The following is a 102,151-nucleotide window of genomic DNA, read 5'->3' as shown; positions in this document are numbered from 1 at the left end:
CTCCTCCTGTGACCTATTTCCAAACAGGACTGTTGTTCATTCTTACAGCAAGTAGGAGACTGATTAAGGCTGGTTTGAGTTTTTTCCCTCTTCACCATAGTGGATCTTGAATCAAGCTCCTTTGTGGTTGCCTGGTAATCAGTATGAAAAGACATTCTCAGTCAGAAAAATCAATGGCTAACCCAACAGCAGGTAGAAATCTTTCATATTGTCTTCATGATTGCTTTTCCTTTTCAAAATTTTTTGCAGTGCACAGGAGGAATAACTTATAAAATAATGTACTTATTTCTATAAGATCCTTTTCATCCCAAAGTCTCTTACTAAACCGATGTTATGATATCAACTTTTATCCATAAAGCACAATTGCTGAAAATTTCGAGTATGTCTGACCTGCAGTGTGTGCCACCTACTGAATCACTTCTGTGCAGTGTCTAAGCCACCAACTCCAACTACAAAAGGTAGTTTGAAGGCTCCTGCTTTATAATGTTGTTTGTATGCAGACAGTAGCACCTTCAGGTAGTGGTAGCTACCCACAGAATCCCACTAATCTAAGGGTAGAGCTGAGAAAATTGAATTTTGTTGCAAAGTAATATTGGCACAATGTTAGTAGGGTGAAAAGCCAAGGTGGTAAGAGCAATCCTGGCTCCAAGAAAAGGCTACCCTGGCCTCTTTCTGTTGTGCAAAGGGGCAGCTTTGGCTCGGGCAGAGACCACACTGCCCTGGACCTGCTCTCCCTACACCAAGTGCTTTTAACACTTGGCACTTGGACTTTTAAGTCAGTACTTCTGAACTCTTCAGAACAAAGTCACATGATGGTCTGTCAAAAGCAGAACAAACTTCATGGAGAGTTCAGGCAAATACAGTTGTTGGGAATCTGGAAGCTGAGGCATTAAGTGAAAAAGAAGGAATCCAATCTTTGCAGTTACACTGAGCACTGGTCTGATAACTTTACCTTGCATGGACAGTCTGATTTTTAAAGGAACAAACCAAAACAACACCTAAATCTTCAAGTGCATTACTGCACTTTATTTCTATTGAATAAAGTGATATTTTAGGTTACCATTTTAGAGGAGTATTTTTGAAGTAAAAGCAATAGAAAACAATAACAAGTCATGAAATAATGCAGTTCTATAGTTTCTGTATTATGTATTTATTTTTCTAATTCTCACACTTAGACATAAAAAACTGTCCACAAAAAAACAGTAGTTGTGAACTGTAATTACTGTATTGGTACATTTGTGAGAGTCTTAATGTTCTGGTGCTGCTTAGTGAGGGAAAACTGTAATATTGTGATGAGCTGCTGAAACACTAAAAGGACATAAATTAGAACTGATGTTTGTTTCTTGGACGTCATTATTGGAAAGTTATTCATTTTCATTTCTTCTTTAGCGTCTTCATCAGTGTCTCAGTTTTTACAGGCTTTTCCTACCTTGGTGCCTCATCTGGCCTGCGTAGCACATCATGGCTGTCCTGTATCCCAAACTGGCTGCTGGCCTTCCTTGAGATTAAATTTTATGAGCTGGATGGATCATTTTTAAAGACAGAGAGTATCCATTTTGGATGCAGTCCTGTTATAAGCTAGCCAGGTTTATTCCCAGTTCAGTAGTCTATCCACATGGAAAAAATTTATTGTAATGCCAGCACAACTGACTGTGATGTGGACATGCTAAAACACCAGACAATCCTTACCTCATGAAACTAATCACTGCCCAGATGATTTCAGTTAATAATGTGTTGTACTGAAAAGAAGTGTAGTGACGATGAGTATAATTTTAAGTTTACTATATCAATAAATTCTAAGATTTTACTGCAAAGGAGAGAAACCTTTGCTGTTGGAAATTTTAGGTTACTCTTTTGCCTTACTCTAAGAATTGTGACAGCCTGTTTTTTTTTAATTTAAGGGGAGTTCTTCCACTGATGTCAGTGACAGCAGGCAGGACTCTGTGATTTCAATATAGTAAGAAACTAAAGTATTTTCCACCGTAGTCCCTCTCAGCTTTGGCACAGTTATTATATTGTTTTCTTTGAAAATACCAACTACTTGGAAGAGAACACACTCCATTTCTCAGCATAAAGGAAAATAAAGGGTGAGTTATGTTTTTACTTTGTATTCTCTCTTTTATAATCCCCATTGTGGTCTAAATAAGCTAATCTTCAAGGAATAAGTTACTTTCGTTAGCTCAGTGAGATAATATGAAAGGCTACATCCTCAGGTAACAGAACTAATTTTTTCTTCATTGGTTTCACTATATTAGGGCTACATTGATTTAATCAGATGAAGTTTGTCCACACACTTTTAAAATTGATTTGTAACAGGATTGGGGTAGTTTTTGGCTTGGTTTTCTTTTAGTAAATCCATATTTCCTAGTGGGTTCTTTTAGAACTTTGTGTTCTAGAATTGTATTCCAATTTATGTAAGAGCATTTTCTCCTAGTTAAATACATGGTGCATTCGTTCCTTACTGATTTTTCCAAAGTATTCTTCTTTTCTTTCCAGTATACCATCCTAGCTACTAATGCAGAGATACTGAAAGTGCAAATTGAAAACAGTTAGCTAAATAGTTTCATCACTTACTGTGAACATAAAATGATCTGTTCTTTTCTGTGTTCTTTCAATCAATAACATCTTCCATTTTGTGACAAACTCCACCTGCAGCGTTAGGGCACCTAATAGGGAAACGGTCTTCCTTTCATTTTTTTTCTTTTCTTGTGTAACTTACCAATTAATAAAAAGAGTGACTCTTCAATAAAGACCATCTAACGGTTTTCTAGGAAGCCACAGACCAGATTGTCTGTCATTGTTGAGAGTAATTAAATTTCTAGAAGAAAACGTTCCATTTTAGTACAGGTCAACTTGAGTATACAGAAAGATTTAAAACCCAGTCTGATCTATAGCCCTTGGTTCAGTACAAATCACACCTGCAAGTACAAGTAAAAAGGTTTAAGCAATTAACCAGGCACTGATTTTCCAAGGAATAATGCGTTTTCTTGTTCTGGAGATAGAATCTTAAGCATGAACAGGAGAGGAGATGCAGGTGTTTTTTTGGTTGTCAATCCAAGAAGTCAAACAAAACCTCCTAGCCCAGGCACTGGAGCTGGAGGTGGTGGGACTTGTATTCCTAAGTCCTTCAGTTCCTCTAGGAAACACTGCATAAGCTCCTCAGTCACACACTTCTTTGCGTTGTTGGTACCTTCCCTAATTATTGTTTTCCAGTGCTGTGAGCTTCAAGTTTTCTTTGGAGAAATCACTGTTGTCCCACTGACTTGAATGAAATCTGGAATGCTAGAAAACATGATTGTCTTTCCAAGTCAGCCAAGAGTCTTTGACAACTTTAAAACAAATAACAAATAGGACGAGAGACCTGAATAGCTTTTCATGTCCTTAAAGAAACATGTATGACATCTATTGCTCTGTTTACAGAAAGCAGCAAACTATTCCCCAAAGTTTGTTCAATTGATCCAGGAGCCAAAAATGCAAACCACGTAACAGCAGTGAAACTCTGCCTTCTCTTTAGCCAGGCTGATGCAGTGAGGTGCTCCTGCGTTTAGCAGCATAAACCTGATGGTCTTCAGCAATTGATTCTAATATTGTCCTGTAAATGAGGGTGACAGCACTGTAGCAGCTCAAAATAATGTCTTACTATATCCTTCCTAAGCATGTCGTGCCTAGGACGTTGGGATTGTTCTATTATTAGATATCTCTACAGGAAATAGCAAATAATTTACTCAAGTTGTTTGTCTCGTTCTCTAAATTGATCAGTGGCCAAAGAGAGTGGAGTGTGTGCAGATGCACACTGGTAAATAGATGCTAAATCTCATCCAAAACAAACAAGCAAACAATATTCTAATAAATACTTCCTACAGCAGAGTTCATTAAAAACAACATTTTATTTCTGGCTTTCTGAATCAGAATGATGAAACTAGTGAAGAAAAGCAGAAATTAAGGTTGTCGAGGTCACTGTTTCTGGGTATTTGAGGAACTACAAAAAGGCAGTATGGTGAAGCACGCTACCCTACATGCTGTGGTGTTGCAGGACATCAAAGGAGCATTTAAAAGGAATGAACATATTAAAAGTCTGTCTGCTAATTTTACAAGTCTAACTTAACATATTGTGCTACTTTATATAATGTCTAACCCACAAATTGTCTGCTCTATATTAATTTTCAAATTTTTCCTAAAGGTTTAAAGAATATTTTCTGAGATTATAACTATATTTCTGATTTGCTTTTGTCACATGTTTATTTGGTCAGCAACCATCCTCTGAGTCCTAACTGACTCATTTATGGGAGCCACTAAAAATCTGAATGTTGAAACATTTTGCAAATAAAATTATTTAGAACCAAATGCTGTCATCCCCTTTACTACTATGAATAGTACAAGCATGCACAAACTGAAGGCAGGTTCAACCCACGGTGACTTATTAAGAGAAAAATGTAAACCCCTCAGATGAGAACCATACTTGAAGTTTACTATGTTTTTCTATCTCTGCTTCTTTTAAAAATAGTGATCTTTCTCTGTTTCATATTGATTCATGGCCCTGGGTACTATGGCAATTTCCAGTGAAGCACACATCTGAATTGTACAAAACAGACTCCTGTAATGCTCTATAACTTACTTTGCAACTACATTTGTTTAAAACATCCTATCTACAAACACTTTAAACAAAAAACTAAAAATTTTATTTTATTAGATTTTTATCAGCAAATATGTTGCGTTTTAACCAAATCTCTAAAACTATTTATGGTACAGTTATTCTGTTCAATCTTGAGAAAGATTTAGATTTCTGTGTTTAATACTCTGACTTTATACACTCAAGATGTACATCTAATTTTAGAACTGTTGAATATTTTTCTAAGCAAGAGCTTGAAAAAAATAATGGTTGCTTGTCTGTGAAGAACACTTTCACAGAAACAAATACAACCCTAGGAATTGCTGTATTCAAATCTGGACACTTCAGATGGACCTCCAATGAAGGGCTACATTTCCACAGTATCCCACATTTGCAGCTACCACGTGTGTATAGGAAATTTATTTTAGATAATTTACAGGGGCAAAAAGATAAGTCACTAAAAGCACAGGTGAGATACTGTCACTCTTCTCACACAGGACAGATCCTTGTGCTTGGGTGGTGGCGTTGAGCAGGCTCCCAGCAGTGCCAGGTGCTCTCCAGTAAGGGGTGGTAGCATCTGCTTGTGAGAACCAGCCCTGCCTGTGCTTCAGCTGCCAGCGCTGAGAGAAACATTAGCTGCAGAAAAAAGAAGGGGGGAAGTCTGTATGTAACATATGCAGGAAGCAGGGAACTGGATATTAATTTCCATAATTTGGGGTTTTTTTCCTTTTCTATCCTTTTTTTTGGGCTAAAAATATGTTACAGTAATTGCTCATAGTTTAAGAGTAATCTGCACAACAGTGTACATAAAGCACTTGGAATGCTTTGGAGCTGCTGCCATTAAAAAACCCCTACAATGTCAGTCGTGTTGAATCATGCAGGAATTTTGGATCTTACTCTGGGATAGCAAATATTTTTTGTGGGTGTACAGAAATGATGTTAAGCAATCTGGGTACTCAGAAGGTCCACAACATTTTGATGAAGTGATAAATTGAGTCCATCTGTTCTGAAACTACTCCATTTATGATCTCAGCAGAACAATGTATTTTCCACTTCCTGCAGTTTTTAAATCTTGTTATCTAATCCAACTTCCAGTGAAGACAGTTCTTTTTAACAATCATTTTACTGGAAGATCCTTCTCCTCTCCCCTAAGAAATGGTCTGAATAGCCTATGCACTGCTTCCATCTGAATGTGCCTATAATTTCCAATGCTTTTGGACACTACATCCAAAACAGGAACGGGAAGACCAAGGTACGATTAGGTACCATGCTCAAGACTGCACATGAAAGTATTGCAGGGCAGGGTTCAGAGGAGCAGAGTCCAGTTCACTTGCTGCACAGTCCTGTGCCTCAGGTACGTAACCACTTCTCCAGCTGTGTGCCTTATCTACTGTCTCACATTGCTGAAGCTGGATTTAAATTCCTTTCCAAAATTCCCAGCCCTAACAGCCTGAAATCATCCTAATGGCTGGGCAGCCCCAGACAGCACAGCCTTTCCTATATTCCCGCTAATACTGGAACAGGAGCTTAGAGAGTCACATAAAGCTGTCGTGCCTGTGGTGTGTGCACTGAGCTGCTGCTCCCTCTGAGAGTCAATTCAAGCACATCACTTGGGCCTACTGAGAGTGGGAAGCACCAGCTGGCTGGCAGGACACAAATACAAATTGTATTTAGTTACTAAGGCATTATTGCAGTAATGGGACGTCCATGGATGACTAACACGTGGTTGTAGCTGCATGTAGCTGGGCACACGCCTGCCTGCCATGGGCTGTGTGCGGTTGCCAGTGACTAACAGCTCACCAGATAAGCTTAATCCAAAAAATCCATGGAAATCAGCATTTCTTTCTGTTGCCTCCAGTGAGCTTTGCATCAGACTTGATGTGTGGTAGAGCCAGGCTGGGTCTGAATTAGTGGCCATATGCTCAAGGCTTGATGCTCTGAGGAATCACTGCCAGCCTAGCGAAACTCCCACAGAGCAGTCTCGGAGACTCAAGCCAATGGAGCGATGGGACCCCGGTGCCGTGGGGCGGCTGCAGCCATGGTCAGGTCCCTCGGGTACAGCTGGTCAGGTCCCTTGTCCCCGGGTGCAGCCTGGCTGTGACGAGGTTGGGAGTCCTGCCAGAACCACCACAGTAGTGGCCAGAAGTAAAAAAGCTGGCTGTAAACTTTTGTATTTTTCAGAGTCCTGGGCAGAAGTTTGTTTCCACCGCTGTACAGTGTGAACGCTGGTGGGGGGACACACGGAACCCCCGAGCTGTGCGGGACGGGGTGCTGCAGACCCGGAGCGGGGCAGAGCTGAGGGGGAGCCCCTCACCCTTCGGGCGATCCCCCGGAGGTGCCGCTGGCGCTCCCCGCGCCGAGGAGAGGCAGAGGCAGAGGCACAAACAGAGGAACAGGAACAGGCAGAGGCACAGACAGAGGCAGAGGCACAGACAGAGGCACAGGCACAGGCACAGGCAGAGGCACAGGCAGAGGCAGAGGCAGAGGCACAGGCAGAGGCACAGGCAGAGGCACAGGCAGAGGCAGAGGCACAGGCAGAGGCACAGACAGAGGCACAGACAGAGGCAGAGGCACAGGCACAGGCACAGGCAGAGGCACAGGCACAGGCACAGGCACAGGCACAGGCAGAGGCAGAGGCACAGGCAGAGGCACAGACAGAGGCACAGACAGAGGCACAGGCACAGGCACAGGCAGAGGCACAGGCACAGGCAGAGGCAGAGGCACAGGCACAGGCACAGGCACAGGCACAGGCAGAGGCAGAGGCACAGGCAGAGGCACAGGCAGAGGCACAGGCACAGACAGAGGCACAGGCACAGGCACAGGCAGAGGCACAGACAGAGGCACAGGCACAGGCAGAGGCAGAGGCACAGGCACAGGCACAGGCAGAGGCACAGGCAGAGGCACAGGCACAGACAGAGGCAGAGGCACAGGCAGAGGCACAGGCACAGGCAGAGGCACAGGCAGAGGCACAGGCAGAGGCAGAGGCAGAGGCACAGGCACAGGCACAGGCAGAGGCAGAGGCACAGGCACAGGCACAGGCAGAGGCACAGGCAGAGGCAGAGGCAGAGGCAGAGGCACAGGCACAGGCAGAGGCAGAGGCACAGGCAGAGGCAGAGGCACAGGCAGAGGCACAGGCACAGGCACAGGCACAGGCACAGGCAGAGGCACAGGCAGAGGCACAGGCAGAGGCACAGGCACAGGCAGAGGCAGAGGCACAGGCACAGGCACAGGCAGAGGCACAGGCAGAGGCACAGGCAGAGGCACAGGCACAGGCAGAGGCAGAGGCACAGGCACAGGCACAGGCACAGGCACAGGCAGAGGCAGAGGCAGAGGCAGAGGCAGAGGCACAGGCACAGGCAGAGGCACAGGCAGAGGCAGAGGCAGAGGCACAGGCACAGGCACAGGCACAGGCACAGGCACAGGCACAGGCAGAGGCACAGGCACAGGCACAGGCACAGGCAGAGGCACAGGCACAGGCAGAGGCACAGGCACAGGCACAGGCACAGGCACAGGCACAGGCAGGAGGGGCGATGCCGCCGCGGTCCCGCCCTCGCCGCGCCGGGGAGGCTCCGCGGGCCCCAGAGACACCTCGGGCGGCGGCAGGAGGAGGAGGAGGAGCAGCAGCAGCAGCAGCAGAAGAAGGGCCCAGTCCCGGTCCCAGCCCAGCAGGAGCTGAAGCCCTGCCCCGCTGCTGTTCCGCCGGCCGCAGGTGAGAGACCGCCCTGGGAGGGGAGATGCCCTGGGAGGGTGAGGGCTCGGGGTCGCGCTGCGCGGAGCATGACAGCAAGAGTCGAGGGCTCGATGAGTTTCCCGTGTAATGGTTATTTACTACCTCGTGTGACACCACTTGATACACTTGGGAACGGCGAAAAAGTGTTGGGGCCCATAAACCTCTTCTCCAAGTTTATTTTGCTCAGAAAAGGCGGATTTGGTAAAGCTGCGAGGCCTGAGCACTGGTTCATGAATGGAGAAGTTTGGGGTTGTCTTTTGCACTCAAAAGCCAAAAGCTGGCTGCTTCTTACTAGAGCGTATTTTGGATCCTTTTTGGATTGCACTTTTTTAGCACAATAGGGCTTTAAACTGCTGAAGGAGGTACTTAAATGCCAGAGCGTGCTTGAAATATCAGCTGAAGTTTGGTTTGTGTCTTTTTTTACTGCTGAATAGGTAAGTTATTTCTAATCTCCATGGGATGTGTTATGGCATTTTTATAACCACTGGTAATAAAGGGGTTGAAATGCTTTAAAACATATAGAACAGCATTGGATCACTATTGCTGGGATCTGATGTTTGCCAGTGGCAGATGAAGGATCAGGAACGGGGCATATCATCAGCAGTGACCCAGGACCATACTCAAGTCTGTTAAGCCTGAGACTTCTGTCATAAGCAGTAAGGATGTGGTCAGCACAAGTGCTGAGAACTGGGCAGAGACACTTTGAAACCTTTTTGGAGACACAAAGTAAATATGCGGTGTAATGTTTGAATTTGGTTCAGCACAGAAGTCTGTTTTTCTCCTGTCAGATGTGTTCTATTTCATCTGTATTACTGGGAGCCTGACACGCTTGGTTGTGCCCCAAGACCCTGCTGTGATAAGTGCTGTGCAAATACAAGGTGGGGAAAGTCCCCACAAGTGTACCTAAAAACTTTGGATTTGATTCTGAAGTGGTTGAGATTTATTACAGGGAATAAAGCTTCTGGACACAGCAATATGAAAATTTCTTCATAGTGGGAAATAGGATGTAAATGTACCTGCATTAGTGACCTTACTGTTTTCTGCTAAGATTCACGATGGAAGGGTTGGAGGGGGGGGTGGGGGTTTTTTTGTTAATAGAAGAGAGGGACCTGGGAACTTCTAAAAGGAGCTCACCTTAAAAAAAAAAAAAAATATATATATATATATATGAACTTGTTTATGTCTAAAAAGGAAAAGTACTATAAAGAAATTCTGTAGCTATTATATATTTTAAAGGCTAATAAGAATAATTTCCTATACTATTTTTATGCAAGCAGCATTCTAGGAGAGAAAGAGAAAAATTCCAGAAGGGTTTAATGTTTGTGTCAGAAGTAAATAAATAAAGAGTGGGGAGTGGTTGTTGTATGTGTTGGAGGGGTTTCATTGTTTGTTTACGTATCCTGATCTTTCAAATGTTGAAGTACAGATCTGGACAGTTTTTTATGATCCGCTATAGGTGGAGAAAGAATGTGTTGAGGTGTCATACAGTGCACTCATGGTATATTTGTGTCTATGGTGAATTAAGTACTTCTGAAAAAAGTGTTCACTGGAGTGGGTGACATTAAAACCAGTATTTGCCAAAGTCGCCACACCTTGACAGTTTCTCCTATCCAGAAGTGTGGAACAGAAACAGAGGGGTACATGCAATACCTCTCTGAAAACAGTAAGCCAATATGGATTTCTAATGGCCATTATAGCATGTTGTTTTTGCTTCCAGAAGCCATTAGGAACAGCAATTAGGGTCATTGGGGGTTCTTGTAAAGCAGCCATTAAACTGCTTAAATTTTTTCTTAATGAAACTAATGTCAACACCATTAAGAGTAAACAAAGGAGAGACTTCATTCCCTAATGTATGTGGGTATTTATGTTCTCAGGGCTTGTGCTAAGTGAAAGAGCAGGTGCTGGTTGAGAGCTAATTAGTTTAAGGTGTAAGCCTAGAAACGATGATCACTGTTTTCTGTTAAGGTGGGTGTTTGTGTAGTTGCTAGTTGCTCTTAGGTTAAAAAAAGAAAAAGAAATAAAAAAGAAAAAGGCAGTATTCACCATGCAATTACAATAAAATCTCTAAATTGAAAACTTAGATTTATTCTTGCGCTACACCATTGACTTGGGTTTAACGCTGCAGAATTTATCAAAATTACTTGTTCTGATTTTAACTTATTATGAAGACTGTAAAACATAGGGTGAAATACTTCACCCGGTGATTGCTCCCTCAGTCTTAGAGTTTGTGTTGAAGCTATGTTTTATCTTTCTGAAAAAGGATCCAGACTACCTGGATTTGTTTCAGATTAATAAAATGTAATGGTCAAACTGCACTCAACATGTGCAAAGCTTCTGTATTGCAAGTGTCATTGGGGATTTTTCTGTATAGAAATACTTTTTCGTGTAAATCAAGGAGTGTTTTATTGTCCTAGGAAGTCAGCCTGGGAGCTGAGGTGTGTAGGTGCAGCTGGGCAGGAGTGGGATGTGCTGTGGGTGCCACGGGAGGGTCAGTGGCACTGGGGAGCCTTGGCCCCTGCGCTGCCACTCGCTGCTCTCTGCTGTTCTTTGGCTCTCTCTGGCAAACAGCTGAGCTCACAAGCAGCTCCAAAGACTTGGGTGCACTGCTAAAGAGTTACAGATCTTCCTTAAATCCACAAGGCTTTTCAGATGAAAGTTGGGACCTGGCTGAGCCAAAGATCTCTCTTTTCTTCCCTAATAAAACCCAGCCAATATTCAAATTTAAAGCGCCATTCGAGGAGCTAACCTGAATACCGCATAAAGAGAGAGATAATCTATTAAACTAACATCTGCAAAGTTTCAAGATGATTATTTGCTAAACTGACAGGATGTTACAGTGTGAAATACTTTGTAAGCACTGTGTAGTTAGATCATCTGGTATTACAATAAGGAAGTGCAACTTCTTCCTCAGGCCATTACAGTGGACTTCATGAAGAGTCTGTCTTGTGTTTGCTAAAAAAATGAATTTTATATTTTACATTTTGAGAACAGTAAACACATCAATCTCAGATTTTCTCCTACTCTTACTTACAAAACCACAACATTTTCACCTGGAAAAAAAATGCTGTCTTAAAAAATTAGGAATTTTACAACACTCTTATCTCATAATAAAAATCATTATCATTGTTATCTCCAGAGACTTGGAAATCACTTCAAGTAACTGTTGTTGTTTGTCTTTCACCTCTAACACCATCCTATCTTCCTGAGGCTCCTCAAGTAGGATCCAGGCTCTGTCTTGTGGTGCTGAGCAACAGGGTAATCCATATATGCAGGCAAGGGGGCAAGCCATACATTGGATCTTCCCTTTGGAAGTGTTTTTCTTTGCTTAATAATAACATATGATAGCATAAATATGCTGTAGTGAAATTTCCTGCACGCCATGTGTAGGTTGCTACTGCTGAATGTTACCTTTTCAGAGTTAGTAAAGTTAAGGTGTAAAAGGTGGAATGATTTTGTCTAGGTTACTCAAAGATAAACAGCAGAATTTAAGTAGAACCTGGGGCTGTTGTTCCTTTTCTAACCAAAGCATTGCTTTACCTCACTACCTTGGAATTATGACATGTGTCAAAATGTGCCCTTCAAACAGCTTTGTTTTGTGTAGTCTCTTTTCAGTAGCACTTTTATAAAAAATAAACAAACATCCTCCCCTGTAGCAGCCAAGCTGCTGGTTTGATTTTTACAGCACAGGCCCTACAGTTCAGAGGCTTCAGGTCTGTTGTGCATTAAAGAAGAAACAAAGTAAAAGCTGTCTGTCCTGTGGCAGCAGGGCTGTATACACTGCTTTTCCTAAGAGCTTCCTTCACAGCTAATGGCCAAAACGTTCCTCTCTTAACAGCTGTTCTGTAATCCTCTTTTCAGCAATAAAAGTAGCTTCTGGTCTGTAATTAGAGAGAAGGAACCAACAGGGTGTGTTTAACTTCTGTCTCTGGGCACAAAACTAAAGTGAATAAATAATGATTCTAGTTAAAAACAGAAATAACAAAGATTACCAAGGCTGCAACTGGCATAAGTCAGAGAAAGGTGACAAGTCTTTCTGAGCAGAGCTGGCTGTTTCTGGCAGCTTCTCCCTCCAGTGCCCCAGTGCTCCGTGTGTGCTTTGTTCACTGCAGTGTCTGTGTGTTTGCTCTGCTCAGGTTGCTGCTGGGGCCTGCTGGCAAAGATAATTGAAGGAGGTAATTTTCAGGCTCATTCTCCAGTGTCCTGCATCGCTTAAGAGTAGTGGCAGGGCTTTGTCCCACCTTCTGTTCTGTGGGATGCAGAGACAAGTGCTGTTTGACATGCAAGTTCCCATTCAGCCCACAACGAAAGGAATGTATTTTTCTGAGGTGTTCAACAAGAATAGCAATAAATTCTCTTTTTTTTGATAATGCTGCCTTGTAAATGGCTTGTTATAAAGCCCCAAGCATAGTCTCATAATAGAATCAATACAAAAATGCTTTAAAGGGCTTTGACAAAGTTGTCAGGTCTTGAGACTGCATACTTTATTTCAAGGAAGGAGACAACATAGTAAGTGTTTTATAGGTAGACAAATGTAGAAATAGTTTACCTGTGACTATATAATTTTGGGTTTAGGTTGTTACTTTTCACTCCATGGATTTTTGTTATGACTAATAATAATGAGTTAGCATTTCAATGAGTTGAATAAAATATTGCAGTAAGATGCTCTTCATTTGTGCTATAGCCTGGGTTTTAGTCATTACTTAATTATTTACTTAATGTCCAGTCTGGGACATTTTCTGCTTTATTTATATAAAAATAAACATTCATACTGGGGGTTCTTTGAAAGAACTAGTCGATGATCAAACCGCCTAGCAGTGACTAATTCTTACTTGAATACCGTTTTCCATCCAGGTAACCAAAATAGTGAGGGAACAAGCGTTCCAATAGGATGACAGATCACACGGAAGGGCTGGGTAAAGAGTGCAGCTGGGAAGGAGCTCACAAAGGTAGATTGGGACAGACTGAGCTCACTGAAATTTATTCAAACTCAACTGAAATTAATGGCAATGGGCAATAAAGCCCTGATCATTTAAATGCCAGATATTCTTAGCATCTGGCTCTTGTCAACCTGAGCCCATCTGTTGCGGTATTTCAGGCAGGACCTGCTTGCTCAAACAAGTTCAGACTTAGTCAGGCTGTGGGGAAAACCCCAGACTGGGTCAAGTTGAAAGGGGATGAACTTTGTACTGGAGCTTTTCTGTGTGTCTGTCTCTTTTTCCCTGTTATTGCTACTGAGCACATGTGGGAATAAATCAAAAAAATAAATTGCAGTAGCAGAACAGAATTTTGGTTTCAATTTTCTCATTTGAAAGGAAGTTGGGGTACCGCTATCAGAACTTTCTCATTTCCTGACACTCTTTGCCTGACCTTCTGCTCCTTCTTTACTGGCAGTTTCAGCTGTGAAGATGGCAGGCATTTCAATGCCAAGAAAACAAACATTTATATATTCATGAGATACAAGTTTATGGGAATAAACTAATACAAATAACAGAAAATGTGGTAAATGTTTGTAGGCATTATATTTTAATCAGGAACTTGGTTTTGAGGTTAAAATTTATATTCCTCTAGATTTAACATAACTACCAGTCACTTTGTATGCTTGTGAGCAGATTGAGTTTTGGGGTTTTTGGGCCCAGTTTTTCTCTGTTATGAAATATCCACCTTGTTCATGAATTAATGATTTTTCTTTTTTTTCCAGCAAGGTCTTGTGTATATACAGGAGGACACAGCCTCTTTTGGGAACGTCCTGGGAACTTTAAATCCCTTTCTGCTCACTTGTTATGTAACAATGACTAATGATGTTTGAATAAAAAAAGTGTTTTTTTTCTAGAAATATATGACTTTGAGTATGAACACAGGAGTAAATGCACTGAAGGCTGTGATTTTTATGGTGCAGCTAAGCTGGCTCAAGGAGCAGCTGTCACTAAAAGCCAGCAGCTCTGTTTACTTCCTGCCCCTGTGCTTCCACCACCCCCCCCTGAAGTCGGCACTGGTGCTCATCTGACCTGCTGCAGATGATTCATGAAGCTAAATGGACAAAATGCAATTTTTTTTTTCATAGGATAAGCATTTTTTAAGTATGATTTTTTTCCTCTGTCGGAACAGAACAACCAGGCTAGAGGAAGTGGCCAGAATGTGTTGTTGAACTTCTAGAGAGACACGTGGGGACAGTTCCCTCCTTGTCAGTGGTGGCTGTACTGTAAAATTTGGCTCCTGGTTATCCAAGTAGTAAGTTACACTTCTGAAAACATGCTGGAAAAGTGATCTGGACTGTGCTTTGGTTGGAGGCATTGCCAGTTGAATTGTTATCCCGATTTCACTATTTCTTAAGAGTGAGCTCTGTTCTGCTGTTTTACATCAGGAAATGAACGTAAAAATATTTCACTGTAGTGCTTTTTAAAAATCATCTGTATTTTTTTTTCAAGTTCCTGAGGAGTATCCTGTTTTGAATTTAGTAGTTTTTACTTTTTATTTTTAGATTGCTAATTGTAACAATTACAAGCCCCCCACTCTCTTCTCCCTCAGGATGCTGCACTTTCAAAATAAGGCAGAAGATGCTTTGCAGCGCTACAGCAGGGGTTGATGTATATTGTGGTTTGCTTGAGACTGTGCAGTGTTATTGCAAATACAAATACACAGCTGTTGAAGGTACTCAGAGCTAGGAGTTGCTCTGAAAAGTGAGAATTTGATTTGATAACAGTACAAACACCACGTTTGGCTTTCAAAGAAATAGCAAAAACCCAGTGTAGTTACTTTGTAAAAACAGTTTGATGCAGTTTTTACAGTGCCACAAAAGGCGAAATTCCACACCAGCTGTTTTATTTTCTCCAGTGAGCTGATGTGTTGATTGCTGGCATGTTCAGAGCTCACTTGTGGAGTTTTAGAACACGATTCAGTGACACAGGTTTTCAGTCTGAGCAGAGCTGCATGTGGGTGTTAACTGCTTCTGATCAGGTGCAGACCAATTATTTAACAATCTTGTTAGATAAAGGAGATTAAATGGCAATTAATGTATCTTATATTGGGAGAATAAAGGAGGAAGTTTTGCTTTTCAAGATTCTGGACTTAGGCAAGAAATAAGAGTTGCTCTTTTCTTATATTGGCTCTGTATTCCATAACCATTTATCAAGCATGTTTACACAGGGATTTTGGATGTAGTTGTAGCTAAACTGGTTTATCACAGTAGCATTAAACACTTGTTTTACATGTTGAATTAATTTCTGTCCTACTTTTATGCAGGCAGCTGTATTTGGAAATGCATTCTCCTGTACTTGTTTTAAACTGCATTGTTCATGGTTAGGCTTTTCCTGGAGTTCTCTGCTGCCAATAAAAATGTGTATATGTAAAGATACATGTACATCTATTGGCATAAATAAAGAAAACTAACTAAAGCATCATTTTTGAAGGCCACAGAATCGAAAATACTGTGCTTGTGTCTTTTTATCTTTCTGAATGGCACATTCTGTGCATCAGTACCCCAGTATCTTCATCACATTCTGTATATCAGTATCCCAGGCATCGTTCTTTGGGCTTGTGCATTTACAAACAGCCAATTTTTTAAGAAGCACTAGCCAAAAAAAACCCCAAAACAACCAAACTTACTACTTGCTGGTAAGTAGTTGTAGAAACTATGTGGTTGTAGAAACCATGGGAACTCTGGGAATCAGAAAGCCATGAATCAATTGTTGCAGTTTTCATGTGCTATAAAAATATTCTCATTAGAACCTGAAGGGTTTTCAAGTGGAGAAAAAAGTGAGATCAGGGGGAGGAGGAAGGATTTCTTTAGCTGTGCACTGCCCTCACAGAAATGGGATGGGTTGCAGGCAGAGGAGACCTAATTATATTGCATTATTATTGCACAATGATACTATAGTGGACCCGGGAAGAACTTGCCCTGATCCAGAGTCAGGCTTGGGTTAGTGCCATCGATGGGGGGGACTCTGGAGATACCGGAAGGGAGAACGTAGTGTATGTCTTCTGGAAACCTGCTGTATTTTAGAAGCACTTCTGAAGGCAGCTGCCTAACACATTGGAAATCAAGTTGTCCAGAAATACTTTTTAGTTGCTGTAACCTGAACTGTGCTGTCAGAGCAGTGGCCTGGCAGTGGGCAGGGGAAGTGTGTCAGCTCTGAGTGGGGAACAACTCCATCGCTCTTTCCAGCCTTGTGGTTGAATTTTAATAAGTTCTCTTTTTGTATGCAAGTTAGTGATGGTATCACCCTGATTTGTGCCTTCTTTGGAAGACACCAGTCAGCTGTATTTGTGTCCACCCCATATGCAATGGGTGCTGCCTCTCTGCACCCACTCACTCAGCCTGGACCTTAGGAACAAATGCCCTGGACATTAAAATCAGTTCTGACTCTGTCTTTTTGAAGTAAACAAACTTTTCTGGGATCCCATGTGCTAGTAACACTTAACTCTTGGAGGCATGAGATAGCTGACAGTCACAAAGACATAGAGCTAGTAGTGGGGGGAACTTTTAAAGCAGTTTTCCAGGCGATGCTAGCAATTGCTGGTCAGTGCAAAACAAGCTATACAGCATGCTGTTCCCTGAATCTTCATTCTTTGAAGTGTTCTTTAGGATTTAGTCAATGCTTCCCAGGCTTCCCACGTCCCTGTTCCTGTACTTGACACTCCCAGTATGGGCTTTGCTTCGTGAGAAGGATCCAAGTAGACTTTGATTCTGGTTCCCTCTGCTGCTGTGCAACTGCTGGCCAGTCACAGACCCTTGGGTGGTCTGTTGCATGGTTACCCTACAATTTGAGTTCAGACCTGAAAAACTGGTTTTTATATGCACCTGTTCTGCTAGGGAACAGCCAGGTGGTTGTGGATGATCTTTGCTGGTGTCTTATTCAGCAGAGGAGGCTGAGTGCTGCTCCTTGCAGTGCCATCCAACCAGCCCTTCCTGTGCTCCCCTTGTCAAATGAAGGACTCTTATGTTTAAAGAGCTTTAGGAATGTCCAGGAAAACTTCAGATACATGTAGGCTCCTGTGACAGCCATGAGGAATTTGAGATTACAGAGCAGAGCTGCTTATGATAGCAGAGTTTCCTCACCTCCCCCAGCAATGCACACAGGCTGCACAAATACCTTCTAACATAAATGTATATTCTTACACCAGGGGAGCAACATGGTAATTATGGCCACACTAGTTTTTAGACAATAACCTAGGAGGGTGGCTGCACAAAATGTTGTCAGGGAGCAAGTTAAAATGCCTTTTTTATTACCTATGTATGCTGTTATCCAACATAAGGTAAATTGTGAGACCAGTTATTCTGCTTTTCTTTACAGGAGGCTGTGAGTTTTTACATTGGCAGTTACTATGGGAAATTTTACATGCTATTAATCTTCATGTTTTAATTGATCTGCTGATAATTTGTTTGTATAACTAGGTAGGTAGTTTTCTTTGCCATGGTAGACTTTAAAAAATCTTTAAAATCTGGATAATTTGATAATTTGGACAGATCATTTGTAGCACACAAACTGTATTGTGTGACATTTTATTGGAAGTAAACCCTGCATCAGAATGATCTCAAGATGTAGTTTTTTCTAGTTCTAACCTACTTGAGATGATTGCTTGTATTCCCATAAACTATTCACTAATTGTTAATTCTTTTCTATGTTGCTATATAGCTAACAGCATAGGGAAGATAGGCAACAGTGAGTTTTATTCACCTGCCCTTTCTCTTTCTAAAAAAGCCAAGCCTTTTTTTATAACATGGTAGTAACATGAGGGGTTACTGCACCTTCCTTGCAGTATTGCCAAACATAGCGTTTGGTTTTGAATTGTTTACAAAAAGAAAAAAGCCTTTCAGAACTGTATGCTGATTCCTCACTTCTCTTACGAATTGTTATCTCCTTTTGGCTGAATGTGAGTGTTTCTCTGCAGTCAAATGCTAAAAGCTTTGTTTAAAACACAAAATGTGACTTAGGGTCCACTAAAAATGTCTGCTAACCTTAATATTCTGATAAAACACCTGTGCTGTGTCAGTGGTCCTAAACGTTCTTATAATTTCCTTCCTGTCTTAACGAAGAAGTCAGCAAACTTTTAAACAGTTTCTTTGGGCCTTTAGTTTTTTACATATATTTCCCAATAACTTCAAGCATACTAATTGAAGAACTATATGGCGAAGGTTATATGCTCTGTTTCTGGAATGTACCATTTTGGGTTTTGTATTGATGCAGTTACCTTGAGTTTGTACAGTAGCTTGTTTGTGCAAGAGACTAATTTCTGACCAGAACTAGATATACTGCGTGCTCAGAGTACTGACACAAATATCTGCTTTTATTGATGAGCTTCCTGACTTTTCTTTTGTCTGACTCTTGCCAGAATGAGAATACTCCTTTTCTTCTTTGGGATTTCTTGACCCGCAGTCTGAGTTCCTTGATGCGTCATTCACTGAATCATCCCTGTTCCTTAGACTGACCTCCTCTTGATCCTTTCTGTAGGGTCATAAAACCGGGGCAAACTGGGACAATCACTCAAGGACTCAGAGGAGGAGCCAAGTGCTGCTCCCTGGATGCAAGGGGGGAGTATCCACTTGTGTCCAGTCTGTATCGGCTCGGGGGAGGTCACTCACACACAGCCCTGTCAGAGCCCCTTGGGAAACATGGTTTTGTGCTAACGTTCAGATTCATCTCAGCCAAAGGAGGAAACGTTAAAGGAAATTGATAAAATCTAACACCACTTTAAATAATTGATGTATTAGTTATTATATTTGCTGTCATGAATATATTTTTTCTGCAAAATCTTAACTTTTGTTTATTCTGGTTGATTTGAGTCTTGCTTTATGTTCATAATACAGATTTATTTTCAGCTGTGATGTTGATAAAGTGGACATCTAGTGTTCATAGTACGTGTAAAATCTCTCTTATATTTGGGATGCTTGATTTGCAGCTTTGATTTTGCTTCATTTTACTTCTTTTGTCAGCCCGTCTAGGAAATCAGGATTTTGTAAATCAGTGGTTTGGGTGGAGAGTTCAGTGATTGTTGGTTTCCATATTCATCACATTTAGACACTAGCTGGTGTCTAAATATAAAAATTTATTTTAATGCTTTCTTAATTTGTGCTTGACATCTGCAACTGACAGTGTACAATATGTTTCCCAACGGGACACTTTTTTCTTTTACCCCACTGATTTTCTTTGAACATCACTCGAACTTTTGCACATTTCTTGCAAATCTGCTGTCTCCCCCACACACCTTTTTTTAAACCACCTAAAGATGGGAGCTTGTGTGAAAGACATAGAAAGCCTTTTTCTATGCTTGTCACTGAACACTTTCAGTGTCTTTTTGTAAAAATGCTGTGGAGCAATTAGAGTGTTTTGAGATCTAAGTTTTGACTGTTTGCTTACAATTAATTTCAACTTATTTTATCATCTGGGGTTTCTTTGTGCTTATATATGCTTATAGGTATATTTAGCAAATAGCCAGTGATGAAATTATTGGTATAGTCCAACATATATGCACCTGAACAGAGTAATTGCTAACAGTCATTTTTAAGGAGTGGATTTTAACAAAAACACATAACAGACATTTTCACTTACATTTTATTCCTTGCCTTCCTTGTTTCTGACTTGCAGGTCTGTATGCTTAGGCTTAGCATGGTGATAAAGTAGTAGAAATGTGGGTGTAAACCAGTGTTTTATGATTTAAATAAAGGTTACAGCATTTTTATGTCTGTGTGTAATACATAGAGTACCTAAAAATGTAGATTTGCCTGTTTTATGCACAGTTAAGGTCACTGAAGGGTTGCATATGGCTTATGATTTTCCTTACCCTGAAACATTTGATTGTTAGTTCCTGTATGAAGTGGGCTAACTCAGAGATAGATATGAACATGGGGTTTATCATATTTTGCATTATATGGTATTTCAGTAATTTCTGCTTCATTTGTTAAAATCAATTTAAAACCAACAAAAATGAGCGAACTGTTAGTGTGTGGGGTTTGGATTTGTAAATATGTGCGGATTGTGTTACGTCAGAAACACTCTACACACGTAAATGTTTGGCTTTTTCTTTTCTTTATCGCTGGGAGCTCATATGTCTTTTGAGATGGCAATCAAATGCAAAAGTACTTGGTTTGGAGATTAGCCTCTGGAAGGTGCGCAAGATAAAAAACATATTAGAAGCTGCAAATTGGTCACATATGATTGATATTTTTTCAGTTTGTGTGCTTAACTGCATTCTGCCTAACAGAGTGAGCTAAACTTTTCAAATAGTTCTTTTTATCTGCAAAGTCCCTTAATTCTTCCTTCCCTATTTCCTGCTCTTGAATACAGATTCTTTTGGTGTATATCTTGTCATGCAAAAATTGTAAGGTGGAAGGGAAGAGCACTTTTTTTTTTCTCCTCATGAAATTACTGGAATTTTAGGCAGCAAACTTGAAGTGTGATTTAGTGGTGGAAGCATAAACCTGAGTACTGCTCACAGGGTGATTCTAGCAAGTCTGATTTATTTCTGGCTTTTTCTTTCTGTGAATTGTTGATAGAAATAAGAGTACATGAGGTCTGATTTACTCATCCTGGAAACTCCCAGACAAAAGTGGAAAGCGTTCAGGACATTAACAGTAATTTGGCTGCTGGAAGTTGCCCAAAGTACTGGCAGCGTGTTCTTGCTCTTACTGAAAAATAAAGTAGCAGTTCTCCTTTCTTTAATAAGTGTGTTTCTGTTTGGATCCTGCTCAGCAGCCTGTTGTGAAAGTCATCCCTTCTAATAGAACAGTGCCCCAGGGACCAGCGCAAGGCATTGATGGGCTCAGGGCTGACTCAGCATAAATCGTTGACACTGCTCATCTAGAAAAATGATGCAACTACAACTCTCCTCCTTGCTCTGGGAGAACATCTTGGATCTCCTCATTCAGTTTTCAGAGGTGGGGTGAACCAATCTGACTGGGGTGAGTCTTCGCTGCTTGCATATATTTATCTGTCCCTGTTCTTTTCAGTCTTGACTATTTCCTGCAGGTCACAGACTGTGCATAACTGAACTATTAATGGCTTTTGTCATACGTTAGAGAATTTCACACCACCCTGACTACTTGCTTAGTGCTAAAGGCATTGAGAGGTCTGTTTTCCCCTGAGAAGCTGATCTCTTCTATTCCTGGCTCTTGCCTAGCATCTCTCTGGGCTGTTCCTCATCTTGGGGCACATGTGGAAGCACAGTTCCTCCCTATGACCACTGCAGCAGAATTTTTAGGTTAAGGAGCACATTCCTACTGTCACCTCATTGTTCTGCCTCTGCTCTGCAGCCAACTGCTCTCAGCTGTGCTGGCTGAGGTGCCCTCAAAGCTGCTGCACACCATCACTGACCCCATATGCCTTTTGGACAAAAAGAAACAAAACCTAGGAGAGACAAATGGTTATTTTTGAGTTGAACTGACTTTATGTAGTTCTAGAAACAGTGACATGCACATACTGAAAGAATGGTTTGGCAACAAGATAGGAATAAGTGGTGGGGAGGAAGAGGGAAGAGGAGGAGAAACTTGTTGAGAAATATTACTGTAGATACCCCTGTTGCAGAGCCATAGCCAGGACCTGTAGGTTTATTTCTTTAAAATGGAGAGCAAAACTTCCTCTCTAGGTTTCTGTTCATTAAACTGACCTAAACTCTGTGTGTAGGGAGGATGGTGATTTATGAATAAACGCTTACTGGCTGCTGAAGATGTTTGTAATTGAGCACATCCCCAACACCTCCCATTCCACATGTAGGCCCTCCCCCATTATATCTGGTTTGCTGCTTGGGCAGGGAGCTGTACCTTAGCAATAAGGAAGCTATGGCAAAGGTGTCAGCTTGAACTGTACCTCAGTAGTGGTGGTGTTACAGCCATGTGAAAGGAATGAAAGGAACCTCATGATTTCATCCCTTGTTCTGTCACGCCTTTGCTCAGAGATGCTGATTCCATTTGCTACTGGAAAACTAGTGTTAAATGAAAGATCCCCCCTCGTTTCTGTAAGTGAATTTACAGCACTGATTCACTGTGTTGTTTTTGTAACCACCATGTCTGTCAGTGGGAGCTGAAGGACAGGCATTCTGCTATCCTTAACATCATGCATTCTTATCTAATTATATATTTATTTTTGAAAATATAATGCTATTACACAATAACTTAATTATTATTTTATGTGATATTTAAAGCCCAGCGTTGTGCTTCCTGGCACAGCTGAACAGACATTCTCCTCCAGGAATTATATCAGTTTCTGGAAGTAGGAGAATAAAATCCAGCAAAAGATTTAAGTGCCAACAAAGATGTTTACTGTAATGAATTGTTATAGTCAAAAATTATTTGTGCCTTATTAGCTTGGGACTACTGTATTCCTAAAATGTCTTGTGAGTATTCATTTATGTTGTTGGCATCTTTTGTGGGTGGATGTTGGCATTAGGTCAGTTCTTTTAGGAGAGAAGAAAGGGGATGCTGCACACTTGGAGCCTGTCAGAGAAAATCCATAGGAGGGATGAAAGAAAATGGATTTGAGTTCTTGGTTTAAATATAGTTGTCCTTCTCATACAGGGGCTAAGGGCTTCAGAAGGTTTTGAGAATTTGTATGTGCACAAGGTGGAAATATGGGATTACAAGGATGAAAAATAATTCTGGAATTTATTGTGCTTTAACCACAGGATGTGGTTATTGAAATAATGTTCTTGGGCTTTTGGCAACAGTTGGCTCTCAGGCCTGCTCTTAAACTGTGCTGAACAACTTCAGCGGAAGTCAGAAATAATCAGAATTTTGAACAGCTGACACTAATTTAATGGGTGATTTGTGCTTCTACAGGAACTCCCTGATCTACCAGGGAAGATTTGACCAGTAAACTCTCAAGTTTGGATTCTCCTCCCAGATCTGCTCCTGATGTGCTTCATTGCATGGGTTTTGGTTGAGCACTTTCCCTACGTGTAACTGCTGGCTTTCTCCTTGGGGTTCTGTGCAGAATGTGAGGTCTTTGAATCATGGTTATCTTTAAGAAACAGGTTGGACCTTTGGGCTATGGCTTATGTCCATCAGTGGTTTGCATTTCGTTGGGGCATAGTATTAATGAAAACTTGTTGTTTCCTTCCTCGGTGTCTGAGGATAAACTCGGGATGGATGTGTTGTAGAGTTCAATTACATTTTCATTGAAGGATATTGCTTTTTCTCAGTTTTGAATGATTACTTCCTAGATTGCAATTTCTCAATTTTTGTCACTTTAATTTTTTTTATCTCATTATGCCATTTGATCTGATGGTGACTAGTTGATTTTGCATTATTAGTTCGGTACATTTTCTGTCTCATTTATTTGAATTAAGTCTCCCTAAAATTAATCAAGGACTGTGCTTGTTACATACATGACTGCTGTTGAGTGCTTCTCTGTGCTCTAATACTCCAAACTTAAAACAAAGGAAATATCTGGAAAATAAAAGAGGTTTTACTAAGTATATAAGTTACCTTTTTTTTCCATACTGTAAGGTTTTGGGGATTTTTTTGACTTTTGACCAGTTTTAGCTTGATAAAGTTCAGATAGTTAAAAAAATCCAAAAAAGCCCCAAACCACCAAAACACGATAAAGCAAATCTGTGCTGCAGGTGCAGCATTGATCCAGCAGCTCAATACCACACAAATAACAATTTGGTAGGTGTCAAAAGCAACTGCTGCTGTAGCAGCAAGGTGCAGGGCTCATAATGTAACTGGTTGAATGTTCTTCAGTTAAAATGAAAGTGCCCCACAAGCTGTTGCTAGGGAAATAGGCTCCTGTGGTTAGTGCTGAATGCAGAGAGGGTTGTCTGTCTTGCAGATCAAAAATTGGCTCCAAGCACTTTGTGTATCACTTTACTGCCGGAAACTTGCTGCTTATCAGCAGACTGCTCTCTGTGCCTCTGAGGAACTTCAGTTACAAATACAGAGAGAATCTTTTTCTTTTTTAACTCTCTTCCCTTTACATTTTGATGTGGAGCATTTCTCCTGTGCATTATCTTTGTTTATAATGTCTGTGTAGGACAGAAAGTATACTGTCCCCAGGACCTGATCCTGAGGTAACACTTCTAGGGAGCAGCGCCTTGATCCCTCTGTAACTAAAGGGAATCTTGCATAAAGCTGTTTATCAAGGGCTCTGACCAAAATTTTGTTTTTAGGCATAGATTTTAAAAATTAAAAAAAAAAGTAAAAGTCAGTGAAACTTTGTCAACTTGGTGTTGACATTATTCTCTAAAATCACACTGTAATTCTCTAGAGTGTGTTATAAATATGAATAACTACAACTGAGCACCTTCATAAACATGGGATGATTTTTAAAACTCTCATAGTTAATTTTTCTAAAAGGCATTATGATATTTCTGGGACATCCTTCTCATGTGCTGCTCTCCAGATAACACTGGTCCATTTCAAAGGAACATGAGGCATCTCATGATTGTCAGAGACTCATCCTTGATATTAGATACATAACACAGTGAAAGTAAAGCAGCAGCTTATTTAGGCATTCCAAATTGAACATGTAACAGGTTTAGTGAAGTCTTATTTTTATCTGCTTTTTACGCATGCTCAGACACATCAGATTTATATCTGCCTTTTCAGATGAACTCTGTGAGATATTCTTGTGGTTTTTCCTCTCATCTCTCTCCAAGGCTGCCAAAAGCCTTTGTCAGGGTTTTGACCTTTTTCATAAGAATATTTTCCAGTTTTCACCCAACTTTTATGGATGCTGATGTATGTAGGACTTGGCTAGGTACAGCTAACTCCTGGCCAAAATCTAATGGAAATGGCCACAGCCGTCCCAGGGCTTAGGTATGAGCTAGACATTTAACCCACTGTGACAGAGTGGAGTGCCTATTTTGAGTGGTGGTTCAAGTAGTTTGTATATTTTACCAAAAATTTAACAGAAAATGGCAATAGATTGACTTTAATTCTTGTTGTGATAAAATACTTTGCATCCATTCTGATTTTGTGCCAGATTATTTGGCAGTTTCCCTTGCCTTCTGCTTTCCAAAGCGGGTCCCTTGTGACACAGCTTTGGGGTGAGCTGCGAAGTAGATGTTGATACTGTCTCTTCCCAACACAGCTGTTTAACTTGTATCAAGTTCCTCAGTGGCATCCTAATTCAGATTTCCTGCTCTGGGCCTCTCTTTGGGTCATTGTTTCAACACTGCTCTATAAGCATTTACTCCTGGGTTCCTGCCCCTGGTGAGCGTGCACTGGATTCCAACAAGGAACAGTGAGGAACCAGGGCTCCTGCCAGTGCCTGGTGCTGTGCTGAGGTGTTGAACTTCTTTGGCATCTTGTCACATCTGCAGAGTTGTTCCCAGAATGCATATGAAGAGGATAAGGCAGGAAGAGAATGAGACAAAACCAGGAGCTGTTATGCATGTTATGAATTCCCCTACTAGATACCTGGTGCACTGGGTTCAAGGATGATACCTAACTACGTCTTGTCATCATCTGCCTAACTGGAGACAAAATTTTCTGTTCACAACATCCTAGGAATATGCATTTCTGCCCTTCTTGTATTCCAAGACAAGCGAACTTAGTGTCAGAATCTCTTCATTTGCACACTAGCAAGTAGATAAGTCTTTATCCAGAGTTACAAGGTCCAGAGAAGGAATGTTTTGTTGGTGTGGTTTTGGTTTTTTTTCCAGCTGTTTTCCTGCCATATTGTCATATTTGCTGATCTGCAATATTTTGAGTTGTTTTGAATTATATATTTTTTAATTTAAGTTGCTGTTCTTGGAGCGTTGTTTTTTTGTTTTGTTGTTTTTAATTGCTGGTATTTGATCTTGTGTGTAACAAAACTTCCTGAAAAACGTAGGACTTTCATTATCTATAGTGTTGACAAAGTTAGTTACACATTCTTACCCTATTTTTAGCAGTGCCCTTTGTTGTCATGCAGGCCTTGCTTGAAATGCATTGGGATCAGTTAGCATAAAGATGATGCCTCTCATCAGTCTTGAGCCTCCTTCTCAGGCATTTCCAACTATGATGAAGTGTTTCAATCAAGTTATACTCATGCATGCCACAGTTAGTTAAGTACTTTTTCTTCTACTGATTGTCTGGGTAAAGGTTCATAAAATGTATGATGGAAATTGAGTATATTTTTCTTCCTTGAACTATGAGGGGAGGAAATAAAGCATTGTTAATGCCTATAGTGGTCACTGGAGTAAAGATTCCCTGTCTTGTTGCAGGTTCCTGTGTGTGCTACATCAAAAGATTTAGTGTCAAGGATTACACCTGAGCAGGCTGCACTCAGTATCCTGCAGGAATTCCAAAATGAGTGAACAGACCATGGTGGAGTGGAGAAATATGGAATTTGCCAATGAATCCTGTGGCCTGTAACAGTAAGCAAACAACAAGCATGCATTTCTTATCAGTGGTCCCAGTAAATAAAAGCCTGGTGTAATCTGCTGTGCACAGCTGAGCTTTGCAGTCCAGGTAAAAATGCTTTCTCAGTGCTGCTGGTTTAGCACCCAGCCCTGGGGGCCGGCTGGGTGCTGAGCAGTGTAACCTTCACTTGGGTGTTCGTGGTGCCTCACTGGTTTGGAAGGTTCTTCTGTGGACTTCACGTCACTTTGAGGCAGTAACTGCAAGCTGTTTTGAGAAGTGATTTTTGCCACATCCTGAAGATTTGCTGTGTCTGGGGTATTATTTCAGGTTTGGAATTAACTAGCTCTGCTTTAATACTCATTAACTGGCCTTAGTATCAGCAAATCCAAAGGATAAATCTGCTTCAGGAGAATTTAATTTAAAAGTGTCTGCTTTGTTTTAGCTGTGCCAGGTGAGATATCCACATTTGCCCTGGTGAGTCAGTGCTTTGCATGGTGCAAGTTTCCAGTGGCCTGTTGGAGTTGGAGCAGTTTGACAGGGCTGGCTGTCAAACAAAGTTTTGTAAATGGTAAGATGAAAGATAAGATGAAACAAGAAGAGTGATAGTGATTAGATCTGTGTTCAGACATCTTAGTATCTTAGTAGACAATCAAAACTTAATGTAGAAAAAAAATTCCATGAGGCATGTTGGTTGTCACTGGAAAGCTCTCACTGCTTCTGCATGTTTCCCTCTTTATGATCCAAAGGAGCTCACCCAGGCCCTTGTGAATGTTTGGCTCCTGTGGCCCTTTGGATCAATGATAAATATGTACACAACTCCTAACAGTTTTCTAGTGTGTGTTGCTGTCAAGTGAGACTGAAAATAGAAGATTTCTGAGGTCTGCAGTCGTTTATCATTGTTTTATTTCAGAATGACTCCACGAAGGACCTTTCCAAAACTTGGTATTACATTTTGGAAAACTTTTAAAAAAGAATTGTGGGTGTTTGACAGCTTTGTGTCCTGAGGTAGGGTATGACTCTAGAAACAATGCTTCCATAAGAAATGTCTGTCTCCTTGGTGGTGTTTTTAATATTTAACCTCCAAGGGAGGGAACTTCCTTATTGCAAGTGTTAGTTTTAGTTTTTTTGGCGGTGAAGTATGGATGTGGTGGTGTAACAAATGTTGCACGGTTAAGTTTGGGGAACGTTAAAATTCCCCTGTAATAAATGCTATAGAGAAATAAGATGTTTAAAGCAGGTATTTGATAGGACTTACTCTTGAAGTACTAGTCATTACTTAAAGGGGGTTTTGGATTTCATCTGTCTCCTTACCTTCCCCCTTCTTCCTTAAATAGTACAAAGACTTTGTTTTCACAAAGGTTATTTTATACATTAACAAATATATTTGTGCTGCAATACCACCCTGCAATGCACTGCTCCGAGTACTGATGCACAATCATGTTTTTCTGTGTCCATCTCTTGGCCTTGGGCTGAGTTTTATGTCCAAAGTGACATTGTTTCGGGAAGAGTTGAGTAAGCAGAAATTCAGAAGCAACCATGTTTGACAAAATAATTTTAAAAAATACTTTGTTCTGTAAAAATTAGAGAGTGGGACAAAAGTCAAGGAAACTGAAGTTGTTGTGTCATTGCATTGTTTGAATTTCAGATGTCAGTTTGTATTTTTATTCACTTCAGCGGGGTGGGAATATTTCAGGTAGGAGAGAGAGGAGCCTCCTTCTCTTCTGTTTTACTCTGTTTTACTGGTTTTAGATGGACTCAACTGAAATAGGAAGTGATTTCTTATCTTACTCAGGGCAGGTTTTATCTTCTTCCTGCCTTGTCCCATGCCATATTGTCATTGCACCTGCTCTGTGCAAATACACTATTTACCTAGAGGTGGGAAAGACTCAGTTCTATGTTGAACTGTACATTCCCCTTAAATAACTATGTGAGACAGGAAAAAAATGAGAGCAATATATGATGCCCATTACACTCTTGTTCACAGTGATTTTCAAAATTTTTGTTATTTTTTTACTTTTTGCACATCTGTTGTTGTATCTAGTCATAGACGAGTCCAGTTACATCCCAATACTCTGGCTCTGTCACATCTGTGCTTCTTGACTGCTTTACTGAAATAGGTTATCTGAGGCATATTCAGAATATTGCAATATAGGTGACAGAGAATTCATTCTATGTGTAATTAATTATACTGAGCATAGAAAACTTGTCAGCCTGAGCTATTTTATTTGCTGTCTGTCTGTCTGTAATCTAAATGGGACAATGCCTAAAAAAAACAAATTGACAGTTCAAACACACCTTTCTTGAATTTTTGTTTTATTGCTGATTTCAGCAGAGACTCAGTATTACTGAGTGTGATGCATTTTTTTTTCTTAAGAAACAGATCTTCTGAAAATGTCAGGAGTTTTACTTTCTGTGAAAATCAGGGATATTGTAATAGAAATTATTGGGTCTTACACACACAAGGACTCTGTCCTTATTTCTGTCTCAGCTGAAAATTCCTCATAGTGCTGAAATTTAATGTTCTGTGTTTCGGGGTTTTTTCTGCAGTTTATATAGCTCAATATTGCAGGTTTTAGTGCTTTCAATAACTGCACAAGCATTCTGCTTTTGATATAATTAAACTGAAATTACACATTGAAATCCATCCTGGCTTCTGAGGACACTGTGTTCAAAGACATGAATTTTAAATAGGTCTGAAAACTGAAAGTGTAAGGGCAATATTGACTTTTGCTGTGGTAAGTTCAATTTTAAATCAGCTAAAGTCAGAAAATCTATCTGTAATATGTGACAGGGGGTCGGGAAGTCAAGAAATAATCACACACCTTGGTTTGGAAAGATGCAAAGCACAGCTCAATTCTCTTCTGGTGTGATGTATCTTTTTACACCCTGGAGTTTGCTGCTTATGAAAACCAGTGTTATAAAAGGACTCCTCCTCCCCCGCCCTGCTGAGCCAGACCCAGCACTTAATTATAAGGCTTAATAGATTTGTTGGTTGAACCACTACGTGTTTTCACAATTAAAAGTACCTTAGAACAGTAGTAAACTCTCACATATAGTTCTGTTGCATCAGTCTGGTTATATGGACTTTTCTTTCTTTTTTACTAACTTAGTTTGTGAGCTTGTCTTAAATTACCAATCAGTTTTCTGAACCATATTCTGTCACTGTTTTCTGTCCTACCTGGATCAGTAGCACAGAGATTTCTTTGTGACTGTAATCTCTTTCCACAGAGCACATCCTGTAATAATACTGGTAGTTAAAAATGAGCAACAAACACCCTCCCCCCACCCCCAGCTTTAGCAGTGGTACCCTTGATATTCTTTTTCTTAGGCTGTGGACCCATGAGAAGTGATGAGTCAGTTTAAGAGCTCACTGCTGTGCTTGCTTTCCTACTTGTGGTTTGCTTTTCCTTTCCAAACCCCGGGCCAGCTCTGGAGATCATCTATACCTCCGCTACCTGCTGCACTCCCCCACCCTGACAGGGAAGTGACCTGCCAAAATTGTCTTTCTGTTGCTGTCTTTGGTGAATGGGCTCTGCAGAGAGCCCAGCAGGAGCTGGGTGCAGGCACCTGGCACAGGATGGGGGGTCTGAGTGGGCCAGACCTTCTCCTTTGGCTGCTCAGAGCTGGCTCTTGGACTCAGCAGCTTACCAAACCACAGCCTTTGTTATTTCACGTCTTCCACTTGTGCAAAAGACTGAAGGACTGTTTCCAAATTAAACAACTTGTTATTTATTCCTACTTTAAAAAGTATTGTAGAACAAACATTATGAGAAGACTCAATCTACCAAAATAAGATTGTGAATTTAAAAAGTTCTGTTTCAATGCTTTCTTTGCAGTACATTTAGCACTATCATTGCTGTGGCTGTCAATGTTCAAGGGCAAAGCCTAAGGGATGTAGTGTCACTGATTGCTCTGACATGTCATGAGATTTTTTTTTTCGAATGACAGTCTACTTTTTGTATTGATTTGGCTTTTTAAGGTAAATATAGTTCTGAGTGCTGATGAGTTGAAGTGAGTATGCTCAGTTTTTGTGAGAAAATAGAAGGTGAATATAAGTAAGATTTTTTTTTTCTGTATTGCAGAAGGAGCTCTTCAGCAAGAAAGGTGAGATTTCACATGAAAAACTTCAAAATATGTATAAAAAGAGGTTCACCTTTGTAAAGACACTCACTGATAGCAGATAGATCATTAAAAACACACCTCTTCTTCGCTCGATATTTTTATATGAGTAGAAAAAGCCAAGATGGCTGCAGGCTAGCATTTGAAAGCAAAGTCTAAAAGGAAGAAGTGTTGTCTTTAACATGAATGGTATTTCCTGTGATCTTTGGATTGCTAAAGTTCATTTCCTAGACTGAAATAGTTGTGGAGTCCACTAGACTGGAGATTATTTTTACTTGAGATTCATAATTCAGCTACTAATCTCCTTCAATTATTCTGCTGCATGTTTATAGATTCCTGGTTCCCTTTTAATATCTGCTAATGGGTAATTACAGTCAGAGATCATTCTTGTCATGGAAATTGCTAAAGTAATTTCAGAAACACTGTTGTTATTTGTGTGAAACAAAAGATGGACTGAAAATCAAAACTGTACTGTCTGTCTGGTGCTGTAGTAGTTAATAGAAGAAAAAAGTGGTTCTGCTTGATTTTATACAGAAGATATTGAGAGGAATAAGGCAATTTATATTGATTTGCTTGGTTCTTGCTATTAGGGTTTGTTCTAATATTTCAGGGTGACACTGCTCTTTGGTAACTAGGCAGCTCTGGGTGATCAAGACTTGAGTCCTTGGCAAATGAACAACTAAGAGAAAAAATACTTTATAAATTATCCAGGTGGTTACTGTGGCTGTGTTCGCTTGTGAATACATCAGGAGCTTTGAAATTAAAAACAGAACCACAACATACTTGGATTCTGTTTGGAAAGGCTTTCACTGGTCGGGAGCTGCTGTGAATAATTCTCCCAAGAGAGGGGGAATAGGATGTTGTCACTGACTGTCTGTCCATCCTGGTGTGTGAGCGACAGGGTGGGCAGGAGGGTGCAGGTTTTCCAGGCCCCCTCCCCTGCCTGTGACTGAGCTAGCACCTGGAAACTCTTCACACTCTGCAGAGGCAGAGAATAAAGGAAGCCATCCCAAGAGCTGTTTTGTTGTTATCAGTCTGACTTTTGTATCAGATAGCACATCATTCATTCTGTTGCTCCACCGTGCATTGCTGGGGGAAAACTGCTCTTTGTGCCAGAGCTCCAGAGGGAGCTCCCTGGGATGGGTGATTTTGTGCTCTTCTCTGCTCTCTCCATGTCTTGAATGCCCTTCCCTTTCCCCTTCCCCATCTGCCCTCACACTGTTCCATGGAGACAACTGCTGGGGAAGAAGGGGACAAAATTACCCCATGCATCAACACCCTTGGGCTGGTGTGTGTTTCTTTAAAACACTTGGGCTCTACAGGCTCTGTACAGGCCATGGCTATTCTGCAGCTTTTGAGTCCAGGCCAGTTCTTAAGAAAACGTGCTGGATTGACACAAAGCACGGTGGACAGCTTTAACTAGCCTGGGAGAACATAAGGGCTTCAGTCCAAGCCTGATAGACTAATGAAATATTTGCTTTCGTATTTTTTGCGACAAAATTCTATTGATGTGTCAGTAGGAGACTGGAGAGCTCAGCAATGCTTGAAAAGTCCCATCTGTGGCGAGGAAAGCATAGAGCAATACCCAGGTTTGTAGAAATGTCTTCTTTGCTTGCAGGTGAAAGGCGGCTGTTCTTTTGTGTCAGGTCTTGCCCAGTACTTACCTACAAAAGCTTCTATTGCTGAATCTGAGCACATCCTTGTTTCCACTGACTTGAAACAGAGTAGATTTGAAAGGAAGTACCTGTTTTGATTCATGTTCTGGAAGGTATTCTGTTGTCATTTTTCTATACTTCTTGCATGTCCAGTGTTCTTACTTATTCATTGGGCAAATTTCTTTATCTGGCAAAATGTTTTACATGTTAATTGGCTTTCAAATGGCTATAGAGCTCACACAGATTTGACTAAATCATATTTGTTTGGTGGTTGTTCCTGAAGGTTGTCAGTGCTGTTTCTAACTCATACCTCCAGGGTTGTTTCTTATATATCCTTGCATATCCTAACCTGAGTGACAAATCCTTCTCTTTTTCATCCAAAAACGATGAAGGCTTCTAAGGAAATGAGGCTTTTTCTTGATAAACTGCTGATCAGAGCTCCATGGTTTTAGGGCAACAGTCCAGATCCAGTCCCCATTTGGCTCAGTGTGTTTACCACTGGTGCTTCTGGGAGTGTTGTTTTTTGTGGCTTGTTGCTGTTTCAGGGTTACACCTCTCTTGGTGTGTCATAACAACAAATCTTCAAGAAACACTGACCAAAAAAAGTAAAAGTGATGCTGTGGTACCCAGTGCTCACATGATTCTTAAACATATACACAGGAGCATGTTGAGTTGATCGTTTTTCTACTGTGTGATACCATCCATGACAGAATCTTCTTCTCCCTCTCAAATCTACCTTCTACATTTTCAGAAGGTTGTTGGAAAAAATTCAAAGGAGGAAAGACACAAAAAGTGGGGACTTTTAAAAAGGGAGGTGCTAGTGGCAGTGGGACAGGGGATTCAAATTGAAACTAGTTTGGAGTTGAATTATTCGTTTCAAAGTAGCATTTGTGTGGTGCATTATGGATTCTTGGTAAATCAATAAAGTAATGTTGGGGTGTTTCTTTACCTAGCAGAGTTTTGAGAAGAAAGTTCTGTGACCCAGGGGTCATTCATAATTACTAGCAATGCGCATCTATGGAGATCAGCCAGGAAGAAGCAAATCAATAAGATAGCAATCTCTTTTTTATTAAAATGGGTTAGACTACTGAAAAGACATGTCTCTTCAATTTTCTATCCTGTAAAACTCTTCAATAATATTCAGAGATAGTTCCAAGCTGACACTGCACCCATTTTTCATCTTTTGAGCATCAGATAACTGAACCACAGCCACACAGTATAATTCTGTAGAATAGACATTGTCCTTGGTACTGTTTTTTCATTGACATAATCAGGAGAAGTTACAGAAAGCAAGCTGTGAAGTAATTTTTCTTGGATTTTAATATTTAGTAGCCCAAGACAGGAAAATTTGTTTTACATAATTGTGAATGTATCGCTGCTTAGAAATTAATAGTTATTTTTTGAAAATTAATTCTGCTAACTGGAAAAACAAAGTTGTCTCTCAAAATACCTCTATATCATCACAATTACCCTCAAAATATTTCTGCAAGTATATCAAAGAAGTTTTTTCATTGTTTTTGTTCTGAAATACACTTTTAGAGGGAACTGGGATAGCAAGCCTGTCATCTCTTTCACCTAGTGGTTCACATCAGGCAGAGTGAGTTCCTGCACCCCCAGCCCCATGGTAAAGGAATTCCTCAGGCTGTTTAATGAGCTGTCTGCCTCTCTGGTGCATCACAGTCCAAACCTTCCCACTGTCTAGAGTGTGTTGTCTTTGTTACTGATAGACGAATTCCGATTGAAGTACTTGCCCCTGTGCACACCTTCTGACAGCTGCTTCTTCAGGAAAAAACTGGCTAACAGCCAAGTGAAGTAATTGTGCAGTTACCTTCGATATGGAAAATGCATTAAAACATGATGCAAATGTTTTGATTTCTTCTTCATATCTCCTTTGAGTGTCAGTGGTTTCTGAGATTCACACTTGTTTTCAAGAGCATTATTATACACATGCAAATGGTATCAGTACCAGAATAATTTTTTTTAAGTGAAAAATGGGAGGACTTTAATTATGATGAAAAGCTCAGTAATAACCAGTACAGGTGAGACATTAGGTATACATGGGAAAGATGTATTAAAAGAGGTCTTCAATTTTATTTACATATTATATATATATACATATTAATATATTTATACATATGTCAGTTTATTCTGGGTGTTACTGAATAAAGGTGGTGCAACATGGTCTTTTTTTGTGATTAATCCAAATTTGTAGTATACTCTGGGCAAGAAGTTCTAGTTACTCATTTTGCAAAAGTAACACTTTTTTTTTTTTGTCCAGTCTTGCTGTTATATATCTGGTTTTGCCTGCTTGGTCATTAATAATTGGATAGTATGTTAGTGGTTGGCTCTATTTGCCAGAGGCAGAATCGCTCAGTATGGTTTCTGACACTTTTTCCTGCTTGTAGTGTGAATGCAGTCTGAATGTGTGTATGCAGTTAAGCATTTGCTTTTTGAAGGTAACTGGCTGGCATTTGGCTTTTCTGAGGGGGGGAAAAAAAAAAAAGCAGGTTTTAGTGGGTTCTTTCTCCCTGGAGCAATGGCCTTGGGCACCATGGTGACAGCAGTCAAGTGGCAAAGAAGCTGTGGTCCTGTTACCAAGTTTTAATAAAACTTATGAAATCCTGTTTTCCATCACATCTCTGTGTTTTTGTTTTTATAGCTCTTGGCATTGAATGAACTATATTCATGTTCATGAACCTATTTGAAAAACACTGGTCATTAGTAATTGACAATACAGTTTATTCCTTAATGTTCATTGTTTAGCAGAACACATGTATTGCCTTGGAAACAGTATTACTTAGAGTGGAATGAAATACACAGAGCTAGATGTAGAGTATCTTTAAAAAAAAATTTAATGAATTTTGCCTTGGACAGCTGTATTCTTTTCTCATTTTTCTATGCCTTAATTAAAATGTGAAATGAATAAAAGAAGATTTCTTAATTTTTGAGATGCATGTTTTGAAAAAGAATGCCAAGTGTATTGTGATTAAAGATTATATAGACACTTACACAGAGACACACACAACTTCTGAAGAGTTGTGACCATTCAATTACACAATACGCTCACAGGAACTGTGTCATTTGCTCAAAGGCAAAAACCCCCATGTAGTACATTTGTATATGAAAATGCTTGAGTTGCCCGAGCAAGGTGCAGTCGGGGTGAGCAGAGCAGCCCTTGGCCAGCGCTGCCCCAGCACTGCCGGGCACCACTGCCCGTGCACGAGGCTCCTGGGCTCCCACCCACCAGCAGCACACAGCTTTTGCTCCCTGCTCAGAGCATGCAGGTAGAAAGTTCAAGGAAAGTTTAAGGAATCAACTATTTTTATTCCCTCCCCCCTTGGGGAACACTGTGTATGATTAACTATTAATTTACTCATCCTGTCTCTCTGCAGGATTCATCCCAGGAAGTGAGATTCAAGCTTATGGAAAGGAGTTAGAGATTTGAAAAGGAATAATTAAAAAACCCTCATGCCAAAAACGCTTATCTGCACCAATGCAAGTTGATCTGGAGCTTCACGCTTAGAGCTGATGATGAATTGCCCGTGGTTTTGGGGAGGCTAATTCTTGCTTTCGATTGTGTTGGAAATCTGAAGTTAGTGCTCATGAGAAGTAAAATCGGAGAACGTGGGTTACTCAGTGTGCCTAAGGATCACAGAGGCAGCAGTGAAACGACAAAACTTCTCTTTGAAGCTGTAGCTTCAGCTGTGTCCTACTCTGTGCACTGGGAACTGAGAGAAATAGCAGCCAGCCTGGGAGAAGATGCCAGCTAAAGGGAAATACTTCTTCAACGACAGCGATGACTGCAGCATGTCAGACCCGCTCTACGAGAAGTACCGCTACACCAGCCAGCAGCATCCCCTCCTGCTGCTGCTGCTCTTCATTGCAATCCTCTTCTGGACTACTCTAATTATAATCTTTTTTGTTACTAATGTGAGTAAACTTCTTTTGTGCATGTTCAATGTTTCCAGAGATGATAAGGAGTCACTATGACAGCACACTAAACGTTTTTGGCTATATAGTATTTTGAGCCACATGGTATCAGAGTTGCAGTGCTGAAAGAAATCAAGTAACTGTGCGTGTAATGCTGTGCATGTTTTTGAAGGGATGGGAAGAGTGGAGACTGTTTTCAGGCACATGTACAGTTGCTAAAAGGATTGCTCTTTCCTTTCAATATGCTAGGAACAAATCATAATCTGTATTGAATGCTAGCTATGATATTAAGTAAGGGCCAAGGAAGGAACAGGAACGCAAGTTAAAATGTCCTGCATTTCTCGCATTTTTTTAGAGTCATCTAAGAACTATAAAATATTGTAGTGACTTGGTTATTCGTTAGGTTATTTCCGAGGTGATTTTTTCTTAAAAGATATGTTAATTTCCTTTTTTTTCCTTTTTCTTTTTTTGTTAATAAAAACACAACAGGAATCTCCCAGTATAGTGGGTGATCGGTGGAATCAATATTTATTTAGCAAAGAGCAGTGATCCTATAGGCATAGAGAAGATGCAGCTTTAAGATTTCTTTATGTAGTGTAATTTGATTTTCCATAAAGAAATTTGGTGTTCTACAAGCTCAGCTGACAGCTGGTAAAAAGATGAGTTGATTTAAAGATAATGTTGTAAAAAGGTAGTAAAGTAGCTGTTATAATCTTTCATTGCCTTCTAACAACGCTTTCCAAACACTGTGCTTCATGATAAAGGGTCTTCAAGTCTCTCTTTAGCAACAAATCAAATCTCACCAATTGCGCTTCTGTCCTTTTACTTTTTATTTCTTAGGAAAGGAAAAAAGTAGCAACACTATTTTTAACAATTTATCTCCTGTAAAACTTAGAAAGAGAGCTGTTACACTCCTCTTTAGCAAAGTTTGAACTCTAAATACATTTCTTTGGGTACATCTGCATTATAGATATAGTATAGTTAGAACTTAGTGGTTTGGGGTTTGTCTTTAAAGCTAGTTTGGAAAATAATAATGGTGGAACTGGGGTAGAATGAGTATCTCTAATAGTATTTATTATATTATCTCTGTATGTGTGAATATCAGGAAGATTCATGCTGCCACAGCTAGTCTACTTAGGAACTCAGGTTAACTTATTTTAAAGGCATCCAAGCTGTTTCTAGGATAGTATAGATGCATTTTTCCTTTTTCTAAAGGGGGCATTTGGACCAGCTGTAACCCTTTGTTTTGCTTTTGCAGGAAGCACATTCCCACCTTGCCTTCATCATTGCAGTGTGTGCCGCCCTGGCCGTGTTTACAGTCATGTACTTCCTGCTGTGTATGGAATCCCTGTTTCGGAGATGGCTGACGTTATTTGGAGTGATGATTTGGATCTGCTTCCTCACTGTGGGATATGTATCCCTTTTTGAAAAAGGAAGTGATTACCAGCTGTGGGAACAGGTATGTTGTGTTCATTCCGGTACTTACATGGAACTGGTAGTCAGCTGTGGATGTGTTTGTATGAATGTGTTTGTGTGCTTTATTTTTTCAGAATATTATGACTGTGTAATAACTTTTCGGAGATTTAGGTTAACTTTTAAAAATTGGTTTTGCTGATTTATTGCAGTAAATTTTAGTTGGTGTTCTGTATTACAGTGAGAACACATTTCAGTGAGAAAATTGGATAACTTCATAAATCTATGTGGGAATTGCATATTTAAGTTGTAATTGAACTGTATTTTTATTTAGGATTTTTACTAAACCTTAATTACTATGAATTAATCTCTGAGAGAATTTTTTATTAGTAATACTTGCTTTGATAATTTATATGGGTCAAAGAGATGTTCAAGAATGTATAAAGGACTCCAGAGCTGGGTGTACTCTAGGGAGCAGGTTTTTAAGTCAGTGAGAGAGGTGAAGTGAACAATAAGAGTTAATGACACATCCTGGCATTGCTGGGTGTGGCTAAACTCCATTGCTTGCTATCTCTGACCAGAAGATGGGCGATTTCATGAAGCCAGAAATATCATAATTTGTAGGAAACTCCTCCTAAGATCTCATAATGCAAGCAGAAGAGTTTTAATTAAATAAAAATGACTTTTAATCTTGTTTCACAGACTCTGCCCCTTCCCTTCTTTATTTGAATAAAGAAAGATATAAATTATCAGTTAAACAACCAAAATCTGATTTGCATTATAGCCTGGATCCAGCACTGTATATTTGGAGTTGCTGTTCAGTATTTTTTAACTTAAGGAAGTGCCTATTACCTTAGGAAAATCCCTCAAATGTATTGTTCTTAACTATAAATGCAAATATGTAACAAAGCAAGATTGGGTTTCCTGCTTTCAGTGCTGCAAGCCAGTGTGGTGTTTTCATGTGGTAATAAATCGTTTATATTGATTTTAAGTCTAAAATATAATGACGCCCTACTCTGAAAAGTGAATAGATTAATTTCAGACTTTCACCTCAAGTTATGAATTTATCACTAATTAAAGCTACTGTTTAAATGCAGGTATGGCGTTTGCTTGCCCATGTTTATAGAACTATCACACAGCATTCAGAACATTGTGTGATGGGGGTTGCAAATATGGCAGAAAAAAATGTTTTTACTCCAGCTAAAATAGTAAGATACACAAAGAAAAATATTTTCGTTGAATGAAAACTTTTATTTGTCTGTTTATTATTGTCCCAGTCAAACTATTTATTCTGGCAAAACATTTAAGGGCAGACTGGACCTTGAGACATCCTCGAAGGAAGCTCTTCTCTGGAATGGCACAAGTTGAGTTGCCATGATGAGATGGAGCTGAGCCAGGAATGCTCCAATACATTCCTCTGATCAGGGTGGTTAGTTTCCATATATATAAGCTAACAGTTGTAAAAGTTCTATAAATATGGATTTAAGTTTTACAGACCTTCTCACTGATCTGGAGTAGTTTAGTGGCCTGTTGTGCATTTTGTAGAATCTGTGCAGCTAAATACATAGTTAGTGGTAATAAAGGTTATTCTCTTGTGGGAGGACCAGGAAGTATTGGTTGGATTTTTGGTTTTTATCAAACACGAAGCAAACATACACATGTGATTGGGTGATGTTAAAATTAGAAAAATATCTTGCAGAAGGTGAGAAATCTGATTCTATTCAGTATTGCTACCCTTACAACACACTGTTCCTGAAGTGTGAGTACAAAGTGCATCCAAAGTGCATCTCCAGCTGTAAAGGATAAGTTCAGGATAAAGGGCAAGGACAACTGAAAAAAATTGTAGCTGATATGTCATGTTAACCCATCTTGTCTGTGAATCTACAGCTGTTAATCCCTCAAAACTCTTAGAACTACCACTGTCCTTATGATTTGAACTGTATTTTGAAATGTCAATATCTAATTGTTCAGCCTGAAATTGAGCAAGAATCCTGCTACTTTGCTCCTATTTCTGTAGTGACTCTTTTATTTTTTTTTTCCTTTTTCTTTCCAAAGGTGCCATTCTTTCTGTTCATGATCTTCACAGTTTATACCATGCTCCCCTTTGGGATGAGAGGTGCTGTCATAATTAGTGTTGTTTCTGCTCTCTCCCATATTATTGTTCTAAGCACTGTGGTAAGCGTGACTTCTCAAGAAAATAAGGAATCCATTCTGTTTCAGGTAAGGAAATAACTTGGTTACATAATGAAATACCCTAGTCATGTTGCCCTTTGCTTTTGGCATAACTATTCTGTTTAGAAAAGTTCCAAACTTTCACGTGGATGTTTCAAGTTCATGGATTTGGAGCTTGGGCCCAAAAAGTCTTGAGCTTTTTGTAAAATTGCAAATTTTTAAACCTATTGTGCGTTTTGTTTTTCTGACCAAAGTGGAAAAAGTAGGATTGTTTTGTTAATTTTTAAACTAAGTTGTTAAAAATATGCCTAACTTAGTCATTCTTCCCAATCTGTGCTCTTTCAGGTGGGCCTTCGTAACTTCGTCAGGCAGTACCCACAGGGTGGATCAAAAGGGCCCTTGCTGCCCTGGGGTGTCAGCAGGGCCTGGGAGTGCTGCTCGCTGTGTTCAGGGCTCCCAACACTCATTAACAGGGTGTGTTCAAAGCAGCACCCCAGCTCATTCTGTGCAGGCCTGTGCCAGACTCCACACAGTGTGCTGATGCATGAGTTTGTGCGCTGGTTTTGCACAAATCAAACACTGGTGCCTGCAAATAAATGTTAAATGGTATAATATGATTTTCTGTTTCATTATTCTGCTGGATGTTTGCACAGGAATGCCTGTGACTGTGAATGTTAGCTTATATCTGCCAGGTCCATGCTGGCTGATAGCAACACCCTGATTTGTTATGGGATGGGGTAAGAGGAAATGAAACATGGTCTGGGATTGATTGTTTTCATGGTACTAATACATGTGTTAGTGAAGTATCAGTGACTGCCTTGTAGTGGGTAAATATTTTCCTTCTTGTGCAGCTCCTTGCAAATGCTGTAATTTTCCTTTGTGGCAACTTCGTGGGTGCATTTCACAAACGCCAAATGCAGGTTGCTTCGTGGGATTTGTACAGATACACCTTAAAGTGCATTCAGGTGCGAATGAAACTGAAGGTTGAGAAGAGGCAACAAGTGAGTGAGCTAGTTCATGTTATGAATTCCTTGTTTTTGTTTCCTAAGTCTGTATAAATTCATAACGTTGGTGACTAATCCATGTTGAAAGGCTTGGTCTGATCCTTGTGATACCCACCTAGTGTCAAAAATAAGAGCTGTGCCGTGTATAACAAAAGAAGGAAGTTAAAGGGAGGAAGCTGTTCTCTGGGGCTTGTCTACATGAAAATCACAGTATTTGTTACAGGAATGTAATTGCCAGTCATTTTAGTTCCTTTTTTCCTAGAATAAACTGTTCCAGGGACTGGCCTAAGGTAACTTGAGAATCTGCTCTTAATGCCCTGAAATTACATGTAAGGTAATTTTAGCAGTTAGTTTTATGCTTCCCTTGGTCACCTTTTTTTTGCATTGAATTCTAAAGTATTATTTGTTCTTGTATTTTATTGTCTTACAAACTATTTTTCCTTTGGTAGAAGGAGAAAATTGGGTGTGAAGGGAGAAGAAAATCATATAATAGATTTCGGTATTTATTTCCATAAACTCCAGTGGTATTCAAAGAATAAGCAAGGAACATGAATTTCTTGCTGAGGAAGGATTGTAGAGAGGTATCAAAGCTGAAACTGGGGAACCTTTCCTGGTTTAAATAGAGTTAAGAAGAGCTCTACAAGGCTGATGTGTACCGTGTTCTCTGCCCACCAGTTATTAGATAAAAGGAAGAGGCTGAAAGGTGACTGACCTGATCAAACTGAGAAGAAGAAAATGCCACACTGCTAGTTCTATCTGTTCTCTGATGCTAATCTTGGGAGATGAGATGACAAATATTCATGAAAGCCCTGGCAGAATTTCCCCATGCAGCTGCCAGGGAAGCCTCTGATCACCTTATGCAGGCAGTGTGCTCTCATTTCCTGGGCAATGTGCTCACTTCCATGGGTGTTCAGGATTTTGATTTTGGGAATTTTTTTTTTTTTAATGGTTGCTTGTTTGAAGTGTAAATGTTCTTAAGTCTATGGAGAGCTTTCTTTTCATCCGTGTTGCAATTTGTCAGGCAATTCTGAGTATCCTTTTTGCCACCCACTTCCTCTCTGTGAAAAAGGTGTGAGAACTGCAATTCAGGGTTCCTCATTGCTTCCTTGAAAACTGAGAGATGTGTCAGCCTCCCATGGCCCTGTTATATTCCCTGGGATTCGGCTGCCAGTTTAAATTCTTTCCCAGGGTTGACTCTCCTAGTACCAAAACAGTAGATAAGGGAAAGGAGGTGTTTCTTTTTCTGGGATCAGTCTCAAACTAAACTGCTGCCTTGCGTAGATAAGTACTTTGTGCTCAAGGGCTACCTCTTCCCACTGTGATGCTGGGGTATTTCTTCTTGGTGGCAGGCACTAATTAAGTAACCCTGGCAGCTTACTGATGTCTGCACATGGCAGTATTCAGGAAAAGGGGACAAGGATTTGTCTCCAGGGGACAGCATTTAGCATTTTACTTGGCTGCACAATGTGTTAATCTTGCTGTTGATGTTGTCCAAAAAAGTTCCTGCTTGTAGCTGCTCCACACATTTCCTCTTCCATCTCTGGGATGGGAGAGCCCTTCCTGGCTCAAAGTATTCTCTTTTTGTCATCCTCTTCTGCCCAGCAAGTTACCAGGGTCTTCTTTGAAGAATGGGCTCTTGAATCAGAGTCAGTGTAAAATGGTGCCCTGAGTAGTCAAACAATGGAAGTGCATGTGGAGGAGTCTGTTTCTCGTTGAGTTCAAAAGACCTCATTTCAGTGGCACTGTTTCCTGGTTCACTTAAGCTATAGCAGCATGTAGCTGACACTTTTGTATCTGTTGCTGCTTTTCCAGCATTTGAGAATTTACAAATATTTTTAATACTGAATAGATTGTTAGGTACAGAACATAAGCTTTTATAGAAGCTTTATAGGACAATGCCAATGTAACACTGAGATTAGTGGACAAAACAAAATGTAATTTATCCAGAAAATCTGGTACTGAATACTGAATTTTTCTGTGTGTATGTTTCATGGTTACAAGGGGGTGTCACACCTAGGCCACAAGGAGCAAAAGAAAGAATATGCAACATCCTTGCATAATTGTAAAATCAATAACTTGGAGAACAGCAATGTAAAAGTGTCTTCTGGAAAACCTGACATGCATTACTCAAATAAAGGCATTTTCGGTTTTGGTTTTTTTAAATGCCTTCTTGCAGTCAATAAAATTCTGCAGTTTCAAACTGCACTGTGTTAATAATTTTGCATAATTGTTTTCACCCCATTCTTTTTAGGAAAATTTGCTTTTATCCATCCTGCCTGCTCATATCTCTATGGAAATGAAGCTGGCAATCATTGAGCGACTGAAGGAAACTAATGATAACAGGCAAATGCATGACAACAACTTCCACAGTTTATATGTAAAAAGGCACCAAAATGTTAGGTAAGTGGAAACTCTAGAACTAATTGTATTAATATAAGTTTCTGATTCTTATCAGTTCATATGATCCAATGAAATTAAAATTTGAAGGCAGAATTTCAGGCTGAAGTGAGCTTCTTTCCCATTATAATGTGTGTTGAACTGGTGTGCTGTCTTCTAAATCAGGGGAGATACTTGAACCCTTTTTGCTGGAGTTGTTTCCCAAAGAGGAGAGAGGTGCTTTCTCTTAAATGCATTTCAGTAGTTATGCTGACTGTGGAATTGACATATCTTCATATTTCACTTTTCCTGCTTTTTCCTTTTGCTCTTGTCTAGCATTCTTTATGCAGACATCGTAGGATTCACTCGCCTTGCCAGTGACTGCTCTCCTAAGGAACTTGTAGTGATGCTGAATGAACTCTTTGGAAAGTTTGATCAAATTGCAAAGGTAGGTTTACAGTTTGTGCTGTAGGATAAAGGCCTTTGGAAAAAGAAGTCTTTTTGCACAACAGGAGGCAGCGGGGTGTCAGTCCTGAAGTCAGAAAGGCAAGATGCTTTGGCTTTAAAGCTAACTAGCCAAATCACATTAAAACAAAATGTAAAACAAAAATGGGAGATTTAGCAAGCTGCTAGTAATTCCAGTTCTTGGGTTTGGAGGTTTATCTGTATCATTTAGGAAATTGTCTGATGGTGATTGCAACAGGGCTATAGGAGGTTCTGTGTACAAACTCCACTCAGGAGCTCTACTGTGTTCAGCTTGAAGGTTTGTTTGACTCCACAAATGGAGAACTCTCAGATACACATTTAAATTCATGAATTCAGAGGCATCAGGCAAAGAGTTCATTAGCTTATGAGTGAGCTAAAGAAAGCTTTCTGTTACTAATGGATATTTAGAAAAAGTGAAAGAATGGGGAGTAGTTTAAAATGGTCCCTATTAAGACACACCCTCAGTACTGACCCTTCAGCCTGGCAGGAATTGTTACCACTTCCAGGTGCTGCTTGAGGTTAATTTTTTGCAGCTGTAATCACAAACTCAGGTTTTTATTTCTCACATTACAGGGACTGTATTACCTACATGTTTGTGTGTTGCATTTGTGAAATCCTAAACATTTGTCAGAAAAAGCTGGAAAACTGTAACATTATTAATGTAGCAGAGGAGTGAAATTGCTGTAATTAAACCCTTGTGGATGTCATTGAATAAATCCTTAAATATATCACTGATTAAAACCTGACTAAAATGCTGGTAACAATTTTGACTAAATGACATGGCTAATCTTTGTGTTTGTTTGAATTCAGTTGCTGTTAAGTGTTCAAGTCCTGACAAATAAGAGTTATACTATATCTATTGCAATTGTATTGTTTTGAAGCACCTGTAAAGTTATGTCATCTTAGTTGCCAAATGGCAAAATTTCTTTTAATGCTGTATAGAAGCTGAGGTTAAACACATTTGGTCAGGTTTTGTAACTGTTTTGCAGATAGAAAAATAGAAAAAATTCTAAATTTTGAGTGTTATGTTTTAATTTCTCACTCCTGTCTGCAAATTGCACTGTAATGTCTGGATTTAGTGAGTCAAGGTCTTTTGCAACTCTGTGGTTGAGCTGTGAGAAGAGGTTCCTGCTTTTTGTGCTATTTTTGTTCTGCCAGAGAGCGTTCTGTCATCTTTTCCATAATGTACAAGTGCTGCGAGCTCCAGTTTACCCAATAAAAATTGATGGCTAAGCTGGACACTGAGCTGGATGCTGAAGTACAGCAGCTCTAATCCAGGGCTGGGTTTCCCTGCTGATCCCTCTAAGCTTGTCACTTGTGCACTGCTCAGAACCCACTGGGATGGATTAAGATGTGGAGAATGATGGATGTTCTGTTAAGGCTTTAACTGACAAGGGAGAACAGCTCAGTTTGGGAAATTGTCACACATTTGGGCTGATTTTGGAGTTGGTTTAGGAACTGCTGGGGTGTTCCCACAGCAGGTAGGGTTGAACAGCTGGAGATATTGGCTGGCCCAAATTAAGCCATCTCTGCTCATCAGTCAAATACAACACAGCCTTGCAGAATTAGTCCTGGCTTGCTTGCAACCTTTGTAGTTAAAATTATTCAGTAAAGCGTTAACAAAAGACAGTGTGTGAGAGACTTTTTGCTCTCTCCTGCCAGTCATTGGCAGCAGTATCCTCTGTTGCACAGTTAGGAAAGGTTTTTTTTGCTGTATTGTGGGGTTTTTTTATTAGCAATAGCAAACTGTAGTGTGTGCCAGCTTCCTCTTCAGTCATATTTGAAACAACAAAAAAACCCCATTTTGCATCTGCACAGCTACCAGATTGGGCATCTGAATTCCTAAGTTTTTCCTCAGTGCTGGGAGGTTTTATGACACCTCACACTGTTACTTATGAGGCTGCCTTGTAAAAATAGAGGGAAAACTGCCCACAATTCAAATGAAGGTGAAGATTAAAAGATAGATAAATAGATTTCATTCTTCAGATGATAAATTCTATGACAGTTTTATCTTATTTATAGTTTTTCAATTGCTTCCAAGAAAAAGGTGAGAAACTAACAAGGTGGTTCTATTTCAGAAATGCTTTAAGTCATCTTCTTTTTTCTCTCCAGTGAGCGATGTCCAGGCATTCACATGTGGGGAAAAAGAATTAAGCTTTGTTTCAACAAGGACTGAACAAAGCCTGACTTTTCAAACCAGAGCCTTTGGAGCTCTTGGCCTACTTCCAGTCAATTTTTTCCTGTTAAAAAAGTTTGCTGTAATTTTGCAGGAGAATGAATGCATGAGAATAAAAATCCTGGGAGACTGTTACTACTGTGTCTCAGGCCTGCCTGTGTCCTTACCAGTTCATGCCAGGAACTGTGTTAAAATGGGGCTCGACATGTGTGAAGCAATAAAGTAAGTATTACACAGAAGGCTGTTTAAAATATAGATACTGTGAAGATATTGAATAAAGTAATTAGTTTTCTTGTCAATATTCAAAGTGCATTTATTAGCTGTAGTTGGATAGTTCTGATCATAAGTTTGTCTCATCTTTGCACCAAGTGTATGATGAGACTAAAGTTTAACAGATCTCCAGAAGGAGGAGAGAAAATGAAAAGTCTCCTGCTCTAATCCCCTCATGCCTCCCCAGGCAGGTGAGAGAAGCCACGGGAGTGGACATCAACATGAGGGTCGGGATTCACTCCGGGAACGTGCTGTGCGGGGTGATCGGCCTGCGGAAGTGGCAGTACGACGTGTGGTCACACGACGTGTCCCTGGCCAACCGCATGGAATCCGCCGGAGTGCCGGGGTGAGGATCCTTCCTGCCGGGGCTGAATCGCTCTGTCATGGGCCTGGAATCTGTAACTGTGCCATGACACAAATCCTCATCATGGCATGGTGGAAATAGGACAAATGTGTACTTAGCAGAGCTGTAAAACGTTAATATTTTCTGACTGTGTTTTCAATGGGCTATAAAATTCTATTCTTAGGCAAGTGACTGCTTCTTGACCTTCCCTTCATTGGAGAAACATGTGCATCTTCAGCAGGGCATTATGTTGACTTAGCTAATCCATGCTGTACATGGGGATAATTGTACATTTGTGAGTTTAGCTAAAGAACAGTTGTGCGTCTTAGGTCAACAAGGCTAAGCTGTGTCTTTACCCAGTGTTTCTGCTAATGTATTGATTAGTCCCACCAGCTGTATATTCACCAGCCCCACCACTCAAACCCTACAAATGACTCCAAAATTAAAATGCATCAGGGAGTATCCCAGCAGGGAGAGTCTGAGCTGTTGTTTGTTGTGCATTTGCCATGGGCAGAACGAAGGGAAGGGAGTGGTGCTGAATTGGAGAGCTGAATGTAACTTGCCACGTGCTGCTCAGTAATACAAGGATTGGGTTTGAGGTTGGTCTCTTGCATCCTTTTTAAGATGCTCATGGAAAAGAACAAGTATAAATGTTTTTCAAACACCCCAGCATTTGCATTTTTCTCATTTAGGAAAGTATACTCTTTTTCTGTTTTCTAAGTTAAATTTGAGAATTAGAATTCATCTAAGAACCCCTTTCTTTCTTTCTTATTTTGGTAGTTTGCACAAAAAAAGGCCATTATAAGACTTTTCCTTTTTTCGTTCCCAAATCAGACCATGATTTTTTTTGGTTTCATGGTAGTCTGTGCAAATTAGATTTTTTTGGTGAGTGGTTCTAATCAGTGACATTGTAGTATTTCTTATTATTTCTATACCTCAGACAGCTTGTAGGTATATGCTTGTAACTTAGAAATTAAAGTGATTTATCAAGTGATAAGGGCTTATGAATATCAAAATACTTCATTGCATTGGCGACTGAAACGGAAAGAAAACTACTTGGAGCTTGGTTAACAGTTCCAACATCAGCCAGGCTGAAGGGTTTGGTGTGTTGATTCAGTGTGATTAAACAAGAATACAGAGTTGTAAAGTTTCTTTTGTTGGTAAAGCAAACAACATGACTCTGAATATGGCACAAAAACATACTTTGTTAGTCACGTTTAGGACCTTTGCCTAATCTTGAAAACTCTGATTATTCCCTTATGGTTGTCAGGTTTATAGTTGATAAGCTGGTGAAGAATTAAGCTAGTTTAGGTTGTCATGCTGATTCAGAAACATTACCCTTATTACTTCCTATGCCTGTGTAGTACTCGCTTATCTTGTGCTTTAAAACTGGCCAGAGGAAACACCTTCCACTTGTGGAAGACTGAGCCTGACAGGGTAGAAGGGGTATTATTCACTATGCAAATGTTATATTATACTTGTTTCCTGCTCTGCAGGGAAATTATTTGTTGGGGAGTCCTCATTCCAATGTTAGCTCCTTTGGAAGCAGCTTTAGCATTAGGAGCAGTTAGAGGTTTTGTTTAAAATAGGAAGTATATCTATTTTGAGTTTCTGTAAATGAAGGAATTCTAAAGACTTTTGAAAGGATGCAGGAAAACTTCTAGTTTTATAAGTATTTTCTTTCCAGTGACAGAGTATCCTTGTTCATCTTCCTTGTGATTTCAAAAATTGCTTGTGTTCGTAACAGTGTAATACACTACTAAAGCAGAAAGGATTAGCATGAAACCAAAACTAAGAATGCATTTGTGACCAATTCTCTCTAACGTGTAAATGCCTGAAAGCTCAGCATGCGTTGTTCTCCTGTCAGCATAGGAAACTGGGTGCAGTGTACTGGGTGTTCTGTCCTGACATGGCAAGGGCAACAGTGCGTGCTCCAGCTTGCCTGTGAGAGCAGCTCTTGGTTATGTGCTTATCCTGGAATCCAGTAGGCAATTATTAACTGCTGAGAGATCACTGGCATCTAATTTGGAAGTTTGTAGTAAGATCAGAAATGTCCTGCAGCAGCGTGTGATTTGAGGGAGAGGGGGAAGGACGCTTGGTAAAATGCAAAACGGTGGGTCGTGAACAAATGTACTGCCTTTGGCATAAGTGGAAAAGCACAGGAAACTTGCTGCAGTACATGGCGGTGTTTTAAGGTTCAGGGTACAGACATCACACAGAATGCCCCAGTCTCTGTGGCAGAAAATGATGCTTTAGAGCAAACTTGAAAATTTCAGATTTGAGGGTTCACCTTAATTGCAAAACTTTGTAGTCAAGGTAACAATTAAACTTTTTTTTAGAAAATTACCAGTAAACAAATAAAAGCATGCACCCTCTGCAGTTCTTACTGTTGGCTTGAAAAGTACCGAGGAAGTTTTTATTCTTCCCTCTTAGAAGCTACAGTCAGTACTTTTCATGTCTTGGATACATTACCTTCTACAAACCTATGTTCAGCATTAAGGAGGAGAGGTGGATGGGCTAGTGATTCCCTTGCTCTCTGTAGTTAGGCAGCAGTGCTGCACACTGCCAGTTTCCATTCTGGAATTGTGCTTTTCCCAGCCCTGAGCTAATGGATTGTAGGAGAGTGTCTAACCCCTCTGTGCCAAAGAAAAGAGAGAAAAGCATGGGAAGATGAACAATGAGAAAGTAGAACTTAAGAAATGCTGTTTTATGAACTCCCTCCAGCCTCTTGTTGAGAAATTATATGGAAAGATATTACTCATAACTTATGTGGAAATACATGATTTGGGATACTGAGCGAAATAACATTTAAGGGAAAGTGTGAATAGGTACAGAAAAATACTGGCTGCTCCCCTCAGAGCGTGTTGGTGTTGTTACTGTGTTGTCTTGTCCTCGGATTGTATCAGTCAGAAAGGGCAGACTTTCAGAATTCTCCTCAGAGTTCAGAAAAACCTTCTCCAGCTTTCTTTTCCCAGACTTTGTAACTGTCTCCTCCCCTCCTTGTGCATTTCTAGCACAAAGCAGTCCTCGCTTGTGTTTTGTTCATGAGTTTTCCCTGCAGCTCTCACAACCTGTCTGTGAGCCTGCCTGTCTTGTGAGTCATCAGATCTCCTTTGATCACATTTCTTCTTGTTTCGTTTATCTCCATGCTTATTTCAATTTAATTTTATACCGATACTATCTCATTATGGGAAGTGGTTTTTTAGCATGCTTGCTATGAATGATGTACTGTAGTAAAAGATTGCAATATAATTTTAAGTACTGGCAGGATTTTTCAGTTGGCTGCCAAAGCAGGAGATGTCTGAAAAGCAGAAATGTCAGCAGTGGCCATTGAAATGTAAATTAAATGCTTAATGTGACCTTTCTGTGAGTGTTTGGGTCTCTTGTTCTTTCTCCCCTTCTCAGCCGTGTGCACATCACTGAAGCGACATTAAATCACCTAGGCAAAGCTTATGAAGTAGAAGAAGGGAATGGACACCTAAGGGATCCTTACCTTGAATCCATGAATATCAAAACCTACTTAGTGGTCGATCCAAGGGTATGTATGTGTTTTTTAAACATATATATATTTGTTCAAGTATATACACACATTATGAGATCATAGGTTTCTGTGGTGCATACAGTTTTTCATTCAGGAACAGAATTTAAGTGTGGTGTGAGTCATCTGAGCAGCTTGGATTTGGGAGTTCAGATCTGAAAGGACATCCTGCTTTTTTATGACATGCCTATTACGTTGAAGGTAGCAAGTGTTATGCTGAAACCTCTTATGTGACCCACTTAGAGTAAAAACACATATTTAACTATTTGTGTGAAATGTCTCAAAAACCCAGTTCAAAAGGTGAGGATGAAGGAATGAAAGAATACCTGTTCTAACTGGCCACTTCCAGCTAAAACATTCCCTGTAAAATAGCATCAGACATCTCCCTCACTATCTGAAAAGTAAGATTCACCTTCTTTTCAGGGTGTGAAGTTAGCAACTGTGGGTTGCTCCTTTAGAGCCTGGTAACTACAAACACCTGGAGTATTGCTATTTTGAATTGGCTTGTGGTTGATGAGTAAAATGTTTCAAATGAAAAAGGAATGCACATGAGAAACTTCTTTCCGTCCTGATCTTTACAGGAAGGAACAGCATAGAGCCACTTTTAATTAGCAAGAAATCAATCTCATCTTGGTTACATTTTTCAGTACTGCAACCCTCCCCCAGCTGCACACAGCACATACTATCAGAATGAGGACCTATGTCCATTAAAATGGTCTCTGCTCCCTTGAAGATACTTGTGAAATGTTAGGGAATTACCAGTTGTCTCGGTTTATTCTGTAGTTTTAGCTCCCTGTAGTTCTTCAAGGGTATTGCTGTACACCCCATCTGTACTGCCTGACTCAGCACCTGTGACACAGGGGTATAATCTAATGTGGAGTCTGTAATTTGTGGGATCTTCTAACCACTGTTTGATACACCCCAGCTCAGGTATTTGGAACCTTTTTCCCCTGCTGTAGTGCTGACTGCAAGGAAACTGTATGTGTTTGTAAGATCCTGTGAGTCCTTGCATCACTGAAAATAAACCTGGAAGTTCGACTGGTGCGGTGTTGCAAGTGAAGGCTCGTAAAGGCAGCTGAAGCAATTCATTGTGTATGCTGTGACTTGTTTTAGCTCACATTAATTAACTGAGATAAAGGAATTGAGGTTGGCTGACATGTTGCTGATGTGTTCAGAGTCCTACTAAACAGCGAGATTTTATAGTCTTAAACTACTCAGTACACAGAGCTTCAGTTTTTTTGTAATTTGTCTGAATTTCTGGTTTCTCCATGAGTGTGTTTTCTTTCTGTTAGTCCAAACAATGCCTATCAAACAATCATCTCCCTAAAACTCGAGTTAACGATGGGCTGAAGATGCGCGCGTCCGTGCGGATGACGCGGTACCTGGAGTCCTGGGGAGCAGCCAGGCCCTTCGCCCACCTCAACCACAGGGAGAGCGTCAGCAGCGACTCTTCCAGTTCCCAAGGCAGGCGAAGGAAGGTGAGGCCTCGAGTGGTTAATGGCAACCTGCAATTACAAACTGCTCCTGGTGTCTAGGTTTGAAACTCAAAACCTGATGTGATTTTTGTGGCTGAATGTCTGCTCGTACCCTCGGTGTTCAGTGTGCACACAGAGCTGAGAGGGTATCTGTGCAACATCTCTTTCTGTCTGGACTGAACCATATTCAGACTGTTAATCTCTCTAGCATACTATAACCATATTATAACTTCAGAGCAAAACTATCTATTTTTCCTATCATTTTTCCATCTTGAGATCCTGCCTGCTACATGAGGCTTTATAAAAAAAAGATAGATGCACTCAATACTTACTTGAAATGTATAGAAAATAAATAGGCCCTCCACATGCTCTCCCTGCAACTGGATTTTGTCAGTAAAGAATTTTTAAGATCAGGAATTCTCAAGGTTTTTAAGATTTCAAAACACAAGAAAACTAATTTTTCCTTCCATCTGCCCTTCCTGAAAGCTGGAAGTAGGAGATATGCATGCTTTTAGGTGTGGTTCTGGAGCCACAGCTGTAGTAAATTTTAATTTACTACATCCATTCAGGTGTGGAAGTGGTTTTCAGTCTGCTTGCCTCTGCTGGTGCTTGCTTAGTTATTTTGGTGTGTAGAGAAAAATGGGAGGGAAGATCTGTTTACTTGTTTTCTATCAATCTTTTTTTTTCAGAAAACACTCACTTCTCATTTGTTAAAGCAGAAAACATTGCTGGAAAGGGTTGATTTTTATAAGCTTTTCTATTTGAGAATGATTCTTGATTTTTTAAAAATTTTTGAATAAAAATGGTTTTGGCAGTTTCTTGATGTTTGTTTTCCATAGTTTGCAATTCAAAGAGTGTGTAATTTATTCTTAATTCCTATTTTATTTAGGAAATACCTTTGTGTTCTACTGGGCGCCAGAGAACTTCTGATAGGTTTGTCAAGTACCTTCTTTTCTTTTTTTTGTGCTCGTGTGCTTCTCTTGCAGTTCAGTGTGCTGTAAGCATGTGATCATTTGGTTGATTAATCACTGTGTGTATGGTAGTCCTGCCTTAGAAAGGTTAAGCTAAATCTTTGGCCTTTAGAAGATTTCTCAGCTCATGTTTGTTATTGTTAGCAGACTCTAAAAGGAGCTTCCCCCCTCCTTGTCTTAATGGCCCCTCAGTCATTCAGATTCCATTTTGCTTGCTGGGCTGCAGCAGGGTGGAAGGGAATTGGGAAGGGAGAGCCCTAAAGAGCAGTGGAAAGATTTGGGTTTGGTTAGTGTTATTAATGTTTGCCATTACAATGTGATAAAGAATTGGCACTTACAAGGCTGCCTGTAGCATTGAGTTAAATAAGGAGCTGATTTTCACTTGTGGAACATTCCCTCAGATTGTCAAAATGCTGTCTTGAAAAGTGCATTATTTGAGTAACTAGAGAAATACTTAGTAAAGTACTCATGGGTGTATGTTTTAATCAGTATGGCACATTCTGGTTTGACTTTTCCCTGGAAGCTTGCCCCACTGTGTGCTGAGAAAGTGTGCTCTGTACCCATTACTTGTTTCTGAGTAGCATTTGTCACACAGACTTCATTTCATCCTCAGAAATTCATCTCAGAAGGGAAGGATAGAGGAAGATATTTATGATGAAATGATGTCAACCATTGAAGGCCTCAGTTCAACTAAGTATGCAGTGCTTAAATTTTTTCTTCATCTTTTCTTTGAGATTAACCTGCATTCTCAGTTTAGGCCTAGATCTAAAATTTACTTTTGCAAAATGAAGAATTATCAGGATTTTTGTCTTGCCCTTTTTTTGGTCTTTGTTTTTTACTTAGTTTCTTTTTCGATTTAATTTGAATATGAGAGTTACTGCACTATTATAGCAAGCTGGTGATCAGTCTTGCTGTTCAATGTGGTGTGGCACTATGAATTAGGAAAATCATTGCTTTGTCTCTTATGAGTGTCCCAAAGTAATGAGCTGAAATGCAGTGTAGGATGGGATAGGAAATTAATGTTCATGCTTTCTTTATTAAAACAAGAAGTTTCATGAAGTGGGTGTTGTCCTGAACAAAAAACTATGTATGAAGTCAAAATAGAGTTTTGTGGGTAATAAAGTTGCTTTAGCGTCTGGCCCACTGAAGGCAAATGGTCTGTCAGGTGCAGGTAATTCCTTTGGCAGTACATTTGTATTTAAAAGCAGACAAACAGAGAAATGCTGGTGGTTTGGTCTTTTTTTGTTTTGTTTTAATTTAAAATACAATATTTGAATTCCTAATAATGTAAAACACTGAATTTGAGAAGAAAAATTCTTTCATCTAAATTCTAGGAAGGCTGTGTCTCAGGCATTCCTAATAGGAATCTGATATTGTTAAGGGAAAGTTTTTGGAGGCTGTGAGCCCTCTCTAACATCTGCTGTTATACTTTCCTATTTGTAAGCCTTCAGGAAGGTTTGGAGTTACACATTTTTTGTGTTGCTGGCAGATGCTGCTGTCTGTGAGTGTTGTGGATCTGCCTGTCAGATGTATAAAAACATAACCACTGGTTTGTTCTGCTATGAAACATAAAGACCTTGCAGAAGCATCAAATGTGTGTTGAGAGTGGCACTCTCAGCCCATGAGCTGTGGGGTCTCAACTGCAGCGATGATTTTGTGTCTTTGTCCTTGGCTCCTTGTAACCCCAGTCTCTCTCTGGCTGCAGTCCGTGGTGTGGCAAATCAGATGACTTCTGTGGATTCTCACTGATCTTTGCAGAACCTGGTCTTGAAAAAGAGGTTGGTAAGAGCAAAATAATCCTTTTTGGTCTTTGATTTGCCCTTCAGAGCAGCATAAGGCTATGTTTGAAATTCTTCATTCTGAAACTGGATTCTGGAGGTGACTGCACATCCTAAGAGGTTTTTGGTAACTAATGGAAAGCAGATCTCATGAGTCGTTTGAGCCAGTCATTCTTCCATGAGAATGTAAATTCTGAGATTAAATGAGATTGTCTCTAATCTGTGATCAAATTCTTGCCATGAGGGAGTTTGTGGGAGTTTGGCAATTTTTCTATATAAACTACTTCTCTCAAAAGTAAAGAGATTTAAAGAAGGAAAAAAAAAAAAGGATTTCTGCATCCATAATAAAAATACTTTGTTTTCTGTGGCTGTTTCATTGTAGATATAATACTGTTTGTTAGGTGCAGTGTACTTTTTCTGTTTGAATAACTGCTGTTTAATTTGCTGCTCTGTGGATTAGTTACTGGTGTGGGTCTGTACATTCACTTTAGGTTTACTTCTGTGTATGTCCTTTTTTGATAAAGATTTTGACCACGGGCATCTGTGGAGAGCTGATTTACATACTGCCTGGATTTCCCTCTAGGTTGGAAATTATCCTTTAGACTGGGCTGTTTTTCTTGAAAGATGTTCAAGTGGTTTTTTTTGGGTTTTTTTTTTGGGGGGTGATGATTTTCTTTTGTTCTCTTTTAGTTCTGGATATATTTTTAATAATACAGTATAAACTTGTATATATGTGTCATCACAAAAATGTAATAAAATTAAGAAAAAACAGCCCTGAAAGTGACCCTGATGCTTTATTCTTTGTCTTTCAGTATCGCACCATTCCTATTCTAAAACTCAAGAGTTACTTTGCCTGTGCCAGTTTCGTGTTCCTCTGTATATTTGTGATCCAGATGTTTATCATGCCAAAGTAAGTGCTGGGTATTTTAATTATTTATAATTCAAGTTAACCAACAGCTAAAGTGAACCTCATGTGCGTGAAACTTTTTGGAGTTCCTGAAGGGTTACATTTCAAGAAACATACATTAATTTACTCCATGATAAAGGAGTGCATTCATGTTGTTGGCATAAGAGCCTAGACATCAGTATGAAAATAAAATAGAAATATTTCTTTATAGTACAGACAGGGAGATGGTCAGTTAAGTGAGAAATATTATTTTATAAGAACAGTTGGCTGTAAGGACATTGAGCAGTAGAAAGATGGGGTTTAGCTGGTTAAACTCTGCTCAGTGATCCTTTTCTGTAGAGCTACAAAGAGCTACTTTGAGCTGCTTCTCACACCTCCGAGAAAGCAGATGATGGATAATTCTGAAGTTTATGGCACGTTTGTTTTTTGTGGCTGTTGCAGTGCAGTTTCCATGTGGTTTATGCACAGGGCAGTGGCTCAGGCCAACAGGAGCAGAATCTCTGAAAGCAGTGATTGTGTAACAGAGCAACCATAACCTGTGTGATGTTGTGGTCATTCAGTGCTATTTGAAGAAAAATCATATTTAAACTTGGTTTGTTAGTGCTTTCTTCTTCTGTTTAGAACTGCAAAACTGGGAATCTCCTTTGGAGTTGTTGCAGTCATTATTGTGCTCATTTTGTTTGTATGCTTTGCTGAGAAATGTCTGGTAAGTTTACTTTTAAAAAACACTTCCTGTTTTCAAAAGTGGATGGATATATTTCAGCAACTTGGTCTATCTTTTAGGCTGATGAAATTTTAGTAACTTCAATAGGAGTTACAGGAGCCTTGAACCTCAGGTTACCAGAAGATTCCATTGCCTGAAACAGATTTTCATGTCTGAAAATTCTCACAGGAGTTCAGAATTATTTGGGTGCAAGAATAGATGGGTAGGAGGGAGGAGGCGGGGTTGATTTTCTTAAAATGTATTTTTATTTTTATGTTGGTCATTAATAGTAATTTTGGTTGTAAATACTGTTACTTTCTGTACTGGAAACAATATTGAAACAAGTTGGAACAGAAGATCAGTTTTCATAATAATTTATGAAGTGTAGTGAAAATTACAAACAAATGAATAATTTATTGGCAACAATTTCATAGCTGTTAGAATTCCAAATTCACCATTACGTCAATGAGGACACTTTGCACTTGTAGTTCCTTTTTCTTTGCATTATTAAACACATGAAATTACTGTTTAAAAATATACAGTGACAGAGAGGGCCCATAGTGATGGAGAGTCCAATGATACAAAGTAAAAAAAAAAAAATCTTCAATTCAAGAGAACTGCCTGGGGGCAGGGTGGGGAGAGGGAAGAGATTTTAGAGAAGGGATTTTAGAATGTTCCTTGCACTCATCAAACCTGCACTGTGCCAGAGCGAGGGTGAGAGAGAAGTCTGAGGTACTGCTGAGGACAGGCACCACCACTGCACTGCAGCATCCCAGGGTGGGGATGGAGCTCTCCCAGCAGAGAAACGGTCTCTTACAGAGCCACGTTCAAGCTGTGTAAAGGGGAAAGAAAAAATAGGAGAAAACTGCACTCAGGACATGGGATAAAGATTTATGATTCATTTAATACTATGCTTAGACAGATATATGGATCTTATGTATGTATGGTATTTATATATATATAGATGGATTTTTGCATACATGTCTGTAGAGAGAGAGGTGTGTGTACATGCATTCAGGTGTTTTTTCTACATGTGTAGAAACACATGGAGAAAACAGAAAATTCCAAGACTGCAGTTGCATCAGACTTGAGTTTTATGCTAGGAGTGTTTTGGTGCAGTATCACGGAATAATGCTTGCAGTCATTAAAATTATATGCTTTACTGAATATTCTTCTCTATAGCAACAATTGGAGGATATGGGGATGGCAAGAATGGGGACTGCCTATGGTTGGTTTTGATTTAGTAATCTGAAAATGTAGTTCCAAATATAACATTTTAGCTCTATAACTAAAAAAATACAAATTTTTTACTGAGTTTTTATTTACTTTTCTCTAGAACTTTCAAACAGGTCATAATTCTGTATTTTTAAAGCAAAATTTAGAAAATTTTAGCACCCAACCCCATTGAAGAAAGGAAGCATTGTCTCTGTTTTCAGTTGGGGAAAGGTGTTAAACATTGACTCTGAATGACAAGATTCAAAGTTCTAAATTAGAATTCCAGTGAAGGCTCTTGACACTCTCCTGTAGCAAAAAGGTCAGCTTTATATTTAGAAATATTTCTTCCCCTGTATCAAACTGTTATCTGTTACTGAAATGAATTAATTTTGTTTACAGAAGTGCTGCTCAGATCAGTGGCCTTTCCTGCGCCATCTGTGTGCTGTCTCAGAAAAGGTGGAAACAATGCCTTTGCTTAGGCTTCCTTTAGCAGTCATCACTATAGCTGCCTTGCTGATTATAGCCATTTTTAATATGGTAAGTAATCACATTAATTGATGAATTTATTGTAACATGCACAGTTTAAGTAACTTCCTGTATTCTTTTCATGAAGTACCAGTTTTTGCTGCTTTTTCTAATGCTGATTTGCAATGAGTTGATTTCCACAGGGATAGTGCATGATGTCAAGTAAAAGCACCCAGTCTGTAGAACTGAAAGTACATGTAGATAGATTTCAGTTCTAGTTTGCACCACCTTTTCTTGTTTTCAAGATGGCACTTATAAAAACTCCTGATTGTAACCCTCATCACTAAGATGGTGTTCCTTTTTTAATGTGGCTTTAAAGGTTTGGCTGTGGCAGGCAGCACTTCAAGCAGTTCACTGTGGTATTTGCACTCACTAGCAGTAATGTAGATGAGGGAGGGCTCTTTGAAAAGCAAAGGCGTTGAGGATAGTTACTGCTGGAGTAAGATGGAAATAGCATCTGTTTTATAAATTTAGTTTGAATAGTGTATTGCACCTGGGGTATGTACCTTTGAATAACTGTGCTGTGTTTTTTATTTAAACAAGCTCTGTGTGTTAACAGTTCCACCTAACTGATAGTTAACTACTAAAACTGATGTCCTCCTGATCCTTTGTGTTTGTTTGCCTTGCCATTCTTCTGATTCCACAGGGAGTTCATTCTGAAAGCAATACTGCAGAAAATGCTTAATTTTCTTTTGTAGGGTCTTTTTTCCGCTGGCTTAGGTCCTTGAATTGGCTCACAGTGGTGTCATGTGAACACCACCAGAGGCAGCTTGAAAGAAAACAGGAACAGCAGCTGTGAAACTGGGGGATGAGACAAAACCACATGTTTGTGCCAGATAGCTGCTAGATTAACACAGCCATAATGTAAAACTTTACCCCCAATCAGAAAATAAGTAAATTTTAACCTTCTTGCAGCTTGTGTGTGCAGATATGTTTAATACAACTACATGGGATGCCATTGTAGTTCAACATTTATTCAGTAGCACTGAAAAGACAACCAGATCAGCACTCTGTATAATTCATGGAGAAAAAACTTAAAATCAGTGACTATCTGCTAGCACGTTTGTATGGTGGTTTTGTTGATGTGTTTTGTTTCGTGGTTTTTTTCCCTCCTCTCCAATAAATCAAGACTACTGAAAAGAACAAACCTGCCAACTTTACTGGATCAAATGACCTGTGTGCTACCACAAATGTGAGTAGAGTACCATCTTAATTTCCAGGATTAAAATGAAATGAGTCTTGGATGGTGGGTATAGAATCATAGAACATCCTGGGTCAGAAGGGACCCACAAAGATCATCAAAGTCCAACTCCTATCATATAGATGGATGGCCGTATTTTGATATATTTTCTTTTTATTTATAAAGTTAGGGGTTTTTTTAATTGTTGAACAAGAAGACTTGCTCATGACACAAGGCAGTTATAAGGGATATTTTCTGTTGTTATATATGGCTTTCCTGTGCATCCTGTAGGGATTTGCAGAAGTCTGGAGTACTCATGTATAAAACTGAAGTTTTGGTTTATTTTGATCTCTCAGCATATTTGAAGGGTATTCTCTAGCATTTCTGTAAAGCTAAATTCAGCATAATACACAAAAGCATAATACCCTTACTATTTCTAAGGGTTTCACTTGTTATGTCTTTAATTCCAAAGTAGTATTCTCTTTTGAGTTCATCCAAGTGTTTGGGATGCTCCTTTGCTACCTGGCCATCCCTTTAGATGATGGACATATTTTTGAATGATGTGCAGCAGGTTGTGTGAGGAGTCTTTCATTCACGTGCTTATGACAAATCCTAAGTTACACATATGAAATGCACATTGTATTCATCTGGTAATTTTTTGTTCTTGCATGTTTGTAAATCAGACTTTTGGAAACACAACTCATTCCTGCGTTGAGGAAACAGTAAGTAGTGAGTGCATCTTATTTGAAAGCCAGATCTTTGAATGCCATGTATATTACTGCCAAGTGGCAGGTTCTGTTGCTCTATAAAAAGTAGCTTTTTTAGGTATCTGACAGCAGAAAATTTCTTTATGATATCAAGATTATTCAGCTGCTGTTGTTGTGCTGAGTAAAGTATGGCTTTGCAGTTTTTTGAAATTTCAGACTTAAAAGTAGGTCTAAAGCTCTAAGGAAAAAACCAGCAGAACAGGGTGATGACAATGTTTGAGTCTGAAAGGTGAGAGCTGTACTTGCAAGTGTCCCAGTAAAGTGTTTTTATAGAGTGAAAGGGCTTAAGTGGCTGACAGGCCTCTGTTGGTGTTCTCTACATAGTGGTTCCTTTTTCAGAGGTTTGGCTTGAGGGGAGAGTGTTTGTTTTCTTTTGGAGGTAGACTCAGTGTCTTTAGGATGACAGTGTTGGTATCATGTGTTATATATGGGCTCTGATTAGGAATTGCCTCATAAATTGTTCTGGTTTCATTCACTTTAGCAGAAATGTTAACTGTTTAGCCAAGAATCTCACAGTTCTGTGGCAGGTCTGTGTTATTATAGGTGGGAAAACTATGCTTTGTGCGTAAAGAGAACTGAATTCTTGAGGAGCAGAGTTGCTTGTAGAATAAAGTATGGCAGTTCAGCACCTCACACCTGTGCCCAGGCTGCAGGGAGCAATCCTGTCTACACCTGGTACCATGTTTGGTGCTGCCAGCTGCATGCTGACCTTGGACACCATGCCTGAACTGGGATTCCCCTGGAAAAGTGCTCAGTAATTCCACAATAGGGATAGTGGCCATAGCTTGATATGCTTTTTAGCATCAAAGTTCTTATGAAGGAGCAGTGTCTAAGGCTGGATAACCAGTCACGGTCTTCACATGTTACTGGGGTGGGAGGTGGGAATGTGGTATCTGCTTAAGGTTACAATGGGAAAGCACAGTCAAAATAGGATTAGAATGCTGGACTTGTTGGTTTAGAGCTGGTTTACTGGACTATGAACTACTTTAGATTAGTCTTGAACTTTAAAAAAATAATTGCTTAAATTAAAACTTCAGGAGATAAATTATCAATGCTTCAGTTTTTATCTGGCACTGCTTACTTATTTTGATGTTCTTCTGTTTAAATATTTTTGTTTACCCATAACAAATTTTAAAAGTAAACTAAAATCAATATTAAGTTTATCCTTTTAGTGCCATTAAAAATAAAGCTTTAAGTGACTGTAATTTCTTTGTTTTAAATTGTAGTGACCATGAATCCAGAACATTTGCTGTGGTTTGAACAGCTCTTAGACATAGGTTCTGAATAATGCAAAGGCTCTTTAAATTCCTCTTTTACAGTATTATGCTTACTGCTGTATATTGGGGTTCATAGCCTGCTCGGTATTCCTTCAAATGAGCTTCGAACTCAAAGTTCTCCTCCTGTCCATTGCTGTGACTGTCTACCTCATCATTTTTAATACCCTTCAGCACAAAGACTTCTATGGCAACAGTACAAGGTGCACTGTAAAGTTTCTTTTCCTTTAATGTTTCATTTAAGGAAGTGTTAGATGTTTGTGCGCTTACTGGAGTATTAAATATCAAAATCATGTGAGCCAGACATTGCAAACTTTTCTATAAAGTTAACAACCTGGAAATAATATTAGGCCATTTCACCTTCTTTTTTTTCTTTTTCTTTTTAAACAAAGTGTGTGTTCTCTGAAAACATTCTGTAATGTGGCTTCTGAGATCCCTGGAAGCCTTGGATTACATTAAGGACTAGGAAGTAGAATATTAATGTCATAATAAGGTTGATCTTCTGTTAAGTTATGAAGAAAAGTCTTGCTAAAAGTCTGAGGCACAAGCTGTGCTTGTGAGACCTTGGTAGTCAATAGGATGGTGAACTCTACATGTACTAACCTTACTAAGTGAAGATATTTTGAAAAATAACAGCAATTTACCTGATCTAATTGCAGAAACTGAAAATACTGAAGAGAAATCACATGCAAAGGTTTTATTGTCAATTTTTAAGTCTTTCTCAGATTCCTCAGCGTAGTTTCATAGCTGAAGATTAGAATAAGCTTATTTTGCAGGGGCTGTAACCTGTCAGCACACCTTAAAAAAGCTTGTGTGAACTTAATAATTCATATGATGAGAATTTAGTTTGCATTTGTGAAAATTAATAGATGTGGTAAGACTGATCTTACTATGAAAAATATGTGGTGACTCAGATACAGGTATGATTTTACTGCTGTCTTTGTCTTAGGAATTCAGGTTCTTAATTTGTTATTGTCTTTCCTTTCACAAATAAGAGAGTTTCTTTTCCTACCTCAAGGTTTTGTTGGCTATATTTTTGTAGGGCAGTGTGGGATGGAAACTGAAACTCAGTCTGGTGAAAATTAAGATGGCTCCGTTAAGATAAAGCCATGTTTACTTGAACATCTCACTACAACAGCTGCTGAACAAGGTTTCAGCACCCAGTGTGTCCTGATGTGAAATGAATCATTCCATGTATTGCACTGTCAGATAATCCTTTCTTGTTGTTAGGACAGGACCTGTCCCCAGGCAGTCACTGGCACAAACACACAGTGACACTGTGGTGCAAGTGTGAACAAACATGCTTTTCCCCTCACCTCCTAGCCCAGCTCTCCATTGTGCAGATTTTCTTTAAAGCATACAGATGACTTTGTACTGCTTTCTTATTTTCAGGTTTTTCATCAAAGAGCCAAGGATAATGACTAACTTATATCTGGTTCTGTTTTACATAACCCTAGTTTTACTTGCAAAACAGGTATGTATTTAAAATGTAATCACGTAGTTCCTTTACTTGCAGCAAGTTGATTTAAATAAAATGCAAAAGTTTTGTTCCTGGAAATTGTGCTTCAAATTAGTATATATTTTTATCTTTTTTTAATATTCTGGTCTTGAAGATAACATACTTGTAATTAGTTACTGGTAATGCAAAAAATTTTTACTGTGAAAGGATGGGAATATTTTTCTAGTTTTCAACAGTGTTTGCATCACAGACATGAGAACTTCCTGGTTCTTCCACTTTTGATCTATCTGTATTTATATATCAGTATTCATTCCAAATCAACATAGCAATTCAAGATAAAAATAATCATCATATTATTAAAGTGTCATTTTGGTAAATACACCTGATGGTGCCAAATGACATTTGGTCTTAGTGGTTGTTTCATATTTTTCTGACCTTTGCTCTCTAAGCACATTTTTCATAACTATATAGACCCAAAAGGCCTTGAAGAAACTATTGCTACTATACTTCTTGAGAAAATTGCCTAATATTTTTCAACGAGTTATTTTATGGATTTATCCTATCTGGTCTCTTTGCAGATTGACTATTACTGTCGACTGGATTGTCTGTGGAAGAATAAGTTTAAAAAAGAGCATGAACAATTTGAAACTATGGAGAATGTTAACAGGCTTTTGCTGGAAAATGTACTTCCAGCACACGTTGCTGCATATTTCATTGGAGAAAAACGAAATGAGGTATGTTGAGTCTCTCCTATGTGAAGGACAGCAAATTGGACTTCTGTGATATATATAATGATGCGAAAAAGAACAGAATGTAAACTTCTGCAATCCTTGCCTCTTATTTGTATTCCAAGACCTTTGTAAACCTGAGAACCTGTTAACCTGATGGCCTCAGAAAAATGCAAACTTTTAGTGTCAGTCACTGAAATCTGTTCTCAGAATTTGGCAAATATTTAAACAAGATTTACTGCTTTCCAAAGCCTGTATTTTACCAGAGGATAGGTCATAGTTTTTAGAGAAATTAGTTGACGAACAGATAATATCTCCCAGAGAGAAGTTCACTGATAATGAGGGTTTTTTTTAAAGAAATCTCATTCTGCCAGCATGTCATCAGAGTGAACAATGCTGTGTCTCAGAAGATTGGCAGCGTCCAAGTAGATGAAAACCTTTAAGATACCTTTAAGGAATCTCAGCTTTTCCTTAGGCAAATCCACTTTGTTAATGTTTCTGATAGAATAAAAGACGTGGCTGACTTCATAGGAAAGCTGTAATTTGTTTAGTGGTTACAGACAATTGTTATGAGTGTGAGCACTTGTAGGTGAACGTGGCTGCTGACCATGTGTGGGTTTATTGTTTTCCTTTAGGACTGGTACCATCAATCCTACGACTGTGTCTGTGTCATGTTTGCATCGGTACCAGATTTTAAGGTGTTTTACACTGAATGTGATGTTAATAAAGAAGGCCTGGAATGCCTGCGGCTGTTAAATGAAATCATTGCTGATTTTGATGAGGTAATTAACCTTCTTTCAAAAATGCACTGGATTACATATTTACTGCAAAATAAATGTTTCACTAGATCTCTGAGCATTAGAGGGGGGAAAACTATTTTTATGCTGAATTTATATTCTGACTTAGTCTTGCAGTCTTGAAACATGTATTCCCATCTGGTTGGGATTTCCAAGTACATCATCTAATCCATTAGAAGTATAGTTTTAAAGTCATGAATTTAAAGACTTTATTTCAGTACTTCAGTATCACAGTATTTCTCCTGTGAGTGGGTAGAGTAAAACTGTGAACCTAATTTTCAGTATTTTATCTAATCTTCATGTGAGTGATAGTATTGCTAGAGATGTTTAATGCTTATTGTAGACAGTATAAAATTTCTGTTTAAGTACACTGAAATTTGGTATTAAAGTCTCAAGTTTTTGTTTTCTTTCCATTCAAACAGCTCTTGTTAAAACCTAAATTTAGTGGTGTTGAAAAAATAAAAACAATTGGAAGCACTTACATGGCAGCAGCTGGTCTCAGTGTTACACCAGGCCAGGAGAGCAACCAGGTACGTTGGCTCCGAATCTGCCTTCAGTATTCTGTGGTGAAAAGCTGTGTTCAAAGTAACAAAATGTAACCTGATACAAAAAAGTAAATCGTGAAGGGTGGCTTCCTGAAATACGGAAAAAGGTGACAAGAGTGTATTGTCTCCTGCTGAATTCACTATTTATCTCTTAGTTTCATTTTATTTCCAAAGCAGATATTAAGTCTGTAATCCCAGCATACTTCTTACATCTTTCATCTTTGATTCCAGTAGTTTAACATTCCTAGATGCCTAACAGAAGGGCTCTAATAATAGAGGACTCAAAGAATGGGAGCCAAAGGAAAGGCCGTCTTGGAACTGACAGTAGGCTTTTTGTGATACCTGAGAACTGGCACAGAAAGAGAATCATGAAGTGCCACATTAGGTCTGAAAGTGTTTGTCACCCAGAAGAATTTCTCTGGCTCGTTTTCAGTATAGCAGCTTTGTGTATGACATTAAGATGCATACAATAATACACCCAAAATATGTAAAATTAAAGCTGAAATCCTAAAGGACAAACATTAATTTGTTATAAAATTTAATCATATCACGCTTGTTGCCTCACAGCCATCCCAGCTGAATTTAATGGAGTTTTGAAATTCTGCAGTTCTGGTTACAAGGACGAGTGATCTCATCCTTATAAACACTCCAGGTCCCTGCCAGTACTGCTTTGGAATAGCAGCCTGACACAGCCTTCCATGTTGTAATTTGATCATTACTATGTATTATGACTTGCACAGGATAGGGAAAGGCAGCATGCTCACATTGGGATTATGGTGGAGTATGGAATTGCCCTGATGAGTAAACTGGATGGCATCAACCGACATTCCTTTAACAACTTCCGCCTACGTGTTGGTAAGTACTGCTTGTGGAGAATGTGAACTCCACAGCTCAGACAAGTGAGAAATGAGGTGGGATGATGTAGGTCCAAGTGCTGAACAGCCAAAGGCTGTCTGGTCAGCTTTTCAGACAGGCCAGGCTCCTCCATGGATGGGCTTTTCTCATCACTGGAGGGAGCAGCAGGAACAGTGCAGCTGGATGAACTTGGAGGAAATGAAAGGTACAGATGAAGAGTGAAGTACCCTGTTAGTGGCTGTTGACTAGACAGTATTGTCATTAACAATGCTTATTTCTGTATTAAAAGTAGAAGAGAAAGACTTTTGCTTTGTGCCCTAGACTTCCTATTTTACAATGAGTGAGTCACTTCACATCTCCCGAGCCACACTATGAATATTTATAGAACAGTACTGATTGCTAAAAAGGTGTTGCAGTTAAGTTTTCGGATGGTTTTTTCACCTGAAGCTATAGCTAACAATGAAGCTGGAAGTCACATCACTTCCTGCCTCAGCAATGACACCTGCTTGTGTTTATGCAGGAATCAATCATGGCCCGGTGATTGCTGGTGTGATTGGTGCCCGGAAGCCTCAGTATGATATTTGGGGCAACACTGTTAATGTTGCAAGCCGAATGGAGAGTACGGGGGAACTTGGCAAGATCCAGGTAAACGTATGAGCCTTGCAATGTCTAAGGCATTAGCTCTAATTGATTGTGGAATTTTGCTTTAATGTGAAATTCTTCTGATTATTCACAAGTTTTTAATTCTTTTCACACAAAGGTCACAGAAGAAACAAGCAAAATACTACAGGAGCTGGGATACTCATGTGAATGTAGGGGACTCATCAATGTCAAAGGCAAGGGAGAACTGAGGACTTACTTTGTTTGCACCGAGACAGCCAAGTTCCAAGGCCTCGGACTGAACTGAGGCTACAATGAAGTTAACCAAAATAGACTTAGATCTGCCTCCCTTCTGTGAAGATGTAGAATTTCCCTCCTTATGTGAAGGACTTTATTCTAAAAACATGTATATACTGTTCATATCTCTTCTACATCTCAAGATAATTTTTTTTTGATGAAGAAGAATTCTGAGAAGCTCATAGAAGATACACAACCGTCAGTCTGAAAAAGACTACTTTTTCCTGAAGTAATTTGAAGATTTACTTGGAATTGCCATGAAGCATTTTCAGTTACCTGCACTGGGAGTCTTAATAGCTCCGGTGACAACACGTGTGGATGCACTGTAGAACTCATTACCATGTTAGGACATTCCATTGCCTGGTTGACACACACCTGCTTACAGTATTGTGTTTGTCCAGACACGTGCAGTGATACTGCGGGCTCTGCGGATCCTGCTATTAATGCTGAACAGACTTCACAGCAGAAGACAGCTGAATGACGGGAAGAGGAATGTAAGGAAACTCAAGTGTATCATATGATAACTGTGCTGAGCTCTTTTGAGAAAAAACCTGAATTGCACAGTATGAGGTCACTTCACCACCCTCGCCTCCTCCACAGCAGTACCTTGTGTTATGCAGATGTTTTGATGACCAAGAGCTGTTCAGAAGTAACTTCCATCTTGTTCAGCATGTTTACATTATATTACATGTTCTCCTTTGTATTTCTCTGTAATTAGTATCTGCATGTGCATTTTGTTCAGTCATGCTAAGTCTTAAATTTTTCACTTTAAATTTCAAAAAATACATGTGATGGTGAGGAGCATGGGGGACAGGCTCTGACAGCACCAGCTGTTGCTGATCCCCGCAGGAATTCTGATTCTGTACTGTGTTCTTGAGGGCACTTAGGGAAGAAAAAATAATCTGTTCTGAATTGCTGGGAAGCTGAAGAACAGAATTACTGAAATAGTATTAGAAACAGTAGCAGATACTGTATAAACAGAACTGTGTCTGTGGTGAGGTTTGGTTTGTTTTTTTTTTTTTTCTGTTCTTACTTCCACAGTTTGACTAGCCATTGGCTGGTTTCTATGCCTTTCAAAGGCAATGCAATTTTTTGCATAAACTGGTTTTGAAGGTTATGTATGGAAAGGATGTATGGAAAAAATGTATTTATAATGGAAATATTTCAGCAGAGCCCCAATACTGGAAGTATGAGTGGAGCATTCATAACATCATTGTGGACTTGGTGTAGATTAGTTTAGTTTTTAAAGTTTTTAAGCTGTTAGTGGCTTTTGCTAATTTCTACATTGGCATTTTTAACTTATTGCAATCTCTTAATCTGTTTTCTGTTGGTGGAGATGATAGTAGTTTGTAAGGCTAACATCTTGTGCCCAATTATGTCCATTGCTAAGGATGGATTCCCCCTTTCCCATATACCACATGGAGTAGTGCTGAACAGCACAGTGATTAGTGAGTGTAACAGCTGTTTGGTTGAGCCTTACTCTTCCACAAACAGAGCAGCATTTCCTAATGCTTCTGGGTTTAGTACCAACCTGTCCTGGACAAGTGTTTAAGCAGTCCTGTGCATCACTGACGCTTTCTAATTACTGTGTAATTTCTGTAGAACATGAAGTGACTATGTTTCAAGATAGGAACAAATCTAAATATTGTCCAACTGTGGATTAAAAATTGTGCTTATAGCCTTTGTCAATTTTGTAGATCAAATCTATGTATGTAGTAGGTCCCCAACAGAAAACAGCATGTAAGAAAACCTTAATTTGAGGTCATCTAGTTCACGCATGGGCTCTGCTGCAGAAGGAAGTGTCATTCTTGCTGTCATGTTAGTGCAAGTCAGTGTTGTGGTTGAATAAACCTTCAAATAGCTTTTGCTACCCTTGTATGTTGTGTATTTGTTAGTTACAGGTGCTCAGCAAGCATTTGTTTTGAGATATTTATTGTTTTATAGGACCATGCATGTGTCAAAGGCTCCTTTCAGCAGTCTTTGATGTCATGTTAGGTAAAGTGACCATTAGTCTCAAGAATCTATTTTGCCTATAAATAGAGCTGGCTCTGAAGTGCTCCTGTTCACAGAACTAGTAGACTGTAGATTTAAGTTATCTATGAAAGAACATTTGCTGTCTGTAACAGCATTTTGAAATGCTTTTGTTTACGTGATGTTGCCTGTCAGGCTGATAACTTGTTTGGGTGTAACTTCAACTCAACCTCATTTGCAGAAGTGGCAGGAAGAGCTGCAGCTTCCAAAGGGGAAGGAGTTGGGTTTGGTTGCAGGTTTGAAAGGACTGCTCAGTTGGTGTGCTGTGCACAGCCTTCTTGGGGAAGTTAGAAACTGTGTGTAATGAAAAAGAGGATGACTAATTTCTCACCAGAACTGGAACTGTATAATATGAAACCTATATTCAACCACAGAAAAAGTTCAATTTAACAAGCAATTGTACTGAAATAATTGTTTTCAGCAGTCCTTCTGAGAGTGAACTGTGAAACTTAACATTGAGGAAACAATTGTAGTAGAAAAATCTTCCTTGCAGCATTATTTTTTTTCTTAAATTGAAAAAATGGCACTGTATCTAACTTGAAGAGCTAATAACATCTGGAACTTAGCAACCTGTTTTAAAGAACAAACTTTTGTTTTTACTATGAAATAAAAAATCTTCTTGAAACATGTCTAGTTTTGCAATTATTTTGATGAAGATACCCATGAAAAAGAGGCAGATTTTTTATAGTGCTGCAGAGTTAATGGGACCATTTTTATTCATAAATACTGAGTTTAGTTTATCTTTTTAAAAAATGTTGCCAGTAGAAAATGCTTAGAGTGACATCTACACGTTCAACAGCTGATGAGAGATGTCAATATTTCCATCATTGGCAGTCACCTCCTGCACCATCTGAAAGGTGAGTGGTGGGCAATGAGATGCTATGGAAGGAGCCAGTAAGGATTTCGTACAGTTGCCATGCATCTTGTCTTTTTCTTGACACTAAAATGATTTATGTATTAATGGAAAAATTCATTCCCTAGAGTAATAATTCAGCTGCAAGTACCTAGAACTGAAAAAATTCCAGTGGTGACTATTAAGAACTCTTCTGGGAGAATTGAAACTACTGGAGAAAAACCCAGGTTGACAGAACTTTTTGGAATGTGTTTTAATAATTGTGAAAGTTTAAAAACAAATGTTTCTGCAGGCATTTTTAGAGAGGAAGGAAGGGAAGAAGGAAGCAAGGATGATGTTGGCCGTACGAGTGAGGGAAGAGGGTGGAATTCACAATGCTGTTTGGCCTGCAAGTTACCTCTCAGTTCAGTTCCCTGCCACTGCACACATCAGGGATGGCTGAGCAGATGGAACTGGAACACTACACCTCACTCCTCTTGAGTCCACGGTTATACTGGATCATGGATTAAAGAAAAGCAACATTTAAAAACAATTAAGGATGCCTGGGGTAGAAGCCATGTGCAGCACTGTGTGAGGGTGTGAGAGAAGTGAGGAGCACAGGGAAAAGCCTCCTTGGATGAGCCACTGGCTGCACCTGTACCCTGACAACGGTGCTTGAGTTCTCTGTGCCTGAGAGCTGTGCTATTGGTCTGCAGCTTTGGTGAACAGGGAACTGCCTTTTAATGTGAGGGGTTTCTAAATATATGCTCCTTTCTGATAAGAAAGCCTAGAATCATTATCCAGACAGTGTCTGGTAATACCTCTACATAATATGAAGAATTGTCTGCCTGTCTCAGAGATCACTACACTACACCCATGGGTTATTTTTATATACTGACAGCAGGTGGGTTTGTTAGTTTCACTTCTGGTCATGGGTCTGAGCTTGCCCTCCAGTTTTAGGATGCTGTAAGTAGATAGCAAGGTTTCTCTAAGAAACATTCAAAGTCTCACAAAGCTGAGCTTTTGTTAATTCATCACACTGCATCAGTTTTATATAAAAAGTTTATTTCTCTTCCTCATGTTCATGAGAGTTGCACAGTAATTTTAAAAAGAGGGAAGTTGTACGTTCAGACACCAATGATGTTTGCACTAACTAGACTCAGAGACAAGTCTACACATTGCTTCTAGAAACTTTTGGTTGAGTCCCTGCATGGTATATAGGCACATTTTAATTATGCTTTGACTTTTCCAGATACTTGGTAGTCTAGGAAAACTTATATGCAGCAGAGGAGCTTAAAAATAATAGAGAATGCAAAAAGAATAATTTAGTGCTTTATCGTAGCAGAAGTAACTAATACAAACCCTTCAAAAGCCATCAGTTCCAAAATTTAATAAACAAAATTAGTTTAACACACAATATACACACATGGTGAATGCACCTGAAGGACGTTTACCTGGTTCTTAAACAAAATCAAACAAACAGCTGTAAACTGAACAGAATCTTCAGCCTGTAACTGCACCACACTCATTTTCAGGGACAGTGATGGTCTTCTTAGGCTCTTCAAAGTCTGAAAGTTTACAACAGATAGCAGGTCACTGAGCACAGAATATGCAATGAAAGACATACATATACAGCAGAGCACACCACAAGTCATTTGCTATTTGTGCAGATAGCCCTGTGTTAGCTGGTTGGTCTGCAACAGTCCCAGAAAATCCTGTGTTCCAGTTGGTTCTGTCACAGCCTCTGTGTAATGTTATGGAAAAGAAAAGGCTCAGTAATTTTGAAATTGAAATTTCTTGAGCAGTTTCCTTGAAAATAGGAACGAGTTCCTGAATTAATCCTACTCTTTCAGTTGAAATGTTATTTAACGAAAACTTTCACAAACCACAGATTGAGTACATTTGGTATGTGAATTGCATTTCTTGAGAAGAAATTCTTCCCTGCCCTACCCCAACTCTGGGAACACTTTTGGTGCACATGTACTACACAGGGGAGGTCTGGGTCTGGCACTGAGACTCCACTGACCAGACCCCCTAATCCAGCAAAACAGCCACTACTTTTGTCTGGATGAGGTGAGTTGAAATGCTGTCAATTTACAAAGCACAACAGCTGGCCAAACTAAGCAAAAGGAGTGTGCAGCCAAAAGCCTGGTGAAGAAGGAATCATGATGTTCTCATTTTAGCAAGTGAGGAATTTTAACTCCTCTCCTGCAACTTCACACTAAATGGAAAAACTAAAATTGAATGAATTACCAAGCTTTAAAACTTGGCAGTAATATAAGATGGATTATAAAGTAATCATGTAGCTGAACCAAAGTTCCATACATACAAAAGATTGATTTTGGACCAAGACCAAAGGCAGCAAGTTTCCATTTGAAACAGAATTTAAAAAGGAGAGAAGAACTGAAAATTGGAACCACACTACTGCACGTTCTACCATAAACTAGTATAAGCATCTCCAGCTGTGGTTTTGTTCCAGCTGAACAGATGCTACAAGATGTTTTAGTATACTCACCCTCTGTCAGATCTACCCAGTTGTCTTCTGTCTCAGGCAGGGGAACCGAGATTCCCATTGCTTTCCGGATTCCATAGGTACTGACAATATCACCTGGAGTCACTTGCTGGGCAAGTTCTTTCAGGTTATTGGTTACTCTCTCCGCTAGAAAAGGTAAGAGGATGTGTTTATATGCTATAGATAGACACAAAATTGTTGAAGCACCCTGCAAGCAGTTTAATCATTTAAGTACAAAAGGAACTATGTTAAATAATGTTTCTGCACCAGAAGAGTTCTGTTGTGCTGCGTGCAGCCATGCAAGGCATCTTGGGCACGAAGAGATGGGTAAGAAGAACAGGAAGAGTGAAACAGCTGCTGCGCAAGGCTTGCTGCCATCAGGAAACACCAGAAGTTAAAGAGTAAGTTAATGAAACTTGGGCTACACTCAGCAGCTGGGAGAGGGCTGGTGCCACCCACACAGCACCATTGCTAGTAATAGACAGATTCTGGGATTCAGCACAGAGCTTTGGATGTAAACTAGAGAGATTGTTCTTGTTGCTACAAATGTGGTTTTCCCTCAAGAAGGAAGCTGTAAGTAGTGAAACTTAAAAGAGATAGTATTTGATCTGGTTTAGACTTGGTGTAGTACCAACTTAGTCATATTTCTTCAATAATGGGGAATTTATCCAATCACATCAACATGGTTTAGTTTAGACCACGAATAGTGTTGCACAAGTCAGTTTTACTTGCAAAACATTCACTCTCTGCACAGAGTCTTGTCTTAGAGGGTTACCATTAACACAAGCTGTGTAATTTAATTGACCTGTAACACAAGAAGCTTTGCTTAAATAACTAAGGAATGTATGAGTGGTATTAATTAGTGTAACACAATAGACTGATAACTAGATTAATCCTGGACCAAAGCTAGTCTTGCAATAGGAACTTGGTAATAGTTAAACAACCCTTATTCAAAGACACTGCAAAACTTATGGAGGTATTTGGCTATTGTCTGTCCCATGGCATAGAGAAGCTTCAATCACTTCTAGGGATATTTAGGAAAAAAGAGGAAATACTTGTAACTACTGTTCAAAATTTTCATCTGGCTTTACATGCAAAAAAAATTTAAATTAATCTTCTAGGCCTAGCAGGGCACATAATCTACACTATAGCTCTTGAGACTTTTTCCTTCTTGGAGTTGATAGCAGTTGGGACTTGATCAATTCTGCAAGAATGATAAGAAAAAGTGTATTTACCCAAATGCATTTCTCTGTAAGATGGACCCAGAAGACAAATCATGTTAGGGGGTGGTTTTGTACTCAGTCGTTCATTTTGAGCATCCTGGAGTTCTCTGAGCAGCTTTGTTGTTTCATCAAGTTTCCTCTGGAAGATTTCAGCCTCTGTTTAAAGAGAAGAAGAAAGTCCTCACTAGTAAGATTTAAGTAAAGTCTACTTACTTACTTTATGATATAAAATGTTGTAAGGGACTGAGAAACTGAAAGAATTATAGACATATATCAGAAATATGACTACCAAGAAGACTCACCCTCAGAATCAAACTCTTCTATAGGCATGCCAAAGTTTGTAACTGCTTTTAGAGCTGTAAGTCTGTCGCTATTAGCGTCCAACCTGGCAGCAATATCCATTTCCATAATCTGAAAAAAACCCCCAAAAAACCAGCAAGTAATAATTTAGATAATACTCAGCCTTGAAACAACAAAACTGCCCGGGGAAGATCAGAACACAAAGTTAAGGTTAGTCTGTATTGCCTTTTCTTTTTTTTCTCTACATCTTGAGTTCTTTTACTCTGAATTTGAATTGAGACGCAGGAGATCGAGTATTCTTGTTCGGACTTAGCTGTTTATTGTATCTTATCAGTAACACAGCTGCACAGTGTGTGCCTCTTTGTTGGAAGGGTGGAAAATGGCTGTGAGTTTTAATTTTCCAAGCTTTTTAAAGTCTAAACTAACCAATTATGAGATATGTTTTTACTTACAATCCAATTACTAACTTTTCATGTTCTGCAGTGCGGAACTTTTGACCCAATGACAGAACATTCAGATTTGTGAAGAAGAAGAAGAAGAAGAAAGAAAACACAAATCCACACCCAAAATCCTCCATATCGTAACCTATTAGTACCTATATCTCTTAAACCTAATCTTCTACATTTCTACATGTTTCACCCAGTGACGTAACTTTTAATTACACAGCAACGACCTCAGTATTATCGCACAATTTAGGAAACTTTTCCCAGGGTTTTGGATCGAATATAGTGTGTTTCTGAGGATCACTCCCTCTCAGCACTGAAAGGCTGAAATTCTCAGAACCCAGGGTTCCAACAAGTCTGCTCTATAAAAATAAAGTGGACATACAGAGGGAAAGCTGAAAAGACACCCTGTGAAACTTACTGTTCTACAGTTACTCTGTTTATTATTCTATTTCATACCCAAATAGAAAATGGCATCTGCAAAACCATTGGGGATATGCACAAATGATGTAGTAACTTAAGACCAGCATCCCAATTAAAAAACAGTTTAAAATTTTCTTCAGCTCACCTAAAGGAGATTTTATCGAAGATCCGAGGCCAAAATTCAGAAAATCTGGGCACTGGCTGCAGATGAAGAGATGCTTCAGGAGAGCAGCCCTGGCCCTAGAACTGCTTTCTCTAATTGAGCAATGTTTGGGTGGAATGATTTGAGATCTATAACGTATTGCCTACAGGGGCACAAAGTGAGAACTTCTCAAAGACTGCTACATATCATGTGGCATCTTACACGTACATTACAAATTCATGTTAAACCAACCCAGATTACGACAGAAACAAAGCTATAGCTCCCAACAATCACAAACAAAAATATATAAGCATTTTCTTCCAGTTCTGTCGACATATAGTTAAGACAATGTTTTGGAGAACCTTACTCTTCTCATGCCTACAAAGGGACACACCATTTTTACAAGTCACAGGGTGTATTTACAGCTTGTCAAAGTCTCAGTGGGGCTGTACAGGCCTGAAGGTTTTAGGCAGTTTTATATCTGTGAGCTTGGACAGGCTGGTTGGAGAAGTTACTTAATATAGAAGTATTATACCTTTACATCTTTCATTGCATCGCTTCTTTCATGTGGGCCTTCAGCTTCCTCCAATGGCTAAATAGAGAAAGGATTTTTAAAGAAGGCGTTAAAATTACTCTTTTAAATTCAAAGAAAAATCTTAAAGATGCAGTATTTTTAAAGAGAGGTAAATATGCAATGTTGTAATGTTCTTACACTGTAAAGCAACTTATAATGCAGCTATTTTTTAGGGTCTTTCTTGGGGTATTAACATTTACTAAAATACACTTTTTCAGCTCAGGTTTTCTCTTTGCAAAGTTCACAGTGATGTCACATCAGAGACTATTTACTGAGGTGTAGAAGAGGAAGGGTGGTTATTAGAGGCTGAAATGTTTTCTGTTTCTGTATGTAACTGTATTTCCCTTAATACTGCCAAGAGTAAGTGGCCAAACCCTGTCAATCAGTGCCCCTACTGGGTACTAGGAAAGAGCTAAACATGTGATGCTAAGGAAAGGTGTGAACTGAGGGAAAAAGGTGATCTTTGGTCCATGAACCATTTCTAGTATTAATTAGGTAATTGACCCATTAGTAAAAGGCTACAATCTGTTTATTTCAAGTTTGCATCGATTTGAAACTCAAAGCAAGACTTTTAGTTAAAAGGAACTGTTCTGAGGAGATTCACAAATAATTCTTGGATTGTCAATTAAGTTAAGGTTGTCAAATGAGCCCCTTTGATTCCAGTTATGTTTAGCACAGACAGGACTGGAATCTCCTAAGAATTTAAAAGAGACGCTGTTTGGTATTTTTACATAGCACATATTTGAGTTTAAAAGCACGGTACCAAGTAAAGGGAAAAACTACATATTATTTCTCCTGAACTAAACATTGGCAGCTAGGAATGTGATAAAATTTTCATGGAAAAAAAAGCCTATCAATGATCACCTCATTTTTAAACAACTGCTTATTGGTCTTGGAACAGGAGTTAGTGATAATAGGAATGGGACAATGGACAAAATGTGTGATTATATCTCTATCTACAATATGTTGTTAATATTCACATTTCACTAATTAAAAATAGAATAATTCCTTTACAGAAAATCCTGCCACTGGAGACAAAGGTCAGTCTTCATTTTCCAATTCTATCAGTTAAAAGGAAGCCCATCAATAGGATCAGCACCATCTTTCTCTTGCTTTAGAGCATGTGTGCTAAAATCAAAGAACAGATAGTACACAAATCCATTCTTACCATTTCTAGTTCTCTGAGAGCTCTAGAATGTCCTCCTTTAGTTAGAACATCAAGCAAACTATCAGCCATTAAGAGAGGATAATCCTGGGATTTCATAAAAAAATCTTGAATACTGAAAGAATAAAGATAGTTAAGGTAACTACTTTTGTATCAAACGTCTAATGTAAAAAAGTTACGCAAGGTCAAACCAGTATGTGCAGCACAGAAAACACAAGAAGTAGCACAGGGCCTGATCTAAATGGCTTGCTTTAGTTTAATCATCCATGCCTTCTGTAGCTGAGGAACCCATTCTGAACGGAACACTGGAAAACTTGGAAAAGTGTAGTGTCTCAGGCAGCCGCATCAACACAAAAGCAAACTTGGACAGGCACTTCACGTTAACACTGTACTAAAGTATTTCCCCATTTCCTAAGAATTGATATCACTGTGCCTGCTCCTTGTGAAATTCTCGTAAAACGAAAGAGCTTTGAAGTTTTTATAATCAAGAATAATAAACCAATAGAATTAATTATTTTTACAAAGCTGTATCTCGTTCAAGGCAGTAATTAATGTTAAAAAAAATCCTGTTTGTATAAACATTTGTACAACTCAATATTTTTCTGGCTTTGAACATGAACCCTTCAGTTATAAATACATCTAAGTTTAGACAGTGTATTATTAGGAATCAGCAGCATCAAAATACTTCCACCTTGGCTAATTACACTTTAGAGGCAGGTTCTTCTACGGAACTATTTGTTTCTTACACAAACCCCTGCGAGCTATAAAGACAGCAGTGCATTCCACAGAAAAGCAAGCCCATCCCGCAGAGAGTTGCACATAACTGCTTCTGTCCATGTGAGCTGTACTATGCATCCTGGTTGCTGGATTACCTGGAAGATCCTTGATTAGAGTCTTCCCCATATGTTGAATAGATTAAGTCAGAATCTTCTTTGCTTATGTTGGCAAATGTTGAATCGTAGGTTGGCGCATAGGAACTGAAGGGGCCGTAATTCAAGTATGCCACTAATTGAATAACAACAGTATTAATTATTACCCTGCTCTGCATGCATCAGATAGAAATGAGAAGGGGCTGTAAAACAATCTCCAAAAAGAAACTTTAAAGGAATGTATTTCTTAAGGTGGAAACAAGCCTTCACCTAACACCATCTGTTCACAATGTAACAACTTTTAGTAACATCATATGCATTTGTATTTACAAATATGTCATTAACACCACTGTGTGCCTTAGCACAGCATGAACAGTCTGACGCTGGAAACAGGTTCTCAGGCTCCCCCTTCGTCTTTTAAAGCTACCAAAACCCTTTCTCTGTCTGGTAGTTTCTCTTCTCCATGTAGATGAAAAGTAAATATTTCATCCCTTTTGTATGTTTAAATTAAGCTGGACTCTGTGATGTGCTGTTTAATTGTGTGATAGATATAAAGAATCATAAAATGGTTTGGATTGGAAGGGACCTTAAAGATCATCCAGTTCCAACCCCCCTGCCATGGGCAGCAATACATAATAACGTGCTTTATCTTTAGAAGTCCTTAGTTCCAAATTAGTAACAAGATCAACACACTTTGTTTATACAAGAAGAATTTGTATTTTTTAAAAAAACATCAGCGCTTACCTGGAGTAACCTTGTTTCTTTTATCTTCTTTGAACCCTTGTAATGTATTAACTCCTGACTGAAGCCTTCCTGCTGTCATTCCCAGCTTTACAGGGCAGTAACCTGGTTCTGCAATAGGATATATCAAAATACATAAACAGAGAAGGCATAGGACGATGTCTAAATTCACTTAACACTCACAGCTAAAAACTCAGAATAAACAGGACATGGCTCTCAAAATGTGCTTTTCTATCCAAATGGTTCATATTAATGATCTGGGACCCAGACAGTTCCCAATTCTGAAACATCTGTGACCTTTTGGGTCAGCAGACACTGCACTCTGTACATGGACAAGAAATAAGAGGATCCCAGGAAATTCTTCAGCAGCAAACTGTTCTTTTGCAGCTTCCACAAACAACTGACACAAACCAGAAAAGCAACAGCACTGAGGGCTCTCACCAGCTGCGCCTAACAGCAGCCACAGCTAAGGCTGTGTGATCCCTCAGCTGCAGCTTTTTCAATCCAGATCTTTATCAGACTGGGAAGAGGCATTCAGTTCTTGGCCAGGATTTGCTCATCTGCCCCTGCAAAGAAGCAGCAGACCAGGTAGGTAGAAGTGGCTTGTTACCTGAACCATGCTAACTTACCTCCTGCAGCAAGGTCAACTGGATTAAGAAGGCCCAGAGTGGTTGTACCATCTGGTTTTCTTCTTTCAAATTCACACTGAAATAAGATCAGACTATTTTAATTTACATAGTAGTTGAAATTCCTGATCCTTAAACTAATGAAAACACTTAATGAAACTGTTCTATCTGCAGCAATAAGAAAGGAAATCAGTCATTCAGAAGTGAGTGCTGCTCTAAAATTTTACTTTCCCTAGGTAACTTTATTATAGGTATAGGTACAAGGAATTAAGATATGATAAATATTAATGTTGCTACAGAGGCCAAGAGACAAAAAATGTAGAAAATGAAACAGGCATAGTATTACCAAACTGAATTCCTTCTCCTGTAACATTAATAACCTTTGATCAGGTATGTGTCTGTTTCAGAACTATGAGATTTTTGCAGGTCAGATTTATTTTCTTGAGCTTTCTACTATTCATCCTTTTCTATTACTTTATTGAAAATTTAAGCTCAACTTGCTCTGCTGATGAAATTTAGCATGCATTCAAATAGTGATTTTTTTTTTAACCTTATGATGTTATATAAATCATCAATGGTGTAAAATGGTGTAAGCTGTAGTAAAAGCAGATGTGGAGTTTCAACTGGTGTAAGATGCCAAGGAAGCCTGGTTTATGGAAAAGTGAAAGGAGTTATCAAATCCCCCAATACTTACTTGGCTGTTTGCAAGGCGCCTGGTTAACTTGCCTCCAGACTCCCTAACAATCCGATCAATCTGCTCTTGTTCCCTTTCCAAGCTGGTGCTTCGTAATTTGTCTTCGAGCAGGTCTTTGTCCTTCCTGTGAATATACCCACACAATGTAGTGACTAGCTGGAACACCAACTGGCTAAATAACACAAAAGGATACTGTGACAATATTGTTTTAGCCAACTCTGCAACTGGTTTTGTAGATCAAACAACTAACAATGAAAGAAAGTGCCATTGAATATGACTGTATTTAATACAGCTAGGGAAGGCACGTGACAAAGGTTTACATCAGCAGATGCTATGTTAGTAACCGTAAAGATTTCTGTGTAAAGGTCTCCCACAAAACTAAGATACTTTTGGTATATTAGATACTCTTCATTTGAGTATCCAGTATTTATCTACCTGAATATTTACTATCTTCATACCTGGTATTTCTAGATATGAAAAGCTATTTCAGGAAGTACACTTTCTGTAGCTAGGCAGCTGCATGTTTCAAATACAGCCACAAACAACAACAACAAAAAGTAATCGAAATTGGCTATGTAGCTTTTTGTACCAATATGTTTAAAAGCTCATGTTTGCAAGCTTTCTCCAAAACTATACTATTTCTGTGAAATAGACACTAAACCAGAAAATAATTGAAGGAATGGAGGTGATGAGCAGTACAAGGTTATCTACATGCAAAAATGATTTTATCCCATAAAAGATTCTAAACTTATTTGGTTTTAGTAGATGAGGATGCTTTCTGTAAGTGTTGACACCTTGAGATGAAAATGTTTTAGTGTATAAGTGGTACCAGAAAGAGAGAAACCCATATCCACTGGTTCCTAAGTCATCTTGTTTCAGTAGCATTTAAAAGGTGTATCCTATAACTATTCAGATAATACTTCACTTTTTGTGCTCTTTGCTAGGTGTTTTGAATGCTTTGGCGTCACCATCCATAGGTTCTGCTCTGTCTTTCCCAGGACCATTTTCCTCTTCCCCAGTTTGCTGCAGTTCTGTCTTGTCCTTCTGCTTCCTTGTCTTCTGCAGGTCAGCCATGAATTCTATACTTTGTTTCAGGCTCTGAATTCTCTCCTAAATAACATCAAAATCCTTTTATTTGCTGTTTCCATTAATCTTTTGTAACCTAACCAGGAGGCTCATTTTATTTCAGTTCTTTCTTACACTAGCAAATATAAACAGAGTCTAGAAGGTGAAATATTAAATGCAACTATTTGTACAATGACTGATCTGGCAGCAGTACTAGAACAATGTACTATTTATATTCCGACCTACAAGCATTTGATAAATACCAAGCAAGGTTTTATTAATTTTCAAGAGATCCCTGTAAAAGGGAATAAAGAGAGATCAAAAAAAGAAGCAGTATGCTTTTTAATATTTTGGTTGGTGTTTTTTGTTACCTGGCTGAGTATCTTCATCCCTGAGTGCAGCAGTTTTTTTGCAGCTTTGTAGTAAATGGTGTCTGGTTTGTTGTAAATCATTGCATTATTACACATCAGTTTGAAGTTATCCTGTATGAACATTAATAATTTTGGAATGAAAGTTAATTTTACAGCGTATTATACTGATATTTTGTTGCGAATGTGGTGTCTCAAGCTTTAGGGGAAAAAAAAACCTTAAAGACTACTTTTAATGAATGAATTTAAGAAATCTATCAAAAACGTAAACAGGAATAAGTATGTAACTTAGTTTTAAGACTTGAATCCATCGGCCCAACAAACATCCTGCAAGTATTCTTAAGTGTTCAGTATTGTTTGTAGTTTTTCAAGTTTTAAGGGAAGCTCTCTTAGCTACAACTACCCACCTCCAATGAGCAGTAATTAAAACAAAACCAAAGTGAAGCAACATAACAAAGACAATGAAAAGCTGCAGTTCAGAGTTAAATTATTACAAAGAATATGCAAAAATTTTAATTACAATGAAGAAACATATGCTTGTTTGAAATTCAAGGGAGCTAGAAACAGCACTTCTATATGCACTGCAGCCTCTACAGGTGAATATGTTTTATCATATTCTCATCTATTTACAAAGTTAAAACTAAAAACTAACTAGAAACAACTGTTAAAATAGGTAATATTCTTCTTAAGTTTTGGCAATCTAAAGAAGAATGTGCAAGAAAATACAACCAATACTATAAACTAACATCTGCCTAATTCTTAATTACACACAAATTACACCTCTCAGGTCCTCATCTAGCCCAGTAAAGAACTAGAGAGTATTTCTGATGAAGAAAACGAAACAAAACTAGGTCCCACACCTTTTAAAAGCTTTAGGAGGCTTTAAAAACAGGCCCTTAAATCCATTAGACACATTACAGCACCAGGATAAGTGGTTGCTGCCAACAGGACCAAGCACACTGTGCCTTCACTCATTGATCTACATGACTAGATTAGACTGGAAGAAGTAACAGATCTAAAAAAACAGGCTGAAGGACAAACTGACAGGTTCTATGTAATGCTGCACAAAACCTGAAACCATCTGCATCTTTTTGAGATGCACATTTGCAAACCAGAAGTGTTTTCTCTTTTACTGTCAGAACTTACTCGCTCACAAAAATTCAAGGAGAAACATTTCTTGAGGCAGAAGTACTGGTTCTTTTTGGCATCTTTATATTCTCATAAAATACTAGACTTCAGGTCAGTTGAGTATAATATATCTTTGTAGTCAAAACAAAATTCAAAGCATTACCTTTAATTCTTCTATGGACTGGTACCCATTGTTCTTGATCTTCTCTTTCATGGTACTAAAATCCATTGGGTTTTTAATGATCATGGAATAGCCAGGGGCAATAAAGTCAGTCACAGGAAATGAAAAGAAAGAACTTGGATCCTTTCTGTTAAGAAATGAAAGACAGTTTTTTATGTTTCAACTTATAACAAAGAACATACTGAGTTTGGAATTAAATAGAAAGGAAATACCTAAGCTGAAAAGGACTCAGAACTATAAAGAGAGAAACAGCTTGTGTCAGCATAATCTTTCTCTTTCAAGGTTGAAAAGATCTTGTATGCAAACCCATATACCAAAAAAGTGCTACAAATGTATTTTAGAAGTTATTTCTATATTTAGATAACTACCTGCGTTCCAAAAAGGATGAAAAAACCCAAACTTTTAAAAAAGATTTTGGATTTTAACACAGGGATTTTATACTATATTATAATTAATTAAAAAATAAATATATATCGTAAGAATATTCTTGTCATTCATCGCTTACTCTGACATTATCAGAAGGGAAGAGACAGGGTTCAAAATCAAAAGTGCTGCTTTTTGTATGCAGGGAAATGGAGCCAAAACTAACACAGGCATTTTTTGGTAATTGACACCACACCTAGATCTTGAAAGTTTACGGATAAGAGAAAACTTGCAAACAAAGTTTCAAGCTCAATCTGGTGAGACAGCTAAAGGGAAAGATTTTTCAACCACTCTTGTACAAGACACAGATACTCTTAAAGTCAAGAAAGATTATCTTAAATAAGAGACTACTTGAAAAAACTGCAGACTTGATTGTTTTAAACAAAAGACATTTGGCTAGTAAGACATTAAGAGAACATGGTTGAAGTTTTCAAGTGCATGCTTCCTTTTTAAAATAAATAATGCTAAAATAGGAGAACTCAAGGTAAAAGAAACTTTGGCAAGTTGATTATAAACTCCTGTGCCTTCCTTTCAAAAGGTTCCCCTAAAGAAAGCATCACATTACTGGAAAATTATCCTGGGTTTGAAAGCTTTTTAAAACTACTATGAACTTGAAAGTGGAGGTGTTCACAAGAAGCCTAATTTGAAGAGAAGTTCTAAGTGTATGTTCTTAAACTAGCACTTAAATTTCTAAAATAGCCCTCTTAGCAATATATTTAACAATAATATTTTCACTCAGCTTTGTATATGCCCCTTCCCTTACTGTGTGTTATTTTCACTTCACAGCTCTGCAAGCCTGGAGCACAGACATTACCTCTGCAGCTGTCTCATGAGTTGATTCAGAGCTTCCTGAAGGGGTGTCTGTTCCACCTCTAGACCAAAAACAAGGCGGGGAGAAAGGGTGTGAGGTAGAACTGATTGCACAAGGAATTAAACCTCCAAGATATTAGAAATCAATGAACAAAGCTGATACACCTTGAGAATTAAGTAGAAAGAAAAGACTATGATGGCAAACCCCACAATACCTACAGGGGATCTGCATTTCTCACTGCCCTTACTTGCCATTATGCTCGCTCTGACAGAAGTACCAGACACCACTGTGCTAAAGAAGTGTACAGCAAGCTAATTCCAAACTTTTGTATGACTTGGAGAAAAACACTGAGATGGCAAAAAATGCCAAGTCACTTGCTATAGAAACAAAGAACAATAAAACATGAGTCGACTAGAGAAAACATGAATTAGCAAAAGAAATTTCTTTTATACCCCTACCTTCCTGCTTTGATAAAGTACTCGTCAGTGGTTTCTCTGGTGACAATTCCATTCTGACCGGGGTCTGACATTTCATTTCCTGTTCTCCCTCACTGTCTCCATGGTCTCGATCTCGTTTCCTTTTATCCTCCTGGAAAAATCGTTATGGAAATGTAAGAGCACCTGAAAACCCTGCATTATTACTGTACAGAATGCTCTCTAGATTTTTCACAACAAATTCAGAAAGTTTAAAAAATAAGAATAGTTTGCAAGTGTTTAACAGTTCTGTATTCTTTATGTACTGTCTCCATCTGCTGGACACTGAAATAATTCAGCCATACAATGCAATGTATCACTGAATTAGTTTTTTAGAAAATGTGACAGCTAATGCTGTGTGTCCTTTAGAAAAGAGACAGGAACACCTCACACACCGAGTCTGAACGTATTCCCGTCTAACGATACAAGTTACAGTCATTATCTGCTGACCTTCTGATGGGAAACCTAGAGAAAGTCAAAACATTTTTTTTTTTTTTGCTAAAATGCAGTAGTATGAACACATACCTTAACTTTTCTCTTTCTTTTCTCCTTTTCTTCTCCAGGAACTTGTTTTTCTCCTTTCTTTCTCTTTTTTCTTTTTCTGTCCTTGTGTTTTTCATGTTCTGATTTATCTTCGTAGAGGCTGGAATCAAGTCCTGCATTTCCAGTGGAGAGCTCAGCAACTTCATTCCCTCCAACTTTCAGCACCAGCTTCAGTGGCTTCTCTACGTATTCTTAAACCAGCAGAGAAACAAACTGTGTGAGTACCAAAGAAAACACACTTCCGTCCTCAATAACCCCGCGCGATCCCTCCGCTGCTTCTGGCTTCTTCCAGAGGCCGTCACCGCACCATTTCCTCATTTCCAGCCCCTGCAGCTGCTTCTCCCCCGCGCAGAGCCGAGCCCCGCCCGTCTGCCGACCCCGGGCCCGCCGGCGGACCGAGGGCCCCGCAGCCTCAGCGCGGAGCGTTCAAATGGGCCCGGCGGGGCGGGGCGGCTGCCACTGGGGGCTTGAGGGCCCGCGCTCGCTTCGGGCCGCGCTGGCCGGTCTCCTCTGCCCGCCCACCCCCATAGGGACGCACCCTCGTAGGGATGTTTGTCCGACTTGTGCTTCTTATGCTTCTTCCCCATGGCCCCGGCCCGGCCCGCCCGGGAGAGGCCGCGCTGTTGAGGCGGAGCCCGGCGCGGCCCCGCGCGGCGCGGGAGCAGGCGATGGCGGCGGCGCAGCGCCCCCTGGCGCGCTGGGGGTCTGCCGCAGGCGCAGTGGCCGGGGAGCGGCGTGCTGTGGGGTTCGTGATTCGTTCCGCGCCTGAAGCGGCGAGCTCGGGGCATTTTCCCTTGTGAGCAGCTCCTTCCGCTCCCCGGGCAGCGTCGCCTCTCCAGAACCCTCACGGCATCCTACCGAATCGTGGAATGTTCAAGGTTGGAAGAGCCCTTTAAAATCATCAAGTCCCGCTGTGAAGCCAGCACTACCACTGTAACCCCTAAACCACATCACCTGGCGCCAGATCCACGCACCTCTTAAACACCTCTAGGAATGGTGACTCTACCACCTCCCTTGGCAGCCTGACATCCGAAGAGCGATTTTTTTTTTTTTCTAATATCTAAGGTGAATCTCGCCTGTCCTGTGCCTGCCCCCAGCTTCCTGCGCCCTCTCCCCTCACGCAGCCGGCAGCAGCTCCTTGCTGCTCCCCTGGCGGTGCCCCTTGCTCCCAGCCTGAGGCGGGCTGTGCCTGCATCCCTGTCCCTCTTATCCCACCCTTGGGGCCCCGGGGCACTGCAGCGTTTCAGAGACTCCGGCAGGATTCACGGAGTCACAGAATCACTGAGGCTGGAAAAGACATCTGCGGTCATCGAGTCACACCTGTGACTGATCACCACCGCGTCAACCAGCCCCTGGCACTGAGTGCCGCGTCCAGTCTTTCCTTAAACACCCCCAGGGATGGTGTCTCCACCACCCGAGTACTCAGCCTGAGTGCTGCTGCTCACGGAAGCCGGTGCCACAGAATGTCCCCTGCCATGACTGTGAGTGCCAGGGGCAAACAGTGACAGCAGCAGAAGGGGTGCTGGGGCAGCCTGTCCTTCTGACAGCAGAGTTTACTCTGCACTCGACTGGATGTCAAGGGGCCTGAGAGAGTTGCCGGCTCCTTGGCTGTGGTGTGGTCGTGACCTGGCTGCTGCTGCTGGCCGGGCACGTCAGGCAGAGCTCCAGCTAACCACAGACCCTCAATTCGGGACAAAGGCCGCTAGCCGTGGCTTGCTGTTCCTGGAGTTTGAGAACCTGTGCCCGAATTTGTACCAGTGAGAAGAGCAGGGGATATGTCTACCCGAGGAAGGGTTGGCAGAGGTGTGTAGAATCTGTACCCATCCAAGCGACATGTCTCTCCAAACAGCAGTGATGGTTGTGCCTGTCCTCCACAGGCTGGGACAGGCTCAGGTTTGCTGACTGAGTGCCTAAACTTGCTCACCAGTTTTGAAAAGAAATACTTTATAATCATGTTAAAACTCTAAGGAAAATATATATATTGTCCATTACAAGTCAAAAGTAACTAAGAAATTCTGACCTCCTAGAAGTCTTGCAAGTTGCCCATTTGCCTTGCCTGAGAGTGCTCCCAAAGCAAGCAACTGGTTTTCAAAATTAAATGCAACTCTGATTGTATAGTCTTTCAAAGTTAATAGTATACTTTTTGCTATTGCTTAAGCTGCAGTCATTGCTGTTTCAACAACACTGTGTAGGTATTGTTTTCTGCCAAGACCTCTTCTATAATGCCTCTTGAAATGTCACTTCTCTGAAGTTTGGAGTGGAAAAATAAACTGCTTCTATTTCAAAAGAGAAGCTTTAATTTATTCCCACACAATAGTCCTGTAAGTATTCCTCAAGTTTGTTGAATCATATGTGATGTTTTACAGCCAAAAAGAAGAAAGTTGTTAATTAGAAATTTATGATATGTGTGGCTGTACAGCGATATAAGGTTTATTTTGAGAGCTTGTGAAGATCGAGAAAATCTCTTGTCTGTTGTCCATTCAGTCACTGGGAGTGTAATCAGATGTGACAGCTTTGTTTTGCATTTTGCTGGTTACATTACTGTCATTTGGTCTCCTACTCAGAGAATTGTGTGGGTGGTGCTCTGGAATAAACCACAGCTTTCCTGCTTGATCTTACTCCAGTAGTTTGAAATTCAGCTATAATGGATGCAGTTGTTTTTCTAATTCACATCTGGATCCTTTAATACTCTTATTACACATGCAGTGAATGTTCTTAAGCATGCTTTAGTGAGAGGTAGAGGGCTTTTGCTTGGGATGTGACCACATGTAGAAAATACAAGACTAGTAAATATTTAAAGGACATGTTTTATAGAATGAAAAAAATGTTGCTATATCCTCTGTTCCCACAAGAAGACTGGCAGACTTTCTAAGGCTTTTCTTTTAAATGTCATATGGCAAGACCATTTGTTCAATTGTTATTCTGAAATTTCCTGACTAATCTTGCCCTGAAATTAATAAAATCTGAGAGAGTTATACACAAGCAAGTAATGTGAGATTCTGGCCAATATTGAGAGCTGCTAGGTGTGTCCTTCAATAGCCTCCTCTGGGTCAGAGAAGGATACTTCTGAACAGTTAGTCCTCACACGCACCCCTAGAATACACACTGGCTTTGCCATCCTTGTCTCTAGCTCTGCTTTCACATTAGAAGATCAGTATTTCTTCCCCCTCTGAACCCCTCATACCCTAGTTGGGCATACTGTCTAAAATATAATTTGTAAGCCTATGAAGAGTGTTATCGCCATTTGATATTTGAAAGGCAAAGTGTTATTCTTGTTGGTTGCATGCACAGGATTAATAAGTTCAATTCATTGCCTATTTTCTGAGAGTCATGTTCCTAATCTGTGTCAAGTTTCTAAAGCAACAAGCATTTAAGAGTGAGAGACAGTAATGTGTGTTATCACTGTTAGCCACTAACAGCGAAAATGCTTGAAAACAGATGGTTGAGTCATGAATGGTTTGGGTTGGAACGATCCTTAAAGACCACCTAGTTCCAATCCCTCTGCCAGGGACAAGGACACCCTTCACTAGACCAGGTTGCTCAGAGCTCCATCCCGTCTAGCCTCCAACACATCCAAGATATCCAAGTGTTTTCACATGTACCTTTTTCCGTCTCCTAAAGAACTTTTATTGAGACCCATGGAAAGCATAAGATCATATTAGTGTATATTCATTTTGCTAGACATCAAATACCATAATTATTTAAATTGGTCTTTTTTTTTTTTTTTTTTGGTTGGCTTTTTTCCAAATGATAAAAGAAGGATGCAATAAGCAGGGTAATTTGTGGGTTTGTTTTTGCTCAGTGAGTATATAGCACAGGTATTAAAATTTAATGTGTTAAGAAAGATGTAAAAACTTGGTGAAACCTTGTTGCTTTAATCACTGGTTCAGGAGGAAGAGGTAGATCCTGGTAACAGCAGGAAGGTGCAGTGGCTGCTGCAAGGCACGGGAGGAGAGTGGCAATGTCTTAGGAAGAAAGTTTCTGTGAGTGCAGAAACATATAGAAACCTGGGATGCTAAAGTCACTGAGAATTTTTCATAAGCAGGTTTGGTTTGTAGTCTGTGACATATGGAAAAATTGGGATAAGCAGTTTTTGTGACAGACATTCATTTTAAACCAGTATTTTACACTAACACACCTTTCTAATAATACCCGAATACATATGGCTGAAGTAAAGAATGTAGTCAATATTTTATTGATTGTTGTGTTATTAATATGACTTTTAAGTCAGTTACTCATTAGCTGAAAGATGTGATCAATATTACTATTTTCTTGGTTCTGTGAGTGTTAAAGACACATTGTCATTTTCTATGTGCATGTCCTGACAAAATCCACTGTGACAGATGGAATTTTTTCCCTTAATTTGAATAGACAGTCTCATCATTATGATGCATTTTCTCTTTTTTCAGTTTTTGCACTGAAGTGTCTAATTCATTTACTCATGAAAATAGGCAATTATCTGTTTCTTCCCCAAGATCCTTATGACTGTAATAAACTTTATAATAAGGTTGTGATTCAGTCATAAACATGATTATCTTACTGTCCATAGAGCACTCATATGGATCATGCCCTAAGATCTGTGTATGTGTGTGTATTTGTACAAGTCTGTGTTTCGTAAATATCTTTCCTGTGACCTTGCCCAAAACCTGCAGGCACCTCTTTTAATAACTCTCTTTTGAAGTGATTTTGTGCATCTGAAGAAATACCTTGTTGCACATCTCTGAACTAAAATAGCAAAATTTTTGCTAGACATGCATGAAATTGCATGAAATTTAAACATTTATGACCTTGGTTCTTGGCTGCTATTGCTGCACAGGTTGGGAAAATTAAACAGGATTCAGCTGGATCCTCATGAGAGGAGATTGATGGACAAATGGGATTTATCCATCATCCCTGCTTTTCCCTAGTCAAGTAGTGGGTTTGGAGCAAAAGAAGGGAGAAACCTGAACAGCAAGCAAGTTGGAACTGAAGCCTGTCTTAGCAATTGCAGCAGGTAATTTCCTTGGGGAGAAGAGATGTTACTGGCAGAGGCCAATATGTTTTAAATATATATATATATATATAGTTAAAATATGGAGTGGATTTCCAGATAAAACCACACTATCTGGTAGCAGCATAAGAGTGGGCATTGAAATTGAGGATGAAAAGTTTGAGCTCTAGTTTGAACTGATGGGTCCAACCTGATAATTTTTTGAGATGTAACCAAATTATATTTACTGTTGGTTCTGAGCCTGATTCCATCACTCTCACTCGTGTGTAGTCCTGCTCATTTCAAGTACATGCAAGGTTTGCTCGTTCAATTAAGATATTACCAGCCAGTTCTGAACTTCCTTGATTCATGTACTTGGCCAGACTTTAATTAAAGTCCTAGACATTTTTTCTTTCCACAGTATGTATTTTAATTACTTTTGTCATGTTTTAAGTTGAATAAAGCATCTGAAAATGCCTGCGCTTATAGCAGGCACATCACAGTGCTCCATTAGACATGTATTACCTAAGGAACATGGAGAGAAACCTTTTCCTAGGAAGTTTTAAGTTGCTGTAAGAGGAAAAAAGATGATGAAATTTGTACTTGTATTAAATTTGCACTTGTAAACTATAATAGGAGAACGTTTAATACAAGTGTCTGGCTGAATCTCTTAGATGATACTCCAGTTAATTTTTTTTTGTTTAGGTAGCAAGTAATCTTTTAAATTAAATTTTGTTTTGTGTAGTGGTATCTCTAGAGGAAACAAATTGAACAGAAAAAATAAGAGCATTAGGCCACTTGGTGGTGTAATATGCAAAGGAAAAGCAACTTGTCATGTTCAAGTGAAGGAAATTTACATAATAGACCGCTTTTGTTTGCTTATTATCTGATTAAGCACAGTACATGACACTACATTAATGGTTACTTTTTAAAGACCTTTAATTTCATTCAAGTAGTCGAATAGATTTTGTAGGATAAATTCTGGGTTTAGCTCAGCTCTTTCTGAAGGTGTTTGCGTTCAAGCTATTAATGGTCTGTTAGTTGGTTCAGAAATCCTGATACAGTTCTCTGTGGGAAATGTATAATTTAAGAATTGAGAGGGCCACATGGGATCTGCAGTGTCCCCCTGCCATGTAACAGCTTTGGTTTTCATCTGCTGGAGTCTGGTGTCCTTCACATTCCCAACAGGTGCAAGAGCTTCTCCCCAGGTATTTGTATTTTATACACTGACGGAGGAGCTCGAGAGGAGCTGTGGCATTGCAGTGCTTTGGAGGTGGCTTGAGCTGCGCAGGTTGTGACCAGAAAGCAGAGGGAATGGGCCCTGTACTCTCCTGCAAATGCACATGGGCACCAAAGGGGAGGATAATGTTTGCAAGGGCAGGTTGGTGGGGCCTATTTATATTTCTCCCTGCAACAAGAAGAATTAAAGGTCCAGCCTTCTGTCACTTTTAGTTTAAACTTCTTAAGGGAAGGTGTTTGAGCTCAGCAGGATGCCACAGGGTCTGCAGAACAGTGTGTGCAGAGACTACATTTTATATTGTATGCACTGGTGTTCATATCAAGGGAGAAAAATGAAGATAAAAGAATCAGTATAAGGCTGCTCTGCAAATTCTAGCAGAAGTAAACAATTTCTGTGCTAAGTGTGGTCCACTGACAAATGTCAGTGTTAGTCAAACTATTGTTCTGAAGCAGTAATCAGAATTTTCTTTTCAGAGGGGAAGAAAAAATGAGGGAAAAAAGAGGAAGTTTCCATTCCTGTTTAACAGAAATATCAAACTAACAGTTAAGTTTTATTTTCAGATTGAGGCAGGAAAAGATAAAGATGTTTTGACTGGTATTTAGCTTGAGTTTGGTTTGGCTTTTTTGTCTACAACCTAGAAAGAAGTGAAAATTAAGAACAACTTCAGCATGGGCTGTTCAGACTAAATTGAAAATCTGATGTAGCCTTCTCCTTGATGATTGTATCATATTTAGGTACTAAAAGAAGTAGCAGTTCTCATGCTAAGTAGTAGTAGTTGCTAACATTAAGAACAAGCAACCAGGGTAGTGTCCCAACGGATACTAATGTACTTGGTTTTGCTTCATTTGCCTGAATGTGTAGTAGAAGTGAGACCTTCGCATGTTAGCTGTAAGGAGGAGCTTACTCTTTGAATTGGTATTCTGGTGCTTCAGAAGACAGACAACACCAGTGATGGTTATCTGTTGCTATAATGCTTGTTCTTAGAGATAATGGCATCCTGGATCATGTTCTCCTGGAGTACCTTCAGCACTCTGCAGATTTTTGCATAAATTAGACCTTGAATATTTTTAACTTTCCTACCACAAGCCAGGTGGCAGATAATTGGTCTTATGTTACACATATTGTCTCCTGAAACTTCTAAGTGGTACTGATGACCAAAGATGTAGTGTGGATGGGAACTCACAATTTGGAACATGCTTCTATAGTTCCTGTGATATGCTCTGCAATTTTGTTGTCTGAGTGAAAGCTTGGAGAAGAGCAGCATAAACAGAGTGTACTGTAAGGTCACTTGACCCTTCAGATTACTAATTATATGTAACCAAAATAATATTATTTTAATATCCAGATGTTTAAGACCTAATGCAAACCATGAATTTCTTAGAAATTACTAAGAACTTTTAGTTTAAGCTTCTGCTTTTTTTTTTTTTTTTTTTTTTCCCCTTCATTCTGAACCCACTTGGTGGAATACAGTCTTTAGAAAAGATTGGCTGAGTTCAGAAAGTGACAGTTCCAGAGAAAATGAAATTAAATGAAAACTGTGAGAGATTTTTCTGGCTAGGTTGATTTACTAGAACTCTGAACCAATTTTAGTTCTTTCAAAGTCTTTGAGAATAACTAGCCTAATGTGGAATGAGAGGGGAGGTGGATGCAATCTGTGAGGAGGAACATGGCTCCACTGTAGCTTTATCATGCTTCTGTTTATTATACTGCACTTCTATTGAGAGGGTTTGCTGAAAAAAGTTTACTGAATGACAACTATATGATCAATCTTTTTACCTTTAAAGAAAAAAAATCCTCTCATTTGCTTAAGGGAGATGGGGAAGGAGTTTAAGGGTTTAAGCATGTAACTGTTCAGATGGAGTCTGTTTGGTTAGACCAAAATTCCTTATGTCATTGCTCATTAATGTTGTTGTAGCAAGTGTTTATGCATGAGCGTCCGAGAAGAACTGGATGTGATCAATTCAAAATGCCCTTGTCAGACTGCATGAAGTATTTGCTCTGAGATATATATGGAAATGCATGTTTTATAATTTATTCTGACAGGGTATTCACATTGCTGCTTTAAGTATTTCTCCAGATCTTTTCACAGTAGATGATCAATTAGTGCTTTACTTGTTCTTTCTATTAATTTAAAACATGGAAATGACAATATGGCCACTTCTTATAGGACTTTTGTGTATCCTGTGAAGTGAAATGAAATCAATCAGGTCAGTGATCTGTCTGGTTCTGTCACCAACAGGTAGAGCTGCCTCTTGTTGCAGTGTCTTCCTTCTGCCCACTCTGATAGGTCAACAGAACAACAGCCCTCTGGAGGCCCCAGGGCAAGAATCAGAATCTGATCCTGGAACTGAAATGGACTTTTTATGTAGGTTTAACTCTTCTTTCCCTTCTGGGGTCATCATGTCTCCAAAGGAGACTACAAATTCTAAAAATGGCTTAACATGTTATGAAAGTTTACATGGAGTTGCATTAGGCAACTTAAATGTGTGGTGGTGTGATCAAGTCTGGATGTTACCTCCCAATGTTGAAGGACTTTGCTTGTGTGCTGAGAATGAAATGATCCACTGGTGTCTGAAATTTTAAGCTCATATTTTGGTTTTCACCATATCTCATGTCAGGTGGTTCCACAGGCTGATTGGACAAGAAGGTGTTTTCAGATTTATCAGTGTTTTATACTTTCTGTCCATTTCATTCACGTCCTTATTTTTCTATACAGAAAAGCCCGAATTAGAGTCATAGTTACACTCCTGCCAAATTTTCTTGGAAAAGCAAAACTGATTTTGTTTAACCTTAGAGCAAGCTAGCCAGTGTTTTTACCCTAAAACCAATGTATTTTTAGTCATATAACTTCTTGCCTTCAATGCTTTTTGTTTTGTTTCTTTGTTTCTTAAAGGAGCAATTCTTCATCTTTGTTAATGCAGGTTATAAGGGGAAAGTGTGCATTCCAGAGAGTAAATTCACAAAAAATGGAAGTATACAACTTGCTTTAAGGTAATATGATTATTCTAGTGGATAAAGTCAAACTTGTTACATTTTAAATGCTTTGTATATCTATATTTTTTTCTCTTAAACATTGTCTATATTGTCATGTCTGAACATCAGAGGTGTTTCTAAATGTGATTTCTCATCCCAAGACATTCCTAAATACTGTTGTTCATAGGAAGCACTTCAGGAAGAAGTTCTACCCATATCTTAGGTGGCAGTTTCAGAATCCTTGCTGGACCAGCTGTATTGCTGAGTTTTAGATAATCTGTAATGGGCAAATGTTTTTCTGCTTCTTGTAGAACCTGTTTCTCATTTTGCAAGTGGATGGTAGGTAAAGAGAGCAATGCAACTTCATAAAAATAATTTAATATTTTTGTTTGATTTAATTGGAGGCATAAATTTAAGGGTCACAGTTATTCAACTGAAACCTTATATTTATTGTTACCTACCAGAATTTGTGCTTTATAGTACAGAGCAACACTTCACAGTTGCTGAGTTCCACTGGAGATGAAGTGATAATCTCTGGCTGTAAATTGTAAATTGCTCTGGGATAAAAGGTACTGCATAAATGTAAATCGTTACCTTATTAAATGCAAGTGTAGCATAACATGGTTTTCAAATTTCTAATGAGTATTTCTTTGCAAGTCTGATCTCTTTTTAAAGATAAAATAGCACTAGGTTTATTTAATCATCCTAAAATGTTCTTATCTAGCACATTGTAATACTTATTTTTATTGCTATAAACAAACATTATTGAGAAGAACTGCAGGATAACATAAGATAAAGTTTACAGTGTTTTTCTTAGTCTGAATGTTTTGATTGCCTCTCAGGTTGCTTATTTTTTGTTTAAATTAAAATCAATATTTTATGATAATATTTACTGAAACACTTTTTTTTTTTTTGTCTTGTTGCTGTTTTTAACAGAATACAGAAGTCAAAATGTCATAGGATCTATTCTGTGTGTGCAAAATGATTAAAGATGTTAACATCAAAAACACTCTGAGTTTGGGGATGTTTAACTGAAGTACTGATGAATAGCCTTTTAACATATCTATGTATAATTTGTATTACTTCATTTTCTTCCCCCCATTTATATGTTTGGATTTACTAGAGTGAAGGAAGAAAAGTTTACAAGACTGTAATTTAAATGAGAGTTTTCACCGGTAGGTTGCAAGATCGATAAAGTCGTAACAGTCTAATTGTGGTTTTTAGAAAGTGCTAGGATCTCAGTTCTACCTGACTCAATTTACCACTCATTTGAGCAACCAAAAGAAGATAAATACATGTTTACATGCCAATGACTGAAAATTGACAGGTAATATGCTTAAAATGATTTTGTTTCACGGACTTACTTTATTCAGGGAAGACATGGATGAAAATAGCAAGGTTTTAAGAAGAAATTGCTTAGGAAGAAGGGCGATAGTTAAGCATGTCCTGGTACATGGAGCGAATGGGGGCAAAACTCACAGATAATTGGAAAATTTGGAGTTCTGTTAATTGTGGAAAAACCATCAAGAAAAGCTTGATGAGGAAAGACATGACAAAACAGCAAAAAATCTATAAGCCTTAAATTATGATGCAAGAGATGTTCCCACAACATGTAAAAGCTAATTTTTGTTGGACAAGGAACTTGTAGCAGGTCCAGCATATTTTCATTTTGTGCTGAACTGCACTTTGTTCGTAATACGTACTTACATATTTTTAAGAACACCAGATGATATATGTAAAAGATGAGAGTTTTATGCAAGTGCGTTTTAACAAGTCTAATTTCACTCTCAGAGCGTGTTCACATCAGGTAAACACTGTCATTCTGTGTTTTGATTTGATTCATTATTATTCTGACATAATATGGGATGTAAAACATGGGAAGGGAATAATGCTGGTACAGCGGTAGGTAATATGATGAAAACTAAAAGATTTTCCAGAGGTGTATTGCTAAGCCAACCTCATGGCCAAAAGGAACAGAAATCAGTAGCTTTGTGTTTGGTGTGAGTACACATAGATGAGCCAAGGTAAAGGCGTATTCAGTATCTATAAAGATCTGTACCAAAATGGTATTTTGGTCCTGTATTGGTGCATCTAACAGAGCAGCAATGGAAACAGAAATGATGGGGGCACTATTAACTTACAATCTCTGTAGAGCTTTTTGTTGGTCTGTATTGCAGTCACATTTTTGGTTTGCTGTATCACCACAGAAATAGTAGGAGCCACTCTACCTAAGATTTACAAAAGCTTCTATTTTAACAGCTTTCTGCCTTGTCCCCTGGTGGTCAACTACAAACTCCCATGGTGCCTTGGGGATAAACAATGAAGGAGTACAGACAAAACTAATAATAGTTAATTTAGAAACTCTCCTCCCAGCTCAAGATAGCAGTTAAGCCTGACTTTAAGAGTTAGGGCTCAGAATTCAAATACAGAATTGTATATGCAATGTTGGCTGTGATATTTGCTCTTACTTTGCTGGGGTAGGAGGAGAAAGGAGTATGTGCAATTTTGTTGTGCAATTTTTGAGATTTCTTGCATGAAATTCTTAATGGTTTTCATATACTAGAATATTTAATGGTATTTCCTACATATGGTTTAGCTATTTTAATTTGTATTTTTATATACTATACAATAAGGATGAAGTTAGTATAAATAATAGTCCATTAAGATGCTCCATATTTAATCAGCTTTGCTAAGGAGTGGTGGAATGAGGAGTTAAGGTCAGAGCTGAGGCACAGAGGCCCACTATGGACAGGGAGCCAGGGTAGGATAGAATATCTCCAATTACACAGGTGGGTTGTCTTAACCACACATTATATGCTGGGGCTGCAGGGCTGTTGAAAAAAAAACGATTAAAGGACAGGTAGAGTCTGACCCCAAATCTCACCTAAATATGTAGCTACACTGTTTTTTTTCCTCCCTCTGATCTCACAAACTCTTTATTTTATAACAAGTACTACACCATGTTGCCTCTTCATTATTTTTGTTTTCTTTCATCTCTTGCTGAGTGTATTAATTTATTTTAGGTTGTTGCTCAGTACATGATCTTGAAAGACATATAACACTAAATATAAGCAAAAAGTAACATCCTGTTCTGTGAAATTATAATATCTGCTAAAAACTGAAGAATGTGAAGTAGAACAGCTTTATTCTACTTGATATGAAAAATATTTTTAGCTTTTACTACAGTTTCCCATGTAGGCAAATACAGAAATAATACAAAAAAACCTGCTGGGTAGATGAATCACCATTTCTTGGTTTATCCTGTTCTTTGGATAGATAAAGATTATGTAAGGCTCTGGTCTTTAAAACTAACATGCAGATGTTCTACAGCTGCTTGTTGATGCCTGACTCAACAGTGCCTGAACACTTTTTTACCTGCCTCGAGGTGTCATGGTGTATGTCACTGAAGTGATTAAAATAATCCTTATTTTGTGAAAAAAGTGTAACTCATAAAGCGAGTCTGAGCATTTATTAAGGATGAAGACACCACGAAGCAAACAACTTTCTCAAAAGGGAGACAGTATTTATTTACCTTAGGCTCTCTTGGTCCTGTCAATATCACTGTATTAAAGTATTTAACAGAAGTACAGCACTGCCTTAGCACAATGATGTATTGAATAGTCTCCCCAGGCTATTGCAGACTGTCAGAACTTTATCATTCTATCAAGGATGCTTATTTATACACCTCACAAACTGATTAAAAAAAACAGAGTAGTTGTTTTTCTAGAGTAAATTTGGAATTGAAATCCAGATAACAGTCCCAGTATTTTCACCTGGTTTACAAAGGTGAACAATTGCCTTGAATGTGCTTCAAGAGCATTTCATTTTTTAGGGAAGGAGTTGTATGGCCTATTCTTAAATATTGACAACATTTTTTTCTTAAACTCTTTGGCAGCCATTCACTGACAGAGTTCTGCCTGTCTTGCTGTATAGGCCAGCTAGATAGCTGGAGCTTTTACATCTATAACCAAAGAAGAAAGCACATGGCTTAATTTGGCTAAATTAGGGAGTAAGAGTGTAAATGTGATTACCTCTTTTAGCCAACAGACAGCTGATTAAACCTGTTCAGTTAGAGTCTGAAAGACTCTGTTAATAGCTTAAAAACCTCTTTGTATTACAAACAGCATTGACCATAGGCTTTATGTTATTTTCCTTATACCAAGAGAGCTTATTCTGTGAATATGAAATTCCAGGCACTTTGCAGGAAGGATGAGCTGCTGTTTTTGCTATGCCACCATCTTGGCTACCACGTAAAAGAACTGAGATAATGTTTTACTTTACAAATTAAATTAAAAATACTTGAATCCTTGTCAGTCTTGGTGGTTGGGGATTTCACAGCCCACATCAACATGTTCTAGAGATCGCAGGTTGATAGAAATACTTGCTGATCAGCAAGAGAGAAGAGCAAAACAGATAGGATAGATGGTTTCTCCCCAGGAATTCTATAGTTCATAAACAGTAAAATGCTTCCTCCTTGGAAGAGTATAGCTTAGCTCACAAGGGCAAAAAGACTACTTCACTCTTTTGCAGTTAATTGTTAGCACAACTCCTGGAGTATTTTAGATCAAAACTCAATTTTGTTCTAGAAATCAAGTTACTTTAGGATTACTTCAGTGCCAACAACAGAAGAATTTGAACTCTCTGTTGGCTCTCATTATAAATAATTCTGAGTTCTGTGCTTTAGCCTTCATTTGCCACCAAGTGATACAGCTTCATCTACTGAAAGTTCACAAGAAGTAAGATGAACTTGTATTTTGTATCAGCTGTGAGAATATGCTGTTGGTGTGGCACCTGTGCAATCACTAAGTTAACAGCAGAATCGAGTTTATTGTTTACTTCACAAGGAAGGCCAGACCTGAGGCACTGCAGCCACACTTCTGAATGATTTGTGCTGTTCATTTCCAAATCCATCTGCATAAATATGCTTCCTTGCAGAATTTAGATGAATAGAAATGCCTCCTCTTTGGCTTTATTAATGTCATTTATTTTTAATAGAGGGGAAAATTGAAATAAGTTCTTTATGTGAAGTCTGTTGAGGAAAGGAATCTGGGGAAAAAAACTTAAAAGTTAATTTTTTTTAAATCTTGAAATCTTGTGCTTAGTAAGTGTTTAAAAATTTCTGGCAGTCCTGTTAGTAAAAATAATTATTCACAGCCTTCTGGGTGTTGTGGATCTTTTCATTTTATATGTTCAAAAGAAAGGGGGATTCTTCCAAATCCTCAAATGTACATTAATTTCATTTTCATCACATTTCTTCATTGCATTAGATTTGCATGGATTTTTAACCCAGAGATTTAGCAGTAGTGTGGGAAGACAAGTTTCTTCCCCCACATTTTTTTTTCTTTTTTTTTTTTTTTTCCAGGAGAGCATTTGGGGTCATTTTAGATGAAAGAAACTTCAGTTCATGCTATTATATTGGCTTCCTGGTTCAGTTTTTGGTCGTTCTCTAGAGGACACACAAAAGAGAAAAATGTTGGCAACTATATTGGACCTCTGGGTTGTTGTGTTGCTTTTCATTTTAGCACAGATTCTAGTTAATACTTTTGAGTAACATCAGCTTTCCTTCTCAGGTTAGTCCTACTGATTATCCTTTTGGGTGGAAGGATATTTATTAGTGGGGACTGGTTATGTAGAACACTGCTGGTCAGTGTAACTGGAATTGATGGATCTTGTTTGTTTGACCAGGGGAATGTGGTTCCTTAAGAATAAAAAAGACTCACATAATTTAAGTGCGAGATAACACTGCAGTTTAGAGCAACAGTTCCAGGTGCTCCAAACATTTCTTGATGCAGAGGTTATAAGGATGCCCACCAAACAAGGACTTTTGTGATGAGGCCCTTACCTTAGAGCTCAACATAATGTAAAGGCACAGGAGGGAAGATTGGGCAGTGTTTGCAGAAAAGGGAAGTTCTTGTAAACTCCACTGCTAGTGAGTAGACCCTAAAATATCTGACTTACTGGACTGAACAAATTATATCTTTTGGATAAAAGAGTTTTCCTGAAGGAAAATACTAAAGTGACCTCTCAGCATGAATTCTGTGTTACATCTACTGCAGGTTCTATGGCAAATCACATTACTCTTTTAAAATAAGTTATCTAAATGCATAAGAATGTGTAGATGTTGCTGGCAATTTACATGGGTACTTAGGAAGAGCATATTCTAAAAGAGAGATGTAGAACTTTCTGGCGTCCTTAGCAAATTTGGTCATATTCCTTCTTCCTTCTTTATTTTTAGCCAAATGTAGATTTATGTTTCACTGTCCTTTACTATTGGTACAACCGCTTGCTGGATATTTAACGATGGGTCTGTTGCTCTGGGAGTGACTGGTGCACTGAGTATTCTTGATGACAACTGGTGCTTTATAAATGCAGGCTATTAATAGCCAAAGAGCTTTATTACTTGTTTAGAGTTTTACAGATTGTTTTTGCTAAGAGAAGAAATTTTCATGTGGGAAGACACATAAAAGCAGTTCCTTATTCACAGACAATACCTATAGTACTCCTTATCTAAACATGGATGGGATCAAACAACAGCAAATAATTTCTTGGCTTGTAGTTCCTAGTCTTTTGTTTCAGAGTGCACTTGCTCTCCCACTTTCTCGCAGGGATATATTACCATGCCTTTCTTCCTGTGCCCTTGACTTTCCAGCTGCCTACTTTTTTTTTGCCTCTGGCTGCTTCAAGTTGCCTTTATATAGTTGGATGTGACTGCCAAAAATCTTCAGGCTGATTTTAGCATTCAAATGTTAAGGAAAACCTCAGTCCACCTGGCCCAACTCCTAGAACTTTTAGGCTGTTGGGAATGGTGGGTGCTTTCCTCGGCTGCTCCCATAAAAAAAGGCTGTTGAGCTTTTCTCATAATGTCACATGTCTCCAGTACCTGCCAGCCTGCAGACAGTTTAGAGGACCACCACTAAGTCAACCCCTCCTCCTAGAGAGCTGCCTGATCTTCAGTAAAACAACGATTTATCCATGAAGTCATTGAAGACCTCAAATGCCTGTTCATTCACCTAAGGAAGATGTTCATGCACTCGGGAAGACGACAAGGAGGATTCTGTGTACAGGGAATGTCAGGATTGTGCTATCTCCTTTTGGACTCATTTTATTTGAGCAGAATACTCAGCATTTAGGTCAGCATTGATTCTCCAGAAATGCTGAGATTTGGATATAAATGCAAAGATATCTGACGTGATTTTGAATTTGATAATATAGGAACTACTGCTTCTAAGTGAAACTGAAGTTCCGTATTTCATTGTCTTAGTTCACAGTCAGATGTAGTAGTAGTCGGGAGAATATACTTTGTGGATCTGTATTCACATACTATCATCTAGAATTCACAATTTCTTATTCTTTGTGATTATCAGACCAAATTAGCAGCATGTTGGATCTCATCTTCATGTGAAAACTCTCAGATATTTTTTTATGGATTATGATATCCCTATGGTTTTGCTTCAGTTAACATTAGAATATAACAATTAAAAGGTTGTCTGTCTGATGTGTGCTCTGGTAGCTGCTTGTCACTATGTAAGTCAAGGGCTCATTGTGCTAGGTGTTATAATTACCCACAGAAGGATGGTCCTTATCCAAAATATCCTGCCATCTAAATGAAAACCAGAGTGGAGCTGCAATTTTTTATATTTTGTGGTGCTATTGCTCAGAATATTTTCCTTGTGCCTTTACTGAATTGTATTTTCAGTGACTCAAAATGTCATTTATATCAGCTCACAATAGAAATCTAGAGCTTTTGACACTTAGATGGCTTTATTTGTCCATAGATTTGTGGTTGTGTGATCTGTCATGTGCCTGGGTTAAAAATAAATTAAATCCAGAGTAAATAGAAAGTGCAGCATTGCATTGGGTTGCTGTTGTGTTTACGTGCAGTGAGACAGGTGATTTCAGGGACCACCAGTTCCCTGAGACTGTCTCTGTGCTCAGCAGATCCAGTATTTCTGAAGAGCAATTAATATGTTCACTTTGTGCTTATACAGATTAAAGAGTTCAGAGTGATGGGACAGAACCTTTATGAGGTAGACTGGGACTGAGCTGTAATTCTGATGGCGTTACAGTGTTTACCAGCCAATGACTTGGTGTCTCCTTTCTTAGATGTTTCTGGGAGAACAAAATTGTGTCAGCATTTTATTTACATTTTTTATATTCTCTTAGAATATCACATGTTAGCCTTTTTTTGGTTGTAATTCCTCTGAGGTAATTTGAACCATTATTTAAATTATTTAATTATTTTGGACTTTTTGTTGCATTTTTTCTCTCTTCCCAGTGCTAATTATTGATGCTTTAATCCTAGATATTATACACTGCACAGTGAAGCAGTCATTGAAAAATTATTTCATGTAATGAAGAAAAGAATGAAGCTCTAGTGAGATATGAATATTTAATGATGGGAGAGTGTTGCAATTCAGACAAACATAGCGGGTAATTTAATGTACATGAGAAGTGAATATAGTCTCATTTATATATTTGCTGTCATATAAGCCAGTAAAAATACTAGCTTTAAAAATACCAGGTAATTTTTACAAAATAAGTGGAAAGTATGTGCATAGTCAGTAATTGCTATTCTCATCATAGCAGCAAAGTTAAAATATGTAGTATTACTTTGGGGATGCTGTTTTGGATGAAAGAATGCTGTGTTTCAAGGCTAGCGGAAAGTATGATTAATGCTGTAGAAACAAAGTATTTTTGATGTTTTTATGTGTGGAGTTACTGCCATACCACTATAAAGACTTAGTCCTAGGTTGCAAATGAGCTTGAGCTCTACAGTTCCTTGTATGAAATCCTTAAAGGTCACATCCCTTTTAGAAGTTTTATTTCTAAAAGTAATGGAGCAGAAATAGCTTCCTATTTCAAATCTTTCTAGCAGAGGCAAATGCTGGATGCAAATGCAGCTGGGTTCCGTGGCAGTTCTGTTTTCACTGACAGTTCGTTCTGGGGTACTTGCCTGTTTTCTTCCTGATGCCTGCCTTGTTTAGTTGCTGGTTTACAATTGCTGCCCCAGCTACTTACAAGCAGGTGGCCATTTACAGCTGATGTGGAGAAATGACAAATGAAATTTCAGTTTAAACAGTGATCTTTTATGAAGAGATCTGCTGGCTTCTGGATTTCTCCCCTTTGGAGAAAATGATGACGGAATCATTGGACATTAACCTTCTATCCAAAACGAAGAGTGACACTTTGAGCTATTTTGTACAGGAAGGCTTCTAGTGCAGCAAGGTT

General features: G+C 39.1%; 2 protein-coding genes across 5 annotated transcripts; one reads left to right on the top strand and one right to left on the bottom strand.

Annotated features, from left to right (window-relative positions):
* Positions 1–8,137: 8,137 nt before the first annotated feature.
* Positions 8,138–68,834, top strand: ADCY7 (adenylate cyclase 7). 4 transcript variants are annotated; one of them, XM_048316649.1, is made up of 29 exons: positions 8,139–8,318; positions 26,478–26,630; positions 27,059–27,184; positions 35,783–36,320; positions 37,579–37,779; positions 39,789–39,953; positions 40,757–40,906; positions 43,161–43,309; positions 43,622–43,733; positions 46,042–46,169; positions 46,405–46,563; positions 49,966–50,098; positions 51,391–51,576; positions 52,463–52,506; positions 53,158–53,238; positions 54,250–54,322; positions 55,135–55,232; positions 55,851–55,935; positions 57,547–57,684; positions 58,802–58,864; positions 59,536–59,574; positions 60,939–61,096; positions 62,286–62,367; positions 62,931–63,086; positions 63,716–63,862; positions 64,300–64,407; positions 65,163–65,277; positions 65,798–65,922; positions 66,038–68,834. In XM_048316649.1, the coding sequence occupies exons 4-29, from the start codon at positions 36,150–36,152 to the stop codon at positions 66,182–66,184; spliced, it is 3,213 nt and encodes a 1,070-aa protein (XP_048172606.1). In that variant the 5' UTR covers positions 8,139–8,318; positions 26,478–26,630; positions 27,059–27,184; positions 35,783–36,149; the 3' UTR covers positions 66,185–68,834. The 4 variants fall into 4 exon arrangements, with proteins under 4 accessions (XP_048172609.1, XP_048172606.1, XP_048172605.1 ...); XM_048316648.1 differs by lacking the exon at positions 27,059–27,184; XM_048316652.1 differs by lacking the exons at positions 27,059–27,184; positions 53,158–53,238 and having other exon boundaries at positions 8,138–8,318.
* Positions 68,835–70,081: 1,247 nt separating this feature from the next.
* Positions 70,082–84,400, bottom strand: BRD7 (bromodomain containing 7). Its single transcript, XM_048316840.1, has 17 exons — positions 84,280–84,400; positions 83,724–83,932; positions 83,184–83,313; positions 82,729–82,786; positions 81,474–81,618; positions 80,186–80,296; positions 79,675–79,859; positions 78,750–78,873; positions 78,059–78,134; positions 77,433–77,540; positions 76,692–76,824; positions 75,823–75,934; positions 74,616–74,672; positions 73,075–73,183; positions 72,785–72,928; positions 71,553–71,696; positions 70,082–70,605 (listed from the first exon to the last, which is right to left on the bottom strand). The coding sequence occupies exons 1-17, from the start codon at positions 84,326–84,328 to the stop codon at positions 70,541–70,543; spliced, it is 1,959 nt and encodes a 652-aa protein (XP_048172797.1). The 5' UTR covers positions 84,329–84,400; the 3' UTR covers positions 70,082–70,540.
* Positions 84,401–102,151: the final 17,751 nt, after the last annotated feature.

The sequence above is a fragment of the Corvus hawaiiensis genome, chromosome 12 (assembly GCF_020740725.1).
Source record: "Corvus hawaiiensis isolate bCorHaw1 chromosome 12, bCorHaw1.pri.cur, whole genome shotgun sequence".
Taxonomy (NCBI): Eukaryota; Metazoa; Chordata; class Aves; order Passeriformes; family Corvidae; genus Corvus; species Corvus hawaiiensis.
The sequence above is the reverse complement of the archived record's forward strand: the minus strand, read 5'-3'. Positions and strand labels throughout refer to the sequence as shown.

Excerpts from the sequence above, each read along its gene's own strand:
- ADCY7 (XM_048316648.1), top strand. The coding sequence starts at position 36,150 with ATGCCAGCTAAAGGGAAATACTTCTTCAACGACAGCGATGACTGCAGC. Across the intron at positions 59,575-60,938 it reads ATTCCTGCGTTGAGGAAACA|TATTATGCTTACTGCTGTAT; the intron begins GTAAGTAGTGAG and ends CCTCTTTTACAG. Across the intron at positions 62,368-62,930 it reads TAGTTTTACTTGCAAAACAG|ATTGACTATTACTGTCGACT; the intron begins GTATGTATTTAA and ends GTCTCTTTGCAG.
- BRD7 (XM_048316840.1), bottom strand. The coding sequence starts at position 84,328 with ATGGGGAAGAAGCATAAGAAGCACAAGTCGGACAAACATCCCTACGAG. Across the intron at positions 74,673-75,822 it reads CTCTCAGAGAACTAGAAATG|CCATTGGAGGAAGCTGAAGG; the intron begins GTAAGAATGGAT and ends TTCTCTATTTAG. Across the intron at positions 72,929-73,074 it reads AGAAGAGTTTGATTCTGAGG|AGGCTGAAATCTTCCAGAGG; the intron begins GTGAGTCTTCTT and ends CTCTTTAAACAG.